General features: G+C 42.4%; 2 long non-coding RNA genes across 2 annotated transcripts; one reads left to right on the top strand and one right to left on the bottom strand.

The window, feature by feature from the left end:
- Positions 1 to 72,246: 72,246 nt before the first annotated feature.
- On the bottom strand, positions 72,247 to 114,627 carry LOC135313175 (uncharacterized). The gene is made up of 4 exons (XR_010372800.1): positions 113,978 to 114,627; positions 80,141 to 80,360; positions 79,513 to 79,885; positions 72,247 to 77,073 (listed from the first exon to the last, which is right to left on the bottom strand). It is a non-coding gene; the product is annotated as an uncharacterized LOC135313175 (long non-coding RNA).
- A 1,363-nt stretch (positions 114,628 to 115,990) lies between these two features.
- Positions 115,991 to 136,089, top strand: LOC135313176 (uncharacterized). Its single transcript, XR_010372801.1, has 3 exons — positions 115,991 to 116,585; positions 117,432 to 117,545; positions 136,017 to 136,089. It is a non-coding gene; the product is annotated as an uncharacterized LOC135313176 (long non-coding RNA).
- Positions 136,090 to 144,179: the final 8,090 nt, after the last annotated feature.

Below are 144,179 nucleotides of genomic sequence, written 5' to 3'. Positions count from 1 at the left end.
ATCCGCACGGCGGCTTTTGTGGCTCCCCGCTTGCATTAGAGCCTCCTTCTGTGACTTTCCTTTGCTGTAAACAGGAGCAGAGAAAAGCATATTGTTTTTGCAAGTCATATCACAAAACCTTTCTCCTTGGAGCAACAAAATGAGTCAATCAATATGTTGCTTTTCCCCTGCCTGGTGAATGCTCGCTCTTCAATATTTAATAGGCTCCTGGCAGTTCTGCATCTGGTGTCCTCAGCCAGGAGACCGTGACCGCCAGGCTCCTTTCCCCTCCCAGCGTCCCTCGTGTCACGGGACAGCATCCACCAGCAATTCCCTTCTGGCAAACCTCTCTTTTACTGCCTGCTTCGGGTTCACCCGTGCCTCTCGTATCCCTCAAACCCCGGCTGCTGCCAGATGAAGAGTGCCCGCATGTTCAGATGTGGCCTTTCCTCACCACGTTGTACAGGGTTTTCAGTAACTCTTTCACAAAGCTGAAACTCCGGCCGTGGTTCCCCTGTGCCAGCTTCAGCGGCCAAACCCCCCTGAGACGTAATTGCTCCCAAGCCACAGATATTTGCCTGTAACTGATGGGGTCACAAGTTGAAGTGTGAAGATGGGAACAAATAGAAAGAAAAAATTGATTCAGACGGAGAGGAGGTTCTTGAGCCAGTTTTACTGCTGAGGCCAATGTCTCGTGCAACTTCTGTACTGGTACGGTCAGTGGAAAAAATCCTATTGACATAACTAGCTACAGATTAGGTCTTACGTGTTTGAAGGAAACAAAATACATTTTATGTGATCTTAGTAAATTCCTCAAGTACCTGGGCTGAGTTGTTCCTGTAATATTTTGCTAATAAAACCTCTGTACATATTTCTCAGAAAAATATAGTATCAACACTGGCACATATACCAATTAACTGTGGAGTTTGTTCGCCATATATATATGTTTATGAGAAAGATTTATGACATACTTAGGAATTCTCTTACAGAAATTATGTGCAAAACCCCCACATTACTCTCAAGTGAAAAGCATAAAAGCTATAGAGTATGTATACACGCTCCAGACGTGTTTAGTTTCACTGAAATCAATGGAGTAACTGTGTATTTGTGGATTAAGTGTAAGTTAACAAGATTCAATACATGTAGCTTATGCAGTCTGTGAAATTTCCTGCAATACTTCAGAACAAAAGATGTTGAACCTTCTCCGCTACATAGAAAAATGTGTGTTTGAAAACTGTTTTTCTAGTGAGCTACAGATCTAACGGAGAAAACAAACTACCTGTCCACTCAGAACTAGATGCTAACCTGGGAGTCATTGGTTATCATAATCCGCTACTCAGTGACAAGACTGGATGTGATGAGAATGGATTTCATGCCACTGATGAGATCTCAGCCAGAGCATCGTCAGAGTTCAGGCAACAGATGGTTCTCCAGGGAGCTTTCCCTAAGGAAGCAGTATATATAAGTACACAGTGCCTATGTTTGTATATATGTTTATTCACACACACATGTGTGTACATATATCTCATTTAGTGTTGCTCTTTTTCATCACTTATGAGCCTCTGAATTTTAAATAAACTGTGGACTAGCAGTTTGATAGACTAACAGGTTGATGGATAAACATACCTATGCAATCATAATAAAATGTTGCCTTTTTCTTGTACCCACGGTGGTCTGATACAGCAACATTTTTCATCAGTTTTCCCCTCATTTGCCTACCTTTCTGGTAGGAAAGAGACACTGCTTTTGACCTGAACAACTTTGCGTGTCTTTTCTGGCCCACTGATCACACGCGGTGCCTCCAACCCAATCCCTATCTGATAGCTATACCATACTCCCACATGGATGCGCTTAGGTCTCCATGTCCATTTTTCTCTAAGCTCAGTCACAACAGCCTCTGTTGGTCTCTGCCACTTTCATCTGGAACAATTTTCCCAGAAATGCTCCAAATCTAAAGCACTGACACCAGACCACTTTAAGAACATCAGCTCCTGCCTCTATCCTTTGTAATATTACCTGTAACTCCATTCACCCTGCATAAGTGCTGCTTAAGTCTCATGCAACTACTTAGGATATTTCCTCCATAGCTTATAAAATCAACCCCATGCTTTATCATGTGCCCATAATATGCTGATTTTATCTGTGGATATAAGCTCTATTTTTAAGCCAATGGCTTTTAATGCCATTAAAATGGCATTAATGCCATGTGTTGGCTCATCATCTCTTTGAACTTTGTTGTATCTGGTGTGGAATTGCTCTGGTCAGCCTTTGCTTCTCCCCTAGACCAAGCACTTTTGCTCCTAGCCCTTTGGACTTTCCCTGTTTGAACTTTGATATTCACCGCACATTTGTTTTAGCAGGGTGAAGTCATTCAGTCATGTGCAATACTCAGTGGAAAACACATGAGAGGAGAATTGTGCAGAAGTTACAAATTAGGCTTTCTTCAAGGCAGACTTTAGTTGCAGGCTTTTTTGGCAAACCTTGAAACTTTTTCATCCTTTTGTTGCCCCTACAGAACATTACAAATACAACCTGCAGTCAGGTGCTTGCTCCCAAAGGCGTTATCTCCTCTGAATAACCCCCATCCATATCAGCCTGACTGCGATCTTGTTGTGGTATGCAGAGCTGCTGTCTACTCTGGTCCTTCCAGCTGTCAGCTATGCCAGAGCTGATAAACGCCGTTACAGCTGGAGCTGCATGGCTGCTGGAGACAGATTATATGATTCATAATACTGTGCTGGAATAACGCTCATCAAATATTCTCGGTGCTCTTCACATCATTTGTATGCCTCCCTGGTATTACTTCACAGCACAGGCGGGTTGAAATAGCCGGATGAGTTCACAGATACCTGAGCAGCAGCTGCGTGTGCAGGATAGTGCATAGCCCAGGTGCCCAGGTGCAGTTCAGTCACGGCAGCGATCTTTGCTCTTTACGTTGCTCATGGGCAGCATCCAAGAGCTGAGATTAAATTATTACTCCATTATTTGGTTCTGGACCATTGTTTTTTGTAATATGAGAACAGGCTGTAAGTTGTATGATTACTGGGTTTTAGGTGTAAATAAAACTGATGGGTGGGTGGTTTAGCAGCAGAAAAGAAGGCTTTTATGTACTTTTCTTGCTACTGGAGAGCAGAGGAGCTGTTTTGGTCTCTGTAATGCTGCTCATTCAAATGGAAGTGCTGGGTTTGGTGTTGTCTACCTGATGAGTTTTCAAGATGTAGTGCAGTTAGTTTTAAATTAAAAAAAAAAATGGAAGATATTTCCACATTTTACTGGATTTTTTTAAATTAAATATTAATTCTGGCACCTAACCAGCCCATCTAAATCACACCATAAAAGATCATTTCTTCAGCAGAAAAGCTGCCTAATACCATCATGAGCTGCCCTGTCCCTGCCTGACTGGTCCCTGGGGAGCTTCATACCAAGAGAAAATAGGGTAAGAATAGTAGGTGTCCCCTCCGGGTGATCAGTGCTGCAAGGGTTAAGGATGGGTGGGCAGCCTGGGTGAGGCATCTCCAGCCTAGGACAAGTGAAGGAATCTGTCTTGCAACGTGTGGGTGGCTGGTGTGGTGTCCCCAGGAAGCAGTTTCTTCCCTCCAGCAAATCTGTTTGTAATCACAAGCTCCCTCGATTGTCTCTTCGTTGTGAGTTTTGGACTTAACATTGATTTTGGATGTATTTTTCTTAGAAGATTTCTCAATACGGAGGCAATAGGAACACTTTGTACTTGTTGGTACCTTGTCCGTGGTGGGAGAAAGAGAGAGAAATGGCGACGAGGTGTCAGTCATATTTAGGTTTGTTTTTCAGTCAACAGGGATTATATATACAGGTTTGCAGAAAGCACACTGAAAAAAATCTTTCTGGGGAACTGTTACAAAATATTAAAACAGTCAGTTGAAACCTTTAATGGGAAAAAATAAAGTTGCACCATATTATCATTAGTTGACAGAGAAAAGTATAAAAAAGGTCATCTGTATCTTGCAAACTGTTACAGTGCTGCATTTTCTCTTCCCCTCTATTACACTCTGCACCATTCCAACCTTATGGTAAATCAAATTCAAAACCTGGTCCTATGGAAAAAGGATGGGGTGGATATGAAGGGGAAAAAAAAAGGCTTTTCTTCCTTTTCCTGAGATTGTGTGTGGTCAGATCAGCACAGCGTGGCTCAGTTGCAGGGATGGACCTGCCGACATCCAGGTGGCCTTCCTTGGTACATTATAGGGTTGACCATAGATGGTCAAGGGAGCATCTCAGCCAGAGACCCTAGGGGAATATCCTCTGTTCATATTGGCTCTGACTCACCTGGGATCACGCCAGGGTGGTTCTCAGGTGTGGACAGTTGTCCCCCTGGGACTAGACAAGCAACATCGCATTCATTTAATTTTGTCCCTAACTCAGACCTCTGGGCTGTTTGCATTATCTCTCTGTGCTGTCAAAACTCAATGAATCTCTTCCCCAAAGTCTCAAGGCTATGTTTTTCAATCTCTTTCCAAGCCTACTTGTACTGTCTGCTGCATTTAATTTCCTGTAAAAATGAACAACCTATATGTTAAAAAGAGTTGAGCAACCATTCTCATGGACAGCAATTACTTCTTGTTTTTTGAAGCCACCTACTATAGCAGCTAGGACGGGTCTTAGCTCTGTTGCCTCAGCAGAGGCGGGAGTAAGACTACAAAGCTGAGCTATCGGTATTCCTCTGCTCAGCAAGTGGCACATATAGCTGCATCACATATAGTACATCCTACATCTCACGTGTGCTAGGCTGTCTGTGCCCAGGGAGTGCCACACCATACCTCTGTGCAGGTCACAGATTTCTGCCTTTCCCTCATCCCTGACGTTAAGGTGACAGTATTTGCTTGATGCAAATGGAAAACGCATCTGTTCTCAGCATAGGTAATGAGATGGAGCTTCTTCGAAATGGAGAATTTTCCACCACAGGCACTTTGTAATGGCCATGGAGTTGTCCCTTGGGAGATTCAGTTGCCAATTTGCAACTGTCTGTATTATATTAGTCTTTATGCAGTCCGATTACTTTGGCTCTTTGGCACTTTCTTGACAGTTTGGAAAGAATATCCCACGGCGCGAGGTGAGACTTTGCATAGGCGCTGACACACAGTGAATATCTTTTTTAATCTGGTACCTATGAATCATTAAGGGCTTTGGTGCTGCGACTGTGACAACTGGGAAACACAGAACTGGGTTTATAATTAAAAATCCCCTTTTATTTCCAACCAGCATCACACATCAAGCACTGAATAATCACTGCAATAGCAATGAGTTTTTTGGGGGTATTGTTTCTATTAGAAAGTTTCTCCCGGGTAATCAGCACTCTGCTATCACCTCTTTCTTCCTGTGATACTGCGAACTGATACTTGTGCTACTGATGTCACCCCAGCAGGAATGAATGGTGTGCGCCAGATAACTGCAAATGTTTCCAAAGTCTGGTAGAAAGGGAGAAAGTATCCCACTTTACATATCTGCGTCAAACTCTCAATGGCCATCAGCAGGCGATAGAATGGAATTCAGTATCAGAAGGGGAAAAAGCATTCAATACAGAGTTTTACATTTAATATATTATCACTTGCTTCAGGCGAAGTAAAGATTTTTGTGAGCTCAGATAAAAGTGAATTCTGTCCTCTGCTATGTTGAGGTCTTGTTTCACTGCAAGGGAACTCTTCCTGCAGCACTTTTTCTTCTGGTTTAAATAATTTTCCCATAAAATAGACATATAATAAATTCAAATCTGAACACATGTATAACAATGTGACCGGCATTACTGCAAGTCCGTCCAAGAGCTGCTCTCAGCCTGGAAAAATATCCTCAAAAGCTCCGAGTGCTTATTGACTTAGAGGGAAAGGATTTGGCCCTGAGATGATCCTCGGGTGGACATTTTCTGTCCACATGGCAAAGCGCTGTAGTGCTTTTGATAGGTTAGCAGGGAGATTTCCCACAGTGTGGATATTCCAAGGTCTGCCATTCTTGGCAAACAACATATTTATTAACAAAACACTGTTTTTGAGGATAACATCCAGCACTTTGACCTTTCTCCCTCTCTCTTATACAGTAATTTTTAATTTCCATTTCTTCTTGCCAAGCTGAAGATACATTTGTGGACTTTCTAATGCCGTGTAACAACTAACCAGCACAACAGAAATTGCAGTCAATGCACTTCAGGCCTTTGGGAACGTAAAGGCATCTTCCAGATAAATAAACCAAAAATAAGAGACAACTCACAAGAAGGTCCTAGAGGCAGCTGGAATCTAAAACTGCAGAGAAATGCAGAGGGGAGGGGCCAGGGACACCCAGTATGAAAATAGCCAGTAGCCTTTTTTATTCACAGCACTCCTCTGTCTGTCTGATGTGAACTTCCCACAGATGAAGGTATGTGATAAGCTGGCACCAAGGACAATTTTCTCTGTAAAGCAGAAATCCAGTGGTTTTTACATACCACCAACTAAATCATGCCTATGGAGCGAAGTCGCAGACTTCCTTTTTTTCTCTGTGGTTTTTGTTTTGTTTTGTTTTGTGGGGTTTTTTTGTTGTTGTTGTTTTTCTCCTCAGCCTCTCTCTCACACACGCACACTGACGGCCCCGTCCCTGGCGCAGAGGCCGACCAGACCCAGCTGCTCTTGGACACAGGCGCATCTCACAGCTTGGGATCTGGGCTTTGCCCCTGCCAAGAATTCCTTGGGGCTGACCGTAAGCGTTGCTGACCCAAGTGGCATGGAAAACCCAGAAATGTCTGGGAGCATATTAATCTTTTGCCAGAAGGGATGAGAAGGCCCTGCCAAGTGCCTATTGAATTTCAGGCATGTGCCATCTTCTGGTGCGGTCCCACTGCTGTCGAGCGAGCGGGCAGGACAAAGCCAGTCCCAAAGAGGCAGTTGTCGTGGAGTCGGGCTGCGGATGCTCTGGCGGAGATGGCTGTGATGACAGATGGAAGAGAGGAAAGCATGTTTTCCAGATATATTCCAGTCTTTCTACATCTTTGCTTTTCCCATTTCTGAGCACTATCCGCTTATTTTCCAACTCGAGTCAGGTCAGAACTAGTAAAAGATAAGAAATCTTTTCTCTTAGAGTTGCTCCAGAAACAGAGCAGGGTTTCACAGGTAGGTATTAAAGCTTGTTTTACACTGAACTGGCATGCCCCAAGTAAACCTATCTGCAAACATTTTTTCCTGTGTGCATACAGACCAGTAACAGTACCAGCCTCTGTCCTACTAGAATACTGCTCTGCCATCCTCCCGCAAGGGCAGAAAGGCATGCGAAAGCCACGTTTATTATGTACATGGGAAAAAAGGGAGAAAAGTTTCTAGATACTGAAGTAATATTTCAGCCGTGAAAACACCTCTGGACTGAGTTTACTGCTGGGTTATGTCTTAGCTGTCACTAGATACGTGAAAGCATACTCTCCCTACTTCATATCCATCAGCCCTTTTCCAGCATTTATTTCATTGCTCTTCTAGATGGAAGTCTTTTCCCCCTTGATTTTTCCTCTCCAGTTTCAATAGACCAGTCACGAAATGTCCTCAGCAGTAAGGGAGGTCGCTCTTTAAAGTGCATCATTATTTTTAATTTAAAATTATAGTAACATTTATGGTCTCCGTGAACTAGGAACTAAAAGTAATAAGTTTAATAAGTAATAATTATAGTGTATGATAATTCTGTTACATTAACATGAAAGCTAAACAATAGCTACAAGTAACTGCTAAAAAGCTTATTTTTTCCTGTGTTAAGACTAAAGGACACATATAGAAAGAGAATAATCATGTAAGATGTTAACTAGGCAAATCTGTAGTGTTAAAATATGATAGAAAAATTGAAAAATGCAGTTACGTGAAAGAAAATGCAAAATAAGAGTTCAAGAGTCCTTTTGTCCAGATCCTTTTTAATGTTGGTTTGTTGTTTGTTTTTTTTTTAAATCATACCTGATCCCTGACAATTTTCAAGAGAAAAGCAGCACTTATAAAGGAGAAAGCCTAGGAGAGGCAGCTGTGGCATCTGAATCAACTTTATCGTGTAGGGACCAAACTCTATTTCCTTTCTCTTGTGAGGAAACGTTTCTGATAGCAGAATGGCTGATTTATATGGCAACAGCCACAGAGTAGACACAAACCTGCTTCTTTTCCCACACACTTATTTCGTTATAACAGGAGTAATTACTACATTTTGATGTTAGTGTGAGTAGCAATTTGAGTCTTGTGCCATATAATTTGAGAAGGTGGAGAACAGAATTTGCAAAACATAGCTGCTGGCAAAATTAACGGTGATTGTTGCTAATACTATTTTACGAGCTTTGGGGGTTGGGATGCTGTTTCTTTTACTGCTTGTATCTAATACATGGGCATGCGTGGGACTTCACGACCCTGAGAAAAAGCAAGTACATTATTTGGTTGCACACAAAAGCCACTTCATCAGTGTAACTCTGGGGTGAACTACATGCATAGAAACTCAGGAGAGGCCTGGAGAAAAAGAAAATGAAAATAGGGCCCGGCATACCAACATGTCTAGGCCGATATCTATACCAGCAATACCAGCATGATTTTACATAAAATATGGATTTGAAAAAAATACTTTAAAAAAGGAGGAAGAAGTCATGTGACAAGGAATTAGTGGCAAAGAAGGGGAGCGGAATAGTGTAATTAGTCACTCAAGTTGGACTGTATTAGCAATTTATATATATTTTCAAAATGTTAATGTTTGACCATCCTGATGTGCCTGGCCAGCAGATATGCGTTGACACCCTTCTTTGGCAAGCTGTTTAACCTCATTTCTCTTGGCAAAGCAGTGGTTGATGTGACCTTGGAAAAGACTTTTCAGCTGTTCTGGTTTTACCCTTTCTAAGGGTCTTTCATGTTGCCTGGGCTCCCAGTGAACTCTGCAAAATGAGTCTTGATATTTCGAAATATGAATATTTCAAAAGGACCTGATTTTCCAAAATACTCGACAGACGAAGAGGAAGACTTTTGGACACTGAGGCGACAGCTTATCAGCGCTAACCAGAGCGGGGATAAACAGTACCCAGAGGAGCAGGAATCGGAGGTGAGCTCCCAGGTGGCCGGGTTGCACTTTGCCAGCTTGTAGCCTTCTTCCTTCTGGGACACGGGGGCTTTGCTTCCACCTCCTGAGGAACAGGCTCCTTTCGCTTTTGCACAGGCAACACCTCAGCATTTTCTGGCATCCAAACTGCACAGCGTTTATAAGGTGCTGAGCAGCCAGCTGTCATAGAGCAGTGTGTGGGGAGCTGAACCTGAAGATTTATGATGCATCTTTTGGTGTCTCTCTGGCCCATTTCCTTAATCATGATGCTGATTACTAGGGCAATTGTTTTTAGCTCTTGTTTCATTTCATTTTACTTCCCTTGGAAACCATAATGAATCTTTTTTTTTTTTTTCTTCCCCTCCAACCTCTAAATCAGCTGCTCTTCTCCCAGGCAGCCGTAGGCACAGAGAACACCTTGCAGGCACTGTTGTGTTAAAGGCACCCAAGTGTGAAGCAAAATAATTAAATGGAGCTGACATGGCTTCCAAAGAGGTTCGCTGATCTATCCATGACAATTAGATGGCCTCCAAGCCTTGCCCGGCCACTTGCAAGCAGGCTGAGAGTATTCAGAGGTAGGCTTTAGAGCATTACCCAGCAGAGGACTCATTTTCCTCCCAGGTATTGTTTTTCCTGGCTCAGGAGTGCACACCTAATTACTTATTTCTACTTTTTCATTCCAGCTTGACCTTTTCTGCAGCTAATGGGTATTTTTCAGGCCACATAAGCAGTTGGGGCATATCCACCGTGCTAGGGAGACATCAGGGGAGCCACAACAGAGCAGTTCAGGGCTGTCACAACATAACCCATGCTGCTGGAGAGGGTCTTGGGGCAGGCGGATGGGGGACCACCGCCAGCACCATCTGCCCCAGACCTGCACAGGTTTCCCTTCTCAGCCTCTCTCTGACATCTTCAGCACCCACAATGGTCTGGCCCAAGCTGGCTGGTGTGTTCCTGCTGTGACTGGTGCTAACAGGTTTCTTCACCAGATGTTTAGGTACCACAAGCCTCCTGAGCGCTGGCCATCCTGCAGAGGGGACGCTGCTCATGCCAGGTGGGGGAGACGTGGCTGTCCTGCTAGAGGTCCACGTGGCCCATTCGCTGTGCCTGCATACAGCCAATGTATCACGGTTAATGAGTGTCGTACTATGACCCTGAACCAAAACGTAAACATGGTCCTCTCAGCATGGCAGGATCGAACCACCTGAGGCTGCCAGCGCAGCTGCAACTCTGCTGATTGGGACAAGGAGACAATTAACCGGCAGCTGATTTTGCAGCAAGGCTTTTGATTCATCCCCTTGCCCCCAAAACCCAGGAAACTCTTGTATGTAGCTAATGAAAGACAATGGAATAAAGGACTACTAATAGGACTAATGAACAAGTGGGGCTGCAAAAGTATGTCATGTGCTATAAATCAAATGAAATACAGCTTTTAAGCAGCAACCATTAATTACATGCTTGAAATGAACTGTGTATGTTACTCATCTGTGGGGCAAGTACAATGCCCATCAGACTCTTACTGAATACAAACACAAGCTAAATTTGACCTCCAAATAAAAATATTTTTCTGGTGAAATTCCTGGTACAAGGTGCCTGCAATGTCCATTGGGTGGAATTTAATCTCTTTAAGTTTAAAACCAAGAGGTACGTGTATACAGATGAGGATGGGTTACATACACAGGGAGAATACAGTTATATAGTCATAGTTCTATCTACATGGATAGTGTATTTGCAAAAACATACATATATGCATAGATTAATTTCTATTACACTACAGCCAAAACAGCAGCAAATTCACCAGTGTTTTACTGTGCAGCCTTGGTGTGAATCTCTTGCCCTGCCACCAGAGCCCCCATTTCAGAGGGCAGGCAGAGCGCACCCCTGCAGTCTGACTGGCCTGGGAGGCACCCACCTCCCACCAGCATACCGAAGAGCTGGTCAGTGCGGCTTCGTTTGGTGATTAACCCAGTCACGAGGACTTAGTGTCTTGTCCTCTGGCATCTGGGACATGACGGATGCCAGCCCTTGTACCAGCCCTTGTGGGTGGGTGCCTGGTGCCTCCCTGTACCAGTGACTGGTGCAGGGGGTTGGAGTGGATGCCCCCCCGGGTCCCTCCCAACCATGAGTTATCCACTGGTAGCACAATCAAGAGTGAAATGATGCCCTGGCACAGAGCTAAGAGAGGCTTATGATAAAGCACTCCCTTACTGGTAGCCCTTGACTGCAATATTTTCTTTTTTTTCTTTTTTCCCCCCTCCCTTTTGAGCCTGTGTAGGAAATTCAGGGAGAGTGGATTACAGCTCAGCTGAGTGATTAATAAAAATTTTCTGTATATCCCCTGATAAATGAGGTCTTGTTGATTTGAGGATTTCTGTGAGATAAATGTTGACTTTGCTTTACCTGGCTTGTGCAGACCGTGCTGTGTGTACCTCCCCAGCCATTCCCTTGCTGTGCAAGAGGAGGAAAGCATTTCCCCAAAGTGTTCCACTTTAATTCCCCACCTCAGTTCAGGCACTAATGTTTCAGGACCTAGTGATACTCAAAGTGCATGCCGCTATGAATACATCTTCAGGCAGGCAGTTTCCCGCAGTATCTCCATCAAGCAGTGTTTTTACCCTAATACTCAGGAAGGGAAGAAAGTTGCTAATGAAGTTTGCATTTTTGTCCCAAATCACAAGTTTCAGTAAAGACTGAAAGGTGTATTATATACACTATGCAGGTATTCAAAATTATATAAAGAGATTTTTTCTGAGGAATTTCTAGGCTATAAAGGTAGAATAAGTGTCCTCAGAATATAGATGTAGTATCACCCTATCCTGAAGAAGAAGCTCCGCTAGAAGATACCACAGAATCTGGCTCGACAGTTTTACTCAGTAAACTTTGCAGAGATAACTGCTTTTTGCCCTGTGGATAAAAATACCAGAGCATTAAGTATGGAAAATTATGATTCTAGGTTGAATTCTGTTGGGCTTTATGTGACTTTTATATACATAGCTGTGTATTAATTATATTTCTTCTTTTAAGCATTTGGGATGAAATCATCGCAAGAGATTCTCATTTGTCATGATGAGATACTTCTTACCTCTCTCACTTTCACTGGAGGTTTTCAACAAAGTCAAGTTCTTCCTGAGGTTTCTAAGCCTTGGAGTTCCCATTGATGTCCACTCTTTACCAACAGCTGAGGACAAAGAGATAGCCCAGATTTCCTTCCATCCTCCCTATACTTGGAAGTTGCTGCATGATCTTTAACTTGGCAGTAACAGTTACCGAAAGATCATATGCTGATGTTTCATACATCCAAAATGGCGTGGCCCTAGAATCTCAAACCTTTAGCTTCTTCTCTTTCCAAGAGGCAATCTTTTAAAGAGCTATTCTTCCTAATTTCTGCCTCCTCCTGATCCATTTAAGAGGAGAAAAGCCTAAACAGAAACAAAGAAAAAATCTTGACCTATTGGCACAGCAAATTTTCTGGGGAGGTGCTGCTGAATTTAACTGGTACATGAGTATGAGGAATCTTAAAGGGTGCTCAGAGGGCTCATTCTGGTCCTACACAGATGTATTTGGGACCACTACAGTTCTACTGACAAAAGTAAAATGACTCCTGGTTTACACTGGTTCAATTTATCCTGTGAGTAAATGATCACAGAGCCATCCAGTGGGCCATAATGGAACACTTCTTACAGCTGGATCAGAATGAAAAATATGGAAAACTGTGTGATTGCACACCTCCTTAGCTGTACCCCAACTCTTGTTGTCAAAGTCCTTATCAGGCACTCTAGACCATGCCTTGGTGCATTGTTCCTCTTCCTCACACTTTCTGAAACTCAATAGTTTGGAAGGGCTGAAAATGTTTGAGCTAAAAAGTGACGGATTCTAACAATCTAGGAAAACGCAAAATAATGCAATTTCTGAAATGTTGCCTTTTGTTTGAAAGGATTCCTTCTTTATTTATGTCAAGTCAGTGCTCCAAACTCCACAAATTCTGAAGTAATTTAATCAAAGTTAAACTACTATCAGTTTCTGATGGGTAATCTTCAAACAGTAACATAGTGCTGGAAGAGGTATCTGGTATATTTGGCAGGAATCAAGCAGTTAATGTTTGATCAGCTTGAGGTTAATGATATACACACTGTTAGCGCTTCTGCCTATGTTCTCATAAGATTTTCAATATATCACCCTGAACATGTTGTCTGATTTGGTACTGTGAGGGTAACTCTGTTAATTCAAGATCCAAGAAACTTAACTAAATGTTCTTCCATTAAATATGTAAGTTTTAATGGCAATCTGATGGGGAAAGGCAGGGAAAGACTGAGAAAGGAGACTACAAGAGATGGTAGAAAGCGTTCCCTCTCTTCCTTCTGTTTCATGGCACCTTCCCTTGAAGGAAGGGAGAGTATGGAGATAAATACGCCTCAGCTGAGCCTAAACTCTTTCTTCCCAGAGTTCTTCAGATGGGGCTGTAGGCATTTCCCTGAGAGGATGTCCACGCTCCTGTGACATTTCACCAGTGACAGATCACATTCAGAAATGCTTCTGTGAGCAGCAGCTGTGAATGAAGATAAACCCTGTGAGGTCTATTATTTCTTTCTTTATTGTAAGTGCAAAACTTCCTTTATCATTGGTGGGACAGCTGCAAAATGCACACCTAACCCTATAGATGTTCCAATTAAGTTAATGAGGAACAGAGGGTAAGAGGAAAAGGTGACCATAGTCAAGTTTCTTTTTGGAGCTTTTTACATGAGGTTAATCATCTTGTAAGGTTTATGTTAAGAGTTTTGTTTCTAGGTATTAGGTGTAAGTATACCCAGAAGTCTGGATTTTGATTGAATTGTTATGGGAGAGAGTCTTAGCAAAATATGTGTATACCTTTTGCTCAAATGTTTTCTTTCCCTACAGGATGGATGAAAATTCAAATCTTAATTTACATGCTGAATCAAACTGCAGATCAGAACAAATGACTGATGAAATCCTGTACTTATTTACTGAGCTATTTATTCAGCCATCAGAAACATGGTATCCAAAATTAACTCTGCCACTATAATATCAAGATCACATGATAAGATGGTAGGAGCCCTGGGAGTTATTTCTCTTGCTGAATCACACACAGAACTCCCACTTTCTGCAAATTTATATTTCTTACATGCCATGGTTCTATTTTGGCTGTAGTTAAACAGACATGGTGAACCTCACTTCATATTAAAACCCTGTCACAAAGGAAGACTAGCGAGCATGTGCAAAATGAGCATTTACTGATATGTTATCCCTGAACCAACCCAGTGATATGAAAACCTAGCAGATATGATAAGGAATGTGAGCCCTTCCCTGAAACCTTTGCAATGGTAAAGGCTTTCTGCAGTCAGATGGTTTAGGGACGCATCTGAAACCCAGGGGATGCAAAGGTCATCATTTGCTTGACTCCAGAGAGGTTTGGAATAAGACCTGGGAGAGGGAATGGCAGCCTTAAGCAGATGTTGGAGATACATATGGGATTTCTTCTTGGCCTCGAGTCACAGACATCTTCATATGGACACTACTGATTTTCTACGCTCTTAAGCTGGCTGTGTGCCCAGCAATAGGCAAGCCGAGGGCAGAGGAACCACAGCATTCCCATCCTTCGTGCGCATTTTAGAGATGCTGGAATATTTATGTTCCCTATTATGAACTTGTGTTACATTTAGCAGAGAAGCAAGCATGAACTGCAGGGAGCATTATATGTTGTTATTATTTTATAAAGCACAGTGGCTAATGATTTCCTGTGAGCAAGCGTGACAGCTTCTTAATCTTCTAGGTTACTTCATAGCTGACTTTCCTGCACTTGGTGCTTTTCACTACTCCACTTGCTGCTTGGTAATCAGTGCCTGCTCCTCTGAGGTGCTGGGCAACCACAGATCCCATTTACTTCCAGGGAAATTCAGGGCATTAAGCACCCAGCAGAACCATGCTGCTCCACCATATGCCTGTTACGACAGCTAGGCCCCACCAGTGCAGAGCGGCACTTTCAGGGCAAAACAAATGAACAGAGATATAATAAATCATTAATAACTCAACAGGCCACAACTGTTCTTGTGAGGAGCTCGTATTTGTGCTGTCACACCCATCCAGAGGGGCCCTTACGCTGCCGGCAGGGTTGTCAGCCAGGACCCGCTGAGCAGCTTTGCAGCAGGATGCTGGACACCCCGGCTGGCAGGTCACACCGAGCTATTAATGTCACCACCACCCAGATGCGTCCCGGGGCCGAGATCGGTGATGCTGTCACCTCCCAACTCAGAAAGGGGCTTCGGTGCTGTGTTTGTGGCTTTGTTCATGCTGAGCCCACCAAGAAGGGCCAGCTCTTGAATAAGGGGGGAAGCCTCGGGGCAGCTGTACAAAGCTGCTCGCCAGCACATTAGCAAGCCAGAACGTATCTGCACACATACGCTTCTCCTTGGTCCACAGACAGCAGAGTAATTGTCTCACGCTTAATTGTGTGACACACATGGCTAACAAGTAATACTCTATTTAAAGAAAAAGGCAATCCTACCTCCCAGAAGCTGTTGTAACACTGTGAACAAATATCTAGAGGGAGAAAGCTTTTGCTTTCTTTCCCTTCCCTTTTTATTTTAGACTAATCAGAAACACTGCAGATTCAGCCATCTATAAAAGCATGCCTCCGAAAGGAATTTGATTTATTTTTGTGAAACGAATGTGTGGTTTTTATTATGCATAGCAGGTATGGTTGGAATCCAAGTATGAAAATTGTATTTTACACTGTAGACCCTTGGGTAATGAATTAAATGGCAACACAAACATATCTACCATTGAAAAATGCCGCAATATGAAGGCACTTTCAAAAAAGCTAAGTAAATGAACTGTGGGAGAAGAGCAGATAATTTTTTTTTCTGTTTGTACCTCTATTATTCAGTGCTATTTACATCCTTTTTTTCTATCGAGGAAGGAGATGCCTGTGTTAGAATAGAAGCTAAATTCTGGTCTGTCTCATCTACACAGCATCCTCAGACTCTGCTCCTTTGATTGTCCAGCTCTAGCATCCCTTGGCTGCATCACAGAAACCACAATGCGGAGGGGAGAAAAATGCAGGCTTACGACTCATCTTGGAATAGGGTCAGGATGAAAGAAGGGTATCTAACCATGAAATCAATGTATAGGAGTGGTCCTACATCTGTCTTACCCCAAAAATTCAGCAAAGGTTTCATCTGGGGTTTGGGTTTTTTTTAATTTCGTTCTTGCATGGAGAAGTTGTTATTCTTAAGCTGGTTCAGTCTTAGGGTGCCCCCAAAAAGGAACCTTGTTTTCAGTGGTTGAGTGAAGGCGCACCAGCACACCAAATTCCCTTTCAAAGCCTTCCACTGCCCACTCTCTTGCAGAGCAGTTTTCTGACATTGTAGAAGCAGGAAATCATCACATTCGAAATACCTAATGGTAAGTGTTAGTGACAAGGATGGCTGAGCGCACATACTTTCCCATTTCCAAATGTCCGTAAGCTTGCAACAACAATCTGCAGTTTTGAGGGTGGCTTTTTCATTGGCAAATTTAATTTCAACAAATGCAGCGTAGAGCAGACGGGGCTTATGTCTGATCTGATGCTGCTGGCAGTTCAGAGCCTTATCCTGAAACACCGCTGACCCTGCAGCCTTTGGTGCCTGGCCACCAGAGTAGGATACCAGAGGGCACTGCTTTCAGTAAAGCATCCTTACAATAGTTAAGGTATGACTGACAGCACGTGGCTGCCTTCCTCGTATCCACCCATCAAAGAAAAATTGTCCTCTCTCCTCTTTTACCTGTAGGCTGACTGCAAGTTATTATAATTGCAGTGTTTTAATAGCATATATTCATATGTCCCTCACTTTGTATGTTGGTAATGGTGGCCTGAGTTGGTGCTGTCCTTCAATGTGCCACTTCGCTCTTAATCATTAACATCCTTCAGCAGAAAGGCAAAATTATAGCACTAAGGTCATACAATAAGTCGTTTGATACAGAATCAACAGTGCTTTCAGGTTGGCAGATCTTTGTTTTTCACTCCAACATCGTACACTGTGAAGAAGGAAAGAAGCAAATTAAATTACGCTTTCTTCTAAATTGTATCTTTCCACATTAATAAGTGAGTTAGCTTTAGGAATTGAATAAATAAAGAGCAGGTAAGGAATGAGAGAGAGCTGAGACCACACTGTGAGGTATTAGACTTGAGACGCACTGTGTAAATAAGGAATTACCAGCTGAATCCTCCACTTTTCCTCTCGTTCCCATAATCTCCACTCTCAGGCTGTTACCAAGGAGAGGGAAATGAACCAGGATTTCCCAGCATAACTGCTTGCCCCTTTCTATCCACCTATTTTGCAGGGAGCTCTGAAATAAATCTTAGCCTGAATTTAATAAGATAGTGCTGGTTATAAAAATCTGTGGGCAATCTTACCTTCACCAAGAAGCAGTGTGTATTCTTTGCTTTGACCTTAATGGGAGCTTTTGGATTCTTTCTTGATAAAAGCAGCAAAGGAGTTTCCAACCGTGTCTACTCTTACAGGAGTATTAAGAACACATCACATACCTAACAGTTATTAACCATACAGTGCTTTTCATCCAGGAAGCTCAAAGAGATTTTAGTTTGTTGTTTGTTTTTTTTTAATTCTTTTTCCCCCTACAGAAAATGTAAAAAATTATCAGAATGTATGTAAATGTACAGAGAAAATCCTAGCCGACATTCAAGTTTAATATCTCTCTTCAAATATATGTATTTTATCTGTGTCAGCAGTGGAACGCCAGTATCTGATTTGATGTGTGTATGTTTGCTACTCTCCATACTATAGCAGTAATAACATTATATCTATAATATATATTTATTAAAATATTATATTATACTACTTAATTACATATATATAATGGCTTACAACTTACACAGGTCTTTTTTATCATTCAGAGAAATTGGGTAAATTAGCCAGCACGGAGCTTCACACTGTAATGACTAGATCATTTCCAACACCCATCCCAAAAAGCAGAGTTGAGTCCCACATTTTTATCCGGGCCTTGGCTACTATGTTTTCAAAACCTGGCTCTTGTTTTAGATCTGAGAATAAACCTTCAACAGCATCACTGTCTGTAAACAAAACTGTCTGGTGCTCGAGTACCTCACGCTGACTGGGGGAGTTGTAGAGGAAGTAATCCAAAATATACGTTAACATAAAATTGGACGTTACTTCTGTGTGATCATGAAAAGACTGATTTCATTACATAGACAGAATAACTCCCTGATTTTAGCTGTTTATTTTTCTTTTTAATTTTGAAACAATGAGGACAAGTTTTTGTGTGATTGCCATCATATTTCCTGCCAGATATCATTTTGACTCCAAAGCAGACATGAGTCTGACTTTCAGACATGTCTTGGTTTTGTTTTTTATTGTTAGCTTTGGTCTCATTTTTATTTCTATTCAAATCCAAAGAATAATTATAATTATATATTGCAATAAATTATAATAAGGGATTTTAAAAAAATAAATGTTCAACATTAGCTGAAAAGACATTATCAAGTGTTAGTCTTGATTGTAAACCCAGAATTTTTAATTTTTACTCTGTGTTTTCAGTTTTCTCTGCAAGGGATCAGACAACTTGGCACCATTTTAAAGTAATCTTTTATTTCTACTTTCCAGGGCAATAGCTATGCTTCAGTAAGTTCTTTTTCATATGATTTACCAATTAGACCAAAATATTGCATGATATCTAATCAGAAACAGAGGCATGTTTTAAAAAGAAATACTTAACTTCTCAGAAACTCAAACACTTTCAATTACCCAAAAAATGGACTCAGAGACCTGTAGCAGTATTTTATGGAAAATGAAGAACAGGGTTCTTCTAGTTCTGTTTTGTTTTGTTTTGTTTTGTTTTGTTTTGTTTTGTTTTGTTTTGTTTTGTTTTGTTTTGTTTTGTTTTGTTTTGTTTTGTTTTGTTTTGTTTTGTTTTGTTTTAAAATCCCTGGATTTCTGCCTGGATGCTGTTTGCTGTGAAGCATCCTCGTCTGCCCTTTCATTTGGAAGATCAGTTCAACACACAAGAGGTGACATGGCACAGGGACCTCGACACAAATAGCACTAGAAATTCGTGGTGGCATCTCTGCCTCCAACTTATGTATGCATGTGTGTGTCTAAAATTGTGGGAGGGGAAAAAGAAAGGGGAGCATTTCTTTTAAGAAAAAAAGTTGACTCTTTCCCTGGAAAGCATTCTCATGAAAATATTAATATTGTCAAGTAGCCAATTTTCTGTCAAAACAGTTTGGATCCAATGACTTTGATTAGCCCTAGTGCTAATGAAAGTCCAGTTCTGTAATTTGTGTAATGCGAGACAGAGCACAGTCTGAGTCCTAGCTTGAGTTTGTAATGCTGAGGGGAAGTGGTTTCATTTTCTCAATTCATAACACAAATTCAATAAAACTATTGACATGAAGCAGTCTGCTGCTTATAAATTCTTGCAGGTTGAAACTTTAATTTGAAAATTGAACAGTTTTGACCTGGAAATCATTTAGAATCAATAAGGTGCTATTTTACAACCATTTTCTAGAAATGATCAAGTCTCAACATTTAGAACTTTTTAAAATATTCTCTTATGACCATGCAAAAGCAATTATTGGATTATGGTGATCTTGGAGTGATTTCTTCAAAACTCCAGGTCTGAGCTTGAACCAGTGGCATTGGAACTGGAGGACTTGACAGTGCAGCCGTACTCCATAGGCAGATTCCTTAGGACAGTGTTTGCGAAGGTCTAAGGAGACTGTTACCTGGTAGCACCAAAAGACCCCTTAGCAGATCTCTGCAAAAAGCTTTTTCCTTTGCATGTCAGCATGAGTAAGATGGGGAAGCCAAGAGGACCCCAAGAAGTAGGGATCATCCTGGATGCACATCGTTACAGGAGCAGGGTAGAGCAAGAAGCGGTTTGATTGTTTTATCACCATTTTTTCTTGAGCTGCTTGCTTTCAGGTGTCTCCAGGGAGCTCTGCTCCTCATCACCACCACCCCAGCTCCAGCAGTTGCACTTGTCTCTCTGGTCCTTCATTCTGCTGCTCTTCCTCCTGTACCAGGACAGTTTCAGCCTAATAGCTCCATGAGGGGAGCAGAAAACAGACGTGATGCTGGCACTACCCCTTCGTGGCCTGACTTCCATCCTTTTCCACCTCACCAGCCCACCTCGCTGGACACCATTTACCCATGCCATGGTGTGAGAAAGCTCTCAGCTCTGGGCAGAGAGGTGGGATCTTCCTGTGATGGCAGTGATGTTCAGCAGAAGTCCAGCCCCTAGCTCTATGGCTTCTAGTAAACTGTGTGGACTTCTCTTCTGTTGTCTTTATTTGATCTGTCCCCTCATTTCTTTCTATGGTTGCTCTCTGTGGAAATTTCCAACCCTTGCTTCTGACCTGCTTATGAGCCATTGAGTTTTTTCTTTCCTTCTAGCTTTGGAGGAAATACCTCCTTCCATAGTAATTTGTTCAGGTTTGGGGTTTCAGTTTGGGTTTTTTCCCCATCTCTTCCAATCGCTGTTGATTTTCCCAATGTCTCTTTGGTCTTCTGCTGTTCTTTCCACTGCTCCACTGCATATGCTCATGGCAAATACATAAAAGAAAAGATCCTGTAGAAATAAATTTCCTAAAAAACCACAAAAATAGCATCTAATCCATTTTAATCACCTGTTCTCTGATCAGCTGGCTTAAGGTGGCCACTTGTGAATAATACAACACCGAGTGTGTCATATGCCAACTGTTTGCTTCTAGCTAGCTCCCCATATTAAGCCCTAATACATGACTATAGCTCATTAATGAGTTATCTCCTCACCTATGAAGCACGAAAGCATGTAATTTCCTTCATTAATTATATTGGACAAGATGTATCACATTTAAAGTAATTTTGCTGAATTCATCACATACTTTAAATCCACACTTTCAGAGCTGGCAGCTGACCTGGCCATTAAGCTCTACTAATATTTGTTTTTCGTGCTATGCTGAGGGAGGAGGGATTGAGGGCATTGAGAGGAGAAATACAGGGCAATCTATCTTTTTTCAGTATTGCCACCAAAGCTTGACAAAAGGTTTTGCAGATAAACAATGTGAAATGAGGTGCTTTTCTCCCACTTTTGCAAAAAAACCCACACCCATCATTTCTGATAATCCTGGTTTTATATGTCCCCAATTCTTCTGATAAAAGGACTAAGATACTTTTTGTTTCTCTCTTGTTGCCTTTCCCCTGTGTTTCCATGGGCTTGTGGAGCCCTCTGTGACCTCCCAGGCAAGCTCAGTTTGCGTACCTGTGTTAGGAGGGCTTTTCAGGGCAAGTGTTCAGCCAGGTCAGTTCCCTGACCCAGGGACTATGAGCTTGTGCAAGAGTCAGTGCTCACCGTGGGGAGGGGATGGGAGAGCATCGCATTCAAGATCTGTGGATCTGGAGGTATTTTACTCTAGCTCTTATAACACGTGACAAGTTATGTCAGTGACTGGGGATCTGATCAAAAGTCCATGAGACATTATGTCATTGCTTATAGTAGTTTCTTCTTTTCTCCATCATGAAATCCAAGCTTTATGGGAAGTAAGGCCCTGGTTTTGTAAACAAGGGATGCTACTTTAGCATGTCTTGGTGAGTCTGCGTTGTCTTCAAACAGCTGTTTGATGATTTAGCTTGTAGTCATGCACTGAGCAAACTCTGACACCAAGCAAATCATTGTTATCTGATTACCTTCATAGCTTATTTGTGTGATAATTTGGCAATCATTTAGATACAGTAGCCATTTAATCAGTAATCATATAGGACATGAATACGATGTTTTCTAATTTTGTTTTCATGTATAACTCAGATGCAGTGCTTCCAATGAATGTGAAGATTAATTATACATTAATTAATGACTATTTATAGCAAAGGTCATCAAATTAGTTTCTGTGACCTCATTGCCATGTTACATGCAATCTAATTAACTAATGCAAAGGTTGCCTGAAATGCCTATTATAATTTTAAAGTGATAAGTTCTCTATATAGGTACATCTGACATTTTCTAGACTGCTGCTACTCTAGGAAATGGATGGAGGCAGATTAAGAGCTCTTACTCAAAACAAAGCCAGCATTTTAAATGTATGGGGAGACTATACAATCTACAGTGTATGTGTCTTGGATGCTTGAGCTTTCATCAGAAGCTCACACCTCTTTTTCCTGTAGTTATTGATGTCTTTTTCAACTCTTTCATGTTTGGTCTAAGAATGGCTATTTGTTAGGACACGACAGAAGCAAACCGAATCATGAAAAATAAGGGATATTGGCGTGTAAGTGAATGGGACAATACAATAACCAGGATGAGAAAAAGAGACAAAGCTATTGCAGAGGCTTTTGCTTTACTGTGTTTAGTTAAAAAATAAAACAATACAATTTCTAGTGAACAGAAACAACGGTGGTCTAAGCCTCTGAGAGTTGGATTTGGTGGATCTCCTTCAAGTCCCTTGGAAAGACTTGAATTCCTTTCCTCTTTATGGCTTCCTTTGCTTCTATGCCCCTTTCTTATTTTGCCTTCTGTGTCAAACTTATTATTTGCACAGAAATATATTTGCTGAGAGTTGGAGACAAAGGACTACAAAATCTGTGCAAGGAAACATTTCAACTGTTAGAAAGGAGAGGACTGTTCCCCTTGCAGGCTTTCTCTGGAGGACCACGGGTCATGCGCTTTACTTGCATGGTGCAACCATATACCCATTTCTGGTTTCTAAGAAAACCAGCAATAACACAGCATTACAGAAGAAGATACTTTATGGGCAGTACAGCAGATCAGTTTAGTAATATTAAATGTCTTGAAGCTTGAGTTCAAGTCTTTGCATGCTGAGGTCATGCATAAAATACATGTTACTCAAAACTAGCGTGTTCCCCAAAAGAAAACCTCAAGAAAGGAACAGTCTTCTTTTGTACACAGTCTTCTTATCTATATTGGATGAAAGTTAATCTGAGTGAAAATATATCTATACATGTTAAACTGTGCTGAACCCCAGGTGGATAATTTAATTTACAATTCAAGTAAGTTTCTTTCTTTCTTCAAAGTTAGCTTAACTCAATGCAAAAATGAATCAAAGTTATTCTTATTAAGGGTGATTGGCATTGCTGTATCACAAGCCTGTGCACCTAACTAAACTTCACTAGCATGTTTTAACTGCACACCTCACAGTCTATGGTGCCATTCTACACAGAGCCAAGAAATTCTTGGAAGTAAAGAAATTGTTTGCCAAATGCTGCAGATTATTTTCACACCCAAAGTGTTCCCAGACTTAAGCTGAATGCATTTAACAATTGCAGCTGGAAACACTTTTGGCCGAGAATAATTGAGGCTGAGATCCACCAGAGGACACAATAGCAAGGGCAGGCTTTTACCCAATGATCCAGAGACTCATGACACAGCACAGCTGCAGGAGACCAAGGCACAACTTCTCCCTCTGCATAAAGGGAGCTGAACATCTTTTCCTTTCAAAAAATACCCTAACTGTGGGTTATGAAAAATCCTGCAGCAGGGTCCTCTTGATTCCCTCTCTTTGGACTCTATCTGCCCTCTTTAAAAACACTAAAATACTTCTTGAGGGAGGCATGGCTCCAGTCAGCAATGGTTGGTGGGGGAAGCATTGCTTGCGGTTCTCTGGAAGAAGCCAACAGAAGCCTTTGACTCTCTTCCAGACAAATCCAGACCCAGAATGTGAGAAATGTTGTTGTTTAGATTTTAGTCATATTAATAGATATGTGTAAAGGAGCCTGGAATATCCTTCATCTCTGTCATGCCCTCACTTTTTTAGGCAGCATAGGAAATTCACACTTGCCCATACTTGTCTCAAGTGACCACGAGACCTAAAGATCTGGAGCTTATCTTTGCTAACAGACCTCTACTGGCATCACGAGAGTTTTGCAAGCAAATAATGTGTCTCTTGCCATTAAATAACTCTAATATTTTATTTTAATAGTAATGGATGAAAATTGGTTATAAGAGTATGATTGTCCCCCCCAAAAAAAGAAAATCTTGCCATGTGTTGACTCTTCACCTTCCCTCCAAATGTGTGTATTGACACTGGAGTGTTTAGCTTATATGTGTTCAAGAGGTAACAGGAGAATTTGGTTAAGCAGTTAATCTGCTTGGCTCGGTTGCAGCAACAGCATGCAACTAATGGTGAAGTAACACTGTTGGAAAAATTACCTTTATTCAGTTGTAGTTACTTAAAGAAACGCAGACAGCACCCAGTAGAGTAATAACACCTTGGCTCGATCTGACTTTAGAAAGGAAGCCTGTGACGGCTGCATCGCACAAATGATATTGGCAGCAGTACTAATGCAGGTGGGGGCTTTCTTCCTCGTTTTATGTTCTTCTTGGCTTTTCTTCAGGGGTCATTTTTAGTCATTTTTGGAAAGTCAAAATCTTAACAAAGCGCTTGAAAAAGAATCTGTAAAAACCAGAGTGTGGCTGAAAATCTGGATGGCTAGAGGACTTTTTTCATTCCACCTCCTTACTTATCTGCATTTAGCCATAGCATATTAACATATTAATACATGGAAATGCATATTAATAGTGCTCAGCTTATCTGCCAGGAGCAAAAAGCAAATGAATGCAGCATATAAAGGAGGAACACTAGGTGCAGAATTCAAACCCATGTGCCTAAGAAGGAAGAAACACAGCCTATTCTTATGTCTGTTGGTGTTGTCGTACCAATGAAAGAAGAATGTAACCCTTGCAGTTTAATCTTACAGCCGTAGACCTATCTTGGAAGTAACCTGTGCAAAGTATTAAGAAGGTAGCCAAAAGGGTGTTCAAAACTGTTAATTATTTGGCATTCTCATACCCATAAGTTTTCATTTTTAAAATAAGGTATATGGGCTTGGCTGCCTGATGTTATTTTTGTTAGAAGACTTTTTTTCCCTGATAGATAAAAATTAATGCATCCCTGAGATTTTTGCTCTCTATAAAAAAGTCCCTTTCTGATAAAATCTCACTAATTTGTCAATATTGTTAATGGTTTGCATGAAAAAAACAAAGGAGAGAATCTCATGGGAGGATAAACTCTCCAAGTCTTCATCCCAAAGATAAAAGAAACACTCAAGTATGCTGATGTTGTGCTGTTTCATTGCAGATCAATATACTGATCAGAGCAACGATGGTAATTACAGAGTCTGTCTTCTGGGAGCTGAGCATCCCCAGCTCCCATGAAATAAGCACACATCAAAAGCATTTGACATCTTCCGTCAGGAGGCTTTAGAATAGTGAAAAGCAAGTAAACAAGTGAGCAAACACACAAAACCCAGCCACTATTTCATAGAGGGTCACCTGATTTCTCCTGCTTCCGTATACACACCTTTGCTAGAGCTGAAGTGCACCATGGTGGGCACAGTCTCCTTCTCTGAAGCTAATCAATGCAGAGGCCATTTTAAAAATAACCTTTCTTCCCCATTGTTTTCATCTGAAGTCAGTTTAGGTCCCTGTATTATGCTTTTCGATAGAGCAGGAAAAATAGCTCCGTTCACCCATCTCTTTTGCCTTTTTTTGAAATGTTATGAGAAGCTACATTTTTATTAAAAGTCTGAAGCTTTAATCTTTCAGAGACATTTGGCCTTAGATGAAAATCTAAGTGGCATTTTCATTTTAGCCCTCTGTACTTAGAAACATATAAATGTTTGCACTATAAAGAAAACACTGGACATCCATGAGGACCACAATACTGATGTTGTGGAAAATTCTGTTTCCAAGTTGTTTTTTATCATGACTCAGAATATTTTGAGTTGGCTTGGGTTTTTTACCATTGTTAAATATTTACCATTTAAGAAAGTGAAGTCAGAAAAATTTTGACCAGCTCTATCACAAAAGAAATTCTTCCACGTGGCAGATTTCCCTACCACACTCCGAAGAGCCATGGTCTATAGGACTTTCCATCCACCACGGCAACCTGTTTTCTTTTGATCTTCCATGGTTTACATTACAGGCTCTTTGAAGCAGGGACCGTAATGCTGAGTTTGTGCTGAGAAGCAGCCATGATCACTTTTAGAGCTATAAAAATAAATGTGATACCGTACTCTTAACAGCTTGTAACCCCAAATATTTAGTTGAGGCTGGCGAGACTTTCTCCCACAGGGGAAAAAGAGTTTGTTAAACTGGTAGCTGTTGTAAGCAGTGAAGTAGTATGATATGTAGTGCCAGTAGTTAAATGAAAGCTATTGTAGAGGCTTTATTTGTCATGCTTTTTGATCAGAAGAAGAAGAGAGTGTAGCAGAACTGATATTTTCAAACATTTTCAGAAACTTAATTAGTTGTTTTTGATGTAAGGGTAGAAAATATGAAATCAAGATACAGTATCTAAGTTTGTGTACAAAATGTTTTCCAATGTTAGCAGGAGACAAATCTGAAATGTCTGAGAGGTTTCATTTTCTATAAACTGCCAGAAATATCTGATGTTAATCACAACTCCCTTAAACCTGGTTACATAGGAGTAGGACTGCACGTTCCAGAGAGCTTGTCTTCCTCACGAGTCTGAGCAGAAATAAACACCCTAAGGATGGATCATACAGAAGTATATTGAAGGGGTCTTTTTTTTTGTCTAAAAAATTAAGGAAGGAGACATGGAACTGTGTAACAAAATGGAGAAAACATCTCGGGCTGCTTCTTGACTGGGAGGCAGGTGCCTCCTCTCTCTGTCCCCAGTCCACAGCCATCCAGATCATAGACATGGACACACTCTTCCCCTGGTCTATGGAAACCAGGGTTTGGGAAGAGGAGACTAGTGTACTTTAGCTGCAGTTCTGACACAGCATCAGGCAGTGAGCGGGGGCTTAGCTACGGGAGGGGTTATTCCCAGACTCATACGCTTAGTCACAATCTAATTTATTTTACAGCCCTAAGAAGCTGTCACACTCAAACATGTTATGGGTTTGGTAGCTGTGCATCTCAGACCCTGTGCCACCCCGCACACGTTCACACAATCTGTGCAACACTTTGGGTGCCGGTCCCTTCCCCCTCACTCCCTGCATCATCGCAGGTTGCCGCACCCCAACAGGGACCAGGCATTTTTCTCTTGCTGTTCTCCAATAGGTTTTCTGCCAAGGAAAATCAGTATTAGTCTCTTGCTAATCTGTCATGAAGCTCAACACTCAGTATGCATTTGTGGTGTGACAAAAAGCCAAGGACATCTTGTCTGGGACAGCATTCCAGCTCCTAGAAACCAAGTTAGCTTTCATCTGGCTGGCCTGGGTGCCTCCACACTCAACACTCGCGTGCATAGCTAGGAGGGGCCATGAACACCGTAAAAGATGAACCTTAGCCTTTCACTGAACAAGCGCTGAGGCTTCCCCTTGCACAGCACTCTGCAAAACGAAGCACATCAATCCAGACTTGACAGAGAACATTTAAATTACAGGTAAAGGGGCTTTTAAAAATGCATGAGGTGTGGGAACTTTAATTCTATTTTCAAGAAGAAAATATTTAGCCTAAGGAACTCTTGGGGTTAGAGAGTGAAGGCTGGAATGAGGTGTTCAACAGCATGAAGCAGCACTGTGGCTGGAGGGAGTACGTTTCGTCACTCCTGGGTGCCTGTGTCACAGCTGAGGCACATCATCGACATCAGACTCCTGTTTCACCCTCTCCTTTCCTCCTTTTTCTTCCACGGATACTTTGTCCCCGAGGAGGTCCAGACTCCTCATCTATCCTAAATATTTGCAGTTTAGTAGGCAAAAATTGATTTACCGCCACACCACGTGCAACTCGATGACAGGCAAATGGTCATTTGTGGTGGCCTGGGAAGGTTTATCTAGTTTCTCACTGGACAGCAAAACAGCATGAAGGAAAAGTAAAAGTCTCTGCAAGGCAAGCCTCAAAAGGGAAGTATGAGACTGAAAAGGGGAAGTGTAGCACAGCACCAGCCCCAGAAGCACCTGGTGGTAGGTCAGCATCAATGCAAGGAAAGGCAGCACGAAGCATGGCCTGCAGGTCCAGGCACTCTGTGCTCTGCCCAGCTGAGCTTATGGTTAAATAAATGTTACAGTTCATGGAATGTTTCGAGATACGAGAGAGACAATTGGATCGGAGGAAAACCAACTGGTTTTGACCGACTGTTAATGGTCTTTTCTGAGTGCTCCCTTTATGATTACTGTCTTTAAAGAAGTCTGGTTGTTTTTTTTTTTAAGAAAATACTGAAGATGTAAACTTTTTTCTATCCTTAAGAAAAAAAGAGAGGAGAAGAATGGGAGACATTGGCATATATTTACATCCTCCTTGTGGCATTTTGTAATTTCACCTTGTCCTCTTCCCATTTTCCTCATGAAAAAAAGAGGCCTGAGAAAAAAAAATCCGGATCTGAGTGAGTAACCTTGGCTCTGCCCAGATTGCCCCATTCCCAGCAGCAGGTGCAGAGCCACCAGGCCACGACACTGCCACATTGCTTCAGCTGCTCCTCAATGCCGATGGACTCCCCATGGTGCAACACCATGGACATGACCTCCAACACGAAGCTGCACCTACAGGTTGTGGGGGAAGAATGACTTGGACTATCATTAGCTATGTAATGTCTTTCTAGAGAACGTAGACCCATCACTCATTACTTTTTATACCACTGTCTATCCTTGGGAGGACCACACCAGGTAGAAGTTAGTGGGGGCTGTGTTTCATGCTGAACTTTGAAGTCAGTCATTCACTCTTTAAGAACAGCGTGAAAAGCATTTTGCTTCCTTAAAGCAACCTATTTCCATTTACATGTATGTTATTAGTAGGGAAATGGTTGGGAACGTTTTCCATAGCATTTATCTATTGAATTACTGGCTTTTCTCTTCCCCATTAAGGTACAAGGCCATTCTGGTCAAAATGAATAGTGAAGTTTAATAAACATAGCTCTCCACTGACTCCGCTTCACACAAGCGAGCTGGCAAGAATTAAAGTCCTTAATGGGTATTTAATGGTGGATGAAATGAGCTTTCTCCTTATTAGCGCAGTGGCTTATTAGAGCTGGTTGCCCTCTGTAAAGTGCTCACCTGACTCACCTCTCAAGCTGGTGCTAAAAGGCGCAGCTCCGATGGCTAACCTCAGCTTCCCTCGTCTAGCACTCTTACAGTAACACTTCTTTCAGAACAGCCGCAGTGGTTGTCTTCCTGAGATTTGCAGTGTAATTTGCTATTTCACTGAGGTCGTCATGTTCTTCTCTTTGATGTCTCTTTATAGGGAGTCCTTAATGCCCCCCTCTTACCATGAGTCAAAGTCATCAGAGTTTTTTGCATTTTCCTGCTCTGATATTTTGCCCTACATGTGATGCTGAAATGTTAGGACGTTTCCCTGACCATTTCTCCTTCACCTGACTGGAATGCAGCTCTCATATTTTTGTCTACCCCTTGGCTTGAAGCTGAGGTAAAGGAGATCAGGATGGGACATAAGCTTCTTCTAAACTCTGTCTATGTTAATTGGGATTTCAGGGTTGCTTTTTACAAGAAACCGAAGCAGTGACTGATGTTCTCTCCACCATGGTTTCAGCAGGGGTAAGGAAAACCCCTGGAAAAAGAAGGGAGAGAATCTGTGAAACTCTTGTGAGACACAGGGGGAACGGGCTACTGCTGTGGGTCCAGAAATGCCATGTTCACGTGCGCAGGTTTTCAAAGCAGCGGACAGTCAAGACCGATGTGAGTAGGTAGAGAAGAGGTGGCTGGGCTGTGAAATCCACAGGAATCCACGGATCTGGGTCCTGTTTCCAGCTCTGCTCCATGTTTTCTCTGCCTGTGCTCATTGCTGGACCAGGCACTCGACTTTCTGTGGCTCACATCCATCCTGGCCAAGTTAGTTTATCAGTTTTTACAAAGCTGCATCTAATCTGCGCTTAAATAGTTACAGGTTTCCTCTGTTACTTGACAGAGGTAAAATATTACGAACTGCGAGGGGTTTGGAAACTGCAGTGAAGACTGCCATAAAATATCTGAGTAATTCACATAAAATAAGATAGCTAGAGATTAAGGTATATGGTTTTGTGAATATAATTGCAGGTCCTTATTTGAGGGTTTAAATACGAGATGTGAAAAATCATGTATTTGCCAGCATGGAAAATACCTTCTTATGCATGTGGCTTGTGGAAATCTGGGAGGAGATTTTTAGCTCCACCTGCAGTAACTGGAATTTTAGCTATGGATTTCAGTAGATCGGGGTTTTTCCTCAGCTTTTTCACTGGAGACAAAAAATTAGATGCAGATATGTACATAACATTGGATGTGTAATTGGCCAGTAGCCTGCGTCGTATACTCAACAGAAGCAGTAGTTATACCATTATAACTCACATTTATAGCTTGTAGTCAATCAGAGGCACTGAGTAAGTCTTGTCAAATGAGCCAACAATTTTCTTCCTGTCAAACTGAAATTCAGAATTCAATTCTACAGCAGCTTTGACATAAGAATTATTAAATGATGCAAAAAGAAAAATGTTTGTTAAACAAATTGCCTAAGGAGAATATTGGAAATTTTCTGTGTCTTTTATTTTTAAGAGACAATTCTGGCAGAGACAGTCAACAGCATTTCTCATTTTAGAAAGGTGGCCTGGTTTATAAGATTATAAGTAAATGATCTGTCTTACCATGTCCAAGCTTGGGAGTAACTCAGGAGGGTGTTTGTTTGTCAACATTACCTGCAATAGCTCATCTGTACCCCTTAGAATATATGCATGGGCCTAAAGACTTTTTTTTTCTGCAGCAAGACACAGAATACATCGTGTTCCTTGTCTGTCTCCCTCTCTCCCTACGCTTTGAGTACAGAGGCGAGGCTTGCAGTTGGCCTTATCAGTGGCATCAGCATCTTTGATCCGAGAGGAAGGGAAGGGGCTTACTGGGAGCGGCACAGCTTTTCCGAAGCAGAAGGGCTGTGGAGATGAGCAGGGGCGGCTGGAGCAGGCAGGGGCAAGGTCTAGTCACCCCACAGAGAAGGCATAACTTTTGATTAAGAAGTCCAGAATTTAAATATTTTTCTGAATATCAAAGAGTTGATTTTTTTAACTTATCCCAGCATAGGAAGTTGTTAGGGAGACTGTGCTGTGGGAAACACGAAGTGACCGGAGAGGCAGCCAGGATAGCAGAAACGGATCTGGTGGGGAGTGTGGGGAGCCCTTTGGCTGATGGCTCAGAGGAGGTGCTGGGTGGTGGCGGCGATGTGACCACATCAGCTTGCAGGCAGGGCGATAGCAGGTCTGCCTTGAGTGAGCCATGTGGCAAGAGCGGGGGCCTTCAAAGTGGATGGCAGTGTCATCTGAGACCCTCGAAGTGCCAAACAGCCATCTGTGTCTGGCACTGCGAGGGATGGGGAGGGGAGAGCCCTGGTGGGTGTTTTTGGAAGGGACCTGAGTGGGCAGTGGGCATCTTTGCAAAGCTGAGCTGGGGGAAGCTACAGCAGCTGCAATGTGAAATGCCTGAGTGAGGCAAAGGGAAGGCTGCAGCGGATTTTTGTTGTCTGAGCAGAAGGAAAAGTCCAGGTATTGGAAAAAAGCTATGGAGGAAGAAACTGTGGGCTTTGGGTATGGCATGTGCACACAGCACAAAGAAGCCGTGGTTTATTTACCTTGGAAAGGCTTGCAGCACTTTTCCCTACTGAGAAAATCAAACAACGTGAGTGGTAAGTACAAAACTGTGTACATTGCAATCGCTTCTCAGGAGGTAGCAGAAGTGGTGTTAAATCTTGGCTCTACCCTCTCCTGAGCCTGGTGTAATTCTTCCTTCCCCACCACACGCACGCCCCTGTCTGCCTCAGCGGTCCTTTTACCGGAGGCTCCGGAGGGCTAAATATCACAGTTGTGCGTGCGAGGTCCCGGTGGGAGCTGGCCCGTCCTTGATGGCACCGCCAGGATCGCAGCCTGTGGTGGGCACCCATGCCTCCTCCAGCCTGCCTTGTGCCAAGGGACCACCTGCTCCCAGAGGGTCCCCCCCTGCTCCCCTACTGCGGTGGAGAACAGCTCCTGCCCTGCCACATCAAAGTCTGTTTGCTCATATCAAAAGACATTGGGGTCAATACGGAGCTATACAACACTTAGGTGTTGTCTGGCAACTTCCTCCGCGGTGACCACCCCCCTGCTGTGACAAGGGGGTGACAGTGGGTTTTGACTTTCATCTCAGGGCCTTCTTTTGTCTTCTGGATGAATTGCGAGCTAACCTGAGACAAGGGGAGAGCCTCCCTTAGGATGGAGGCGCCAAGCCAGTGCATTTCTATTCTTTCCACACTCTGTTTCTGTGATGTGGTACCGCATGCATAATCTGGTAGGCTGCATAATAGTGATGCTCAATCCTTCACTACATTCCTGATATAAATTTCCATCTCATATTCTGTTAAGCTACGCTCCGGTGAAGTACTTTTTTTTTTTTTCTTTTTGTCATATTGGTCAGCAATTCGTTGTGAGGCTCTAAAAACAGGTAAAACAAAAAATCCCGATATTGACCTCTCAATCAGCACGCATGAAAAGGGCATCCGTCATGATTACTGGACTTCATAAATGACCTTATGAGACTACTGGAAATAACTTGCTAAAATTATATTAATTTCTTCTATGATGCCATTATTTTCTTCCATGTTGTATGAAGGATGATTAAATGAAGGTCATCTAAGGTCAAAATATCTATTCAGCAGATTTGAGCCCATTTCCACACACGTGCTCTGTGAGAAGGGGTTATAATCATTACATCAATTTCAATTACGTATACTGATGCCTAAGAGATAATGAGCTGATTTATGGGGACTGTACGTTATGCTGAAACACATTTATTAATTCATGGACTGTGCAGGAAGATTAGCGCCTCAGTGTACAGTATACTTCAAAAATTTGTAACGTTTCAGGATATAAGCAATGATACAGTACTGTAATGTTAATATAATGTAGTTCCAGTTTCGTGATGCCTTATTAATCAATGCTATGAGCGATGTAACTTTGAGCAGGCATAAAAAGTAAGGAATAATGAGTAAAAATGTTTGTTTATTAACAAGAGATCCACAATTTAGTAGGAATTCTCCTTTTTCTGTTTATTGACCACTCTCATTTGTGAAAACAGCAGAACTGAAGAAGTTCCACGTTAGTGAAACCAGATCAGCTTTGATGGCACCAGGCCAATGAAGAGCTAGCTGGATTTGTCTAAAACCAGCTTTTATCTGGAATGAAACAAGAGTTTTCTTTATTGGTAATTCAGATATTAGACCTATTTTGATACATAACCTTTGAAGAACAAACAAAATGCTGTTCAAATAATCGTCTAGTTTATGGAGAGCATATTTTCACCTTATTTTAATTGTCATAGCTATGGAGTTTTAATCTGTGTTAATCATGAATTAATTTAATCTCTATTAATCATTAATCATGATGGAGGATCTGCCCTGGTATTTTTGAATTCATAAAAACAAAACTTGCCCTGCAAAACTAAGTTGAAGTCTGATAATATATTTTCTTCTAAACCCTCTAGTATTTTTAATATGGACAGAATATACAAAATACATATTTTTGTAGATTTAAAGCACTGTGGTTTAAAAAATTTTTTAAGAAGCATCAGGAATTAAACAAGGAGGGTAAAGAAGGGAATAACAGGGTAACATTTTATTCCAAATTTCAGGAATGCTTCAGGTATTTTTTAATCTTGAAATAGCAGCTTCTGAAAGTGGTATCTTCCACTGAAGAACTGCCCCAAGAGCTATCTGCTGCTGATTTAAATGTGCTTTGTTAATAAAGACAGTTTCTGATGGTAGCGAACAGATAACCTGGCTGATTGTAATCGAGGTGTTGATAAGGACTTTGCTAGCTGTTATCTCATTTATGGTGCAGGGGGAGAGAAAAACCCCTCTCTCCTCTTGCCAGCAACCCCTAAACCACTGAAAGACGAAAGAGAAGCAGTAGCACTTGGTCCCGTAGTACTGAGGAGCCAGCAGCCCTTTGGCTGCCGGTTGGTTAGATGGAAAGTATGGGAAACACCATCTTGCTCATGGAAAAAAAAAAATTCTGAAGCACGCTATCAACAGAAGAAATGTAATCACTTATCCAGCTGGATTGCTGAGACACCCTCTCTGTGTCCCTACGTTCCGGGAAAACCACTTCTGAGGTACAGACGAACCAGCCCATTAAAGGTGAATGCCCACCGGTCAAGATGCTGAAAGTCTGGGATGGCCGAATGGAAAAAACCAGCAGGGAAAATGAAAACTGCTTCAAATACATAAATAAAAAAATAAATTCCCAAATCCTGACAGATTTATCCCACTGAGATGCCATGTGTCATTTTGCCTGAGTGTTTTATAATTTGCCTCAGTAATTATGTATTGCATTTACTATTTAAATCCCATATTTTTAAATACAAAATTCCAGCAAATAATTGCCTGTTAGTTAGAGCAGTTGCCTATCTGAGAGTATGTAATTAGTCCCTTCCCTCAGCAACTGCTACCAGCTACTGTCAGAGGCAGGGTAAAGGAGAAGGTGTTTCAAAGGCTTGTTCTTATGCTTTATGGATTTTTTAATAGATTTTGTTTTTAAAAAGAGAAAATGATGGTATTATTACCATCATATCCCTGGAGAAAGGACTGAACAGCTCTGCCACGGGTCCTGCTGCGCTGACAGCTCACTGGACTCAGTCCTCGTGACTAGAAAACACCATGCCTGAGCCTTTCCATTTAAGAGGGAAAGTAATCACATTCCAGGAGCCACGTTCAGTGCTGTGGAAGTGTTGGGCACATGAGGGAAGCTGTGAGAAGGACCTTCCAGCTCCAAGAAGCATACCTGACAAAGTCCCCCTGCTTCCCAGCCATGCTCCTGCTGCGTATTCCAGCAGTGGATTTGGCTCACTGGTTTTCATATAGCAAAAGTCAGGAGCAATTATCGCCCATGAAGCAAAAGTGATGTTGATTGATGTAAAAGAAAACTGGATGTGTTTCCTTTGGTAATTTACTTGTAGGAAGATTTGAAGGTGAGGAGACCCCGGAGGTGCTCCCTGCTTGGAGATCTGGGGTGATCCCTGGCACCTCTACCTTTTTTCACTGGCTTCATTAGTTTTTCCAAGTTCATCTACACACAGAGCAATAGTCTGGGTGAATAACAGTAATAAAAGAGAGAACTAAGCTAGGAGAAATCATGCTGAGGCTCAGATTCCCCGCTTCTCTTCCAGCAAGGATTTAATGCACGCTTATAGCCCAAAACTGGGCAGTCCGAGAAAGAGCTAATGCTGTTCTCATGGATTTAACATAGATTTTGGCAGCATCCATACCAGACCAATGTTTAATACTATTGTAAAACCTGCACCGAATTGTTCATTACTCAGCCGTGATGTTCTTTCCCCTTCGAAATGGTTTACCCGTTGCGCACATGCTTCCCATCGCTGCCATCAGTGCTGGATTAGTCCCAGGAGACCCTGATGCTGCAGCCCAGATGCCTAATTGCTGTTGACCAATATGTATCCCACCTACATTTCAATAACCTAACTGGGCACCATTGATTCCATGTGGTATCATGGAATTCAGAATAAGCTTCAAAATAGTCGGACAATTTGCTTGCTTTGAAATCTGTGCTGTGCTGTTCTGTTATTGTACCCCAGGGAGTAAGCTTAAAGATAGCTTGGTACTTTGACACAAACTGTAGTCATATAACCAGACTGCAAAATAGACCTGCCCTTTGTAAGCCCTAGATACAACTGATTAGGTGTGAGGAAAGGAAAACATGAAAAATCTGAAAATTGGCTTTTTGGATTTCAGGTTTCAGTGGCTAAATAGCATCATGCAGACAAAAAAATAAACAAAAAAACACCCAGACAAAACAAAAAACCCAAAACAAAACAGGAAAACAAAAAACCAGACCCCCACAAAACATCATTCCGAGACAGAATTTATATTCAGCCATGGGTACTTGCTCCAATCAATCAATGCAATACAATACTTCATGTCCAGCATGCTTAAGGTTTTGTTGTGTTTCCTACTTCAAAACAGTATTGCTTCACCAAGAAGGAAATCCAGTGAGCTCTCATGTTGCTCAGGGACTCTCATGTTGACTCAGGGGACGACCGGATTGCTGGGTTTTCCAGTCAAAATATAGCGTATAGGCAACCCATATTTGTCCTTTCATTTATGACACTGAGCCTGACATTTCATAGGTCTTGCCTTGAATCAGCCAAACACAGAGATGACCCAGAGGAGTGTGATCCCAAATGTTTTCCTCTCTGTTTTCTACCAGGCAAGTCTCAAGCTTAAAATGTTGGTCTATTATTAACAATCATGGGTCTGTTCCTGCCAAGTGGGAATGATAAGTACTCAGCATCTTCAGGGCCATCAGTCCCGCTTAAGAAGGAGGATTTGGAGATGCGCTCTCACCCCCTGGCTTGACCCTGGTCATTCTCTCCTTCCTGATTTGAGGGGAGGAAGGAAGAAGATGGAAAGTTGGATTCTGCCAGGTCCCTGCCCAGAAGAAAGCCTCTCGGAGGCTCTCTGGTGCTGTTAGGAGTTGGGCAGGGATGCGATTTGGGGCCCAGTGGGTCCTCGACCCTTGCAGAAGGAAGGCGAAGTCTAAGCCCAGCCCTGGACGCTCCCTGCTCCAGATGTCCCAGGAACTGCTTTTACCCAGTGTTTCTATTTAAAAGACATCTGAAACAAGCTTAACATTGCCAAAATAAAACTAGTTACAGGATTTTTCTCTGCTTACGCCCACACGAAATCTTTTCATTTGGAGGTCATTGCAGTGATTTAATGGTGCTCGACAGGGTTTTTTTCACCAAATGTGGAACCAATCTGATCTCAGTGCTTACTTATGTGTTACTGGGATGTATCATCCTGTGGCACTGAGATAAGTTTGGCATTAGCAAAACCAGAGGATTTCTATTCTGTCAGAGAACCCATTTTCCCCTTTTCTTTTGTTTCCCATAAAATCCTGTTAGGGGAGAGCAGAGTTCTTTAAGCAGGCTGCAAATCCATTGAATCAACACTATTTGTGCCCAGCTTTTCTTCCTTACACTCCATTAGGAGGTGAAGCAGTCACAGTGGAAAAGATGGAGTATGGCAAGAAAGCAGAACATTGAGATTTTATGACCAGAACTGACCCGTGGATGGAAGTCCTGATGATCTTTGAAATTTGCTGAATGGGAGGCTGTATTGAAGCCAACACCAGAGCTGACACCAAAGCAAAAAGATTATTTTGCAAATGTTCTTTTACTTGTGCTAAATAATTTCCTTTTGTATATTTTATCCTGCAGACTAATAGCAAATGAGCTATTACCTATGAGAGCCACGAGATCCACCTTGAAAACCAAGCTGCATCACTGAGCTGATGTGTGATCTTAAATGATATGTTACTGTTTCTACATGCAGAACTGATCAAATGCTCCGTCTTCCAAAAGAGATGCTGTGTAGATTCAGTTAATTTTGACAAAGAGTTTTTATCACAGAAAGAACTATTTCAGCAGATTTAATGCATAAATAGCATGGCCTTATTCCACCATAATACATTTTTCATGCAACCATCTTTGTAAGCAACTTGGAAAAAATCTCCTATTATCTACCAATAAAAACAGCCAGCCGTTGCAATTTTGACTATGCAGGTGGAGTCTAACTGCTGCATCTGTATAAAAGATGTTGTCCAGATCTCCTGATGATGTGTAGATCTTGCCCTCGTTGTCATTGCAAATCATTGGCTGTGTTAAGGAAAGGGCTAAAAAAAAAATTAAAAATTCTGGTTCTGTGATACAAAAACCTCAAAAACCAAATGAGTTTGCCTTTTGCTTTTTCCTTTCCGGGGTCTGAAGTGTCCAGACAGCCTCAGCAATGTATTAATTTTTTCTCAATTGCGACAGCGCTACAGGAGCATTTAGTTTGTGGGAAGCAAGTATTTCCCAGGGCTGTAGCATGGGTCTACATCTCCTGCCAGAGAGAGCAGGGTGAACCTCGCCTCACCCTCGGATGTGCATATCTGACCTTCTCCTGACAGTGCCTCGCGAGGATGCCCCGCAGTGCTGCGGGTGACCGTGAGCACAGGGATGTCTACAGGATGCATTCGGTATTTTCTTTTTTCCCTATCTTATTGTTTAATCTAACGGCACTGATTCATGGGAAAAAACCAGAGAATTCTCACCAAATTTACCACAGTCCCCAGAGCTGTTAAGAGGTGAAATACAGTTTATTGGTTGAATTATAGAAGTTACTTGTCATTGTTGTCCAGCTATATCAATCACCTCCTTTCAATGACTCTCAAGAGAAAAATTCAAGCTATCATCCTCATTAATGAGGTAAATGCTCCTGGGGCAACTGAGAGTTGAAATATAGTCTTTTATTTGTCCTGCCTCCTGTGGACGTTAAGATGTGTTTCACTATGCTGATGTGAACCGTAAATAGAAGTAAGCACATTCAGAGGGAACCTCATCCTATAACTTTATTTCCAAACCTCTTAAAAATGAAAACTCTTCATTCTGAGGAGACCTTTTAATGGCTCCAGGTCCATCTATCACAAAAAGAGAGATTACTCAATCCACCACCTTTGAGCTGTCAACCATTTCACCTTGTGCGTATGCCCAGGGATTTTGTAAGAGATAAAACTGCATGTTTGTGAACATTATGTAATATTTTGTCTCCATTATAGGCCTGTTTTTCTTTCACTGTCTTTTTAGCCTTTACCTAAAAGCTGCCTCGCATCGGTACTTATGTTTTCTTTCCCTGATAACTCTTCTTTCTGGTTCCGTGCTAGGCAGAGCACTGAGGCTTCCCTCCTTACTTATTTCTTCCATATAAAATAATCACTTATCCATAAAGAAAAAGTTGTAACAAGTTCAGCCAATCAACAGAACGTGAATCTGCCTCCTTTCTCCCCATCTTCTCTAGAGCCTGGGAGAAGGAAAAGTCAGAAGATCCCTTACAGATTTTACCTGTTACAGAAAGGTTGAAAATTCCGCTTTTACTGAAGTCGAAGCAGAATACGTACCTCAGCTTTCAGGAACCAGACACCCGTCCTGATAATGCTGTTGCTTTCAGATGGGGCGGTTAGCCCGTTACGTGGCCTTTGCCCAAAGTCCTGGCTTGTCCTCTTGGTCCTATGTTATGTCAGGAGCACATGTCCTTCTGCTGGCAGGACATTGTTAAGGAGCATTTCGGTAGAGTCAAGAAAATTGAAGTACTTCCTTACAAAGATTTACCTGAGCCGTTTTCCTGACATCATTGCTTCCCACTCCCCCACCACAATAGTTTTTATGTATCCTGAGTGCATTTATTTTCCTTCCCTGCTTGTGTGTGCGAGCACAGGACAAACTCAGGTAGATGTCAGGGAGCAGAGCAAAGCATTACACGCAGGGGTACCGAACTCGCCGATGTTCACGGGTGCCAGGTTAGTGCTGCTCCGCTAAATTCACACGTCTGGGATATTTTCCCAAAGCTGCTGATGTCTTTGCATAAGCCAAATAATCACAAACTTGCCTTCTCATAAGAATACTTGCATATTATTTCTTAAGGCTTGAGACACTTACACCAGCATAATAAATGCAAGTGTCAAGTAGAAATATCCACGGTTAACAATTTCAGGCTAACTCTAATATTATGTAAGGGAGAAAAGAAGGAGGCAAAGGTAAAGAGAATACCCATCCTGAACATTTTCACTCATAAGAGGTATTTACCACTAGCACTCAGGTGGAAAGGTATTTCTATCTGGCTAACACTACGGCAAAATCTGGCCGTCATATCAACATTTAAAAACTGGCAGTGAACAAATCTCTCTCCCTAATGACTCATATGCAATTTGAAATGGAAATAGAATAATATGTTTGAAGTCTATATTATGCATTTAGGTAGATTAAAGAGAGACTAAACAATTAGTGATAAAATGTGTGTGCATTAATGCAGGAGAGAATCAAGTCTTTCAAGTCTTTTAGATTGCTAAGAAGCCTCCCTGGTTTAAAACTGGGAGGAGAGCAAGCTCACAAGAGGATTAAAATACATCATAATAAGGGGTAAATTCATTATTCTTAATGCACCAGGTTATTTTTGACCATCAGATGAAAGTTTTGCAGGCTTAGATAAGTAGATCGCTTTGGATGTCTGAAGAATTAAAAGCAGATTTGCCCTCCAAGAGAACAGAAAAGGAAGCACACACAGATCATTGATGAACACCAAACAAATCATGTCAGCCCAACATCTGCTCAAGTTTTGGGGGGGGTTCTTTTAGCAGCGCCTTTCATGGAAATGAACAGCATGAGCTAAACTGTGCTTTTGGAGATCCAGACCTGAGGAGAGGTTGGGTGGAGGGTCTCCTGGCTCCTGTGCTTGGAGGGAGGGGGATGTCCTGGGCAACAGCACTTGCCAGGGCTTTAAAATCAGGTAGCACCTCACTTTGGTACAGGCATGGTTGGTGGTATGAGAGATAGGGCAGGTGTCTCCAGGGTGCTGTATCCTCCCTGCTGTGGCTCTGGAGCACGCAACAACTGAGGTGCGTGAAATGGCTTCTTCCCATCCTGAAAAACCGACAGGAATGGGCTCTGCCTGGCTTGTATCAGAGAAGTCCTGACTGAAGCAATATGGTAATTATTTACTGTACAGAGCTTTTTAGCAAGTGTTTTGCTATAAATATTTAGTTGTAACATTGCAGTTCTCTCCCTAGCTCCAGTGCTGCAAGCTGTAGGTAATCTTCTGTTATTGTTACTTTTCCCCTCCCTTGAGAGCTGCCCAGAATAACTCAAACCAAGTGTTTGTGAAGAAATGATTGTTCCACTACCTAAGAGGAATACCATGACTTTTATGCTGGGTGGACAAAGCAGCCAGGTTCTGATAGTCAAGTTGTAGTTTGTAGGCATAAGGAAAGCAGACACTTTTCAGCTTTGGGAAACAAGTACATTAAATTTGCGAAGGCCTGATCTTTCTCAGACTGCAAGCAATATACTAAAATATTGAACTGAGGCTTTGAACAGCCTGGCCAGGTGTTTAAACCAGGGTGGCTTAAGTTTGACACCAATCTCTAACTAAAAGGCAATGTGATTTTCAAAGGTGGACACCTGTGTTTGTGAGAAGAAAATGGTCCAGAAATTTTCTTCAGGTATCTCAACAGGACCCTAATTTTAAGAAGTATGTATAAATTTCAGCTCGAGATGTATAAAATATCTTGGGGTCTGCACCCATACTTCACTACTCTGTAGTGTGTGCCCGAGGCAGACCCCTGGGATGCAGTAAGAACTTAGCTGAGGAGATGTTGATGCTGGAAAATGTGGAAAAGCTGGATTGCTTTGGAGGGCAGCTAAACAAGGGCTTGGGTTGCTTGAGTTGCCACGTCATATGACAAGTGCATCTTTCCCCCACAAGTCTTTTAAGTAGCAGGATCAGGCCATTTTAGGCTTACTGGTAATGCACCCAGCCAACTACTGCTCTGACAGGACCTTGCCTCCTCCCCATACACGCAACATGGCCCCTCTGGGAGCACTGAGGTCCCCATCTCTGCCCATCTGATTTCTTTTCCATTACTGAGGGTATCAAAGACACTGTATGCCTGAGGAACCAGTAGCATTTCGATTAGACCTCTGCCCAACAGCATCAAAACCTGGAGAAATATATTCAAAAATAGAACGGGGTTCACAGGCTGGGGAACGGCAGCTGCTACAAAGGAGTGCAAACACCCGAGGAAGCGGCCTCTCCCATGTGCTAATTTAAAACCCCTCTGTAAATGGATGATAATTTCTACATTAAATATACATGTACATACTGTTAATCTGTTTGATAAATAATTCAGTGCTATAATGCCACTGAAAAAAACAGGGCACTAAGCACGGATTTGGTAGTGCATTGTATATTATATTCAGCTTCATCCTTCTATATACATCAAACATCTTGCTTTTCTATTTTTCAGCCATAATTTTATTTTTTATAAAGAAAACTAAAGCAAATTGCTCTTGCTTTTTATTTACCCCATTATCAAATGCAAACTAGTCCATCGCGATTCCTTGTTTGTCGCTCTGCTATGAATGGTAGAGAAGTGCCTATCAGATTAAACTTTAATGCACTTAAAGTCTTTTAAACTGACAGGGATCATATGGGACCTTGTTTGTAGTGCTGTGGAGCATTTCCCTCCGCTCTCTCCCAGTCCTCCCAGTGATGAACAGGGACTCCCTTCCAAAGGTGGGATGCTCAGCCCACGTGAGGCTTTTGGGGGCATATCCCTTACCCAGGCCAACAAGACCCATCTGCAACCGCAGCTGCAGAAACTACACACGGCAAAAATGAATTGCTCTGCCATCGGTCTGGGGCGGGAGCCGTCATGATGGAAATCAGATTTTTTAATGTCCTGTATGAAATCTCCTTTGTTATGGGACAGCTTGTCCTGCTGGGGGAAGCTGGGGTGAAATAAATAATCAGATGAGAGAATGAAGGCAGTGTCAATATTCATCTGGGATTTTAAGATCAACTGAGCGACAGTCCTCATCCAGTAGAGCGTTTTGTTGGAAACCACCTTTCTGAGGATGGGGGCTAAAGGCAGATTTGGCCAAGATCCCCTGTGAGGTTAGGAAAGGTGCAGAGGATCACACATCCCATCCACCAGCTGGCTGCCTCCCAAGACCACGTGGGCAGAGGGGGAGTCCTCTCCTCTTCTTGGGACTGAAAGCGGGGAGGTTGTCCTTTCCTCATTGTAACTGGAGGAATATTCTTCATTATTGGCTGATGGGGGTCAGATCACCATTTATTTAAGTGCCCTGCCTTGAAGGAGGGTTACATAAATCAGGGCAGCATCCTGATGACTTTTAAGGACATGTATTAGCTTTGATTTTCCCCAGCACACAGACATTTACCTCTTGTCCTAGATATGGCAAATTTAGAGTGGTGGCAGCCAGAAATGCTGCGGCAGTGTTTTGTCTGGTGTGTAAACCCCCGGCCTTCAAAGCACTGGCAGAAACAGATGCTGTCGAACCAGGTATGTTTTAAGATCAGAGAGTTGCCCCTGGGTGCTGTTTGCAGATGGAGGATGTTGACCTTTTGATGAACAGCTTTGATATTGAGTCTATGAAGAGCAACATCCCTTTCCTTCTAGAGGAAGATCTCTCCCAACACCAGTGCTTGGCCTTACTTCTCACTGAACAAAATTGCACCTCTACAACTGGCAAAAGGGCAAGGCCATTCTATGAAGAGAACCTTGATTTATGATTGTGTTCACAAATTAAAATTATGAGTGATTCAGGCATGTTGCCATTTCTCTGTGAGGACTCTAATCATGAGGGGCTTGTGAAACCTGAATGTTTCACGGATTACGTGATGAATTATTATCAGCCCAACAGTTTCCATCAGAAAGTGTAATTTATAATCAGAGCTCTCTGTTCCTTCTTCAGATGCTTCAGTCACCCAGGTGGGACAGAAACAACACACGAGGTCAATGGCTAATCACACAGCCACCTATGAGGCAATCCTTTATCACTCGAGCATTATTCATCCAAACTGTTCTGAGCATATTTATTAACAAATACCTGCTATTATGATCAGCTTGCTAATGACTCACTTCCAATCTGGATAATTTTCAGAAGAAGGGGGAAGGAGAGTGGAAGAATCATAACTGCAACATGATGAGAGTACCTCCTGCCTTCCCTTCCCTCGCCACTACAGGAGCTAAAAGGGTTAATTGGACATTCATATAGGAATAGGCTGAGAAACTACATCAAGCTACAGGTCAGCCAAATGTTCACTCTTTTGTTCACAGCAAACTTTAAATGACTGTTGCAAGGAAATAATTTCCAAGATGGATTTTTTGAAAAGGCATCACAGTTACTGAGATCCTTCAGAAATACGGCAGATAAATGTGAAGAGTAGGGAGTCTTTGGAAGACAGGATTATCTGCACAGGATCTATCAGTGCAAGGGATATTTGTCCATACATAGCATTAGGAAAGAAAAATTATGTAGCAGAAACAGGTGACAAGGGTCACATGAAATTGAAAGCTGCCTCCATGGGTGGTAATATTTGGCATTACCATCAATATGAACCATGCAGCCAGTTAGTTGTGATAATAGGTTAATATAGAGGTTAGCAGCCCCTAGTAAAACATACAAGTTACTCAGAAACCTGAGCAGTTACCTCAAAGATTTAAGTGACTTTCTGGGGTTGCCTGTCACCCCTTTATTTATGAACATATTTTTGATTTAAGAAGTTAACTGTTTCCTTTGTAGAATGTCAAATGTTAAAGCAATTCCCATGGTATGTGGTATGTAAGGAGTACTGCAAATATTTACTTCAATGCTAAACCATCATTTCCTGCTTCTCCATTGTGATTAATTGAAAATACACCAGGATTTTACAAAATTGAGCCCATAGTATCAAGATGATTTGTGTTGTCTCTGTTTGCATTTCCTTGCTTCATATTACAGGTTTTGTGCAGTCATTTCCAGAATTCTCCAACATTGCTCTTTTTCTTCCTGGAAGATCACTGTACCTCAGTGGGTGGAGTTGCATGATGATATTCCTGAATTTGGGAGCTGATCAGTAACAGAAACAAGTATTTTGTATGACCAGTAATAGGTAGAAATCATTGCTTGCCTTGGAGTGCATCCCAGAAAATTAACTGAAGCAACAAAGCTGGAGAGACTAAAAGGAATCTTGGGCAAGTTATTTGCCTCTATGTCTCCCTCCTTTCCTTTTTATGTCTGATAACCCTGAAAAAATTGTTTCTCTGTCTATGCACCAGCCAGGTACAGCATAAGCAGAAATAGGATGGAGTATACAGCACCTGGCAACACTTCTGAACCCTGAGCTGAAATGACAACTGTGAAAGGACCAGAAGGGAAGTGCAATTTCTACGTGGGAATCCCTGTCATGCCTGCTAATTAATGCCTCCAGCATGTGGACCCCTGTCCCTATCACACTGGGCAGAAGCTGAAGCTGTCAGCTCATTTGGGGCAAGTCACTGCAAGGGTTATGAGCCTGTAATATCCCCTGCAGTTTCATCGTGCCGTTTGCAACCCAGGGCAGTACAGTCAGTGCAGGGAAACGTGCAAGGAGGGAGGCCAAAAAAAAAAAAAAAAAAAAAGGTGTTGGAGAAGAAGAGAACAGAAAAGCAAAATCACATAGCAGTAAGAGGTAACAAGAAACACATGAAAATGAAAACTACCTCCATGTATGTCAATATTTGCCATCTCCAGCAGTATGACCTCCAGAACAAAGGCGACGGGTTCCCTGCTGCCTAGTGACAGAAACGAAAACAAACATTTCCTACAACCCAAGCCTGGCTGCAGTGCTTGCAAGTAATCTCTTATTTATGTATTCTGCTCAGAGGATAACCTTAGCTCCAGAAACGCCTGGCATTTCAGCCGAACAAGCCCCTCTTGGGGGGTGCACAATAGCCGAGCAGCAGGCGTGGGGCGCCCTGCTGGGTGCTGCAGGAAGGGCTGTGATTTCCCCTCTTGGTTTCTCTGCATTTGCAGGGGTATTACTCCTTATTCATGAAAACAAAAGAAGGAATACAGTGCATATGTTCCCACCTTTTCTTCCCCTACTTCAGCATATTTAACAATTACCGTGAGATCTCATGCTGGGGAGATGACTTCTCGCCTTCATTCTCCTATCAAAAATGCATTTGCAGGATCGTTCCCAGCAAATTAGTCAAATCAATGACTCAGTTGTCGTTAGAGGAGAACGTAACACAATATCTCATTACTTTTTACACTGGGCCCCCAGAAACCACAACTGCCTGATGAAAATGCTTTTGATGAAATAGTAGGTGAGGGTGAGATCTAGTGGTACTTTGAATCGGTCCTCATCCCCCACCCCATGGTCACACTCTTCCCTGCCCACACCTGTCTGGTCCCTCATATGCACTCATGCCATGGGCCACTCAGACACCAAAATCTGTGTCTCTCCTCAGAAAAGATTAGGTTTTGGCTCCCTAACCTGCCTCAAATGTAGCTACGTGAGTTGTAGGGATGCGTGGCCGAGGGACAGAGGAGCGTGGGACAGCAGTGGCCTTGCCTTGCCCTGCCCCACAGTGCTGCAAAGTGGCACCTCATCCTCGATCCTCAGCTTGGCCTGCATGGCCCTGAGCAGACTGCTTGGCTGCTGGCAGCTCTGGTGAAATTCGGGAGGAGGGTTGCTCCCCAGTTTGTTGGGAACCGCTGCCGTCACGCTGAACATCACGCAACACTTTGTCAGCCTCCCACTCGCTCACCCCTCCCGACGTGGAGCCTCCCACTTATTTTGCTGCTTCATTACACACACGGATAAAGTCTTTAGGCGTGTGTTTCTTGCTTTTAAAGGCTGCGTATTAGGGTTTGGAATAAACAGTAATGCCATATAAAAAGTGGGCGGCAGGGTGAGAAATGGAAGAAAAATCACTCTGCTTTCATCCCCCCACTGCCTGAATTTCTGATTTCCAAGGAGCGCCAAGAGGCGCAGCTCTGCGGCCTGGCCCCAGCGTGGTGGCAACAAGGAAGTGAGAGATGCCTGAAGAAAGCCAGGCTCGGCCAACAGTGTCTGGGATGGCGAGGGGGTTAGGCCCGCTTCTCTGTTTGGGATCCGTTCCATCAGACATCAGCCCCATTGGTATTCTTGCCACCGAGGAGTTTGTTCCTCCACCTCTCGGGGCGAGGGACACCTCGGCAAGGGGGCAGATGATGCCTTGGCAGGACCGTGCTGTTGGTCCGGGGGGAAGGCACAGGCCAGGGCTCCCTCTGCTCCCTGCGCAGGGGCCGAGTGGGAAGATGGATTCATTTGCAAATGTAAATACCGGCTGTCAGAGAGGGCAAGGGATTAGCTTTACATATGAAGAGAGAGGCGGCACTGCATGCTGTCAGGCTCATTAGGGAAGCAGGGCCCGTGTAGCTGGGCCTTTTGGTAATGATCTACCCACTCCATCCTTCCTTTGTTTCTTTAACAACCCTCCCGCTCAGGCCCAACTCCCTGGGCTTTGACATTTTCCCTTCAAAAAACCTATAGCCCTGCTTCATTTTAAGACAGGTCAAGAAAACCAATACACATGCAAAAAGGATCTGTACGATATGAGATGTATTTATTTTTACAGTAAACCTCGATGGAAAGGAAAATGCAACTGATAACGGTGTTTTCCATGCACACAGCAGAGCCACCGCCCAGCCCATCACGGGCATCTGTGATGTGTGTTGCACTGACACACGGAGGATCTGGGGTACTATTTGTTGTCTGGCACATCCTTCAGCCAAAGCAAGAGCAAGCAAGGCAAAAAGTATGGAATCAAACTTCTTCGCATCCCTCACCTAGGTCCAAGCTCTCAGAAAAAGTAATTCAGATAGGAGATGAAACAGCCCTAAAGGCACAGTTTCAAAGCTCAGGCAGATCTGAGATGGCTATTGTTGAAAGAGGCCCTCCCACCCTCCTCTCGAACCCTGGCCATACCTTTCCATAACCAGCCTCGTATCAGCAGCTGCACTTGCTTCATCATGCGGCAAACGGGATGCCAAACCATGCCTAAACTCCGACCTGTAGGAGAATAGTGGATTTCAGCAGGATCCATGGGCTGACTGCGTTCATTGCACAGCCACCTGATCAAACGCAAAATAAACCATGTGAACATGCAGCTGGAGGTAGGAGAGTGTGGGTGGGAAAGGATGCAGAGTCTGCAGTCAGCATCAGGTGTCTGCATCCTGAGACGTACAGCAAAAGCTAAATTACCTTGAGAGGAATTGGTATTGTGCTACGCATCCTGGGCCTGATGGGTGCTTCAGGCCAGAACAGACGTGATACAGAACACACCTGGGAATTTCACTGTCTAACTCCTGAATCAAGCCCATAACTTCAGCTAAAAAACAGTATTTCTTAAAAAAAAAAAAAAATCATATTACCACTAGAGCTGTAGACCAGTGGCTTGTGAAAGGATTCCCCTACCCTGCAGATTCCCTCTCATTCAAATCCCTCACTTCTCTGCAGGTACCTATACTAATGTAAAACTGAAATTATCTCTAAGAGAGCCTCAGTAAAAATTAGCTGCAAATTCGCCACTGATTTAAAATGCTCTTGGGTGGCAGACGTGCGCACCCACCACACCGTGCTTGCATTCCCCTGCACATCAGGAAACCATGCTGGAGAGGAACTTTGGTTTAGGGCTGGTTGGAGCATGGCACAGGGTGGGCTGGGGGAGCTCCAGCTTTCTCCATCCAGCTCTGTTATTTCCCCCTCAGCCCTGACAGGGCTCGGATGCCAGTTTCCAAATTACTTATTTTACCAAAAGTAATATTTATCCCACAGTTTAGGACCTTGCAAGCCTTTCTAGAGGCAAGGGGGAACACACATTTCTCCTAACGTGGTCACTAACACAGTCTCAGTAACATAGTGACTTAGAAAGTCACCAACTTTCTGACTTTAATTCTCTGCTGTGTTTGGTGCTGGAGGGTTCATATGGAGCACACAGTAAGTATTCTGCTTTTAGGAAGGATTTCTCTAGGCAGAGAAGCGGGTGCTGGACAGGCTTCTGTTCTCCCTTCCATATTTAATGGGAGAAGAGCACAGTCCAGCCTTCTCCACAAACCCTCAATTTTTAACAAAGACTAGCTTTGTCTTAGTGTGGAGGTGAGGAAGAGATTTAAAATATTTTTTTCTAGCCCTTCAATAAATGCATGCAGGTTTTCTATTAAAAGTTCCTTTTCACATTCACACAAAAGAATTGGCATTTACATGCTCCCACGCTCAGGAAGCCCGTGGTTTCATCACCTTGTTTTTCTGACTGTGACAGGTGGGGTCATGATGCCCAGGTTTAAATAACTGTCGTTTCTCACCCCATAAGAGACAGAGTTTTGTTATTTTTGTTAACAACCGCACATTTACTTGCAAATACCACATTCAGGCACAAACAGTAGTATATAGCAGAATATAAATTTTCTACAAGAAGTGTGCAAACAAGTCATCATTCACGTTAGAGCTCAGACAAGAATACATTAAAATACATGCAAAACAGCCAAATGAGTTGCAGATTGTTATATTGATGGGTTTATTTTCTTTATTATTCCTTCAGCGCTGGCTTTCAGCTAATAAAGCCTTATTATGCACCTCCCTGCACCGGGAAAGAAACTAATCATATTTACTAGGAGAAGATACTATATTACTTCCCAGATCACCTAAGACATTTTCCTATTTCTGTGGGTTCTATAAATGGGCTTTATATTGCCTTGAAAATATGTTAATATATAAATGCATAAAAATTATTCTTTTGTCTGCAGCAGACAACCTGGCAAAAAAAAAAAAAGAAATCTGAGTGACATAGCCATGTTCTCTGAAGACTGCTAAGAGTCTGGATAGTGCCATTGCTCTTGTGAGAGGAGGCAAACAATAAAAAGGCAAGACCTGTGTGAAAAGAAGAATACAAAATAAATGGAAAGCATAGCAGTCCAAGGTTTAATCTAATTTTCAGTTGGTTTCTCCTAGAAATGGTAAGAGCTTCTAAATATGATGGGATTTTGCCCAAGACTTGAATTTAGTTAATCTTTTGAAACATACGATTATCTTTCCTTAATTCAATGACTTCTCACTCTCATGCCCGTCTGTTCTTCTGATCCTTGGTGTTCAGCATGCTCCATTGCCACAAGGAAATGCAGAAGCAGGAAATATGAGGAACTTAATTAAATTGCAAATCTCCTTAGAAATCCATGCAATCTACTCTTGCAAGCCAGAAGTCATTCATGACTCTGTCGATCGGCTTTTGGATCCATATCTGAAATGGACACTACCATTTTCTTCCATCTTATCATCTGCTAGGGTTTTTATCTCCTTTCTCCAATCTTCCTTTCCTGGAAAAGCAGCTACGTTTTTCATATAGTGTACAAGTAGATTTTTTTGGCCAGCAAGACGTAGCTTAGGTTCAGGTTAATTTTGGTTTTCCTGCAAAAGTGTCTGTTTTCCTCAGCTGAAGAGAGATGGAGAATTTTTCCAGCATCCTGCCTCTTAAATTCAGGAGGCGTGCTAGAAATTCAGAAATGCAAAACCTCAGCTGAGTGATAAATTGCTGCTGTCGATTCGTATCTCCTGGAAAATTAAGCAGCATGTTGTTTTGTTTTGGTTGAGTTTGGCTTTGCAAGTGGCATCTTTGCTGGGTTTTGTATTGTTGCAGTGAAAAAACCCTTCTGTTTTGGGAGAGCACTCTGGTCCCGGGCCTTGATGAGTCCCTCCCATCTGTGCCAGCATGGTAGTTGCCACCGCTGTGCCAGCACAACACTGTCCATCTCCCATCACCCGGGCTGCCCCTCTCCTTTCACTGCTTTTTTGCCAGTCACTGCCCAAAGTCTAATGGAAACCACCTCCTCTTCACTAGCCACCACAGCGGAAAAAGGGAGGAGGTGGTCAAACCATGGATGCAAGAGCTGGTGCTCTCCAGCGACCTCCCCTCCCACATCCAGCCCTGCGCTGTCCCCTACCATGGCCACTGTTTTGTCTCTCCCTCCTGAGGTATGTAAAAGCAAGGCATAGTTTTCAAGCTTTGAACTTTAATTAAATAGCTGTGGGCTACACAGTGCAAATATTTCCTTTCACCCAGGCCACTGGCTGGAAGAAAGTGAAAGATGAGACCAGGTGTTATTTGTGCTCTCCTCCCTTTAGGGTTTTTCTGCACCGTACTGCCTATCCTGTCCACTCTCCGTTCTGCTATCCATAGCCATGGTTAAATATAATTCTTCGATTGAAGAGGAAGCCATTGGCACTGGGGAGGCTGGCAGACTCAGTGGAAAAACAAAGTGATTCAGTGAAACTAATGTCTGCTAAATATCTTACTGCTGTAAGGCCATACAGTCACAAAATCTTAATAAAAGCATGGATAACTGTCAATAATGCAGAAATGTCTCTGGGGTGTCCTCTGAACCAATGTGTGTTGGTAGGCATCCAAAGCCAAAAATTATCGGATTTAACCATGGCATGGCCTATTAGACTTATATTTCATGTGAACATCCCTAAGGAAAATAAAGATGCAGGTAACTGGTTCTCTGGAGCATCCTGGGCCAGCACACTATATCCCACTCAAACCCACACTGCTCATACGTGGCGTTTCAGCTCAATCTGATGTAAATAGACAGCCTTGTGTGCGCTTGACCGTGCCCAGAACATCTGAGTAAAACTAGCCTGCAGGTCTCTGCTGCAACCAGGCCAAACTCACTGAGGGCCAGATCCTCAAGAGGAATAGATATTTCAGCAGGAATTAAGTCTTTCTACACTTCTTAAATACGAACTTTGTTCATGTTCTTCTATCTACATGCTCTTACAGTTTTGGAAGGTGCCTGGGGGCAGAGGATGCTGTTCAATGTTGAACTGTGGCATAATTTCTCTTTTTTTGGTAAGATGTGGTGTAGATAGATATGAAAAGAGAAAACTGACACTGTCCATCTTTGCTCGTATATGATGCTTATCTCACCCTGCATCGAAATGATGCAGGTTCCATCACATAAATATGTTTTGAAATGAGCTGTAATCTAGCTCTATTTGACGTACAAGCAAAAAAGTTAGATAAAACAGGGAATTCAAGACCATTCAGGGTTTCTGAAAATCCCTGGTATTGATAAAAAAACCCACCTTTCTTTTTTTTAGTTTGGCATTTCAAACAACAAAGTTTGCAGCCAACCCCTATGTTTCTTTATTCGCCAGTTTTCAAAAGAAAATAACTTTAAACATATTACCTGTTAAATAGAAGTTAATCCAACGCAAAGAATAAAGACTTGGCTGTGAAAGTGGTTTTTGCCCTGCTTATAAAGCTCCTGGGGGAAAAAATGTAATATAAATGCATCAAAAACCTGATGCAAGAGTCTAAGTCTGCAAATACCTGCACCTGCACTTACATGTGGAAAGTAAGATCTTGGCACAACAAAAATCGGCGGGATTTGTGCCCTCATCTCCTACAAGGTCACTGTTTCTCCCTGTGAACAGTCAGACTAAATGAGAAGGACTGTGCATAATCAGCTACTCCACAAATGCAACTATTTGCAAGGAATTGTGCCCATGTTTTTAATTCTCTCCTAAATTAAAGATTAATTATTTCCAAGTGTCAGTTTTATTATCTTGCTAATTTGTCTGTGTATGAATCACTATGCCAGCTGGGCACATAATAATGTAAGCACCACACGTTTTAAAAAGGGCTCAACCAAGCAAAATGCTGAACATCCTTTGCAGAGATTAAGTTCTCTGAAAGGAGCAGAGGAGGCTCAGCAGTGGCTGGTGGGGCAGTCACCGTTGAATCCCCAGCCGTTCCCAGCACAGAGCTGCATTAGTAGGGCTGAAAGAGCAATATCCTGGTGTGAAATTCTGAGCAAGTTTCTGGCTGAAACGTTAGAAGCAAAAGGATGAGGGTTCCATGAAGGTTTTCCAGTTTACATTGAAAGGGACACGTTTTTTCTTCTTTAGTAAGCAGGTAATAGTTTGCAGAGTCAGGAGGAAAAATCACAAGCAGTCTGCTTTCATTGCGTGAAATTCAAGTTACATTTCCCCCCACATCTCTATCATTCACACTCAATATTAGGGGAAAAAAAATGGATATTGACTTAAGCACATGCAGCATTAAAAGCCAGAGCTGAAAACCAGTGCCATCCGTCCAGTCGTGCCCTGCTGTCTCCCAGATGGAAACTGGCAAAGGCGTAAAGCCTTCAGCTTCAGGTGAGCTATGAAACATGGATCAAAGCAGGCTTTGAGGAAACTGTCAACATTCCTGTTCGTGGCAGAAGCACCGAGCAGCCTGGCAAAGTGAATCTTAATTTAGACAGATCGAATCCAACCTGGCTTTAAAAGGGAGAAAAACTAACTCGACGACAGTTTATTTTAAGCCAGTGCCAGGCCACATCTCAGGATTTTCCTTAAACATTTCCTATCAAATGGCACGTCACGTGCTGCACTTCACAAACAGCTGCAGCTTCCCTGTAAATATTTTATATGACTTCGATTACACATCTGTTTTGCTGGCGCGTTGCAGCCCATGCTTGACCTTGACTTCTGTCAGAATAACGCATACCTCAGGGCGTTTCAGTTTCTGAAACCACATTTTAATAAATCACTAACTTCATAAATAGGGACATCTCACCGTCGGGTATAAATGTTAAATGGATGTTCTCCAGGAAGAACAGTCTGGTGGAGTAAGACTTCCCCTTACACTTACTCATGTTCAGCTTCAACAAACATGTGCGACACATACGAAGGCAATATGCAGGAACAGAAGGTGTCCATCTTCTTGAAGAAGCAAGGCCTGAATGAGAACTGACTGGTGCGGGTTTCTTCCAAAGAAAATCAAAACAAGCATCCAGAATGTGAGGACTTCAGAAATAACATCTTTCTGCTACTCCGCAGGGAGTGAAGTTATTCACTATCCCCATGAAAATTACCTTATACTCTCCCTGTAATGGTTTTGAGGTCTTTCTGCCCAGGTGAACAAAAAATGGATTTTTTTCCCCCCCCAAGTTTGATTTAATACTAGACAAAATAAGTAAAAGTAGCAATTCTCATACTGTGTGTATCAAACTGCCAACAGAGAAAGAAGCTATGAGCTCTATTGCATGAGAACACAAGATTACAAGAGGAGAGCTGTGAAAAAGGAAAGAAATAAATGGGGTGCAGACCCAGTTTACCACACTATGCAAATCAAACTGCCATTCTCTACAGCATTAATCACTCGGCATTGATCAGCCTGAATTTTTCCAAGAATTCAAATTAAGAGCCTGGATTCTTATTTCAGGATTCAACACCTCTATAACTATCTGAGAAACTACTCTGTTAGATCAGCAGAGAAGATGGAAAGTGTGCATCAAGGATCAGAGCTGGCCCTGCACATGTCTCAGAAATGCCTGACACAGCAGACACGTTTAAAGAGATGGTTTCACAGCAGGCACACAAAATCAGCAGACAAGTTGCAAAGAATTAGGTGTCAAGAACTGAAAATCTGTAAACTTCAGAAGATAATCACGTGCTTAACAGGCATCCTAAACATGTTTAAAAATAGGTGTTTCTCTGGCCTGGAAGCTGCTGAGCCCCACGTGTGTCTCTCAGAGCCATCCGGATGCATTTCCAATCACAGCCACTGTTAGCAGCAATGCAAGTGCGAGCTCAGGCATTCCGTGAAAATGGGCCAAGGACACTGTTTTTCTTATGACAGTAAATGCTTATTAACTCTTGCTGATAGCGATGGAGAGCCGGCAGTAAAGTCATTAAACTTAGGGGGAAAAAAAGATAGAGAAAGAAAAAGAGCCTCTGATAATGAAGCACGGCCATTCAGCTTTGGTGACTTTAACAGAGGAGGAATTAGTCTGGCATCTTACATAAAATCTTAATGCGCTGCTGACAAGCAGAGCTAAGCTGAAAAAGTTGAACCCAAAAGCTATTTTGCTCTGTGTTTTATCTCTGAATCCCATCACGGCTAACACATACAATCAAGCCCAATGCTACCGCGTAGTTGGTTCACTTTAGCCGTGCTCAGCCACCGCTGATGTTTACTTATCGCACCGCCCTGTGCCGAGCCCTTAGTGCAAGCCTGGCACCTGCTCAAAAACTGCTTTTGTGTTTGCATGTGGGGTGCATCCAGTAACACGGTTGATGGCTGTGGTCTGGGAAAGTAATTACAGCTGCTGTGTGACATCAGCAGTAAAGATTCCTGGTCACTGAAGTCTAATAAAGGCCGGGTTGTTCTAGTAGTGGGTTTTACCTAAATGACTTCCCCTTCAGCTTCACTGGAACCTGTTTCACCTATTTAAATCCAGTCAACAATGTGATGCCAGATTGGCAAGGGAGGCCACGAACCTCATGGACCTCAGCTCTCCCTTCTTTCCACCAGCTTTACTGGGGAAATAAATGCTGCAAATGCCTATGGAAACAGCAAAGGAATTGCTCCTATGGAAAAGATCCCTCCCCCTGAAGAAAAATATGGTAATGCAAAGGGAAATTCTGCTATGGGACTTGCTCTCCAGGACAGGAGGTACTAGGTGGAGGTCAGGCAGTGTGAAGTCTGTGAGGCCAGCAGGTGAAAAAATTGAGTCATCCAAGAACAGAGCAGCAGTCTTGGGAAGTAAGCCAATGTCACTTTTTTACTTAGTCTTCAGGCAACTAAGTGTACTGATCCTATCAGCCACCCAGCCAGGTCCACAGCTGAGACTCATAAAACACCAGGCGAGGGATGCTGTGGGCAGGACTTGCTGAGGGGTTAGTGGTGGTGATGGTGGGGGGTGGCAGCAGGCTCCAGGCAGTCCTTCATGCATGGTGGGAAGGTGTTGTGGGCATGGCTGGGCTACTGGCCATCCATGGCCATCACCATCGGTTGTATTCCTCCTGCACTTGATCACTCAGAGTTCACACCTGCTCTGCTTGGGTGTGCAGAAGAAAGATGAGAGCGCTGAGTCCTGAGAGCTAAAATGAAAAGGTGACACCACCTGCCCTATGAAAAGCATCTAGGAGAAACTGAAATTACTTGTTTCTGCAGTGCTGGAGAGCTTGAGCAGCTTCTCGGTTGTACACATTCTTCCTCACAGTTTCTGAGTGCCAGAGGCTGGCGGTGCTGGGTGAGGCTCCCCTTGCCATCCTGCTCTCCCATGGCGTGTTTCTGGGTCTCTCCCCTTCACCAACCTGTTCTTTGGCCCTATTTCACCAGCCAGGTGGCCATTGCCCTGGAAAAGTACATGGCCACCGAGACGTCGAGAAAACACATCCTTGTGGTTCCTTGGAGAAGTGTTAACAGTCTCTCTGCAGGGTTTTACCACAAAGCAACACCAGCTAACACAGTCAAAGGTTTACCTAGGTGCGTGGTAAGCTTTACCTGCATGATGCTACTGCTTCCCATAGCCCTGCCTGCATTTTCACCCTGCCTCAATGGGAAGCGCAGGGGCTGCTGCCTGGTTACTCAGCTAACCTACGGCTCGCCAGCCTCCTCAGCCTGCGCTTGGTTTGCAGCAAATCGTCAGGTTCGTGACTTGGCGGCATGGGTCACACACTCTGGCAGCACGTGCGTGGCAGGTCAGAGGTGAGCAAACCTTGGCAGGGCTCTGCAGGGGAAAATTTCAGGCTGCCCGCCTGCCTCTTCTGGGCCTGGCTGACTTTGCTGGTGGTCTGCATTTCCCTCAGAAGCTTGGGAGGAAACGCAGTACAGCCTCTGCTGCACTGCTCTCATTTTTATTTTTCACTGTTTTTCAAAAGCTCCTCTTTTTAATCACTTTAATTAGAAATTCCTCCATGGGCATGTTGGGTTTTTTTACTGGAGGGCCACCTTTCTTTTTTTTTTTGGATAAGGATGAGAGGTTGTGCCTCTCATTCCTAGTCTGGTACTGGGTACAATCATCCCCTTTGGCAAGTCTCCCTAAAATCCTCAGGCAACACGTCACATTCTTCAGCTATCAAATAGCAGGTTTGAAACTTTCCAAGTGCTGTCGGTCCTACCTGCCGTAATTTTGAAAGGTATAAGGCCCCAAGTAGACAAGTGTTTCTGTATTGAGTCCTCAGCACTTGCTGCAGCTTCAAATCCCCAGGAGGGCCAAGCCCCGTGCCACAGCAGGGGCTTTATGAGCAAAATGGCTATCAGGGTTTCAGGTGACGAAAGGAGAGATGTGCACGCTTGCCCCTTATGTTATATGGTTATATAGATGCTTGCGGAGAAAGCTAGGTCTGTGTTAGACCTGTTAGCAGATTTATGGCTTGCTTTGCAATGCTGTAGCTTATTCGGAGAACAGCACAGTAGCTTCCTGTGCTGTTATTTTAAAGCAGGTTTTCTGTTACCATCGATCACAGAAACCGTCTGTAAGCTGAGATCTTTCTGAGGCTTAAGTCTCGGTGTGAGGGCTCAGAGGGACCCCTGCATCCAAGCAAAGATACGTGCTCTGCTCTGGGGAGGTAAAAATAAAGTCAACATAAGCTGTTTGTCCTTGAGCAACTTCAACAGTTTCAATTTCCTAGCAACAGAAAACTTTGCCCATGACAGAAGTGACAATTGCCCTTCAATTCAGTGAGGAAATGGTTCTTCCATGCTCCAAATTAGATTTGTGTGCCTGTGCCCTACATTCCTATAGGGTGCAATATACCACTTTAGGGATGCTCTTGCTAATAAACAGTGTGTAGCTGCAAGTAGAAGTGCTTCCACCTGGTATCTTGGAAAACATATTTTATATGTGAAATGTATACTTAATTTATATCCTAGAAATGCATTTCTGCCTTCAAAGGTTTCTCTTAAAAGAAAAGAAACATGAACCTTAATATAAAACTTTACTGACTATTTTCAGGTCCTGGTAAAATCTCTTAGAAACACACGGAAGAATGGCAGCATCAGAAAGAGCTACAAAGACAGGGTCCACGTGAATCTGTGTATCTAAGTGTTTGTCCCCTTGGCTTTTTTGGTGGCAGAGCCTACATTTCCAAAGTAGGAAATGAAGTCTTTCCTCACAGCCGGTTGAGTGTGGGCCCAGATACTTTTTAAAGAATATTCGTAAGTCAGCGAGGCCAAAATCAGTTCCTGCTAATCATCTGCCTCTGTCCTTTGCCTAACACAGGACAAATGGATGTTCCCGGTTCCTACACTTCACATTTTATGAGGGATTATTATGAGAAAAGCTTATTAATCTTGTAAGTTGTTCAGAACACTGCCTGAAGGATTATTTAACAGCAGGTTCTCTCTTTTTCCCCCCTCTTATCCATTTTATGCCTTTTCTGTTTGCTCAGCAGTTTGCAACCTTAGTCATGGTACATTGCATCTCCCATAGAAATGACAGTGCTTTCAGTGACAAGCATTTGACATGCAACGTGGAGCAAGTATAGCAAAAGGTAGGGCTAACGGGGTACCAGGGCAAAGACAGGGGCGGCTTTGCTTTTCTTCACATGCTAGAAAAGTGAACAGGGAATTTTAATTATCTAAAGTTTTTGCAAATGAGGTTTGGATTCATTTTGGTGGCAGTTTTAAGGTAAGCGTTTTTCTTTTTTTTTCTTTATAGTCCGCATATGTGTGCCTTTGTCCGAGATTTCTCTCCTTTTCCCAGCTCTTTGGCTGTCCTATGTGTCTTGCTGTCTGCCTTACCAGTAATTCATCTTTCCTCTTTCAAAAACACCCTCCCTCTGGGCCTTCTCCCAAACTACTTGTAGTCTGTCATGGGAATTGCATCTAATAATTTCTCACTTTTATAATGTGCCACTTTGGGAAGGTTCATTTCTCACACGCGTGATAAAGCTGGTTTCAACAAGAAAAGAAGAGATTGCAGGTTCATAGATGCCGAAAGGAGGCAACATTAGATGTGCTAGAACCGAGATATTAAAACCAACTGGAATCTCTAGCCACACTCGGTTACAACCTACAAGGATCCAAAATATTTTTACCAGCAAGAAAATATAATTCTGTAAATGAGCTGCATCAAAGGTGGAAATAGTTGAATATATGAGTGTAGATTTAATTTCACTGCTTTATTAATTAAAGACTAACCGCTGTCACCCTGCGTTCAGGAAGATGCTTTGATCTAACTGTATGTCTGAGATATGAAAGTTAAATGATAAATGGCATTTAACACATCTGAGAGGTATGTTTTACAGAGAAATACTACAAAGTGATTATAGTAATAATTTGTGTTTCTTTTCTGGTGTGTTCTGAAATATCCTTTATCGTGGGAGGTGTACTGTAATGGAGAAGGGCTAAGTACTGCCATCATTGATCACAGTCTGTCAATCACAAACCTTTGTCAAGAAAGTAGAGAAACAAAAGGAGCTGATAACTGTGAAAATAGCAGCCATCATGATGAAATAAAGCTTTAAAATTACATAGGTATCAGTGGTGAATAGATTGATTCTGTGCAAGGATGTGATTTGATCATGCTGTAGAAAATCAAAATACATCCTGATGAGCACAAATGGTTGCCTCTCAGGCGGCTTGGCTGGGCAGGTCACATTTTACGCCAAACCGAATCGATGTGGCCGCATGTTTGCATACGTATGTACGTATGAATGTACATATGCATGCAGTCCTGCCCCAGCGGTCCTCCCCGCCTTTCGCTGGCACCCGAGGGGGCAGAGCCGTCCCCAGCTCCTCTGCGATCGCCCCGCTGCCTCCCAGCCAGACCTGCCTGAAGCTCCCCAAAATAATGGACTGAACTGGAGGAAAAACCATACATATCCGAAAACCAGAAGTGGCTGTAAGTTGCTGATTTGAGAGCAGTTTTTCCTACATCTCCTGTATGGAAGGAAAAATAAGAGGTTGCAGATTGTTTTGGCCTCAAGAAATAAATCTGATGCTTTATAGATTTTCATGAGATCTCTTGCTGGTCTCTTTTTGCACAGTCTGTGATTCTGCTTTCTGCGGAGCTATATGTGCATTTTCCCCTTAATATATCCAGCTTTTTCTTTAGTGGAACTAAGGGGTCATAACTCTAGCTATGTGGCAAATATCTGAAGTCCTCTGATTAATACACATATAATGCCGAGTTTCAGGCCAGAACAAGCGTTTTTCAAAATTACAAGCCTCCAGCTTAAAGAATAGCTAACAGAAATGCTGACAGAAACCAAAGCTGCTCTAATAGCAAGAGAGTGCAAACAACTGAAAATTTGTATGCCCTTGAACTATTAATTATTCCGACTTGGAAGGATTATAAAGGACTTCTGACTGACCCACGTCCTGCTTTGAAAACAGAGAGAAATACAGTATTCCCTGAGTCCCCGACTAGTTTAAGTACGTATTTGTTAAATTTAAGACCTGCCAAAACCCAGCTATTATTTTCTAGCTGCTTTGTACCCAGCAGCTTCTTATAAGAAGTGACTTATGGAACATTTCAGGGCTTTTATACCAGCAACAATAACCATCATAAAACTTGTGGAATATGATATTAGACTGAAATATCCGCAGCATACATTCTGACAACACTTTGTATAACAGCAGAAGATCTATGAAGGGATTTAATACAATTAACAATACCATTAAAAGCCCCTGGAATAGCATTAAATTTGATAGGCATTCTGTGGATAAAAATAACGTAAGCTATTGTTAGCTTTCCTTATTAAAGTCAAATATTATTTAAAAAACTTGTGCGGACTTTCCCCCAGAACACAAGAACTGGATATAAAGAGTTCAGTGTCAGAGAAGTATTAGACTCCTTTTAATCTTTACAACAATTGGCATAATTAATTTACGAATGCATTTTGACTGCGACAATTCAAGCTATTAATCTCACCCTAGTTTTCATTTGGCTCTCAACGGACATTTAACAATTTCCATTCCGGAAAAATAATAATATTTTAAAAAGCCTATCCTGAGGAGGGGGTTTGGTAAGAAAGCTCACACCGGCTCAGGGGGCTGTACCTGAAATCTGTGAGGGAAGAAGCCTTGCGTTAACACTGTGCAACCTCTACAGCTACTGCCACAGCCCCATTTTTAATGGCTATGGAAAGGTTTGGGCTGGCTGACCGGTGGCTGCACTTGTGCTCTCTGAATCTCCTCCCCACTGTGAATTAAATTACAGAAGGAAGAGCTGGACTTTTTCTTGCCGAAGAAATGCAGAGACCACCTTTGTAGCCCCGATGACAGAGAAGTGCCATCAATCACAGGTCTGTATTTGTATGTCCCAAAAGGAGTTAGTGTGCTTAATCAGGACTAAGATGGTCGGGAAGGAAGATTTATATGGCTCTTCTTTGGTATGTGAAATTAAAACAAAGAAAACTAGCAGAAACTGATTTCCAAGACAGATGAACAGTCTGGAACACTGTTTAAATAAATCAGCGTGTTATTGATACAATTCGATTCATCAGCATAAGTAAAAATAGGTCCAATTTTCAGCCTTCTGAAATTCCTTTTTTTTTTTTTTTTAATCCAGGCATTTTCTGAAAACTAATCCTAATTTTTCTGGAAACTAATGGGCTACATTTTAATTTTTTTTTTTTCCTAACGTCTAGTACTTCAGTGCTCACTCAGAGACAGCAGTAAAACGAATAGCAGTGCCCCCATCCTCAGGCATGACAGCCCTTCCCCAGGGCAGGGGCAAGGCGTGCGGGCAGTGCAGACCCTGTGGCCAGCCCTCAGCCCAGCCCCAGCTCCCCACCTGTGGAAATTAAGGCAAGCGGTCCCCGCGACTGAAATGGGGAGAGCACAGGAGCCGTGGCGAGCCAGAAGCTGGGGCAGATGTGCCGAGGCTTTGTGAAGCTCAGCCTGGAAACGAGATTTTTCTTGACCTGTAGAGAATTCAGAAGAGCGTTAGTCAGTTAGCAGAGGGAACCTCTGACATTATTCCTAACCAGCTCTGTGAGGTTTTGCTGCTGAAGCGGGAGCCAGCTGGAGGGGCACAGTCACAGCTGCTTGCATAGGTGTACGCATTCGGTGTGGCACGGCATGAAATTGAGTTTCAGTGGTGGGTGGATGGGAGGAGGAGGGAGCCTGACTTCACAAATGTGGTCCAGAGCTTGAATGCAATGGTGGCTATTGAGTGACCTTGGGAAAAAGGTGATCTCCACTGGATGTCTGACCCTACCACAGCAGCTACCAGGGCCAGTGCTGGAAGCCTTACCACCACCGAGGGTAATATCTAACCATGAACCAAAGATGTTTCCCTTTGGCAGACGTTCTCTGCAGTCCAGCTTTGAGGCCCCTGAGTAACTAGATTAGGACAAAACAGCAAAACAACAAAACCCTCCAAGTCCTCTATCCACGCGCAATAGCACAGCTGCTCAGGCCGTAACAGCCGTGCAGGCAGCGCTACGGATAGGGTTCCAACATCTTGCCAAAGCATTGTGAAAAATAGATGAGACTTATACTGCAGCACTAAGACTGACACCGCCTTGGCATCAGCACACCTGGAGAAGGAATGCAGTGGTTTTGCCTGCTATATGGCACCTCTGAGGCGTGAGAAAGCTTCAGCTTTCAGAAAAGTAAGGCATGAGTCCTTCCAAGGAAGTAATTTTTTAATGGTACAGACCTCCTGAACCTTATTTTTCTTAAATGCTTCTATGTGCACCCTCTTTCTGCTGTGCTTTTCCCAGGCAATGGGAAGCTGTTCTGAAAGAAAATGACATTTTTTTCCCCCCACTGCTCTGAAATTCTGGGAATTGTTTTCTGTTTCAAAAATTGCTTGTTGGGATTGTAAATTCAAATTACTGCCATACATTATGGCTTTCTTTGGCAGCAGAGCAGAACCACAGGGCCCAGTAACATATTTCATCCTGGGGAACATATCGAACATATGTACAGTAAGCTGGCTGTGAGAAAAATTGAGCCCCTTTGTGTGGTGCTAGTCACAATGAGCATTGATATGCAACGGGAAAACATTTTCAGAGGCTGAGCCAAATGAAGAAGAACGATGGTAGAATGGTGTTGCGGAAGAGAGAGACGTTTACTTTCCATAGGTGCTGTAAGTAGCCCTAGGCGGCAAGGTGAAGCATGCTATGCCACATACCGTGAATGAGACGGATTAATGGTAAAAGCCCTGGCCGGCACGAGCTGCTTGGGAAAGCCCTTAAAGCAAACACGAAGGAAAGGCTCCAGCTCTGAGGAGTTTTGCTCTGTGGGAGGTACCATATTTAAACAAATTATTAGGGTCCAAAATACTGAGGAATAAGGCACTGTACAGAAACTATGTCTGGAGGCTCTCGGAGGGGACACACAGGGAGCTCGTCAGCCCCTGTCTGTGCCAAGGGTAAGTACAGACAGAGCCTCGGGGATACCTTTGAGGAAAGAATGAATGGTCCATATAACATGAAGGGCAAGAGGAGAGACCAATAACTTATAAGTCACTAGCACTAATAAAACCTGAAAGAATTCAAATAGAAAAAGATCCTCTGGCCTGAGTCCACAGATCTCATGTCTTTATTTATGAGAGGTCATTGCTAACTGAAACTCGCCATAAAACACCTCATGCCATTGCCAAAAAGGGTCTAGCAAACTTCATTCCCTCTTCACAGCCTACAGCGCGGAGATAATCTCCCTACAGACACACTGGAGACCATTTACCCTGACTGCACTCCCTGCATTTTTATCCCTTTCCCTCAGCTTTTGTCTGTGGCTTTGTCTCTGTGGGTCTAAGTCTTTTCTGGGTAGATGTTCTGCATACCCTTCTGTCATGTAGATGTCCTACCAGCAATTATTTGGATACAATGGTAGTGTTCTTCTTTTTCTGTTCTAGGCGCTCAGAAAGCCAGACCTGCAAATCCCTTGAATGCATGTAACTTGCATGATTTATCCCTATCAGTGTCAGATAATAGGGTTTTCATGTAACCACTGGACAAAATCATGGTTCGCCTAGCTTTAGCTAAGGGAACGTAGATTGCAAGAGAAAAAAACACAGAGCTGCCTATGATTACAGTGCTTTGTCCCCTGCTTGTGACTTTTTTTGAATAGTGAAAACAGCTTTATAGGAAACAGTTCATTATTCCTTATCAACAGCAAGAATTCAAAGGGAAATCAAAGGGCGGAAAGCAGGCAGCAGGTTTATCTAGATTCATCCTCTTTTTTTGAGCGAAGCAGCCTTTTGCAGCCTCAGCTTCCCAGGCTACCTCTGCCCACAGCATGCAGGGGTGATGAATGCCTGCTGCAGGCACCAGTGCCAGGTAGCGCCCGTAGAGAGGTGCAGAGGAACCCAAGGAGGTGCCCCCACCTCCCTAGCTGGGGGGGTCACCATCTCCAGCTGTTCTCCCCCACGAGTCAGGGGTCAGAAAGATTAAATCAATCCATTTTATGGCTATAGTTTAGGTGATACCCTTACCTGGGAGGTAAGGTCTCCTAGCACACAGGAGTCACCACAATTCTGGTGTGGGAAGGAAATAGGAGAGGAGTGAGACGTCCACGGCTGTACAGCTCCAGCAAGTTAGACAACATACTGTCCCATACTGGAGAAAGTAGCAGCTTAAGTAAAACTAAATCTTTATATTTGTAAGGTGAAAACAACCGACTCCTTTTAAATGGCCCACACATAAATATGGAAGAGTTTATTTTATATTTTGAGGCTCATGAAATCAAATGAGTATCAAAGGAATTGGCTTGATGTTAATAAAGGGAAACAGATAAAATGATATCTACAGTAACATACCTATTTAAAATAAGTATACCTATTATATATGCTACTATATGTTTTTGTGCATCTTTAAAGAAACAGGCACAAATTCACTGAACTGGCAGAAAGAGAGTACTGTCACCTCCTTTTTATACAGAGAGAGTGAGATTGAGGCACAGGGAAGTTGACTTCTTCAGTATCGCTCTGCAGCTCAGCTGATAAGAAGAGATGGTGCTAAGCCTCCTCCCATACTTGCCCCTCTCGTGTGTGGGGTGCTTTCTCTTCCCTTTTCCTCAAATATTTGGTTAATCAAGTTGTGCTGGAGCCCTGGCCTTATTAGCCTATACAGAGCGTCTTTATAGGCCCATGTTACGGAGTACCTTCGCACCTCTTCAGTCGGGAAGGATTATTCATTCTTATGCCGAGGGAGCAGACTTGTCACTCCTCCAGCTCATCAAGACCGCTGCGGCAGCAGCCGCCATCCTGGTTATGAGCGAGCACACTAATAATAAAATTTTTTTAGTCCTGTCATGGTTTCAAACGTCCCTTATTCAGTCTAAGCAGCAACAACGATAACTTCAAGTTATATGCTTAAATAGATAAATTTTATATATTTAATAGATACATTTGCTTTCCACTGAGGGGGACAGGACTTAATCCCACTTTATGCTCCCCAGGGACGAACTAAGAAAACTTCCATTAGAGGTGGATCTGGCCCTGCCTGGCTACATGCATGGTCCACCTAGTTACACAAGAGGAATCAACTGGCACAATTGTGTCTAGATCCCATAAAACTGTCAGAATAACCAGCAAACTACAATTATTTATGATTCACAGTTCATTTACTTACAATCATGTTTTGCATAACAAATAAATGAGAAGGAAATCTCACTGAAATCCGCTTGTGGAGAAGTTCATGGTTATGAAAAATGGGGAGGTTCATCCAATAAATAATTTACTGTGAATTAAACTTCATCACCAGTACTAGAAAAGCAATAAAAGTCTTTGTTTGAAATGTTGTTGTTTTTTTTTTTTAAATTGGTTTTTAATGATGGCTCTAAGCCACAGGTGTACATGTAGTCTTTGAAGATCTCTGAGGGAATGTTTTCACCCCTTGGATTTTACTTCAATCAATTACAAAAGTAGGAAATACCTTGCAAAGTATACATCTAAATACACAGACTGGGGACGCTCAACGTTTCAGTGTCTTGGATCTTGGACACTGATCAAATAAATCGAATCAGGGAAACATCTGCAGGGAACAGGTACTGAATCTGTGTGAATTGTGTCTAAAATATAAACCAATATGTCTTTTCTATTATTATTACTATTCTTCTCTCTTTTGGGTAACGGGCAAAAAATGTATGCACAAAATCACCAGTTTTTTTGCTACAGATATTGTTAAAAGCCAAGCGTGTTTGCGGGCTACTGCTGCATTTCACTTGCTTTATCTCATAGCTGGAAGGCGAAGTTCCTGAGCAGCACTGCTCCCGGTGAATAATGGCTCATTTGCCAGAGTTAAAAAGGTGAGATGAAAAAGCAGTTCTGTGAGTCCCTGGGGGAAACTACCACCAAAAGAAATGACCATCCCAAACCTCACCTCCAGCAAGTGCAAGCGATGCATTTTTGATTTGCCTTCTTGTATCAAAAAATAACAGCACGTGCATTTAAAACCAGTTCTGCCAAAGCAAAGCAGTGTCCTCTATGCACGCTTCTTGCCTCGGAAGACAAAAAGGGTAACAAAAAATCCTCATCCTGTAGTCGTGGATGATGTAGTTTAAAGAGTCATCGGAAAAGCGAGCTTACTCCATCTGAAGGCCAGGTAAGAACCTGGGTAGCCAGGAAACCCCAGAAATTCAGGATGGGGACTTCATGAACCCCTCCCAGCTTGCACACGAACCAGCCCGACACGGGGCGCTGCTGAAGGGCAGCGGAGCCAGGAGCGGCCGTGCTTCCCAGCTGCTCAGGCACCGATGCTGTTTTCGTGAGCCATCATCCACTTTGTGCTCTCAGTAGGAATCACCCCCATTTATCCAAGACAGAAAAATGCACCAAAAAAAATTGTGCTCCTGGCAGAGTTACCCAAAGCCTGAAATCTTAATTTTGCAATTCGCTGCCAGATTTCTGATATTTCAAAAGAGCCAATAGTTTAATCCAGGTCAAGTGACTTTGTTTTTATTTACTGTTACACGGGAGCTTCTTTCTGGAGGGGAATACAGAATTTTATAAACGTTTAGTCCAGGCAATGACAATTACTAAGAAAAAAAATATTTTCTCAGAAATAATTTTCCCTCTCCAGGGGAGGAGAAAATAAAGGAGTTTTATTTTTGTGGGAAATAGCTGAAACATGAGACAAAGCTGTTAAGCACTTTGTTTTGTAAAGCTATCAGAAATGTGGTGTTTTATTGCTTTTGGCACTGGCATATATTGTTTTCCAGCTCCACCGCTCATGTTTCAGCACATACAACCTTACACAACATGATACGCATGTAACTTCGGTGTCTTATGTAACATGAAATTCCCAGGAAAGAGGATGGGATGACTCAGATGAAGTGCAGCCCCGCAGCTGGCCAGAAGACAAGCTCTTCTACTTCTAAAGCATGGTGAACCATAACGCTCCCTGTGACTACCGGGGAATGAAGCCTGAGGGACGTACGGTGGCTTCTGCTCCCCGTGAACCTCCTGCAGAACTGCAGAGAGGCACTAGAAGTTTACTTGTTTTGCAGCAGTTGCTCTCTGCAGCGTCCTAAAAGCAGGATTTCCGAGGGGGACAGCACAACTCTCGCAGCTTTCGATGCAAACAGAAGAGATCAGCAGTCAGCCCTGACGACTCATCTCTGCAGTAGCCCAGACTCGAACAAGAATTCACATGTACCGTAGACAGCTTATTTCTGGGTCAGCCGTAACCTTTTCCTGCTTGTAACGATGACGGCTGCTCTGCGGTTATCTCCAGCTGAAGACGGCTTTTGCATATTTTGCTTCAGCCTGTCACTGTATGAATCGAAAATGCAGCCTGCAAGTAGAGAGCAAAAATGTATGTGTTTGTTGATCTGGTGGAAATCAGGCCAGCTCTATTATTAGCTTTGCTATTGGCGTTCTAGTCCGAGGACAGAATCTGACCTGCTGAGGCTGATTTTCATAAAACATTTTTTAATGATTTATATTCCTTCTTTAGATATTAATTTAAAGGACTGAGAGAGGTTTGGGCCACTGCATTAAATATATTAACATGCAGTTTTGAGAGTATTTCTGGGCATGTATGCTAAATTTGAAAATGCAATGTACTTGCAAAATTGCAAGTATAAATCAAATAACAACTGAAGTATTTCCTCAGACCAATGGTTTTAAGTGCTCTCAACAGCTGGAAAAAGTGCAGACTCTTTGCTATGCAAAATTGGCGTGTATAGATTTGGAGCACAGACAGACCTTTGCTAAACTACAGCAATCCGTCATGTTTAAATGTGTTTGTTGTTAGCAGGGCACAGGCATGATTTGATTACCGTGATGTTCCAAAAAAAAGAAATCTGTGCTCGTGTTGAGAAAGGCAAGAAAAAAGGCTTTTGGGAACCAGCTTAAGTTAGAAGGGGGAGTTGTGGTTGTCATCTCCAGCATTTTCTGGTTTGGCCTTTTAGATCATCTTCTTGTAACGGACCTGGAGATGCCACGACCCCAGGGCGCCCAGCCAGGGAGCAGGGTGGAGGGGAAGCTGGGCTGAGACAGGTTATAAAGCTCCCGCAATGGGGAAGACACGGAACAAAACAGAAAGAGCTGTGAACTACTTGGCAATTATCAATCCTACTTTAAGTTTCTGTGGTGTCTTCTGTGGCTGGCCAGATAAGAAATGCAGCTGGCTTGCAGAATTAATTACACTAAGGCTTGGTAAAGTTATTGTGCAATACGCCCTCTGAGGTTCACTCACCAGAACGTCCAACTCCTTCAGCTTTACTTGTATAATTCACCTTCTATGAAGCAAGATGCTTGTGCTACTTCCACCAGAAGTCTTCATTAAGATGCGCTGCTCTAAAAAACCCTTTGAGTTCAAACGAATGATCAGTTTTGCAAGTACCTCCTCAGTTACCGGTGTACGAGGAGAGGACCTGGGCAGCACACGGAGTGAGCCCCCTTGCAGACCCCACTTCACCGAGAAGCTGCAATACCCAGGCAGAGAAAGGCACACACCTGCTGCGTGCCAAACCTCTGCTGTAGGTAACGTGCTGTGGAATGATTAGCAATTGTCCTGGAGCCAGAGAAATCAGCGTGTGAGCATCAGTAAAAGGAGTCGAAGATCAAACTGCGCACCTAGATGGGTCTCCAGTGTTTCCCAGGCTCCGTGAAGGGGGCAGTGGGTCCTGATGAAGGAGCTATGTCAGTAAAAAGCAATAAGATGCAACTGTTTCCGCCAAAGGGAGTGGGGAGAAGAGGGGGACATGGGCGCAGGCTTTTAATGAACTCTTGGATATTACGGCTCCCCAGGTTTTCTCTTGACGGGAAGCGAGGACAGTCGTCGGCTTCCTTACAGGGCAGAGACGCCCGTGAGCACAGCTGTGCATGGGACCAGCATCACAAACCACTTTGCTTCCCTTTGTGTATGTGCAGGACTGCACTGCAGCATACTTACTTCAGGTTTATAACAATCATGGCTACTCCGTCAGCTGCCATAGCCACGTAGTTCGTCTTCACACAGTGGTCATCGCGCTTGAATTTAAGGGAGACTTAAATGACACAGCTGAATTCATTAGCAATAGATCTACACCCTACTTTAAAAAGCAGAAGTTCTTGTGCTTTTCTCTCGTAAACAGGCATGTTCAAAATGGGCAGTCGGCTGCAGGAGATGAAAACAGATGCTAAGTCAAAGATATTTTTCTTTAGTTAAAATGCACATCGGAATTAGGAATAATGACTCTGTCCTGGCACTTTGATAGGAGCCTGGGGGGGGAAAAATGCCAAACGCAGTACTGAAAACCAGTGGCAAAATATTCGTCATTTTCAGCAACAGGCATATGCTGAGTTTAATTATGCAAATAGCCTTAGATACAGAGGTCTTACAAAATAATGAAAATAATTCCTGTATTCTTATTGTCCACACAAACAAGTAGTGAGGGGTTGTGTTTTTTTCTTCATGCTAATGATGTTTCTACAATTCCCTAAGTGCAACAGGTATTCATCTAAACTTGGGAAAAAGAAAAGAAAAAATGAGCTGGTAGGCCAAATTTGAGTAATACCTTCATTTTCTGATAAATTTTTTTTCCTTTGAACATTGACACACTTTTGTTTTCTGTTCCAAGATGTAGCTGTAAACCAGCTTATCAGATACAAATAGAATTTTCTTAACTTCAGCAGAGGAGAATAATGAATTGGCTTTATAGGCCTATAAAACAACCTGAGTCCGTGGGCATTTTGAAATAATGGTGTCAATTAGGATCTGTAATGTATTCTGGGAGATACCATAAGAAATATGGCAGCAAACTCATTTTTTCCTTTCAAAATGATCACCTGCAATATGCAATAAAATGCTAGGATGTACTCATAAAAGAGCCATTGCGGTATCCTCCCTAATATATATGCAAATATTTCATCACTTTGAAACTTTGAGGCACACGAGAAAGCTGTTAGGAATTAACATCAGATTCCAGTTGCCATATAAATCAAAGCAACAGCTCTTCTCTAAATAAAGTACCTGCTTAGGGAAGTAAGCTACTTTGATTAAATGCTGGTGGGAACTGGCCCTGCTCGGCACCGTTGCCACTGACAGGCAGAGCCTGGCTCTCACCCTTCTTTGCAAATGTTGCGATGTCTGCCGTGGCTGCTAGAGCTCCTTGCGTTGTTCTCACCTTGGGACCATCACCTGTGCAAGGTGAGGATGTCTGCAGTTTAAAGGACATTATAGTCCTCTTTGGTCACTGCACCAAACCTAGTATATAGTTCTGGGGGAATCACAGAAGTTGGCGGGGGATGAAAATACCCAGGTTAAAGCCCTTTCCTCTGAAAATCTTCTCTGAAATCCTAGACAGTGGTGTGTTCTCTGCTCTTTGCACCAAAAATCACAATAATTCTGCAGGAGGCTTCACCCTTCACAGCAGCAGGAGGCAGCAGGATGCCTACCCACATTAACGCATTTCTGGTATAAAGCAGCCTGAAGGAAGTAATCAACATTTTTCCAAAGTTTGTTTAAGTGGGGAAAAAATACATATTGCTCTCTAGGACTGAATCACCACAACAAAATGATTGTTGTGGTCAGAGGAGACTGAGCAGAAAGTCAGGAAGGTCAGATTACGTTAGTGCCCGCTGTGATGCTGGAATGGGCAGCGTCCATTCATAAGAAACAGTTGCTCAAGTAGCAGCTTATTTTTTTAAGGTCCATAAAGTATTCTTGCCCTCAGTGGATGGAGAAAATTATCATCTGATCTCTTAAGGAAGACTGTAAATGAAAAATCATTTGTTCCGAACCAAACGGGGAAGCACAGAAAAATGGGACATTTATTTTAATAGGTGGCAAGAACCAAAAGGTACAGATAGCTAATTTTCACTTGTCCTCCTGTGTATGCATACTTTTCTGTTCACAGTCAGCCTTTTTATCCACCCCTGCCAGATGAACATTGAAAACAGTATCTGGTTCTATACAGAACTCAGAAACTCAAGCCAGCTAACGAGCAAAGTGGTTTTGCAGCCGGCAGTTTGTCCTGCCTGCTGTCTGGTGTTGCCCTGCCACCCTCTGTCCTATAAAACAAACTAAATGGCAGCGTGGGTGTAGAAATGGAAACTCTGCGACAGCTCATCTAAGCTTCTGCCCTGCTAATGCGGGCTTGTTCCCTACTGACAAGCAAGTGCATTCTCCTTCTAGTCTAACTTTAAACGTGTCAAGTAGTGAGGCTCTGGTGGAAGTTTATTTCACAGGATAATTGATTTCACTGTCAGAAACAGAGCCGAGAACATAACTCACGGCAAATAATGTATTCAATGAATAAACTTTCTTCCCAGGCCCGTGCTCATCCTGCTAGCCGATCACAAGTCCCTTGCCTGTATTCAGTCTTTGGAGCGCTCTGCACACTGGTTTGCCAACAGGCAGAGAGCCGCTCATGGCAGGTGCATTCTTCCAGGGCTGCTTTGGCTGGTTATTCACAAAATTTCCGTGCTGGACATAAAACTCATATTCAGCAGGAGGATCGGAGCAAACCACCAAGGCTCATAATCTCTGCGGAAAAGAAAAAAGAGTATGAAACATGAGTGAACAGCCAAAGGCAGGAGCGCTTATTGGTGAGGAGGACACACATGGGATACGAGCTGTTCTCCAACGCCTCGACTGTGTGTTCAATACCATGAAGACAGGTGGTTTGCTGAGGCAACCTTCTTGGCTTTCAGCTATGTTTCTTACTGAATCCCTGTCATTGTGCATCATCCTCACTCCTCCGTTTGTGTGAGCACTGTATAGACCCCAGAACTCAGTACTACTTCACATCTATTTTAGACGGGGTCCCTAATTAATGGCAGAGCTGAGAATAGGCTGTGGATGTGACACTCAGCTCTTTTGCCCCATCGTATTTCTGAAAAATTTCCAAAGCCCAGCATGTCAAGCACAAAAAAAAAAAAAAAGTGAAAACTTCTGCATACTGTGAAATTTCAGAAAAGGAAACATTTTTTGCAAACTAAATGTTGAACATTTTAGAGCTAAGTTCCAAGGAAAGTTGCACCACGTGCTAAAGCCCTACTATGTTTTTTGAAAAAGTTTAAAAGAAGTAGTCTAGTTTGCATTAGAGAATATGTTTACATATTCTCTGTGAGTTATCTAGCATAGAAGATGTTGCCCATCAAACAACTGTCACTGAAAGCTTGCGACTCCTCTCCAAGAACTAACACGTCTTTGCCTTGCCTCTCTGGGGAGGAGTTTATGATGTACTTGCTCCCCACACGAGCCATGATGTTGCTTATTCCTGAGGTGAGATGCCTTATTCTTGGGCAGACAGAAGAGTAAATGGTAGGAGAGCAGCAAGGTTACTAGTACTGAGGAGCACTGCCTTCAGATTTAGCTCAGTCTTATGAAAAGCAAAATGGGCAGAAGAGGGAAGAAAGAAGAAATGCAGTTCTTGGCTGCAGCCAGGCAAGCAGACATAGTTTATTAGCCAGTGCAGAGCTGCAACGACAGGAAGGAATAGCCGCCTCTACCAGCAGCACGGAAAGTCAGCCAGTGTAGGGGCTCACATTAACCACTTTTATATTCCTTCATGGGAACAGCTACTAACTCCGTCCTGCTGATTGCAAAAAACAGGAATTTTGTACTTTGAAGAACTGTAATAATGCCTTTGTATGTGCTTATACTTTGGACAAAAAGGAGAAGCAAGCCCCTTGCTTTCAAGTCTCCAACCCTCTGCTCCCCTTCCCACTTGCCATGTCCACCTCTGGTGACAGCCCTGCTGCTCGGGAGGGAAGCACCAGGCACAGACTCTGCTGCCTGGAAATGCTAGCCAGGAGGCAGGACCTGTGGAAGGGGCTTTCAGGGGTGGTTTAGGGGCTGAAATATTTCAGGGTATTTCCACAGAGTGGAAAAAACCTGATGTTCACAACAGCAAGTGGGTACGACCAGCCCGCTGGTGGGCAGCAGCTGGCTTCTCTCTCCAGCAGCTGGGGACTCCAAAATACATGGTTCTGAAACCCAAATGGTACCTCCGCTGAAGATGAAGGGGAAAAAAATACCTCTGAGAAACCAGTAGTGAAGACACAGAAAGGCTTTTTTAGTTATGTTCCCTCTATTTATTACCTACAGCAGCACCCAACATGCACATCCCTCTTCCCAGGAGGTCCTTGCTCTGCGGAGCTCATAACCAGACCCGACAGATCAATATGCAAACTCTGAGAAGACAAACTATTACAGGGCCCCAGGTGGAAGACGGAGGTAGCTCCCCCCTGCACAAGGACAGGGGAAGCACAGAAACTGCTGGTGCTCTGAACTGCTCGAGGAGACTTTCAGAACCAAAAGGGCACTGCATAGCAATGAATTTGAAAGACCGTTTCACATCTTTTGTTTTGCTTCCCTTTTGTTAGATGAACATTAACCATTCAGGGAAAGACTTCTGAGTAGGCACATCTTTTTCTTTGCATACCCACCAGAGCTTGTGCTGGCGCAAGACATTAAGTGTGCACGCAAACTATAATTTGGTGCGCAAAGTAAATGAAAGAAAAATCTGTTCCTTCCATGACATTTTCCCATTCTAACAGTTCCCAGACTTCCATAAAACTTTTTAATGCCAGTAAAAGACACCACTTTGGTTGACAATATTAGAGTGACCTCACTCTTTTCCCTGCACCTGAAGGCCACCAAGTCCTCGACAGGACAAGGTATTGAATCACAGTGCAGCGTTATTGCCCTGCATGGATGTTGGTAAGGTGGTTACGCTAGAGCTGGAGCTCAGCAGCAGTCCCAAAAGGAGCTGCGAGTAAGTGCAGGCTCTGGTATCTGTACCTTTTTGCGACCTGCACAGGCAAAATCCCACTTGCGTGATTCCTTTTAAAGAGCTGCCGTTTATAAAATCAATTCAGAGCTATGAATTTCAGTGAGAACATTGTGTTATGTGCTAGGCAGCCAACACCTCGCCTGGCTCTTCAGGGATAATTAAGCCAGTTGGCTTACCTAATGGGACGGCTGAACACAGAGAGTTTAAAGGGTATGTTTGGATAAGCACATAAAGCTTATCCCAGCTCCTGAGCCAACAAGAAATTGCACTCCCAGCCTTGCTGGAATGATCATTTCTGGCTCCTGGGGGCTGGTCACATTTTCTTCAGCAACATCGCCTTTCATCCAACTACCTTCTAAATAAAATAGAACTACAAACATTTGCAAAAAGTCTAACTCTAGCACATCTTCTGAAGATTACTAGAGCTCTAGTTTGGCCCTAACTATGTCTTTCACCACTAATCACTAACCTCTGGCTAAATACAGATTTTTTTCAGTGTTACCTACTGTACTTTCTGCCCCTGCCTTGCCTTGATACTCAAATGTTATTTCCATTGTAGTGGACCAGAACAATCAAGGCAACGGGAAGAAGTGGTTTATTAATGTGGTACTCATGGCATTAAAAAAAAAAATAAACAAGTGCCTGAACAAAAATCAAAATATGGAAAAAATAACAACTTTTTATTGCAGGAAGCTCGCAGATGAGGGAAATAACTCTAGAGGAAGCATAAAGACATATCATTTTGAGAGAAAAAGGGGAGACATGCAATCTGCTACATGATTTGGGGCTTTTTGTTTGAATGACGCTGAGCAGCCCTTCTTTTTAGCTGATGCCTAGGAATACAAATTCTCTACTAAATATCTGCAGCTGCAGTTTGTTCTGCTATTGAAGCGGCTGCAGAATGTCACTGCTATTTGCTTTATGTAGAAGAGCGAGGGGGGAAGGGTTCAAAGAAAGACAAAGACCGCAGTAGCATTGCTAAGACCTGTGTATTAAGCCTGTGGTTTTTAATGTTTCCCCTTTCGCGTTACCCTGCTCCTCATGGTTTGTTCAGTAAGAGGAAGCAAAGCGGCAGCACAAGGATAACTGAACAGCCTGGGCTTGGTCAGACCCGTGTTTGCCTTGAGATAATTATTATTTACTACTTGCAGTATAGTAGGTTCTAGAAGCCCTGGCCATGGCCCAAGGTCTTATTTTTCAAGGGGCAAATGCAGACTAAGGCAGTGTAACCTTTTAAAGGACTAAAGATTTATTGATTTTTTTAAGAATCTCTGCAGTATGCAAAGTGTATTCCATAATGCAGCAGATCACATTATAAATAACACACAAACGGCATACTGGAAGCCAAACAGAATGCAAAGCACAGCTTTATCAAGAACTAGAAAGAGTCATAGCATGCAAAAAAAAGATCACACTGAGCCTCAAGATATGAAACTCATATGTCCCTCTGGGATTAGACATGACGTGCATCTTTCACCTTCAAGTATCAGTGATTAGCAAGAGAAGTAAAGGAAGTCATAGGAAGGTTAGATACTATCACATTGCTAAAGTTGGAGCTTGCTTTCTAGTCCGTCTTACTCGTAATTCATGACTGCTGGGAAACCAAAACCATTTTTTAAAAGGAGAGTGAATCAATTATAATACAATGTTAGACAACAAGACAAAGATCGAACCGTCACATTTTCTAACATTTTAGTATAGTTATTTAAAACGCAATATCCGTGTTGGGCCACACAGAGGAATACTGTCCCTTTAGGATCAAGTGTGCCACGTGTGTGTGGAAATTTCAAAATACACAATGTTCCTCTTCAGCTCTGAATTCCTTCATTTAATGTCTAATATCACTACTCTTGAGTTATGAAGAGTGTGCATCCCACTGTCTTCCCACTGCCTTCATGGGGGATAAGGGTTTTGTTCCTTCTGACTTTGAGGACACGCCTGCCTGTGGTAAATATTTGTCAGAATAGGTGGCTACAGAAGGCAAGGTGAATTACTTCAGGAAACAGAGACAGAGAATCATACAGTACTTTAAATCATTTCAGCTACCTGTACTTCTCAGAAAAAATCTAAATAAACACTTAACTTGCAGTTACGAAAAATGTCTTAATTTCAAGGCATTCCTTATTTAGATTTTAAAAACCGGACATTATTCTATGCAGACACACTTGGAATAATTTTGGTTGTGTTTTTAATAGCTAATCAACTAAAAGATTATACCAGAGTCCTGTAAATTAAAATTAGGTTCACAAGAACATATACCCCGGTTGCATGTGTAACACTTCATGTGTGTAACAGTTCATGTGTGTGTAACATTTCAAGTTGGGGATATTATATTTAGTAACCGATCTGAATGCTAATTTGCTTTATTCTTCACAGTAAACATATTATTGCAATATAGTTAATAAAATTTATGTAACATATGCTGCATGTAGGAGCCTGAGTACAGATTTTTGTAATAAAAAATTAGAGCTGAGTTGCTGTTAAGAGGCAGAAATGTGGAGTTCAATGAAAATAACTGTTTCAGACTCTCATGCTTCACAGCAGGAGAGGAATGGGGTAAAGAGGAAGAGGAAAGGAAAGAGAGGGAAGGATTAAATCAGAGGCAAAAAGTACATACAAAGGTGCTGAAAGGCAGGTAAATATATTGAAAGAATAATGCAACACAAATTTTAGACTAGTCTTAGTCTCTTGCTATTGAATGTAACATATTGAAATGGTGCCCATTAACTGAAGCTTTTTCTGGTTTAGGTGGCTATTTGTGGGTAAATTAGTAGCTTGACTGGGTCAGGGTGGAATCACAGCTGAGCATTAAGTGCAGTCACTGATACGTGTGTTCATTTAAGCTGACAGAACAGGGCTTGATGAGTTTCACCACGATTCTGCTCGATCGGTTGATTAAGACATCTTTTCAGGAGGAATCATCTCCAAAGCCTCCTTCAACCAGTGTTTGATTATGATTTGCCCGTACGCCACAGCACTGCAGACAGTATGAAGCTGTCCTTGCCTTGTGCTACAGTGCTTATCTCCATCCCTGCCCTGTCTGACCTAAAGGGAATAAGGCAAAGTTTTGAGGGCTTCTCTCTTTTCAGAGGGTATTTCGTTGTCCTCCATATTACTGCACATGAGAGAAGTTCAACAAAGACAAGGGAACCTTGGAATGATATATTGAAAAAAGTGTGTAATAATGGCAAGAATTACAAGTTTTCCCTGTTTTTAAGTATATTGCTGGTTTCCAGTAGTATTCCTCACGGTAATATTAGGAGCAATTCTTAAGCCAGTGTAATTTGCTAAAATGCAGCTGCAAGATGGTTTTTTTTTTTCTCTCCTGCAGTTGAGATTTTTTTTTTTAATATTATTAGTATTTTACCTTCCTTTAAGCCTATGAGAACCGTAGACGTTCATAAGTATCAGCGACTTGGTCTCTGAGAGCAGTTACTGAAATTGTGCTTAATTTGGGGTTCTGTGCCCCTGAAACTGTCCTGGCCTTGCAAATGCCTAAGTGAGAGCAGGGCAGTTTTCAGACCGCACAGAAACCATCACTCACCGAGACCTTTTAGAAACTCTTGGCTGCTCCATTTTCCCAATTTCCTTCCAAATTTTCCCTGTTTGTGGAACACCCGCAGAGTGGCTCGATGCACTACGCCAGTGCAACTGAGCAGTGGGATGCAACGCAGGACTGCAGCGTGACATGGAGGAAGCTTCTGCTGAGGCTGGGATACATCTCACCCAGCTTCAGCCATCCAAAAGTCAGGTGTGCAGCTGGAACCGCCTCTGAGTCCTCTCTGCAGCCAAGTGAGAGAGTTAGGCACCGCTAAAGCCCAGTGATGTGTATGAACTATACCCAGAAATGATACACTGAAGGTGTTTACTTCTCCCTGTGACTACAGAGAAAGCTGGGACACAAGTGACAGAGAGCCTTGGCAGCTGACTTGGACCAAAGTTTATTTTTTAGTGTTTTTTAGTGTTAGAGGTAGGTGAGAAGATTCACATCCTAATTCACCATATGTTCACTTAATTCCAAGATAGTATAAAAGGCAACCTGGCTAGAATGATAGTTCTGCTTTCCCACCTTGTGTATCTGGTGATCTGCACTTAAACTTACCTATTTTATTACTTTTAGTGTTTTATTTCCAATATAGTCACACATGGCTTATATCGAACAGGTGTTAAGCATTTTATTAAACTGCTTATGGAAACAGCTAGAAGTGGTTAGACGTGACACACTGACATTTGATTTATTTTCCCTTAGCTAAGGAATGCAAAACAATTACTACTATAATTATTGAATGTTTGAACATTAGCGTGTTCTTAAAAACATACTGTTAGTTTATGGGGTTGCTACTTATCTCAGAAAGGCAATTCTGCTGGCAGTTTGTCTATTAGGAGCTGCTGAAAAGAGATTAAAATCTGGGCTGAGCAACACTGAAATAAAATCACCTCAAGGGATTAATTGATTCTACACCATAAGGTAACTCTTCATTCAGCAGCTATTTTTTTGTATCACTTCTTTAAAATTAGGAGTGAATTTCAGCTGGCAAACGAATAGCTCGCAAAGAGTACAGAATGGCTTGCCTGGGGCTGTGGAGACCACCCCAATGTCAGGGATTAAACCTGCCTCTTGCTTAGCAGGGATTTATATGGGCTCCCAGGGTACAAGACCAGTGCCAACATCTTTAGGGCAATGAGCTGCTGCTGATGCTGGAACACTGGGGAATATCTGGGGCTGCAGCTGCCAGTGTGCCCTGTCAGGGAAATAGCTCCTCTTTATTTGAAAGAAATCTTCGTGTTAAGTTCCTTCATGGTTATATACTTTGGCTGAAGTCAGAGGGCACTTCCCTTATTTCTGTGTGCTGTTTACAGTTGTCTCACTACGTGTGGTGTCCGTAATAACCTACACGAAATGCCCTCTTACAGAGCCTGGCCCCATCAAATCTGTTGAATGGGGATTTCTGTTGAGCATAGGTATAGCTTTGCTTCACATAACAAGTGATTCTTGTTATTTTACCCATCCTAAATAGACATATTTCACATATTAACTTTCAAACCTCTCTAAGCAACAGCACCCTTCTGTTGCATGAAGTACTTGGATATTTTGTCCTACGGTAACAGACCAGGTAAAATGGCTGGATCTGGCTTATGAATACTTTATGACTGCACAGAAGATATTTTTAAATATGACACTTGGTCGTTTAACTTAAAAAAATGTAATAATGAATAATGAATTCTGACTCATATATTATATATACATTTTTAAAGTATTTTATAAATTAACCAAAGAAACCTCACCATGGAACTGAAAAACAAGTCAGATAATTAAACCTATGAGAAATTGGTCAGCCTGAACGTATGAACACCTTTGATGGGACTGATAAATGTACCAAAGGTGATTTTCAATCAAAAGTAATAGTTTTATTCAAAGAGTAACTTTCTGAAAAGACATACTTTCCATCAAGAAAAAAACCCTGTATTCTGATAAACCCTCAAACCTCTTTTCATTTGCAGACTTCTTAACAGAGCCACCCTGGGGCTGCTGCCCACCAGACCCCACTGCTGAGGTGTAAATCCATTGGTTCAATCTGCTTTCTAAAGCTGGGTTTCCTTTTCTTTGCCACTTTCTTCTGCAGGTGTTTTTCCCTGGTATTATAAGAACTTCTGTTTATTTCCCTTTTGGATTTTAAACCAGCAGTTTGGAGCAGTAACCGTATTACTTGCTCCACCGATTGGCTGCAGGAAGCTGTTACCGACATTTTATTCAGTAAAGGCAGCTGGCTAGGCAAAGGCACCGTTAACTACTATCATAGCTATAAAAATGAAACAGTGTTTAAGATCATAACTGTAGCAATAACCTTGCCTTAATAGTATTAAAAAAATAGGGCCCATTATGGATATTTTTTTTATTGCCGTCTCTCGTAATTTCCATTTTGGATGATTCTGGAACAGTTTCACAGTCTCTTCACACTAAACAAGCTTGGAATAAAATGTAAGTCAGAAGGAAATGAGATAGCATTCCATCAACTAGTCCTGGTAAGTGCAAACATTGGCATCATCATCTTGATTTATTTCTTCCTGTCCTTTAGGACGACAGCATATGGTCTCCATTCCAGTGAGAACGTACGGGTTGGGAAGCAGAGAAAGCGCAGAGGCACAGACCATTTCTGTTTGAGTAAATCTCCTTGAAATTATGCCAAAACAGAAGGGGTACAGAAATCAAAGCATCTTACCTCTGTCAATGGGAATTTCTGAAGAGTTTTGGCTTAGCCTTCCAGCTTGTCTCCTTTTCCCAATGTTTACTGATCACCAGAGAAGACCTCCACCCTGTGGAAACCTCTGTCCTCTTTCTTCCCTCTATGCCACTGACTGCCTTTTCCAGGCCTGCCGTAGTGAGAAGGTCCTTTGGGTAGGAGGCTCAGCACCAGGGTCTCCACAACTCATCAAAACTACTTTTAGTGTCACTGTGAATGTCATAGCAGAGAATCCTATGGGCAAGTAGAGAAGGTGCTCTGACAAGGTGACTAGGTGAAGCAGAGGTATTTAAACACTTTTTGCCAGAGGAGGCATTATCTTCTAGAGCTCCGCATTTTATACACCAGATAGCTAAAAGTGATGTGATAAAAAGACCATATTATCATACTATGAGAAACAATATTCTTTCCCTCTTAAAATGTAAATACTGTTCATAAGAACTAGGTGAAAACTAGTGAAAGGATCATTACAAACAGAAGTAATACACTGAGGGATAAATAGGCTGTATTGGGAAGGAGCCAACCTAGCTTTCACAAATGGCAAGTTATAAGCCACATGTCCACTGAGTTACAATCTCAGTGACTATATTGATATGAATGATCTGACCAGAGGAAAAGAAAAGGGACAGCTTCCACAGCAGAAGAGGTCCTCCTGAAGGTGACACTTCGTTTTATCCCCATTGCAAATCCCAGCGTTGCATCCTTGGCCGTCGCTCTGGCTGCGCTAAAAAACTACCGTCTGCACGTGCTCTGTGAGGCAGTCCAGGTCACACCAGGGGCTGACCCGTCTTCTTCGTTATCTACTGCTTCGTCAGTCTTTTTGCCACCTGGAAACCAGATTTGCCATGCTTTTAAGGTTTGCTGTCCAAGTCACTGTAAAGTGACACACAACCAAAATTTCTGGCCGTGCTCTGGCCGCCTACTGGGAAGACCCACAAGAAATGCGGCTGCCAGCGATGAGTCCTCGCTTGTAATTAAAGAGCTATATCATAGCTATCAATACTGACCCCACTTAAGCCAAGGCTACTGTATAAATTTCTGCCATCAAATCTATATCCATTAGGAGCGTGCAAAACTGCGGTCTGCGATTTACAGTTACACCAGCTGAAGACCCCAGCGTAGATGGGGTTGTACTCTCTCTCTTTGTATATATATATATATATATCTTGTTTTAAATTCAACCTGGTTTCCACCTACAAGAGACTACAAGCTGCTGTGGGAAGAGCATACCTGCAATAATCTAACTGCAGATACAATCAGAGTGTTTTGATACCGTGGCTATGCAATTCTAGCTATGCTGGAATGATTTTTTTTGGGTGTAGGTACAGAAAGGGTGTTGCTGCAGGTGAAAACAGTCCTTTGCAATTCCCCAAAATAAGAAACTAAAGGATTTTAGTGTTAATATTTGTTACCAGATTAAAATATCCTCATCTGGATAGGTCCATGCAATTATTTTTTATTTCTGTTGAAAATAATATTATTTAATATTATGGTTTTTAATGATAAATTATTTTAAATCTGAAATTGTTTAGTTGCTAGCAAACTGAGTCATAATAAGTATTCATTTACATAGTTTTACATACATTGCTAGTTCATTATTTCACTGATTCTTCATTTCCAAAGACAAGAATTAATATATTGTAACTGAAGAGAGTTTCCTTGACTTTATCTTTTTCCTTTTCTAATAAATCAGTCTGGGATTAGAGATTTTGTTATTGCCAGGACAAATTTTCAAGTACCACTGAATGCAGGAGTGAAACAGAGCATTTGGGCAGAGGTTCCGGAAACAAAGTAAAGCAGCTGCTGGCCTGTCAATATAAAACATCCTACAAATGTATAAATGTGTGATGCATGTTCACTGGAACATTTTTGACGTGATTTTGGCTCAACATACTGTGTATGCCTTTCCCTAAATGCTATATATAAACTCTTGCTTAATATCCACAAAATTGTGTATCATTTCCCAAAAGCATAAATTAAGGAGACAATATTTCTCTGTCATTGAATTTTTATGTTCTAAAATAAAAATTCAAGGTTAAAATCATTTCCCAATTGCCACACCAAAAAGAAAACGTCACAGAAAAGATACATACATGTATATTTTAAAAGCCAATTAAACGCTGTATGCTGCGGCGGCAGAAGAGAATTAATCACTTTTGTAGCAACTGAGGCAACTTGGTGCCCAGTTTTCAGCAGAAGGTGAGGGAAACCTGGCTGTTATTTCTCTTAAATGATTAATTGAGCGGCATTGCCAGCATCACATTTAGCGCACAATGCTTTCTGAAGAAGGTTTGAAATTCACTTTTTCCTGCAGCAAAACTCAATCATTGACTAATTTATCTCCTTCTCTCCAAGCTCCAGTTTCCTCATTCAAAACAGAAAAACACTCTCAACAGCCAGGCATTTCCACCTGGTGATGTCCTTCTTCCAAAGACGTTGGCTGAGTCACAGCTATCCCCAAAGAAATCCAAACAAACCCCCAAAGTACGAGGCAGCCTGCAAGTTGCCAGTATTCCAAGGGGCAGGATGGGAGTGAGGGGGAGAGGATGGGAGTTTGGATGGGATCCTGATAACCTGGAGTAGAGCACACTAACAAACCTTCTCCAAGGCGCACACCCCGTGGCACTGCTCACATCTGTCACGAGGAGAGTCCCCTGACTCATACTGTCAATTCTACCTCGGCTTTGACCAGAGTTTAGTGCTATCACCTAAGCCTCAAGCATCTTCCTCCAACCAGCATTTCCAATGGGTTTCCTCGTGGGAGGAAAATGGCTGGTGGGGGCCAAGGGGTGCTTGGTGACAAGATGTGGGGTCCCGCTGGTTCCCTGCCCTGCCCTATGCTGGCAGATGGAGGTTTCTCCATTCTTTTCTTAAGGTTTACTTTTATAGAAAAAACTTCCTTTTAAGGATAAGGACTTGCTGCAGAAATTACAGGGCAAAAGCAGATAGCCCGTGTTAGGTAGCAGGTCATATTCTTTGACTGTCACGGTCCTTTCCACTACTAAAATAAAGCAGCCAAATATCCTCAGATTTAGCAAGAAGTTTATGAAGTGCTTTGACAGTCTCATGTAGAAAAAGCTGTAATTAAGATTATCTGATATTATCTTAACAGGGATGGACAGTGACAAAGCCACATCTACACTGAGAGGTGAGTGTATCGCACAAATCGGCGTTAATGAGGGTCCTCAGGCTTCCTTCGCCCTTTGCCTTCTCAGTGCCCAGCATTTCTTCTTTTCATCTGAAAATCGTCCCTGAAAAATTCAAGGCCAAGGGGAACTATGTCCTAATTGAAAACAAAGCCCCATTCAGTAAGACGGATCAGTACATTTTACTCAATTAGAGTCTATGTTTGACACTGTGAGCCATAATTTATCTGGGAAAAATGTGCCTGTAGTTACATAGCAGCTCTTCAAACTGACCTACATCCCTGGGGAATTAATTTTGTTCTTGCATTCCTTTGAATCTGTATCTACTGAACATTGCTGATGGCAGGAAGGAGAGGTTTGGGTTTTGCAGCTCTTTTCTTTTGTCTCAATGTTGCCTGCCATAAATATTGCTGCCTATGCGATGTCTGTGAGGCCGCTAACCGAGCAGGAGAACAGAGCGTAACAGCAACTGTTGATGAGCTGACTTCTCAGTGTCTCTGGGCAATAAGGTCAATTTAACAGAAAAAGGGGGATCAGCAAAACATTCCATAACACCTAAATATAGATTTGCTACTTGAGTTCAGTTCTTTGTCAAAGCACCACTTTGTTAAGCCACCACTTGATCCTTTGACTGACAGAGGTCTTCAGGACCTCTTCTGAAGTTATTACTTTCTCTGGACCGGCTCTTTAAAGAATTTTACTCTCCTAAGTCTCTAAAAAGCACACTTATGACATCTGCTGCTTTTCTATCAATATTCTGTCTCTGTGGTTGCTTGGAACTGGACACCTTTGTACATCTGGCCTTTATAATACCAGTTCTATCAGTCACAGAGGGACACCCATGGCTGACATGGGCTTACAGTTCGTGCAGTGACACTCATAGAAGATGAGCCGTCAAGCTCCTTGGAGCCTGAGGGATATCACCTATGCCACTGGAACAGGAGCTGAATATATAGGTGTTTGTGTTAGCAGCTGAATTAAAGGCACATTAGCAGTTAAATGAAAACATGTAGACAGAAGTTTTAGGATCAGTACGGAAGAAAATTTCATCCTTAAGACCCTGGTAAATGGCAGAATAAGTGTACACAGTTACTGGAAGGGGGGGTATGTAGAGCTACATTTTTGCTTTGTAAAGACGCTTAAACAGATCTTCAATGTCTTTAAAAGTGCAGCTATACCTTAGAAAAACTACAGCTTGAATTCATTCATGAACAGTCACATTTGTCAGTTTTTTGCTAATATAAACCTCTTCACAAGTGCAAATGTTTCCAGTATAGGACAGAGATCAGAGGCTAAGGTTATATTTAGGTGGCAGAGAGCAAAAGAAGTCTAACCGTTTCTTAACTTGTCACACGTGTGGCACAAAGGCTTAGAAAGCTCTTTACCACATCACTGTTTTGGTTTTTACTCACATTCATTGTTTCTGGTTTTTTATCCCTCTGACCACTTTTTTTTAGATGAGGGTGATATTCTACCATGTAGCCCACATTGCTCCCATTGATGTCCTACTCCTGAGGAAGGGACAGTGTACTTAAGAGTTAAACCTTGGAGCTAAGTGTTATTCACATATCCTTCCTGCATGTCGGCTACCTCCACACCCATACATAATTTTCCCCTTCCCTGTACCTTTTCCCCACTCTCTCCCTTTCTCCCCAGTTTCCTTCTTTGATTCCCTTTATTGTCCTGTTTACCAGTTCTCTCTGGCTCACTCTCAGACTTGTTTTGTGTTGGTGACTAGTGAAAAAACTTCTTCTCCTCACACCATCACCTTCTCAGAGCCCTTCACCATTGGTGTCCACTTGGAGGAAAAAGAGATTTTTGGTGTAGGAAGCTGCCAAACCACCGCAACCAAACCAGCACCCAGCTCGCATGGCTACTGCCCTGTACCGGGGCAGATGCAGGTTTATATATTAATAAAGTACTTTACTTTTTGGACAATTTGAAGTTTTGCTGGACTGGGTGTTCTGGGAGGGCAAGAAGCTTTGGGTTAGAAGGGACAGTCTCACAAAGCATGTACACACAACCTCGCTGTGCTCCCTGGTGCTGGCTAGAGTAACTGGGAATTATCTCCATGTGCTCTAGCTACTATGGCAGCTATTTCTTCACGGAGTGGTGGAGAGCAGACAGCTGTAATTTATACATCAACAGATCTGAGGATTTAAGTCATGGAGCTTACAACAAGGGGTGAATTGTTTTCATCAAGTATTTTTAGCAAAAAAAAAATAGACATCTGGAGCCACAGTAAAATATTGTGATCCTGTACTTGATGAATGCGCTCCTTCAAAAATAAAGACAAAAAACCTCCAAACTTGGAAAAAAAAAAAATTTTCATTTAAATATAGTATCACCACACCTGTATGTCTTTCACTTTTTAATGAGTAATTGTTGCAAAATTTCTTATATTTCTTTTTAAAAGTCATCCTTTATATGGCATGTGGGGTGCCACTATTGATAGAGCTGGTGACAGAAATCACAAATACGGCCTACTCAGAAGAAAAATGAGGCAGCTTTGTTCCTTGCGATGGTCATGGTGACCACCAGCATCCCACCACTGCTATCCATGCAATGTATTTATCTGCCTTTGCAAGGAAAGATTTCTTTTCCCGTTCTTCTATTCATTACCAAGTACATCAGCTGTTGCTCATTGACATCTTCTCCTGTGAATTCATATCACAGAGAGCAGCCTGCACGTCCCTTGGAGACTTGCTGTCCCAGCCAAACTTTACCTCCTTCACCTGGGACACCCATCCTCTTCACTCCTTTCCCTTTCTTCCCCTAGGCAACATCCTTCCCTGAACTGAACAAAGTTTGTTTTGCACCAATAGAAATAAAACTAGCTAATGTCCAGCAAAGAGAAAGAAACCCTAGCAAGGGCCCACACTACCTCAGGTGCTCTCTGTGCTCCACCACCAACCTGTGGGTCCCTCCTGGGATTCAGTTACAAGAGGTAAAAGGTCAATGGTTGGTTTGTGTGGATTGTTAAAGTCTAGACCCGAATTTCATGAGCCTACCAGTAAAAAAAACACATAAATGTCTGAAGACACCCTGTTTTCTTCTCCTGCCTATGAGTCTGCTGCAGTCTTATTGGGAAAGCTCTGGACACGTGGCTCCTCAAGGGGACCCGCTCCCTGTCAGGTTTGAGTGGGCTGACAGAGAGTTCGACTCCCCTGCTATGCAGCCTGACAAAGGTTGCTCGAGGTAGTGTGTCGGAAGAAATCCTTGCCATAGGCTGAACAGAAGATAAAAGGGCCCTATCACTTCATTGTGTTTATTGATCACACATGGGTTCTGCTAGCTTGAAGACAAATAGCCCAGAAATCTAACACAGGAACAATCTTGATACGTCTTTGTGTATATGAAATATGGATTTGGAAACTTCATATATATAATGGAAACTTTACACAGGTTGGACAATATTATTCCTAGTCTGTGGATTGCTCTCGTACCGTAAACAGCTGCGTCCCTTGCTGCGTCTCTGAGAGTAAATCACACAACGCTCGAGATGATTTCATATTTTAACAATCCTCTTTTCCTATTGTATGGCTGGGAGGGACTTCCATTTCATGTAATCAACATGCAAATTTGAGAGCTTCCCATAAAATGCTGCAGTAAACAGGATATGTTTGCTCTAAACAGATTTCATCCAGTCACAATTCACTATAAATTCAGCTAGCATCAGCAAACTGCTATTTCCTCTCATCTTCCTCCAATACCTTTCTGCTGGTGGAGGAAAACGGGAGAAAATTGCTGCTATTTGCCCCCGGATTGAAGTATTTAAGTAAAGCTAAAGACACTGTTTACTAATAATGATAGTACACTGGGAGTCAACTACATTTTTTTTTCATTGTAAATGTAAAGTAGTAAATGGAATTACTGTTGGAATCAATTGGATTCAGTCAGAGTAGCTCATAGGTATTGCAGAAAACTGAAATGGGGATAAGTTATTAGAAGTTTAGTACTTGAGATAAAGAGCAATTTCACAGAAACTCTGTTTACTGAAGTGTACTAATACAGTATAGATAATACAGATATTTAGCATGTTATTTAAGTAAATGTCCCAAAGGTTGACCCTGCCACTATGTTACAAAGGAAAAATTAGAGGAGAATTTCCAATTTGACATGTGCTGAAATTCCTATCTGCTAGTTTTCCGTGCTGAAGATAGGGATAATAACATGATAAGGAAACCATAAAAACACTAAAACAAAATCTTCACCTAACAGTTTTAATGCTGTATAAGGGTTGGGACATGGCAATAAGGCTCACTAGGCATTTACACAATGCAGAGTAAAATATATACTGTCCTGATTCATAAGCTGCTGTGTTGCAAGAAGTAATTTCAGAAACAGGTTTTCTGGTTTCTGAGTAGTCTTACTAAGGGGTAAAAGAACAAGCAAAGTAGTTGCTCAAAGATAAATGTCAACAGTAACTTGGGCACCAAACTGGCGCCACATTAAAATGGTTTGAGAATGGGATCAACAGTTGGCAGAGCAATAAGAAGGCAACAAAATGGGTTGGTTTATTTTAAAGGGAACCTCAACACTGTGTTAATGTTGACAGTTGACAGTGAGAACACTGCTGAAAATTGAGTGTGAGACAGAGGTTTTTTCGATAGCCACAGGATGTCCTTGGAACAGAGTCTGCATCTCAATGAGCTAGATGCCACTCGCAGTAGATTAGAAAGAAATTAGTTAGGGTTGAACGTAATTATAATGTCAGGGTAGTTTGTAGTCTGAGAACCATTGTTCCAGTTAGGAACCATGTCATACTGAGGAAAAATTAGCTTGCTTACAAATGCACAGCAGATCATTTCCAGACCAAACATGATGCTTCTCTCCACCTTTCTTCTTCCTCCTACTGTTTCTTTTTGTTTAAAGCACAGCTATAAAGACTCACTTCTCATCTCAGCTGCTTTTGTCAGGGCAGTTAATGAGCTGGGGCGGGATGAGAAAAAAACGCAGTGGAAATGGGGTCATGGAGAGGTTAAACTTCATGAATTTATTCATTGGGATTCAGCTCACGCCCTCCTGAAATGAGATGTCATCATTAAAATTGTGGATGACACTGTTGCACAATGATGCTTTGTGACAAGCTGTTAGCAAGACATGAAGGAAATCGTTTTCGTTTAGACTTTAATACATCTCTGTGATAAGAAAACAAGCCCAAATTGAGCAAACAATGTCAGAAAAGTCCTGAAAACAATCTATCTATCTATCTAAGATGTTTGTAAGGGAGAAATGCTCCAATTTCATTAAAAAAAAAAAAAAGCAGGGATCTTGACATTCTTTTCTACTTTTCTGGAATTATAGTAGTGAGACATGAATAGCATGAGTATCTCGGAAATAAAGATATTGTTTATTTTGATATAGCAGAAATTTTGGCCAGGTGTTTTTTAAGAGGAGCAAAGAACCTAATTGTATGGAAAGGAGAAAAAGCAGAGTTGCAATCAATTGTGATGGAGTCTGAAAGCTACAGACTAATTAGAGGTGTGAGAGGTGTGACCCGGAGCTGAGCTAGCCTGTTTCAGTGCAGGAGCTCACAGCAACGGAAGGTGGCTCAGAGGGCCATCCTTTCCCCTCACTCAAGGCAGAAATCACCCATATCTGGGTTGGTTCTGACAAGTGCTGGTCTGGCTTCATCATAAAGGCTCGTCAACCTCTCCCAGAACTCTGGTTTAGTGCATTATTATCCTCTATTATGAGATGTTTTTTCAAGCGGCTAAATGAAATCTTCCTTGCTATAACCTTGCCAAGACGATTACTTCATGTCTTTTCCACAATAAACCCTTTCCTCTTTGCCGTTTGTATATTTAAAGACTGTCGTCTTACCCCACCCTCCGTTTTCTGTCCCTTTAACTTGCAATACCTCTTCTCTCAGGCACATTTTGGGGTCTCTCCTGGCTCCTGTTCCCCTACGGATTTCCCCTTGGCTCCCACCTACCTCAAAGCCACTGCTGCAGGCAAAGTGGTTTCTTGCTGAGACATCACCAGAGGAGAGGAAAGATAACCTGTCTCGCAGCCTATACACCTATTTATGCAACCCAGAATAGTGTTTGCACCTCTTGAAACAACATGCCATTCACCTTCTGGTTCAACATCAGCCATGAACCATTTCTGTAGAGCTGCTGCCCACCGCTGTGTCCCTGACTTGCATTTGCTGGGTTGGCTGCTAGCTTACTTAAGTGGGCTAAGTACCACTTGTCCCCATCAAACACCCCCTTATTTGCTGCAAACCATACCTGCGCTTTGGGAAGAACATTTTGAATTTGAATCCCGTTGCCTAAAACACCTCCAGCCCTTCCCATCTTGGTGTGGTCTGCAAGTCTAATAAGCCTACTCTCTAGTCATATGCCCAGCTCATTATAACTGGACATCTCAGTTATGAATGGTATTTTTCCAACCATCCTCGAAGGCTGCCTCTTTTTAGAGAATTTATGGGACTCTGAAGCTAAATGAGTTGCCCACAGAAAGGTTGCTGGCTCATCAGTGAGATTTACAGCCTGCTAACTACTCCTTAATAAGGTAAATACAGAACTGCTGGGCCATTGGGGAGCCTGCTGCAGAAGAAAACTGACAGCATTTTCTGTTCCTTTCCCAAGCCCCATTTCTCCTGATGTGAAAAAAAAAAAAAGTAGTCACCAAAAAACCAGACAACTCTTTCTGTGATTTAAAATGAGAGTTAAGTTTTAATGAAATGGATACTTTCCATTTTAAGATAAAGCTCAAGCTTCTGGTGTTACACATTAAATGTAGTTGGTGAGATTAAGGGAAGTCAGGTCTGAATAGATACTGTGGAATACTAAAGAGGATTTCTATCAAACAGTAACAAAGTGCCCTACAGAAGAAAGCCCGTTCACTGATTATTCTCCAATGCTGTGTAATTACCATACATTTTATTGTAACTCCCCAATTTGGAACAGCCTTGATTTTACAACTGAGAAAACAACATATAGGAGAAGACAAAGTCCCATGAGTCACTGATTTTATTGGCAAGGAAGGAAAGTACGGACATGTCCAGTAGACAAACTAAGCTGTAAATTAATCTCAGTGGAATTGAGATTTCCTGGGGAAAAAATCTTATCATTTTCTAGCAGAACCTATGGCATTTTCTCTGCTCTGCACTGGCAGTGTTTCTGCTTCCATTTTGCATTGCTCTGGAATAGATTGACTTTCTGGATAGCCCTTGTCACCACATTTCATTGTGTCACAGATTTTTTATACTCCTAAACTTTCGAAGACATTGCTGTACACCTACTGCTGGATCATTTCTCTTCTAACCAGCTACCCAGGGAAAGATACAGACCATAAACAAATTCTTCTTTTCTCATCTTAGAGTCAAATAAATTTTGATATGATGAAAAAACCCACCATGTTTCTCTGTGATATTAGCTACTAAGTGATAATGTATTTAAATGCAAGAAACTTTTTAATCAGAGCCCATATTAGCAGAGCTCCAACACTGAGAAGTACAGAGTACCTGAAGAACCACTTCAGAACAACCAATAAGCACCTCATGCATTGAAAAGAAGCTCTTTTTTTCTCATCTCAGTATATTTACTGATTATAACTGCATAACCTTAAGTAAGACAGTCACAAAATGGAGGCTCTTTTAGTAGTTCTTTGACTTCAGTGACTTTTTCAGAATACTGTACAAGTGGGGTTTTTTAGGCTCAAGAAAACATATCCAAAAAATTGGTGCAGAGAGGAGAAAATAACACTGACCTAGAAAATATCACATAAATGGAACTGCAAACAGTGATCTTAGTAAAAACCTGGAGGAAAATGCCAGCCAGAATTACACATTACCCCTGAAAACAACAAAGCAAATATTTTTTCCTAGAGCTACTGAAGTACCTATTCCAGGTCTACAGGATTATGGTGTGTTTTATATTCCAGGTGTCCTCAGTTCACTTGCTTCAGTCCTGAACTTTAGACATTCAACATGCAATTTGTTCCATACGGGTGGACAAGTGCAAGCGACAGAGTTATGCTGATTGTGACAAATTAGTTCATTTGCTTGCAATTGCTGTCAAGTATTACTTGGAGGCCGAGGCGGTTGGAAAGTGGAACAGCAAAGATTTTCCAAGTAAATGGCAAAAACTTGCAGACATAAGCAAGCAAAAAGCTCAGCTGCAAGGCGTTGGTAGGGGACAAACTGCTATCCAAAATACTGAAAACAGCTAGGGCAAGGAAAAGGTTGTGTGTCAAGAAGAAACATTTTGGGATAAGTTAAGGCTGAGATTCTTCTGGAAGACCTAGTTCTGCCAAGGGCTCTCTTTGAAGTGGGCAGCTGGTAAGTGCTTGAAGTGAGGTAGAGAAATGTCATAAAATCACTTCTTGTTTTTGAATAATGGCACTTTTCCCACAAAAAATTGATGTTTTTAGTGCAGCAGGAGCCCCTACATGCCAAACCAGAGCAAGTCAAAATCAGTGAAAGCCCTCCAAGAAAGCCAAGATATGGTTTTTTCATAACCTTGTTGCCATCATCCGGTCTCTCTGAAGGCATTGCTTGTTCTTTTGCATTTGAAATCCTGTTCTCACTGATATTAGGTACAGAACACGTACATTGATTGTTAAGTGTTTCACAATGATCCCTTTCATACATTGGGAGAAATTACATCTGTGTTAAAGCTCCTGACCCAAATTCATAATCCCTGATCTGAGTTGCCTCAAAGGAAAAAAATGTTTGCATGATAAGATATGCCTGACCTCAGATCTTAATCTGGAGAGACCAAGAATCAGAAGGCAGAGGCTCCAGGATGAGAAGAACTAGCTTATTATTCATTTCTGGCAACAGCTCACTCTGTGACCTGAGGGAGTTGTTTCGTCCCTGCGTACCTTGCTTTCTCCGTATAAACAGATGTAATAATGCTTACCCTCGCAAAGGTAATTTGAGGTCTATTACCAAAGGTGGCTATACCATTTATAACTGCCTGGGAAGTTGAGGGTTTTTTTCCTAGAGAACAACCAGGATATGCATCTTCTGCTTAGCTTTGAGATGTTTACATGTGGCTGTCTAAATCAGCCCATCGCTAATACAAATCTCACAACATCTTTGGGAACCTCCATATACTTATTGTCCTTTGGTGTGTACTATAATTAAGCTGCAATACGGGAAGGAGCTCCTGTTTGGAGCTCCTGCCACTGTTTCTCTGTTACAGCGAATTTCTACACCAGTTGCCCTGTTGCAGTGTAGCAGATGTGCTGGGGAAGGAGGAGGAGGAAAGAGAAACTGAGCAAAGACACAATTTCTTACAGCCATGTTACATCATTCTGGGAACTGGGCCCCCTTGGGGCAGACCCTTCTCTCCATGCCCAGCCCTCCTAAAGGGAGCCCAAGATCCTTGTGGGCTGTGTGGTACCTCTTCTCGATGCCACCTGGGTACAGGCTTGCTGTCACCGCCACCTGCTCTTCAGCTCAGCCTTGCTCTGTACCGCATGAATCTGACCTTCAAAGGAAACCCCATGCATCTTTATCCAGGGGAATATTATTCACCTAGCAGAGAAGTGGGCTGATGTCTGTGGCAGCCCTTTGTGGGTTGGCTGCTGGTGGCGGTTCCTTTCTCAGCTGCTGCAGTGTGTTAATAGAGCTAGCCCATCTGAGTCACTAACCCCAGGCTGGATATACAGGATGCAAACCCTTCATTACAGGAACTTTGTCAGCTAGATACACGGTCTTTCTTCTTGCTCAAACTTTGAAGTGGTTTTGCGGTCATACAGAAGCTCTTTAGTCAGCACAGCTTCCCTGCCAGGCAGCAAAGTAGTTATTGGGATCAGGGATAGAGTGTCAAGAAAGACAGAAATTGCACTTTTGCATTCACTTGGAAATTCTATGTTCACCTGTTTGTTTTCCTGCAAGGTGGGAAACATCTCAAAATTCACTTAAAAGAGCCACCATCTTCAGTGCTTCCCACCTTGAACCCTGAGCGCCACACTGACCCCAGCATCTGTGCCTGCTCCCACAAGGCAGAGCGAGTCAAGGAGGAGCAGCGGGGGCTATGGGCTGCCAGCACAAGCAGCAGATGCTCCCACACTGCCTGCCGCCTTCTCCACAACAGAGAAGATCCCATGCTCCCATTGCCCAGGGCCTAAATCTGGTTCTGCCTGTGAAAATCACCTCTTCCTAAGTTTCTCTAAATTATGGACCCCACTGCTTCCCATTTGAGGGCTATCTGACAATGCAAGCAAATAGGACAGGCTCTGCAAAGGCTTTTCTACCTACAGACTCTTCTGTCAAAGTCACAAGGCATATCCAGATTAGGAAAAAGTTAAAAAGCCTGCCTGGAGAAGCACTTTACTAACGCTAAACACCCATTGAGTTTAGAGCCGTCATTTCAGGGGATCCATTTCATAGACCTCCTTATTCAGTCTCAACCTTTTGTCTACCTCTTATATTGGGATAGATCCCCTCTTTCTGAATTCACATTGCCTTTCTTCAAACAGGGCACAGTCATAGAATCATAGAATCATAGAATCATAGAATCGTTAAGGTTGGAAAAGACCCTTAAGATCATCGAGTCCAACCGCTAACCTATCACTGCCAAGTCCGCCACTAAACCATATCCTCAAGCACCACATCTGCCCTTCTTTTAAATACCTCCAGGGATGGAGACTCAACCGCTTCCCTGGGCAGCCTGTTCCAATGTTTGACAAGCCTTTTGGTGAAGAACTTTTTCCTAATATCCAACCTAAACCTCCCCTGGTGCAGCTTGAGGCCATTTCCTTTCGTCCTATCGCTTGTTACTAGGGAGAAGAGTCCGACCCCTGCCTCGCTACACCCTCCTTTCACGTAGTTGTAGAGAGCGATAAGGTCTCCCTACAGCCACTTCAAGCCCCTTCAAGAGATCCAGACCTTGGTTGCTGGGGAGAAAAAGAGAAGACAATAAGGAAAAATCTTTCTTGGGTAGATGTATTGAGCAATATTGGTGTATTTGAGTATGTGGTCTTCCAGATTCATCACTCTTGATCTCAAACTCTAGTTTACTTTTGTAAATGTTTGTAAGAAGTCTATTCCAGCAAGAAGAGAGAAAAAAAATTTAAAAAGGAAAACAATATAGCTGCCCAACCAAACTATGACTTGCAGAGCGAGATGGAGCTTTTAATTTGAGGAAATTTGAGGCTCTTTATCTAATCATCAGGTACCACCTCTATCTATAAAATTAGTATTTATTTGTATTACTGAAGGATTGATTCATGGACCAGAAATGCTACGTAGTTCCTTAGCAAACACATGCAAACCACAGAGCTGGGGGGTGCTGCAAAGAGCTGATCTTAAAGACTCAGAGAAAAAAAGATGAAAATGCAAAAACTTTATTCCCAATCTAAATCTCTTTTAATTTAATATTTTTTCTAGTTTCAGATGTTCAGGAAATAGTCTTTTGTTTTATGTAGCTGATTGGTTGGTGTTTCTGCCACATTATAATCTGTGTTTTGATGTAGATTTATATATGAGAAAGCTGTACTTTGCCTTTGTGCACTCTGTGGAAAAGCTTTGAGTAGATTCATTTTCCTCCAGAAGATTGCATTGGTCTAACAAATACGCACTGTGAAGAAGGTCATCCCACCTGATTTTCAGGACAGTCAGATTTTTACACATCCTTTTTTTCCTTCTCAGTTTGGCTTTTCTCTCCTTTTTTCTTTTTCTTTTCTCCTTTGGTTCATCAGCCTTACCCTTTCCCTCCTCTCTTCTTGCCTTTCCCCGGTACATGCTATCCTCTCAGGGTTTCCTATTTGGTGGTTGAAATATAACAGGCAGTGCAAGTATAGGCAAAAGGGTGATGAGGCTTCAAATAACAGCCATGTCTGTAAGTTGATTTCCCCCCCCCCACCCCATTTCTCTTGATTTGGAATTAAAAGGAAATCAAACAGCCCAATGCCTCACAAGCAGCTCTGCACAAGCGGTGTTGTGTCCTGAGGGTGGCACAAGACCTGACCAGGGTCCCGCTCCCTGTCCAAGCAGAGAGGGGTCTGCTCCCACCTCACTGGCACCCTCCCGGCAGCTGCCGTGCCGTCCGGTTCACACTACCCTCTTTGTCAGAGTTATAAATAAAACCTCTGCCAAAAAGCAGATAGGAGTCACAACTAGGTTTTCAATGCCAGAGGCCGGCAGGTACGATAGGCTGCTGTGCCGTTTGATACCTGCGTGACACTGAGCAGAGCCGTGGTGGGACAACTGGAGAGATGTTGCTCACCAGCTCCAAAAGGTTAAGCCTCTTCTTCATCTTAGAAGTCCTTTTGTGAGATATATCTCTCCTTAGCAATAGTTTCTTCTGCTATGAAACCTAAATATTATTACTCCTGCTCCTTTGATTTGAATGAATTTGGACTAAAGAATATAATCCCTTAAGGTTTTAAAGCACTAAACAAGCTAAAAGACAAGAATGCTTCCTCAACAGACAAAAATGTTTTCCACTGAATGTTTTTTTCCGCCATACAAAAGAACGTAGTTGCTGCTAAAATTCAGCACCCAGGAGGTTGAAGCCTCCTGCTTGCCAACTGGAAGAGGTGGCAGCCTGGAAAGTCTCTCACACAGCTCCATCCATGCTCTTGGTCTTCAGCAAGAAGGGGGCAACTCTGAACATGGCAAAGCTAGTTGACAAGATGACCCAGCATGGCTACAGCTGTCTTTGAACAGCAGCAGGCCTAAACCTGGTTGAGAGCCAAGGTCCATCTGGTCGAGAGCTGAGGGTCCTTTTACAGGGCAGAGCCCAGTATCTTTGCTGATACCATGCCTGCCTGGCCTCCCAACTCATCTGGGCTGGTGTTGGTTCAGTGTTCTGCTTTAAACAGGTATTTCAGCAACGTCTCTTCACTAATTTTGTTTTAAATCTATCTGTAGGCAGCTACTGTCTTTTGCCCCTGTGCCACAGGTGGGATATTCAAACACAGGTATGCAGCACGTAAGGGGGGTGCTTTTGAGCATCGACCTGGGCCCCCGCCCAGGTACCACTGCCTTCGCTTGTCCCAGGGTCACCAACCCTTGATTGTCCCACCCAGCTGACCTCCGTGCAGAGGCACCATGTGAGAACTTCCCCCATGGCCCAGCTGGGGCTTGCCTCTAACAGGCATTCGAATGCTTCTGGGGTTAACAGCATCTCTGTCCCGGCACAGCTGCAAGGAGTTATCTCATATAAAACTGCAGTTTGGAAATGCTCTCCTTCAAACAGGACTTTGAATTGTAAATAATGTCGCTTGTCTTTATAGTAAAAGATGACACTCAGTTAATAGGATGGCAAAGTTCATACACTACCCTATAATTAAAAAACAAGGGGGAAGACAGACCACTTAAAAGGGTTTCCCGCTGTGACAAATTAATTCTGTGAATAATAACATTTTCGCACTGCTGTAAAAAGCTACTTCGTTGGCTGTAAATTCTTCAGCAAGGGTAATGAGCAGTATAGTTAGCCTTTCATTTGTTTTGTAGTCTGATGCCCAATCTTTTCTGAAAATAAAAGCACAATGCTCGCATCGCTTGATCAATTGATCCAAAATGTATCTTACAGAAACAGCTTTGCTTCCCCTCCAGTGCCTAATTTCTGTTGTCTAATTAAAGCAATATAATTTGCATTTCTGAGGTATATGACTTCTGGTCTGCACAAATAAATACCATGTCCATGATTTAATTCTAGTTTGTTTTTTTTTCTCTAGTGGCTCACTTTTCATATCTTTCTGTAGATGGGCTTCAATTTATTTAACTTTTTTATATTATTTTTCTTTTTCCTTGAATGTCTCAAACACTCCCATCCCCTCCTTCCACCATAAATTTTTGTGGCAGGCACAAACTTCTTTCCCCATCTGCCAGCAGCCTCTTAGCACAAAACCCTAGGTGAAGGCCACTTCACAGCAGACAGCATTTCAAATCTTAATGGGCTCAACCTTTAAATTTCTTTTGCACCTTTGTTAACCTGCGAATATAGCAAGTTCACAGCTTTTTTTTTTTCCATCGAAAGTATAATGAAAGAGACCCCTCCTCCCATCCTCCCATTTCCTCCTGAGATTAATTGAAATGCAACCCTCTAAACCTCCACTAATTTGTTTTGTAGCCAGCTATTTCCTCAAACAGTTGCAGAAGAAGAAAGTTGTTGATAGGAGCTGCCAATTTTTTTTTCTGTCCCATTGCTACATGCCACTTAAATCCCTGGCTGTGCTCCCGTATCTCTTGACACATGGATAAAGCTCTGAGCTACCGTGGATGAAAACCACAAGGCCCAAACACACATTCAGCTGACCTGCGAGGGGCTTGGCTTGCTTTCTGCTGAACAGTTCGGTAACCGGCTGTGAACGCAGCAGCAGAGAGGAGGAGGGGTTTTAGCATTTAAGGTTATCATTTCACATGCCACTTCAGGGGTCAGATTTTTCCAGCCTTTCCCAGCCTGAGCACTTTGAAAGCCTGCAGCTGCTGGGCCAATGCTTGCAGAGCCTGGTGCGGTGGCATCCGCGAGCGAGGCAGGAGGGACGGAGGGCTCTGGTCCGACTTGTAAAAAATCCCAGTTGCGAGACACATTTATTTGAGCGCTGGAATTCAAGGCAGCACAGGGAATAATTTTACCAGGTCATTGACTGGGAGATTAAATCTCACTTTTAATACGTGCATGGTAGTACTAGCAAAAGCTATTCTCCTTCTGAAGGCTACACATGACTGGGTTGTTCAGACAAAGCTCTTGATCCTTTTTTGTGGCGCTGCAGTTAGCTTGATTTCATCTGAGTCATTCTCATTCTTCGCATGACATGCTCTGCGTATGCTCGCTGCCAAATTTACATCCTAAGTTTGTTGTGTCAAAACCTCCTGTACAATTATTTTCTTTTCCTTCTCAAATGTAGACGTTTTCTCTCCGGGACTGAGTCCCAGTTTCCTTCAGTTTATTGTTGTCCTTAGTTTTCGGCTCGTTTGGGGCAGGGGGTTTCCACGGTCCTGTCGGTGCTGGGGGAGGCTGAGCTGCAACTGATCTAGTACTTGACTGATGTACTGTTTTTCTGTTTCAGCAGCTTTCTACACAACCGACCGTAAAATTAAACCTACATTTCTAAAACCTTTCAGAGAGCTGTAAAAATTACCCATTATGCCCATTTATTTGCTGTATGGGTTTTCTTATTTTACTTTTTTTTTGTGTGTGTGTGTGCTGGTCTAGTACTTTGCATCTCAATGTTCCCATTAGTAAAAGATAAAAGGGGCATCTAAGGGCCACATAAGCAGGGAGACATGTAGCCACCAGACTCTGAATCATGGGGGTTTTTTTCCTGCTTTTGTTTCCACTGGCATTGGCAGTGTTCGTAGCCCAGTAGTCTGTAAGAAAATGTCTTCAAAGTGCAATTCTGTTGCTGCTTGACTGCGTTTGTCTATGGGTTTTTGGCTGCCACTGAAGCATTGACTTAAGAATCACTGAAAACTACCATCAATTTCTAACGAGTAAGACTTTACCAATCAGGTATTTAAACAAAGAACAACAAAACCTACTTTTCTCTCCACCCCAGCTGCTTTTGATCCCATTGAACACTGTCAAACGGGTTAGAGTCATGCGTGAAGTTTGTCACTTCTGAGTTGCTGACAGTACCTACCTCAATGTACTACATGCTATGAATTTTAAATGATTTTATTGAAATAAACCAAAATTTATTGAAGTATTGCCATCTGTTATGTAGCACTATTCTTCCCACTGGCAACTGGGAAAAACAAGACAAAGTGGCTGCATCTTGCCATTAGAATTTTTGTTTATGGGAAATATGAACATGAATAAAAGTAGTCACTATACCATATTCAGCCCATCTATTCCAGCACAAGTTTGATGCAAAAATACAACTTCCCACTTAGGGCTGGCTGTGCTTTTACATACATAAATATGTGAGAGGAATAAATTTTCTCTAGGCTCATAGTGATATAAGAACTTCACGGCAGAGAAATCCAGCCTCCTTGTCTGCCAGCTTTCTAAAGGACACTCCTCATTGTACATGTGCTCTCCCTGTTTCTCGGCGTGTTTTCATCAATACTGAAGGACCGTGCACAATGACTGTTGCACATCACAGACCCATCCATGGGCCCGCACAACAGGAGGTATAACGTCTCACTTAGGGGTTCCCTCAGTACCCAAAAGACTCCCTGGGATTATATTTAATGTTGTACTGAAGGCTTTTTCTGAGATATCTTTTCCATGGGGGAGAAAACTCAAGCAAAAACCTAGATCTCTTGGCAAAAATCAAGCCTGAGTATCAGAAATGTCTTTCTCACTTATTGTGAAGAACACTTATTATAAAATAACCACCCCAAGCCCTACGGTATCACTATTTCATCATACGTTCTAGACCGTTTTTCCAAGAGCCTTATGTATGAAAATGTACTCATAGGGAACGGCATCCCTGTGGTAAGACATTAAATGGAGTTACTTTTTGTTTTGTTTGTGACCTTCACAACCACCACAAATCAGGGCATCATATTAAGTGGTGAAAAGGAGAAGGTCCTTTTTAATTTAGTCTCTCTGGCTGACCCACACTAGAAAGCAGTTATTTTCTTAGGAGACCAATTCTTTGATAAGATCTGTCTGTACCCAACTATCTGATAAGCTGAGAACTAGAGATCCAATGTCACCTTTTATTTTATTTTCTTATTTACCTGTCAGTGGTGCAGGGATCTGGGGATACAGTCACTCCAAAGTTTTCAGAATATTTCCTTAGTCATAATTTATACATTAAATCCCCAACTGCCTTTTTTTCTACATCACAAATGAAATATGATTTTCTGAAAGGAAAAAATAGATTTAAAATGGTTTAAAAGGTTTAAAAGCTGTACATCATATCTCCTAGAGATAACTCTTGGCATTTGTAGTCCAAATCATACGGTTTTGCCATTGCTATTCAGAGGCCGCCTGTGTTGTACTGGCCTAGCATTTTGACTAGACGAGCAATAAATCAGTTAGATCATTAAAATATTAACTGGGCTAATGAGCAGTTCTTAACTCTGTATAAATCAGTAGTTACCCTTTTTGCTTGTAACAAAATTTTGTGTGAAACACCTTGGACTAGGCTTTTGAGACGCACCTGTGCCCAGGCTTTGGGGTTTGTTCTGTCCACCTGACTGTATTTTAACGTTTAATGCTCTGTTTTGAAATTCAGGCTTGTTACTTCAAAAGAAAATGGCCTGGAAAGGTGATTTAAATAAATAATGATCAGTTGTTTATTATTATTCAGGGGAGACTGCAAAGCAATGTATATTTTAACACCAAGGAGGTTTATATAATGAAATTATTGTACTAGTAATGTAACTGTGACAAAACCACAGCTTGGGGCTATTTATTTATTTTTGTTGCTGTGTATGTATATAATGCAAGGCTTTCCACAGATCCTCTGTGTGGGTTTTTTATGCTCTAATTTGACCATATCTTGCTTCCCATGATTGATCTGCAATTCTGTCTACCGTATTTAAGCTTTAACTTTACAAAGGTTGCCTAGCACCTCTGCGAGCATGCCCACTCCATGCCTTCTTTATCAGACAAAATCATCACGAAGGAGGAATCGCAGGAATCCCACTCTGGGCTCTGCTGGCCATTAAAGCTTGACCTGTGACTCTGTGGCATTCCTCATGTCTCCTGCGCCGTCATTCCTTTGCTGCTACAGAAACTCCCAGTTATTGCTGGTAGCAATGGCCAGCTGCTTTGATCACCTGCTTTGCAGGGCACCCTTGCTATAGAGGAAAACTGCGGACACTGTTCCACCACAGCTACAAAAGCAAAACTTAGCGTTTTCCTCAGCTTCTCCCTAAGTCAATAGTCCTTACAATAAAAATACAAGACATCAGGCATTATTTTGACTCTTTCTACATGGTGAGGAAGACGCTCGGCTGGTAGGGTTGCTTTAGAGGCATGATGACCGTGAGCAAAATGAGGATTTGCTTCACCCCTTATTGCTGGGGATCCCCTGTACTGTGTTAGTACTACAGTTTAGTAGATCATGGGAAAGGTGGCAATTATTTCTTTTTCCTTAAACCCGGAAAATAAAAATCTTTATTTCCATTCCTGAACTATCACCTTCTAGTCAATACATCAGCTTCATTTCAAAAGGCTTATCCCAAAGCTCGTTCCTTAGCTTGTATCAGACTTTTCACATACTCATATGTTATACTTTTCATATCCTTTATATAGCTGCATGGATATTTACATAACCATATGATAATTTATTTTTTCATATGCACTTTGTCTTCATTAATTTTTTTTTAAGTTGCTCTGGTACTTCATTTCATGAACACAATCTTATAAATGCTACTGAGAAATAAACCAAAACAAATTACATAAGGAACAGAGACTTAGCAGTGCCAAGATTTTCTTTTCTGCATTGCACACGCAAAGTTTCTCTAGTTAATTAAGAACAAACATGCACACAGCACAACTAGCTACTACACCATGAATTTCATTTCCTTGAAGCTAAATAAAGACCAAACAAAACCGTTCTCGTTACAATTCTGATCTTCAAAGGAGTTTATTTATTTCCTTTTATAGGTCTGGACAGCCTTGAGCTCTCTGTGTTTAGATTAAATCAGCTCCAGAATCCTCCTGTCCCTCTTAGCTGTAAACAATGCTGAAATGGGAATGATACCTCAGGATTAAAGCTGAAATCAGTGGGATTAAGTGGAAAGAGGCTGCTGAGGAGCAAGAGCAGCCCTGGCCTAGACTCCCATGGTCTGGAGCCCCTGCATATCTGCGCAAACGGCTGGGGACAACACCATGGTTCCCTGATTATTCCCTGGAAGGGGTAGCTGTTCGAAACACATGGACACTTTAGAACACTTTAACACACATGAATGTTGGTGAATCTATATGATGCATTCAATAACCTTCTTCATTTTCTCTTTCTTTGTCTTAAAACTGAGAACTGCATGTCCAAATTTAAAAGCTTAGACTATTTTTGTCCACTACATTCCCATTCATAAAGGGTTTACATCCCCTGCAGATTACTAAAATACAAATCACAGCATCAAGTCTAAATTTTTTACCGACCACAAATATTCCTAAATTTTCTTCACAGTATTCAGAAAAATCTATTGAACCTGTAAGCCGCCCATGACAAAAGAAATTATTGTAACTTCTTTTCCCTAAAAGCTTGGTTTTGTTATGTGGATGGTGGAGCTACATAAAAGAAGCCAGCTCAGGACTGATGAATGCTGGACGTCTGGTGGAGCTGTGCTGGCGTAAGGACACCGGAGGCAGGGCAGGGAGGGGGACTATATTCTAAGAGGCCACCTGGCTATTCGGGACACTTTGGTGTGCAGAAACTTCGCCTCTAACAGGTCATGTGAGGACAGGCAATTGTGCGAAGGCTAGAATGAAGGAGTATGGGAAAATTTATTTCAAAGCACAGTATCTTCCTGTTGTCTACGGGGATTGTTTAATCATTTTCAATACACATTTCAAAATATCACGGTATGTGCAAATTCCAGTTTTCATTGCAAGGTACAGTCTGTACAGAATGTACTTCAGTTCAGACAGAGGGTCCCTGAAACTTAATAGCCTTGGTCCTCTGTCCTATAGCTCCTGGTTAGCACCAGAGCACCCATTTCCATCGGCACTAAAAGCTCAACTGTTCACCTAAAGCAGACCATCTGCCTAGACTGCCTGTAAACTCATTTTTCATGATTGGATAGAAAATGTTACTCAGCATAATGCTATTTACAAAGCCCTTTATTGCATTCTGGTTGTTTCTGTGCTGTCGTTTGGGAGACTAGCTGAGATTGTCTTTGATGGATGAGCAGCGGTTTATAATGCAGGGTCTACCTTCCCTCCCAGGTTTCAAAACGCCAGTAGTGAAATCTTCCTGGAAGCCAGTGGCGCCACCACAGATTTGTATTAGAAAGGAAATTACAGTATAATACAATATTTCAATATAATACAGTATTGCAATAACCCCACATTACCACTTGCTTATTCCTAGCATGTTGCTATTGCTGTTTCTTCCAGTGAGGGACAATTGTGTGGACCAAGCTGCTGCCTCATCTCAGGTACAAAACACCCACTGTGAGATCTCACTTGCCTAATCCTAGAATTTTCCAGCCTAATCCCTGGCTTCCATCATCACCCATGAACACCCTGGTAAAACTGAGTTGTTGAATACTCATGGAAAGCAATCACTGCAGGGTTGTAAGCAGGACTGAGAGAACATTGCTATATCTTGGAGTCAGCTCATGAAAAGAGGAATTTACACCTCTGCCCATTTTCAGGACTGTCCATAGTGCCCAAGCCGGCATGGTATGCATGCACCATATCTTGGCTCATCTGGGGAAAACCCAACCTACACGTGAAAGGAATGCTGCATTGCGGGGCAAATGAAGACCTCGCTCTCTGCCCAGACCTGGTGCCAGCTGAGGGCAAAACCGCCATTCTGGGGGCTTGCGTCCTTGTCCTCCCCATGGCTGTGCTGGTCTGGGCAGGAAGGTGCAATGGCAGCCCACATTCACCCACTACGCAGCTCTCTACGAGGCAGTGGACACAGCAAGGGAAGTTTTTGACCTTGGACATCCCTGTCCTGCTCCCTCCCCCAGAGGGCACAAGGAAGCCGGTGCCCACCATTTCCCACCTGAGGTGCAGGCGAGTTTGCTGGCGTGAATGCATGCGGCCTTGCTACCATCAAGCCTTAAAACTGCAGTTCTTGTTCCTGGGTGGAGGCACAGGTGAAGGCTGCCTGGGCAGGGATGCCACCACAGCCTGCCGTCACACCACACAGCCCGCTGCCAGCATCCTTCCTTCTGACAAGTTTATGCCAGTACCATGGTGGGCAACAAATATTATATGTTGGCTTGGCTCCTGATTTAAGTCTGACTCGGAGAATCAGGGACTCCTCCATGTTCCCCAATCTCCTTTAAGGCTCTATACATCATCAAAGACACTTTCCGTGATCTGATCCTTACCTTGCAAACTCTCTGGGAAGTCCTGAGCTCAGCATTACTTGGGAGGTCAACCACCACAGTCACAATGGTCCCTCCTGGCCTTTTAATCAACGGGTCAATGAGACTGGTTGTGTGAGTACTCAGATGGGTAAAAATAGCAATTTTGAGTATTTGAGCAACACTAAGTCTCCATCTGATATATTACCAAGAGTTTCTTAAAATCGGAAGAACAAGATCTCCTGAAAAAAATGTGTGTTTATGAAGATATGATCTAAATACTGACATAGATTCAGTCTGCTCACTCACAGGAATATGTGCGCGTATGAATGTATACAGTCATCTACAGCAGAATATATGCCCTCTGGCATGTATGGTAGCTGGTGTCTCATACCCTTGGCTGCTCGGAGAGACCCCCCTTGCCATTCCTGCAGTGGTTGCTGCTGCTGAACCAAAGCGTGAGCAATTGCTACCTTCGCACAAGGTGAGGCTAAAAATTTTCTACCTTGCCAGTAACAGGAAGAAAATAATGTAGTTTAAATAATTCCCCGATAGAACACAGGTCGTGCACAATGACCTGCTGGCATGCTTTCATTAAACTAAATAAATTAAAATAAATTGGATTGGTAGTAGTAAACAGAATGTAAAACAATATTTATCAAGAAAATGATGATGAATTATTCTCTGAACTCTGGTTAAGAGGAAGAACCCCATGAAGAAGAAAATGATCGTTTTATTTGAAATGAAGATTGGCTGTAAATGTATTTTAATATTTTTGGAACTGGTTCTGGTAAACACAAAACTACCTGCATTCACTTATATTGGATAACTTTTCGGTTGTTAAAATAAACATTCCAATCAAAATACTATGAAGTATGGTGAAAACATGCTATACATAAACTGATATATAGAGCCCAATAACTTTTTTTCCCCTTGTTGAACAGGGAACTATGCCATTGCTCTGTGATGGGCACTGGCCAGGAAAAACAGAAAACCCACATCAGGACAGTGCTGTGTTGGGAGTGCTGCACTCAAAAGAGGAGCTTAATGATGTTTCAGTACCTGAGAAGACCATAATACTCAGAGAAAACTTTTAAAGCTATTTATAAAGTATGTTAAAAGGGACTAATTCTCCACAGACTACACCAGATTGCGAGGAATTCTGGCCTGTAAAAGCCAAAAGCCATATTATTTTTATGAAAGTGACGCTTAATTTGTATAGATGAAATAATTTTTAAACACTTCCATTTCCATTTATCATTATTATTGTCACAAGCAGCTGATCTTCTGTAGTATTGAAAAGCCAGTAAAGGTGAACATCTGTACCAAGCTTGTCGCTAATTTATATCATCATGCTGGGCATGTTTTGCAGGTTGTCTGCCTCTAGTCTCTTCTTATAATTGCAGAAATGATTGTACTTGCCCTCCTTTGAACAGCACTTTCAGATCCAGAGGTGAAAGTACTATAAAAGCATTAAGTGTTATCTTACCAGTGGCAAGTATATTAAAAATTACTTCAAATCTTGCACGGAGAAAATGTTGCCAAACCTGAATGTAATTTTTATTGCATCCTTTTCATATTATACAGGCAATAATGTATCCATAATAAAGCTGAAACACATGACTCCCTTTTTTATTAGATGTAATTTTGCAATTAGTTCCACAGTATAGCTCAGGAGACAAATGAGACCGATAAAAGTATTTAGCTGTTTCATCTCCAGCGTGCATGACAGTTCAAACATTACTAAACTGGATTTGTAACCATCCTCTGGGGCTGCAGATTGGCCACGAGCTGCTGGAGCCGTGCACCTTCCCCGGATAAGTCACCCTTGTTTTGCTCTGAGCTGCCCCACCACCATCGCCACGGCCCGGCCCCACTCTGGGGGCTGGGAGAGCCACGTAACCCACCGGTGAAATGGGCTGCTTGTTTTTCTACTGCTGAAAAGCAGGAAAAGTCAGATGTGGACGGGAAACATTTCCAAAAGGCAAAGTTAGTCACAAGGAAGGTTTTAGCGTGATAACCCAGAGAAGGAAATCCTATCAGTGTGAGCAAGAGCTAGAATAAACAAGTCACTACAAATACTTCTTTCCCCTTTAATAAATATTTGACTGAGGTCATCAACCTTGTCTGAACTGGACCCTTATTTGACAATGCAGACCATTCCTCTGCCTTACACCTGAAAAGCGGTTTTGCTTGTTTTAGAAGTCAGAGCTTGCAAATCTGTTTGCACACAGGCTTTTCTGCCCTGTAAATCAGCAAGCAATCAAGAACTGTTATTACCTGGGTATATCATCAAAATATAATGACATGGTCTCTATTCTTTTTAATTAAAGCTTGTTAGTGAACACTTATTCTTCGTCCCTCTGTCCCAACCCACCACTCAAAACTGTTTCGGAAAAGTAATGCTGATCACAGCACCCAGAGCCGTACGCCCGTGAGGGACAGACAAACAAACCTTGGCAGTTTACAGCCATGCCACCATGCCATGCTCGTCACTAATGATTCAAAACAGTTTAGGTGACTTATCCCTCCGTCTAGCTTGTCTCAAAGACACCGATTGGTCTATAGGGAAGAAATAGTTCAAGTATTCCTCTGGTCCAAATTTCTCATGCTGTGTTTAGGCATATTCGGTTTTATTGTGCTTAAGTATGCAGGATGAGGAATGGGAACAAACCCAAGAAGCACTGAAATACTGTCATTACGAGTTGCAATGTATTCCTATTCACTTTTGCTTTTCGAGCTTTCTACCTAAATATCAGACCCCATTCTACGGCATCCTAATTACCTGGTAATGCAAAGCACTCTGGCCAGCAGAAAGCACTGGGGTCTTTCCAACCCGCACTTGGCTTTAGAGTATTTTCACAGATATCAGCTTTGCTGCAAGATCATTTCCCTGTACGACATATCTGTAAGTACAGGGTTTCACCATAAAAATATAAAAGTTCTCAAAACATTTGAAGTCCCAAACAGACAGCAGCCATCGTCTCGAGTTTGGAGGAAGTTCTGCTTGATTTCAGAAAAAAATCACGGCAATCCTTTCTTAAATCCTGCAAGCTGACATTCTAAATGCACAGAACATGCTCCGCTTTGCTCTCTGAAACAGAAAGCAGCCGATAGCTCACAAGGAAACTGCCTGGATTCCTGGTAACCAGAAACTACAGCAGCCTTATTTTCCCTACACTGGTGCTGCTGGGGCACCACGTTCTAAACAATGTAGTGCTCCTATCTCTAATGCAGTGTTTCACATAGCCAAATATTTCACAGAAAATGTGGCAAAGCTGTTGTAACTTTACGTGAGAGATTCAGTAAGATATATTATGGCCTAAAGGCTAAAGAAAACGTGGCACAAATTGCCCAGCTTTCCGCGAGCCAAGGTGGTTAGTAATTTTCTTATCTCAAACTGTGTCCTGGAAATTGGGCATAAAAAGGTCTCAGACATCAGCAGAGTTTGCAGCTTAAAATGCCACCACCGTTCATGGTAGCTGGGGAAAGGGTGTTGCAGGCTGGTGCTTCATAGGGTACCCAGAGGGGAAATTCTCAGGCCCCAAAACTTTGCTCTTGCTGTAGGACCTGCCACCTTACAGTGTGCAGCAACTCCCAGAGTCTCTGGCTTTGCTATGGGTGTCGATGTTCACAAATCTCCGCCACCCTTGGACCAGTCGTGGGGGCAGAGTAGGCAAGCTCCCACAACATGAAAGAATACCTGCAAACATGCAACTGCAGACCCTCACCGAGTCACGCGTACCCCAGCCGCTGACATATTATCCGTACGGTCTGGCCTCCTCCAAGCCATGGCAGCACGGACTGTGCTGTTTTGCTAATTGAGCCACCAGTAATAAAAATACTGAAAAATTAACAACTAAGTTCATGTAGAGACACAGAGGAATGGACTTAGCTTTCTTTTTACTAAACTCAAAATACACATCAGGTTTGACTTCGCAGCCTGTGGCTCATGTCTATATCTGGATGTTTAAGGGGAATAAGCTTTCTCAAGCATTTTTCCACTGCTATATTCTAATATTATTTTAATCTGTTTCTCAGTGTGTTCCCAGTGCATCCAAAGAACAAGAGCAAAGTCTTTCTGTGGCTAATCAAGCGGCCATAAATTCTCAGAGTGTAGTGAAAGCCGGTGTGACCTCATGGATAAAGTGTTTGCTTCATATTTGAAGGTCATAAATTCAAATCCTGTTAATAGTCTCCTTTTATTAAATGTCTCATAGCTTATTTTCAGCAGTATAATTACACACTAGGTCAGTTAATTATTACTGAATTCCTCTAGCAACAACAAAAAGGGCAAACTATCCCCTAAAAACAACTTAGTAAGTAATACTTACAAAATGATTACCAGTTTAAACAGTCCAATTAAATCAGACAATTAAGTTTAAGTAGATTCCTCATTAGAGTAATTTTCTGTACTTATAACTGTACAAAACTCTCATAAGGCTGTCTGGGAATGGAGGAGCTCGATGCATCTCCATGAAAGTAAGCGTGCCATGACTGGGGCTCATATGTACATATCTGATGAAAGAATTTGGCCGGGGGAATTTATAAACACACATATGGGAGCTCTTGCTCAGAGAGAGAAATCTATTTTCTTTAATAGAATCTTGTTTAATTTATTGAAAGATATACCACAGGCTTTTCCCAAGTTTATTGGGAAGAATGGCCCTGTTCCATAGCATAAGAGCAAATGGCACCTTGTTTTGAACGAATATTTCTTGGAGACGCGAGAATATAATACAAATAAAAACAGCCTTTTCTGGGACTTTATGACTGAGCATCAAAATTGATGCGCTGCTTCATTAAGTAGCTGTAACATTTTGCATGGAAACACCTTGCCTTTCCTGACTTGGGAGAACACAGGTCTGTTTCTCAGGGCTCAGCAGTAGTGCTTTTACTTACACTGAATAACACTGGGCAGAATGAACAATTAGCCAGGGAAAATTATTAGGATATGAAGTATAGCCATGTATTAGAAAGCCAGTCTGGGTCTTTTAGTCACGTTAAGGAGATTTCTGATCATTTATTGTGTTTTATTTCCTGATACCCACTTTCTTTGTAAGTGTTAGATAAATGCTATGATGCCAGAAAGCACGGAAATGACAAATTATTCAAGCTGCTCCATGGGCAAGCCTGCTTCGGGTGACCTGCCCACCGCTGGATGTGATTTCTGGGAGACTCAGACGAGACTGTTAAGAGCTCTGTGTTCACCTTCAGGCGTGTGCCAACAGAGGAGTACAAAGCTGGGGAGAAAAATCTGTCGTTGCCCAGAAGACTGCAGCTCTGCCAGCACGGCGCAGGGCGGGAGGGCTGAGACACTCCTTGCAGAAGCAAGGGAGCCTTCGATGGCTGCAAAAGCCTAATGCAAAGCAGCCCTGAAGGGGTTCTTATACCTGTATAAAAGTGTCCAGTTTTGTATTTAAAGGGCTGGTTTTGATGTGATTATTTTATCTTGTCAGAATTTAAAAGAAAATGTGGCGTGAATAAGAAAAACGCATTCTTTCCAGAGGTGACTTTCAAACTAAAGCCAGGACCATTTGTCTTCAAGCTCATTTCATGTTAGGATGTGTTTCTCATATTATGTTAAGCCCTAAAGGGATGCTAAGACGAAAAATGTGCTCTAATTATTTTGTATGGGTTAAGTAAAGAGACTTGAAACTTTATCTCCGCTTTCTACAGCCATCCATGCGTGAAATGAGGAGTATTATGTACTACACAGCAAGAGAACTAGAGCACCAACAGTACAATGGGGTTCAAATCCAGCAGAGACCTCAGCACTGGGGGAAGAGGGCAGCCACTCTTCTGTGTAGAAATGCCACAAAATTTCCTGGTAAGATTTGTGTACAAGACATACATGCACCTTTGCAGACAGGTTGCCTTGTAAATTAAAGTTTAAATTAATTGTCAATAGCTAATATGAATCTAGGAGAGCAAGTGGAAGTTATCAGTGGTAACACGTAACGTTACCGATTGCCCCACAGGTGAGGATTTGCTATGACAGCATATGAAAATACCAGTTATCCCCATCATGTGGAACATAACATCTGTGGAATAAAAAAATGGTGCTATGAGGGAGCCTCACGTGTGCTTTCCTTCTCCGGGCCAAAAATGAGCCACTGCTGTAGTCTAAGTTTATCCTCCTGCATGGCTGCCGCCAAAGGAACCCAGTATTTCCTTCTTCCAGACTGCTGGCCCTTGTGGCGGTCAGGATTGAATTTATGCATACAGCAGGGGATGAAATAACACTTGAAGAGCATTCAGTGATGAAGAATTCATCATGCTGAGCTGTGCTAAGGTGATTCTGAGGTCTTGATTTGAAAACTAGAGATAATAGGAAAGGAATATCGATGAGCTGAGAATAGTGAATGACACCTGGGAGTGCTCTCGTGGGAGAAGAGCTATTTTCACCCACCTCTGTGCTGCCATACACAAATCTGCAACCCGTAAAGGTAACCTTAATATTATATTTTTAATGATTAAAGCACCTGTTATATCCCAGATGTATAGGACACAGCCTGTGCATTTGATGAAGATTTATTTGTCTTGTGCACTAACACGCTTTCTAATCTTTTCAACTTAACTAAAACGTAACTTTACCAATAACTAACTTATTCACAAAAATCTACTGTCACAAGTTTTAAATTACAGCATGCTACTTACCAAAGAAATTTTCTTTGTTGCTTACATGATTGAGTGCCAAGTGATCACTCTATAGTTTCCAGAAGATATTTTAATGGAAAAAAATAGAGATGATAGCCAAATAGCTAAAGAGTGCTCATGAGTAACGAGAAACCAGAAATGTGCATTGGAATACAAGCTGGGAAAATAATTCATCTAGCTATTCTACTGGACATTCAATTAAGAACACTATATAATGATTATTATTTTTGTTCCTGTGTTTTATTCCTTTTTTTTTTTGTGTACCCTAAACCGTAATTCAAAAAGGCTGAAAGGAAGGAAGTTTAGTAAAATTGGTACACAGGCATATTATATATACAGAAACATTTTTAAACTCATCTGGGTTTCTTTAGCCTTGGCTTGGGTGATCATGACTGAAGTTATAGAATACATTAGCCGCTGCCAAAAAAGAATCCTAGGGGGTTTAAACTGAGAAAATGGCATTCTGCCCTTCTCCCAGCTCCAGAAAACCCAAGTAAAATCTAGAGCAGCTATATTGCCTTAGGAAACAAAAGTCTGAACCTTGGTCCTATCAAAATCAATTATTATACTCCTCTGTCAAGCTGCAGCCATGATTATTGCTCCTTGAGAATAAATTTATTTGCAATTTTGCATAATCTGTGTTTATTTTTAAATCCAGTTTGAATTCAATGAATGGCTTCAAAGAAATGAAAAAATAATGAAGAGTTAATTAGCCCAAGCAGTGGAGAAGAGCAATTAGCACTCTATGGCTCCTTGCAAAAAGGCAGCCCGTCTTTGGAAAATACAGAAAAATAGCAGTAAATTGGGGTTTCTAACATATTTACCATATAAGGAAAGAAAGCTACTACAAAATATTAACGCTGCAATTCAAAGAATCATTAGGCTTTCAAGCAGTAGTTCTTTATTTTAATTATTATTTATTCTGTATCCACTAGTGCTTTTGCCAGTCGTAATAAGATGCAGAGATCAAAGTCAGCAGGTTGATGTGGGATGCAATAGATGGAAGCAAAGTAAAAACATATGAGGAGAGCAGGAACAGGTGGCTTTACTGTGTTTGCATGAATAAAGTTAGACACCAAGTGTGCAGGCTTGGGCCCAGATACATGCATTGCTTTAAAAACACTGAAGTGAATTAATACAAGGAGTTAAGAATGCCAATTATCGTGCGCTGAGGTTTACTCAGAATGGGTAGATTTCATAGATTTTCAGAGATTTCAAGTATGTGAAAAGCCTCACAAACACCAGCCATTAGTTTAAGAGTATATCTTTAGACAGTCCTTAGTACTGTAGGTATTTGAACTGTTTATTTGGTTTCTGTTTTGTTTACAAGCTCTGTTTTGCTACTGTGCAACCCACAGAAATCTCTCCTCTGGCATCCCCAAAGAACAAATAGCACAGCAAAGTAAATATGTAACATGAGAGGGAAAATATAAAGCTGGGAGAGGCCACAGATGTACTTGATTCAACAAAAAAAAGGGATCATGGGCTGAATTTCAGTTCAGAGAGAGCTCTGCTTGCCTAATAATTACCTCTGACCTACTGCATTGGATTTTCAGCCTAAAAGCTGGCACCTTACAGATAAGCCAACCTCAAAATGCATTACTGAGTAGTCATGCAATGCAAAAGTAAAATATATGAGAAAAGCTAAGAGCTTGTCCCCAGACCAAAGGAAAAAGGAGGACTGAAGTGTGCAAAGCGAGCGAGAGGCACGCAGAAATGGGAAAACCAAGTTGCTGTGTGCGTTGAGTCAGGGCTGCCTGCTGGACTCTGAAAACTGCAGAGGAAGGCTTCAGAAACAGCCAGAGACTTTTGAAGGGATTTGTATTCTGCCAGCTAAGGATCCCCATGTGGATGCCTGTTGCCCAAACCCTCCCAGCAGTTTCTATAGATGTTTCAACAGCAGGGAAACAGGCTCAGCTGCTCGGGAAGGGAGCAGCTTTCATTCCTAGGAAAATGCTTCAGCATGCCAGACTGGATGATACCGAGCACGGGCTTTTTGCTAGCCTCAGAGGTGCAGTGAATTGTGCTTTCTGACCAAAAAAAAAAGTAAAACAGGCAAAGCACTCACATAAATGGGAGTAGGCTACTCCGTTCCCTAGGAATAGGATAAAAACCCACTCCTGCTGAAATCAACGGGCACGGTGCCACTGACTGCGCTTTGGACGGGACTCGGCTACTAGGACAAGGGAATTCAACCCACTTGTTGACATAAGAATCATTTTCAATTATATTGACCTTCAAGGGACTATTTATTTATAAATAAGGCACTTCAGAGAGTCTTAATGTCATTCATAACCAGTGTGGCCAAAAGCTCCCTAGAAACTCACAGTCCAGAACTATTTACATCACCAGGAGTCTTTAATTGCAGCAGAGCTCTCCATGGCTTCCAGGTAGGGAAGATGGAAGTACGTAGCAGAAAACAGTATTGACACTTCGTAGTCACTGCATTGAACCATTCAGTAATGGGCAAACAACAGAAATTAGGGTAAGCAAGAGTATGCATTTGCGGAGGCATGTATGATGTGCCTAAGAGGTGCTGTGAGCACAGAAACGAAGTCCAAGTGACTCAGCATCCAAGACAAGCACATTTGTCTTTGGGACTGCACACATGTTCATTGTTCTGCCAGCACAACAGCATATTATATTAAGAACAGAGTATTAGGGTAGAAGTATTTACATGTTTTTGATATATACAGCCCTTGTGTAATAAGTATTTCTTTAATTGTATGTGCCATGGCACAAAACCACTCTGTTAGTATAGTTATTCCTCTCTGTGGTGATCTGTAATTCTGTTCAGAGTTTCAGTGTACATTCCATACAGTGATTGCAGTCAGAAGTATAACCAGCTTCTATATGGCTCCTCATTAACTTCTAACCTTTAGCTTCGTATTTCCTATGTAACTGTCACAAAATAAATACCAACTCCATGGCCACTTGTGTGCGATAATCCTGGAACCCTTTGCCGTGCACCACTGCAGGAAAAAGGAAACAGGTTTTTAACTCCTTGAGAGCTGAATCATCACCAGCCTATGAAAGTGTAAACAGTGGAGAGCATAAAGGAAGAGCAAAAATGAGAAACAGGTTTGTGGAGACATAGAAAGCAATACTGCAAAGTAATAAATCCACTCTAGAAATGAGAGAATCTAGGAAGACTCACATGTCTGGAGGTGGCGGTAAAACAACAGCATGAATGAGGGCATAGGAAAGAAAAACCAAAACAAACCTATTAAACCCAGTATTTTATATTTTGGCCTTCCTTTATTCCAGTAACATGCTGATTATGGGCGACATTGTTTTTAAAAGACTGCTTTACTCAGGAAAACCTTAAAACCTGATGTGCTTTGATAAGCAACATTCTTTTAAAGTAAACCTGAACTAACAGTTTAAAGCTAAATAATACAGAGGCCTGAATAAAAATTCTGGAAAGGCGGTACAGTTAGGTCAATGAACTTACTCACCTTTAGAAAATAAGGACTACTTTAGATATCTATGGAACAGAATAAGCCTGACCATATCTTATGGTAGGATACTCTCCCAGGAGATCAAAAATGAGACTTCCAGTCCCACCTCCACAAGCTTGCAGATGCTTTATTTAGCAATGATTTCTTGCAAGGTGGGTGAAAAATCTTACAAGGTGCAAGTTTCCCCCACCCCTCCCCCCAAGGGCTGGGACCAGGACACTCTCACACAAAGTCATCTACTATTTGCTTCCTTTCTAGACAAAGAAGTCCTGGAGACCGAGCAAGGGAAGGGGCTGCTCTTGTTACTTGGGTTTTCTTACCTTTATCAGAGCTGCTTTGACAAGAGGAGTAGCACTCTTCTGAGGCTTTCAAAGCCTTCAGTACTTTGTCCCATAGTCCTTCTTCCTCACATCAGCCTAGAAGTACAGAGAAAGTTTAGACCCTGCTCTAAATACAAGAGGGACTTGAACCCAAGCCTCTGATGACTAACACTCTAATCACAGCATCTGACAGAAGGTACCAGGAACAGCTTCTAGGTCCTTGATACCCTTTCCTGCAGATATGCCCCACCTCAGAGCCCCACTGTAGCTAAAACAAAAATACTAAGCTATAACCAGAAAGTCAAAACAAAGCCCTCTACACCAGATCTAAGGTTGGTGTTTTTTTTTAAATATCCCAAGGCCTATTAAATAGAAGTCAGCAAAAGAGAGAGACTTTGCTGGAAACTACACTATCAACTGCTGACAATCAGTATCATCCCACCACCAGAGAGCCCTCACTAGCCACTCACAGGAAAAAAAAACTTAGATCTTTCTGGCTTGAACTCTCCCTTAAAAGATTTTGACTCCCCTGGGCTCCACCCACCATCCCAGGTGAAGGGCATAAGTTCTGGAGTCACAGCTGGGTGTTGTGAGATATAAATGGTGCACCTGGGGTGAGTAGGAAAGGGACTCTACTTGTTTCTGAGGGTGAGCTGTTAGTAGAGAAGATCTAATATATAGTAAAATACTTGTGACTTGGTAAGGGGGAGTAGGTGAGTTTATTTTGCTATAGTGAAAAAATAAAGGCTATGTGAAATTACTTGTTTTAAGCTACTTTTTCTTGTGGGAGCAAGCTCTTGTATCAGAAGAGATATTTTATATTTCTTGATGCAAAAAAGGCAACAAGTATTTAGTGAGACTGAAGGCTGTTATACATATTGAGGGATGTCTCCTATGATTGCTTTTGAGAAATAAGAAGAAATAAGGAATAGCAGTATTAAAAGAGGGTCAGATAAGCAATTTGAACAACTCTCCAAGTTTTCTTATAGATTTGTGCAAAGAGATAAGGATGGCCTGGTATGGGAACTGAAGACTATGTTCTGTAGGTCCATTCACTATTTGCTTCTTAAAGTGATTCTTAGGCTATTCAATAGCTTTTAAGAATACAGTCAAAATGTAAAAAGATTAAATACAGGATTTCACTGGTACAGAGAAAGGTGTACTGCTTCTTCGTTGTCTTGATGCTGATTCTACTGTGTCTTGACTTCATGATACTAAGCCATAAAACAGTTTCTATAAACCAGGATATAGACTTGAAGAAATATAACAAAGGCCTTATTGTAAATGTAAATATCTGAGGCTTAGGTTTTGTGCATAAATGATACTTTTCTTATTATCTGAAACATATATAAAAGACAATGATAAGAAGGGATTAGACTATTAAAGACATATTTCTGCAATAAAATATTTGCATAAACATGCTGGAAATTCAGTGGAGTTCAAATACAGTATGATTGTGAACAGTGTAATTAAATTACAATTTAAAATATGTGAACCATCTGCACTGCAATGTGAATCTTAGTGCTATGTTGGGAATATTGATAATGAGTTTTGCATTCTGTAGTAAAATAAAATCTACCAAGGCTTTGCCTATTTTCCAGTTCCTTCAATGTTTGCTATTAGTAGAGCATTCCCCTTGGCCTTGTCTAACTTATTACTGAGTGTTCCACTTCTATGGCTCCGTAATTGCTTCAAAGACCTTGCAAAAGCTGCATCTAATGTGTTTTATCTTGTGTATGCCTCCTCTAAGTTCATAGTTAAAAGGAATAGGAAAGATGCTGAGAGAGCTAGGTGAAAGCTTCAAGTGAAGAAATTAAATAAAGCTGGAGAGTATTCAAAATATTTGCTGGATTGTTGTTTTTACGCTGTAGCAAATGTGTCGGAGAGTAGCAGCTGAACTTAATTTAGAAATCTGTGGGGGACGTGAGTGTCTCTGATACTTTGTCTTCTGATTTTTCTTTTTGACTTTGAGAGAAAGCCCTAGGAAACATACTGGGAGATGATATCTGACCTGCCAAGCCAACAGGTATTTTTCAGCTGAAAAACACTGGTTAGATTTAATGTAATTCTTTAATAAAAGCATTTATTTTTCTTCTTCCTTTTCTAAAGTAATTCTTTAATGAAAGACACTTCTGCCCTTGCTTCAAGACTGAAACCACTGTGAAGACCAGCAGGATTGTGAGAGGATGTTGGGAGGCTATGGTGCACGTGGTGCTGCGGACACCCCTCCTCCTAGAGGCTGCTCACCAGGAAGGACCACATCCTCCCACTGTGTATGAGGCTGAGCCCTTTGCCTCCAGTGTTTCCACACCTGCACTGAGCACTTCTGCAGGGGAGCAGGTGGCTCTGAGGACCTGCTTGCCTTCAGCTATCACTAATGGATGGCAAAACTTCAACATCAGGTGAAAGGCCTTTCTTGGATTTGCTACTTTGTTGGCTAATAGCATGCTTCCCTTCCCAATTTTGCTCGGGTGCCAGGATAGAGGACTGAAATGTCACATAATGGGGGTCCAGCAGCATGTTGCCAGGCAATGCTATAAGGTAGCCTCTTGCTATCACTTGATCCTGCTGCAGTTTCCACAGCTGATGGCTTCCAGCAGGATTTCAGGTATTCTGAGGAGGCTGGGGTAGAGGGGAGGCAAACAAAAGGATAATTAGGTGTTCTGGTAGAGAAGGAGCAGAAATTAAATGGGAGCACTCTCTGAAGGGAATGATCAAGAAGTGGTGGGAAATGTCTTTTAAATATTGTGATAAAGCAGAAGTAATTTGTTAAGCGGGCTGGGCTATACAGCTGGACATCCTGTTAAATCAGAACTGCAAACTAAATTGGTACTTTGTGGGGCACTTCAAAGCAATTTCTATTTCTTTCATACATTTTCCCTTTAAGAACAACCATAGGAAGACTTTCCTTCTTTAGTGACCAAGGTAAGGGGAGGAAAACTCTTACCTGCTTTGTATCGTATGTATTTTGGTGAGATGGTGTTTCTTCCTGGACTGTGACTTGAATTACTTGTCTAGTCTACCTCTCAGATTCCTGAAAATCTGAGTACATTTAGGCCTCCATTTTCCATCCCAAGCTCTTGCAGACTTAACAAGGGGAAGGATTAAAACCAGGGAGGACAGGGTAAGGGCAGGTGGTTTTAATAAGGAAAAAAAAAAGCTTTTGCAAGGAAAGAAAAGGCAAGAGTGAAGAGTTGGCTTCATTTGGATTGATGCCACCTAATTTTAAAAATTAAAAGATAATAACAGGTCAGGACTCCAGAGAATATTTGCCAGCAAAGCACAATAGGGAAGGAAAGTCAACCAGTCAAAGGGAACTCACACAGGAGTGAGAATTTTATTTTGTCCATTGTTGTTCAGACATGTTTGTAAGCCTATTTTTTCAGGCCTAAGTTACTTTATGGCCGCAAGGGAAATCTGAACCATGCTTATATGATCATACAATCTTTTTCAGTCACTCCCATCCAAAACTCACCAAAACTGTCCTGGAGAGATTCCTATTGCCGTGTCCAACAGGACTTCTCTTCCTGACTCTTCTCAAAACGGAGAAAGGAAAGTCTTTTTAGAGGTAAGCTCTATGTAAAACTGTAAACAAAGTGGGTTAATTTAAAAACTGTAAACACACAAAGCACCGGAAGCTGGTGCAGAACTGATACTGCATCAGATATCCATATATGTTAAGCAATAAAGTTACAGGGAAGTCTTAATGAATCAAGAAATTTAACACCAGAGCTGTGACAGCAGTCCTAGATTCTCTCAGCTGTTGAGGCTGCATCTGGATCAAATTCCAAACCTAAGCAAAACACAGATGATAGCCTAGCCAACTTTCTTCCAGTAAGTTTTGAGCACACTGAGTAAAATTAGTCATGAGCAGAACCTCACTAAAGCAAGAAAATGGCCATAAGATACTGCAGGTCTATAAAATCCATTAACAGTGATGAGTTTCTAGTCTAGTTCCTGCGGTGCGTTACTGATAACGGGCAACCCCAGTATTGCTCACTCTGAGGGGATTCCTGTTATCTGTGTTAGCTGGGGACTGTGATCCTGTGCGGCCAGATAGCTGTGGTGCTCCTCAAGCTAAGGACGTTCATGAAGAGTACTTTGGACTGGACCTGTAAAACACTCACATGCCTTACAGAGAAAGTCTAAAATACAGTTGTATTGAAAATCCCAGATAAATAACTTCCTTTTTATAATCAGAACAACAAATTACATAGACATAAGTTGTTGAAAGGAATACAATAGTTTTGGCTTTCTCCTTCCTAGAGTAGTATGCTGGCATGAGTGTGTGGTTTCGGTAGTTTATTTTTATCCGTTAATTGCACCTGATGTTTCATCTTTTTGTATTAATTTAGAAATATGTGCTAAGTGACAATTTCCTTATGCCTGAATGATCTTATTTTGGTTGAGTAAATATTTCCCAGGACTTGAAGTGTACAGTAAATCTCATTAATGTTGTTTCTTTCGCTACAACAAACCTAAATCTGCTTTTTATCAGTTCTTAAACATAGATAATAAGCTATTTATTCTTAACTTGAGAACATTAAAAAAAAATCATACTGTTGGTTCTAAATCTTTCTTCCTATCTGACGTGAAGAATAAGAAAACTTAATGTCTTTTTTCAGTGTGAAATACGGAGATATTAGACCAAATTCTAAACAAATTTATTATTTGTCTGGAGCAATTATGCTTTACATAGCTTATTGAGATTATCATGCATGATTTTCATGTCTAATAAATAATTCATATTTGAGCTAGTCTCTGTTGAAACCCCCAGAACAAAGATGATGATCTCCCGAAGGACTGCTGGCAGATAGTAATTTAACATAAAATGTATATATAAATATGCTTTCTTTAGACTTCAATTGGGGTATCTGAACAAGTTCCTTGCATGCTGCACTACTTCCTATTGTTCAGGTCTTGCCTTTCAATAGTTCTTTGAGCTAAAGTAGCAGTGCAATATAACTTTACTTGATAGAAATCATATTTCAAAATTAGCATAGCTGGGTTTTGCTACATTTAATATTCAGCATATATTAAATCATGTAATGACATCATTATGAATTTGGTAAAAAATAAAAATGGAGGTGAGGGGAAGAGAACTGGCATGGGACAGCCTTATGAACTGTGTTCTGGCCATGACCTTTTGTTTTTCAACTCTGGGGTATGAATCTCCAAAGACCAGAAGGAGCAGGCAGTTGTAAATAGTCGGCCTCCTGGGTAGGCCTAAGAGCATTTTCCATATCCTAGTTAGGTTTTCATATGCATGTTCATCTCATGTCTTCCTGCAGAGCCCAACCAGAGCTGGAACATTCAGTTATGATGCAGTGTTCTTATTTTTTTGACCAAGGCTGTTATTGCACCTGCACAGGGAGGCTGCGACATCAAAGGCAACACATGAAAGGGAGAAAAAAACACAGCAAATTTAGAGATTTGATTATTTGTGTAAGTTGTCGTAGATATGGCATCTTTCTTTCACGTAGCCAGCACAGCAAAAGGTTGGAAGGTCATACTGAAATGTAAACTGCTTTCCAGCTCCTGCATTGGTCCTTCTCCAGAGCAAGATTCTGGTGCAATACAGCTTCCCCCTTTCATTCCCCCCCCGCCTTTCATAGCTTCCATACAGAGCAATTGCTCTTTCATTACTTATGCAACTGCTGGAGAGAGCAGTAGCAAAAGATGTTGATGTATAGCCCAGTTTCCTTTTGGTATACTGAGGTCTTCAAACCAGCCCTCCAAATATGGATTGTAAGAGGATATTTCAATGAAGCTAAAATCTGCCTGATGAAATGTCCTGAAAACTGGGCTAGAAGCACCTCAATGAAGCGATGGTTCTTGCAAAACCAGGCTCCTGCTGGAGACAGCCAGGTGGGGAAGGTGCCCTGAACCTGGGAGATGCCAAGTGGGCCCCTCTCTCTGCTAGGAAGTAGCCTAATGCTGAATGTCACTGAGGTTCCTCTAATCCCCAGTTTTACCCATGTGAGAGCAGGAATATCAGTTTTGCCTCCATAAATGGTAAATTAAGTCTTGCTAGTGTTCAGCATTTTAGATAAAAAGCATTTGCTGTTTTAGTCACACTTGATCACGATAACTGTAGCTCAGTTGCTTAAGCTAATTAGCTGGAATACTGTTATCAGGGCCTGCCAAATAGCTTTGGAGTTTTATATAGAGAAAGGTCTCCTTTAAAGGAACTAGGTAAGAATCTCACATTGCTGGTCCATGCCAAATTAGCATTGCCTGACTTAGCAAGTTTGGTGCAACTATGTTTACCCAAGCTGCAACACTTCTCTTTGATGTCATGCATGGCATGCAATCCATGAGGCAGGTTTGCTACGGGAACCCTAGCAAGGAATGGTTTCAGACTACAACTTGGGCGTAGTTTGGGCTCACTCCTGCAAACTCAGACTCATGAAAGAGATCTCAGTGAAGTCAGGAGGATTAATTTAGTGAAACAGACTTTTAACATCAGTATTTTTAAGGTTTGATCCTGTTCTTGCGTCTGAGTAATTTCTTATGCCACAAGACATCAGTCAGCTTGTGTTTTTAACTAAAAAACATCTTTCAAATACAGACTTTCAAGGCCATTTCTCTTCACAGCCCCAAAATCCTTTCCTTAGTATAATGAGAACTTGAAGGAATAATGATGTTCCTAAAGTGGAAGTTGGGCCTTTCTGATGTCATTATTCTTCTGTATGTATCAATAATCACTTTGGGGAAGCAGCGTGTCCAAACTCAAGTCAGATTGTTTTTGTGAATTGGGGAGACAACTGGAGAAATGCATAGATGTACTGGCAAATTACCCGCAGGATATCACAGTGATCTGTCCCATGGGGCTGTTGAGTGGATTAATTAGTAATGGTTGGTAAATAGTCACAATGAATGTATTTTATTAGCTTGAATTTTTTTCCTTTTATTATTCCCCCCCCCCATGAAATTGCCTACGAGAGGCCTATGGATTTTTAAAAATGCATGTAATTGGGATAACAGTCCATCTGGATTTCAAATGCTTATCCAGCAAAGCAACCTTCCTGTGTGCTGTCGTGTAGAGATCGTGCAGACTGCAGTCCCAAAATGATGTGGAAAATGTATCCCCCTGTTTTTTCACCTGCCTTCTGAATCAGAGAGCTAATGGGGAGATGGCTCTCACCTATCTGAGGCTATAACACCTCCGATTCTGCTCAGCTGTAGGACACACAGTGACTATGGGTCTCACTATGAGAGGTTGTTCATTCACCCTGCAGAGTTTGTTGCATAATGCTCCACTCCAAGATTTTTGCCATCAGGCAAGAGCTTGCGCATCAGAGGCTGCATTTTGCCTTTAATGTATCAGTGATAAGTTATTGCAGGCAAAGACCAACCTACTTAGCTCAGTGAAGATGACTTGAAGGAAAAAATACCAGTGGTGATGACTTTAGAGGGGAAAAAAAACACCTTGGCATAGTATTTTAGCCTATACTATTGAGGGAAACATGCTCTTTCAGATCAGACTAGTAGCAGCTTAAGGATACTGTAATGTTTCAGTCCAGAATTCCAGACAGCTCTGGGAGAGGAAACTGCTGTTTCCTATCCCATAATAATGCATTATTACTTTAAAAATACTTCAAATGCATCCTGAGGCACAGAAAATTATCCTACATCTTGAATACAGATTATGCACAGAGTCCATAGAAGGAAACAGGAAAAGTGTTCTTTGAAAAACACACTTCATATACATTTGTTTCAGTGAAAAAAAAAATATAATTTTTTCTGCTTTTCTACATCAGTCTTAATTGTACTAATCAATAGACTGGAATGCATATGAAAACCTCTAGAGAGGTAAAGAAAAAGAAGTTATATTTTCTTTATATGTATGTGGCCTTCTAAAGCACGGTAATAAGAAAGCAAGCAATTACCTCTACATCACAGCTTTTGTATTTCATAGCAATAAATTGCACTTTAAGTCTCATGTGGCGGAGGAATGGATTAAATAATATGCATGAAAGCAGACCAGTCGTTATAATTTCAGAGAAAATATCCCCTGATGATTTCAGAAGGAACCAGGCTCTTTAACACCTATGGGCGGGTGGTGTGTTGGGGGGAATTAAAGATCTCATTAGTCAGTTGCTCAGGATTAAGTTTTTAATTCCTTGACAATTACATCTAGGAGAAATGTGATATGGTGTGCTTGTTTGTTTATTTCTGGCAAAGCCATTTATTCTCGTGTGAACGTCTCATTAAAGCTAAGATCCAGGTGTAATTCCCAGAGGACTGAACCCGAACCAGCAGCAAATAAACTGCCTGGCACACATGCTCTTCCCTAACCCTGGGAAACAGCAATGGGGCATTGAGTGTACGCGTTTGAAATCCTTCTTGCTTTCATCAAAAGCCATCTGATTAGATTTATCATGGGATTAAGAAGGTTATAATATGAAAGTGATGATGCCTTTGACCATCTCTATGTGCAGCGAGAGCGTAATTTTTCAGTAGTCCTGTAGAAGGAAAGGTGAGCTAATGTCTCCGCGATCACGGCTGTGGCATTAATTCCATGATGCTTTACACTTGTGTGCAGGGATCCTTCATATCTCAGCGCGGTCTAAGTTAGCGGTGCTAATTGCGACAAGGTCCCCAAACCTCGCAGGGGGGATGCTGGAGAAAACGCTGGCTTCCAGGGTGCTGGTCTGCCGCTGTCCTACCGCACGCCGCTTACGCCGCTTAGTTGCGATGGATGAATTGCTTTGGAAATAGTATTATACATCAGTGCACTCAAAGCGAGTCCTTCATTCCCTTACGGACATGGTTATCCTCGTCCTCCTTTTGACAGCGTTTGGTCGGCGAGGAGAGCGGCCGCTTGCGCAGAAGGGCAGGAAGGGGGGAAGCTGAGCGCCCAGCCCTCGTGTGGTTGGAGCTGCTGCTGTTCACCATATTGTGCAAATCCGAGGGGGCTGACAACATCAAATAAAGTATTGCAAATTACATTAACAGTACTCCAGGTAACAGCTTTTGAAATATCCGGTGACTGATGCATATGAATGACTAAAACCATTAGCCTTTCTTACTAATATTTCCACTAATGCTTTCCAATGGGTTTCTCTAACGAGGAGAGCCACAAAAGGGAAGTGAAAACAAACCCATTTGGCCTGTGCTAGGTAAAGCTCTTCAGCTGGAGAAAATGGCAGCGTTTTAATAATTGGATCTTTTTTTCTTTCTTTTTTTTTTTTCCGCCCCCGAAAGCACAGAGGAAAACTGACAAAGGAACCCAACTCATAATTGGCTTTATGTCAATGTTTTGCTTGTAGCGCTGAAGAGAGAAAACCCTTCGCGAAAGCCCTAAGGCAAGCTGCAGGGATGCTGCATGGCCACTTTGTGTCCGCTCCTCCTGCCCCTGGGCTGGCACAGCAGCTGTTACCTTTTGCATCTCCAAAGAAGCCTTTCCCAGCTAATTGTTTTGCATAAGCACAAAGGGTCTTTTCCCCTCAAATCTCCCCTCAAAGGCAGCCTTTTAAAAGCTGGCAAGAAGCCTACCTCTCTGCCGAGCAGGGCTTTTTGTGGGACCCCTTTCTGCTCTGCTGCAGATTTGCTTTTACAGCCCTACCACCTTGCGCTGCCTCTCCGTGTGGGGTAAATTCAGTCAGGTAGCTCAGCTGTGACATCTCTGTGTGTGGGTGTAACTGCCAGCTGCAGCAAAGCGGCTTGGTCGTAGGAAGGTCTGAACGCGACAGCTAATACCCAGATTTTTATCCGTTTGACAACGCTTCCCCAAGCATCTGCCCACCTTTGGGTGAGCCCCCCCCTGCTCCCCTGTGGCAGCTTCTAGGTGCACAAAGTTTCGGAAATACCTGCGGATGTAGTCGTGTCCAAAAAGCCGTTCTTCCAAAGACTGTTTTATATTTGTGCTTAGTACAGCAAACGAAGCCTTCTAGTAATGCCTTGCATATATTTATGTATAAAGCTGTATCCAATTCCTTTCTTCTTATGTGCATATACCAGAAAAGTCAAATAGGATTTAATCTGCCCAGTGCAATGCCTGCTTTCTGAGATAGTAAGCATCAAGTTATTTTTAAGTGACTGCAATTTTCTCTTGAACGGAGCAATTTTCCCCTCCCCAGAGCCTTCCCTGGCTTGTGTGAGGCGCGCCGTGGGTTACAGTGTGGTCTGTGCTGCTGCCACAACCATCAGCGCTGTCAGGTTAACCGGGTGCTCTTTCCAAGTGATGCTATTTGCTCGCACCTCTCCCCAGCTTGCTGCTTCCCCCAGCTTTGCTAGGGGTCCCTGGGGGACAGCTCTGCGATGGCCTCCTGCAGACCCTCTGCTGGTCGGGGCTGCTCTAACCGCAACTGCAAAAGTGAAATACATCCGTTGCATTTTTTTTTTCCCTGAGCACTCCATTCCAAAGAAGCCCAATGAGACAGAAGGTGGTATTTAAGCACTTTATCCTTGTTAGAGCAAATGTTGAAACGCTGCAGTTCTGATCTTTCCACCAGCTTGTACAGCGCTGACCGTATTGCCACCTCTTTGTAATCAATGCACTGAATTCTAATCCTTGTGCCTCTTTGATCAGACCCTGTATCACTCCAGGCTTCGTGGACTTGCTTCCCTGTGGTTCCTGTACAGACAAGGTAGCCAGACCTGTTGGCCACACGCAACAAAAATGAAGGTCCTCCCATTTATGCCGTGAAGCAATGCTGTTCAGCAATTAGATAAACCGGAGGGACCAAATGGGGAAAGATTAAATGGGTGGGCTAGAACCAGTGTCCCGTTGGGGTGGCGGTGGTCCGTGTGCATCACAGGCATGCAGGTCAGCAAGATGGGAGTAGGGGGTTTCCATCTCACTGATGGCTTCTGGCTTTGCCCTTGCACAAGGCTGTGATCAGGAGAGGGGAGGAGCGCTGCAGTTTCTTCAGACTCTGCCACGTACAGGTAACAACCTACCTCCAGTGGTTTCACTGCTCCTGTGGGCTCCTCCTCCTTGTGGTCTCTTTGGCAAGTCGTTTAGTTTTGCCTCACAGGCCAAAGTTTGGCCTCTAGGCTGTGATTTGAACCCTGTAATATAGGAGTTTGTGATATTTCTCTTAGGAGCAGAAGGTGGTTAGCCAAAACATGCTAAACGTACCCTAGCTTGAGAAGTCCCATCTGCCTACGCATACATAAAGCTGTCTCCAGCACTGGAAATGGGTAGCTATACATTTCAGCTGTTCCTAAAGGTGCTGTGCAGTGCTCCTGGCTCGGGTCAGCTGCTTCATCAGGTTGGAAGAGGTTGAACATCGCCATTACTGAGGAACTCTGTAGCTGGTGCTGGACTCGCGTCAGGGAGGGCAGTGGTGGATAACTACAAAATTATTACTTGCACATCCATGTAATGGGTTTAATTACCAGAATTCATCACTGGGCCCAGTAGAGGGGGGTTGTTTTAAAGTTGCAGATTATCAGACTTGAAAGGAAATTATGTTGATTCACCCAAGAAGCGAATGCTACGGCAAGTGTGAAGATGCTGAAGGCCAGACCCTGGGAGCACACAGCCCTCCGAGTTGTGCCGGTGCCGTTTTGTGCCTCGGGGCCAGGAAGCCCAGGAGAGGCGGCACCGACCTGGCTGCATTGACTGCTGCTACGGTGTTCCCCAGGCCCAGCCCCAGCGGTACCCAGCATCTGCCCCAGGGCTCTGGCTGAGGGGGACCACTGGTGCCCACTGCCCCACTCAAGTGACAGGGTCCTGGCTCCCAGGGGCAGCCCCTTCACCCTGGAATGAGCCATCGGCTTCTTAAGTTACCCTATTTATGATCATGTCTCAGAGCTGTAATTTAAAAAAAGCTCAAGTAGACATACCCAGTTAATCTGATAAAATGTCAAAATACTTCTGTGTACAAGATAATAATCTCCAGGCTTCCTATGAGCGCTCGCTGAGAATAATGGCAGCCTTGTTCGGAGAAAATACCTGGATAAAACCACCTTTTGAGGCAGGTAATCATCAGGAAGATATTCTGATGAAACAACCGATGTACTAGAAATGAGCTGTAGCTCTTGCTGCAGAAGACGCACAAACAAATACTCGCATACCAGTATCACAAAAATTAATGAACATCCCGCTCTTGTACATAAAAACTGGTGTAGCCCCCTTGCCTCCAGTGCAGCTATGTCTGCTTTCACCAGATGAGGCTATGAAGTGACGTAATTAGAAACTGTGTCGTAAGAGGCAGTTTTAGGCAGGGTGGAAAAAAAAAATGATGATGGATGGATGGATGGACCGCCTCAAATCTGCCAAGTGCCTCTATGCTTGTGGCTTTCATTTCTTCTAAGAACATCAAACCTAAATACTGAGTTGAAATTTCCGCTGTTGGAGGTCAGCTTTCTGGTGGTTTTATTTACTGTTTACTCCAATAGAAGCAGTTTGGTAATTCTGAGCAGGAGGAAATAGAGTAGTTTACCTTACTAAATAATCACAGCAATCCTCTTTAAAAAAAAAAAAAAAACAACAAAAACCAAAAAACCCAACCAAACAAAAAATGGCACAAAAAGACTCACTGTTCCTGTTTTGAGGCAGGACATTTCCATTTAAGGAAGGAATGGTCTCTGTATCACAGGAGTTTCCTGACAGGGTAAACTTTTTTCCTTTGACATGACAACATCAATAGTGTTATACTATTATTTTTCATATAACATTATTTAGAACAGTGCAATAAATAGAATGACTTCATTTCCATTCAGACTGTTTCCCTTCTCTCATTTCAGCCCCTTACAGACAAAGAGATACAAGGCAACAGAGCATGTAAGAACTGTAAATTGGAAATGAGTCCTTGCTGTAAGGCATAGCTTCAAACATGACTCTCTCCATTTCATCCTCAGACTAGCTTTTCATCCTGATTCTTCCCTATGCAAATTGTTAACAGTGCAACAATGGTTAAGATTAAAAAAAAAAAAAAAAGACAAAAAGGAAAAAAAGAAAGAATCCCCAAAATAAGAGTTGTAAAAAGCTATGAGTATTTTGCTTCAGGAGCTCCCTCTAAATCAGAGACTGCCTTGCGGGTGTTTCTTAATTGCCTGTTGTAGGTTTTCCTGTGCCTCCATCTCCCATCAGAGACAGGGCATGGTTGATCAGAATCAGGAGGATGATTGTATTAACTTCATTTTGAAGTTCATTCTGAGCTGAAGTGGAAACTTGAGACAATCCTCGTGTTACTGGGAATCTAGGGAGAGTCGCTTTATAAAATCTGAATTGAATTTAAACCCTGGTCTCTTTTTTTTAAATTGTAATTTTTCCCCACCACCTTCTCCTTTTTATCAACAAAAGCTTGTAAGGTGATAACTTTTAGTATACGGTAATGATTCTGGGGGGAAGATATTTCAGTGTCAAATGCACCACTCAGAAACGAAAAGTATACTCCAGCGAAGAAGCTTATTCTCAAATTAAAACCAACCCTTTCCCTGGGGAATAATGGTTCAGTTCTTTACATGGGAGAATAGCATCTACTTAGTGGTTTAGAGGTACTTACTAACAATAGATTATAAGCCAAAATCCCGTATGATTCTCACACCTGTGTCATTAGAGGTGAAATGTCTCAGACCAGAGGCAGCACATGAAGGCTTTTTCATATATTTCATGGGCACTGGAAGTCTCGCATAGTCTGGCTTAGATGCAGTTTGTTCCTTCTCTTCGCAAGAAGAACTTTCAGCTCATAGCTGAAGGGAAAAAAAAAAAAAAAAAAAAAAAAAAAAGAGTTTTACATCTTCCCCATGTTGTTTTGGATTTTCTCTGTTTCCTTTTCATTACCACAGTCACCTAATTACTCCCTGTACATGTGTGTTTCCTCTTTGCCCCCCACCATCTCTCTGCTGCATCCTTTCTGGGTTTCCCCTTCCATTTGTTTTCTGCTTCAGCCCCGCTTCTGGGCCTACTGAGCCCTATGTCCTTGTCCTAATTTCTTTTCCAGACTGAACTCATTTCCTTTCTTGGCCATATTTCTCCTGACCCAGTCCAAGCTTCCTTTACACCTGCCCAGAGCTATTTTCCTGCCAAACCCAAAATACAGTAATTGTGCTATGAAAGTCTCTTAAAAAGGCCAAACACTGGAAAGAGGCAGAAACTGGTTGTGTTGTATGCTGTGTTGCTCTGCACTTACACAGCTTCTGGCGATCCAAGTATGGGTGCCAGCAAAGACCGTATCAGCTATTGAGTAGCATGTATCTCAAAAACATTTCTGAGCATAGAAGGACAGATGCAAAACTTCAGTAAATTCATGTAGCTCAGTTGCAATAATAAAATGACATTTTATACCAGATGTGGATTTGATCCCTGGAGGAGGAAGATACTGGAGATTATGAAAAAAAAGAGCACGCTGGGCTTGCTGGTTTGTTTGTTTTCAGTGCAGTAAACTTCCAGAGCTTTGTTTTGCATTACAATATCATTGCTGGCGTGTCTGTACTTTATCCCATGGAAAAAAATTTATCCCAGCCTGTTCTGGTTTGTTCTGAGCAAGAACTTCTCCATTTACACTGCCCTTTTCTGTTTCCTGTCTCGCACTTGGAACTTTGGTTTCTTTACTCATTTTAATTTAAAAGTCCCCTAAAGGCCAGTCAAGCACTGAGCATTAACCCCGTTAAGATCTAGCTTTGACCAGAACTTGTAAAGTTTCATTCCTCATGGCCTCCCTTGCTTTAAATTTAGTTAGTGCAGTGTTTCCTACATCAGTTCTATCAAAAAAATCATCATAGGAAACAAGTTACAATCGGAAGTTACTTCATGGTATTCAAATTGTGAAAGGAGCCTGTAGTGAAAGATTAGCTTTTGTTTCAAATCTGGCTGAACTAACAGGAAAGACATACAGAAAATGGCCCTCTACACCCCCACATACTACACTGTGTATGTAATCTAATGAGTGGTGATGGCTACAGATGGTAATGTATGTTGCAGCCATAGTGTCTCAGGCTGTGATCTTGCCACATCTTAAAGTAATGTAGCTTTCAGGGCTGGTCTGCTTTGGGAAAATTCCAAAGAAAACCTAAGTGTTATAATAAGTGACGTTGGTGATTTAAGAGGTGGCACTTTCCTTTCTGTATTAATCTTAAGCCAATGCCCCAGCATGATGCTGAAGAGAATTATGTCTCTAGAGGTGTTACGCTTTGGAGGAGATGCAAAATGGTGATCCGTTGCTCACGTCTTCATTTTCTGTCACTCTGTGATACCCTATGTGGAAGTTTTGTTCCTTCAAAGGTAGCTTGGGGACAATTGTATTTCTGCAATAATTTGTTTCACGCTTGTGTTAGGTCTATGAAGTGCAATGTCATTTTCTTATGATATGTCTTATGTACTAAATGTGAGCTATGGCCACTGCTTCTTGGTGATCTTTCATGGAATAGGGAGAAACATCCGTAAGACTAGCTTGCAGAATGCAACTAGCATGTAACCAAGTGCTCTTGCTAACCCTACGTCTTATATAGCAAGCTGAAGTTTCAAACCTTAGCTCTTGCATCATTTTCTCAAGGTATTCGTGTACGCATACGCAAACCGTGCTCCTGAATGCAGATAGGTCCTTCCTTGTGTAAGTAGTTATTTTGACTTGATGCATTTAAATGGTCTTTTTGCTCAACTGTTCCGAGATGCATCTGATGGCTCTGTCTGGGAATGCATCCTAGCACACTGTGTGTACCAAGAGACAGATAATAAATAGTTGAGAAAAACACAGTCACTTGCATAAGGAAACTAATAACTTCTCCCTGTTGGTGGTATCTATAAGATACAGATGTGGGAAACAGCAAGAGGCCTAATTGGTTGTGGTAGAGGGATACTGACAGCGAGAGAATTAAAGGTAGTTACGAGCCAAATTTTTTTTTCCCCCATCTGAAAGAACAGCTGTACTACTGGAAAATACTAAATGACGAAGTCAGGTAAACACCGATTTCATGCTTATTTCCCGCTGTTACACAAAGTCTAACAGGGTCATGTTTTCCATATTCCCCCTCTACCCCAAAACCCATGCTGAATTTGATCGAATATCTCCGGATGGACTACAAATTGTCCTGTATATTCCCTTTACTACCTCAGCACCTCTCTGTGATGAAGATCAGCTGTAGCATAGCCCAGATGGTTATAGAGCAGCCAACATCTTGCTCAGAACTAATCTTTCTTCTTGGCACTTCAAGGTCAGAAGATGTTTTTGAAATTGCTTTCTCTCCCTCCAATTACAAATGACCGATTCTCTTCCAGCCCTTGGAAGTTGTCAGTTCCTCTGGGCTGCAAGTCCGGAAAGCTCTAGTGAAGAGAACCTTAAGGTATAAAACCCCTGTGGAATGGGGGATTTGTTTGCTTCATATTGCGGAGATTTCACCCAGCATCCGGGTTTCACTGGGTTATGGACTACAAGCGCAGAGCACGGCAGGTCTGGATGAGGAGCACTTGCAGAGGCAGCTGCAAGGTTTTAAAAAAAAAAAAAAAAAAAAGAAAGAAGAAAAAAAAGCAGTGCTTGAGCAAAGATTAATCGATCAGCAGGCAGCAATCACAACTGTTATATATAAGTGCAGTCTGTGCAAAATGGAGCCATGGAAATTAAGCTTGTAACTTTTTTTTTTTTTTTAATGTGGCTGGAGAAGAGGTTTTAAATCATGGTATTCCAAAAAAAGCCTACCCTCCTTCTGTTTTTAACACATTTTCTTTCTGAAACTTTTACTTCTTCTTCCAAAAATGAATCTGGCTCCATATGTCATAGCCGTACCCGAGGAAAGATGTCTGATAGCATTAAAACATGTATATGAAACATTTGGGTTGTGATACACATTAGAATATTATGCAGCTTAATGCCCTCAGTCACTGCGTAAAACTGTGATCATACTCTGGGATGCGTATAAGACATCAGCTGCGGCTTTGCCAGAAATCCAAGGTGTAAACACCATTTTAGTACACTGCACCGGGAGCAAAGGCCAAATCCTCACCTAATTTCTGAGGCTGACACAGATCCACTTTCTGGTGTGCTCGCTGGAGGGGAGTATAGGAAATATAGGGGAAAAAACTCAGTCTGTCAGTCTGCTATGATAGCAGATGGACAGGCCACTGTTAGACACTAAAATTGACACAGAATGTGTTATATTTAATAACTAAAAACGTTATGACACCTTCTTTTTGCCTCGCCACTTCAGTCTTTTAGTTCACAGAAGCCTTTACGCAATGAACATGTTATTTTTGAGTTCGACCAGATCGAAGAGCAGCGTTAACGGTTAATATAAACCAAAATGCGATATAAATGTTTTTATTGCTTCCAAGATAACATAATAGCTGTATTTATAATAACAGAAACAAAATTCAAAAAAGGAGAAGAACCCTACTTACAAATCCATGGCTAAACCCAAGAAAATTCTTGATCGCTGTTAAGGCAATTCCAGATATGCACATGTCAGCCTCCATTATCCTGTTTCTTAGGCTGTAGGAAATTCCACTTACATCATTGACTTCCTGCCGCTGTGGAAAATAGGTTTTGGTAATGGTTTAGAGTTAGAATTAGCCCTCATCTGCCTTGTTCTCCAGTTCTCAACCGCGGCAGTTTAATTACCCAGAAATTATTAGTGCAGTCTTTTTCTTTTTTCCTCCTTTCATTTCCCAGCATTTCCCATCTATTAAACAAAATCAAGTTTTTGCAAGCCAGAGCAAAAGTAGAATTTAAAGCAGTCAGTGCTGCTCAAAGCGAAAACCTCCCTCAGTCTAAAAGCTACACCGGACACAGGGAATCCCAAAACTGGAGGAAAAATCGTTGGTTTCTACCATCGAGAAGAACTGCAATGCTCCTTTGCGGAGCTTCAAGGGCCGGTAATAACGCCTGCATTGCCTGAGCAGCGGGAAAGCCGCTGTTTCTCACAACTTAATCCAAAAAGCAGCCATGAGTGTTAGATTATGATTGCTGCTGCTGTGTGCCCGAGATGCCTGATAGGAGCTGCCCTTTTTGCTGACTGCCTTTTGACAGTTTCCAGACGTATCAAGTAGCCGATACACCAGTAGGAAGCTTCTGCTGTTTAAGGATGTGGCGATGACCTTCAATGAACTAGCTGGGGAGGGATTTTTACTTCTTGAAGGACGCGTGGCTGAGGCACTGGTGTGACTGAAGCATAATGAATTAATATGGGTGGTTTTAGGTCTTGTGCTTCATCCCCTCAGTCCCACTGTGCACAACAACATATATTTGTTGCTCGTGCCTGGCAAGCGTAAGAAACAGAGAGAAGGAGAAGATCCTGATGGTGCTGGCAGCAATTTGTGCTTTTTGCTGTAGTGCAGATTTTTATAATATTATCAGTAAGGCAACACAACAGCAAGGGCAGCTGATCTTCTTATCCCTCTGACTGCTGAGAAGAGATTCAGAGCCTAAAATGGCAAACTTTACCTTTCCTTGAGAGTAATTGCTTTATTGGTTTTACATTCATATCCCTAATGATGTATTTCAGGAAGGTAATGGCTGCTTACCTTAGCCCTGGAATAAATATTTGTGGTTTTTTTTAATGAGCATTTCGCAACTCCCTCCCCATTCCCAAGTGGCACTTCCACACGAGGAGGAGGAGGCGTCATGCTCATCCATTCCCACCCTGCCTTTTGGGTTTGTTTTTCATCTGACGTGCTTGCCAGAAGCTCATTCCAAGGGCAGAGATTTCCAACTCAGGGTATATTCTTGTTTACTCAGATTATTTTGCTGAGAGAAATGCCCTGCTGTGATATCAAATGAGAAGAAAACAAAGCAGATTTGATTAATGAGCTGCCTGTTGACATGGGGATGTGTGGGCAGATTAGGCACAAGAGAAAAATTACCCAGCTAAACCTGGGTGCTGAGAGGGCTTCTCAAAGCGTTAAGATATTTGCATGTGTTTCATTCTCTAGACTGCCATCTTAATTCAAGGTCTTGGATGCAGCTTATTAATAGTGAAAGTGGGAGGCTTTGCCATTTGCCGGCTTACATGGGTAGTAATTAGCCATTAGAGTGCAGTCCTATTTTTTGTAATTAAGTTTGTGTCAAAATTTCTCAGTTCATTATCTGTGGAAAACACTCACAAAACAACCAGCATCCATTTTACTAGACGTACTGTTGAATGCCCTTGTTCTCTTGAAGCTATTCCCTTCTGGTATTACCACAAATTCCCCTGCTGCTTGCTATCTCCTTCACCTTAACATGCTTTGGAGGGACTGAATGAGGCTGGCATAAGTTTGAGGGCTTTCTTTTTTTATCATGTCTATGAACAAGCCTGAATACTTAGCAAATCTCATTCAGTGCAAGTAAATAGCACATAACTTTAATATCTGTGTTTATGGTCATGCTTAGAGGCTTAGCGTATGTCTGTCTACACTTCAGTAGCGTCAATGACAGCAAAGCAAGGGAAACGCTTTAAACCAGCTACCTGGTTTAGCCCTGCCTGGATACGAAGTTTGTTAGTGGTAATATATAACTCTGGGACCTTACATACCCTGCCCTGTTGGGGTTACCCTAGAGAACGTGCAACAGATGTCACCTTCAGAAGGTGAAATGCGAAGACAGTCTGTTGATCATGTGTTGATCCAGACCACTCACCTTGTTAAATTCCAGGGGAAATAAAGTTTTGGTTGCAAGTCAAGGTTGAGGATGATGCATTGCATCCCATTCCATACCCTTTGATTCTCATGGGGAAAAAAAACCACACTAAATTCAGCTTTTCAGACCGTTCTCTAAAAACAAAGGAGGAAGTGGGGTCTGTTAGAGAGGGTGATCACAGACAGATATTTATGGGAGATGCCTTCTTCCAGTGAACCACTTTTCTCACCCTCGGGCATCATGTATGTAGGCATTACACACATTCAAGAATTCAAAAGACAACAAAACCTATTCCTCTCCCAAACATTATTCTTTTCACTCCCCTCTCGCCAGCTGGAAATAAGCGGATCGCTAGCTTTGATGTCTAGGTGGTAGGAAAATATCCATCTCGGCAAATACAGGCAGGGACGTATCTTCATAGCAATAGACAGACATTCACTCCTCCACCAGACAAGGCTGTCCTCTGAATGACCACTTTACTGCTAGAAAGCAAGAATTTTACCAGAAAAGGGACTTAGTGATGAACAAGGCAGAAATGCACTAAGGGATAGTCTAATTGAACTAAAGGACATTCTTTTTCTGCCAAATCTGAAGCGAGCTAACGAAAATCCCTTGCGAGGAATTGCACATCAGCCTTTCTCATCCCAGGGCTCCCTGACCTGCCTCCATGTGGCGAGCTGCGTGCTGGCAGCCAGGAGCAGGGCATGCTCCCCGAGGATTCACAGAGTTTATAAAACCTTCCCCTGTTTATTCAGGATCATGTGCCACTGATAGGCAGTGCTTGGAGAAAAAGTGTATATACAGATAACTTGCATTTTTAATAGCCCCATCACAACAAGGCTGAGGGTGTCCTTCAAGGTTTCTCAGGAAGCCTGGGGGGTATTCACTCGTAAGCCACCTACAAAGGAAGAGCGGGGCAATCCCTCCAACACCTCGCCCTGACTCCTGCTCTTTCTGTCCCACCCTTACAAGTGACCTGCTCAGCCCAGAGGTGGTCCCCAAACACCCACAGAGGAAAGACACCAGCAAGGAAACTTGAAGCTGCTGCTGTGTAAGTCCCTGCAAACCATGGCTTAGCCTAGCATTCTCCTGGCTTTTCAGCTCTTTCCCTATAGCCTCCTATTTTCCCTTTTCATCCTAAGAGCGATTGAAAAGGGCAGAATATAGGGAATTTTTTTCTTTCAGGCAAGTATATCACCTCTTTATGAAGTCAAACACATCTTTAACAGATCTCATCCCCTTCATTTAAACAGTAGGCAGCTACCACGTACAACATTACTACTGTCCGTAATTGTAAAAAAGCTTGCATAGTATTACACAAATTGGCTCCCAGGAGTCATAGGGACTAAACATAATGGTCCATCAACTCTAATTTTCTTTAAAAGTGGTTGGTACGAGCTGCATTAGAGGCGGGAGTTAAAAATACTGCATCACACAGCTACTTGCTTGAGACGCTCTCCCAAAGGACAATTTTTTCCTAGTTTTACACGCTGAAATGCAACAGTTCCCTTCCACACCTGTTAGTTTCTTGGGTAGGGGGGTGTCTTTTTAAAAAAGGTTCTGATCTTCCTTTCAATAAAAATAAATGCTGTTTTGCAAATCGTGCCAACTTCTCGGAACATCTTGGGACAAGTTCCCCAGTCACTGAGTGAATATGGGTCTCCTTTAAAACATGGCAAACGTAAAAACCCATCCACTGAACGCCCCTTGCCGTTATTTTTGTGTTAATAAGAACGGGCAAGCCTAGCTTACCTCCTTTATTTCCTCCTTTATTCTGCTCAGTTGCATGTTTTCTTTTAGCCCATGTCCTCCCTAAAGTAAGGGGGCCGGCCCCCCCAGTCACTCAGGGCAGCCGTCCCTAACCCTGCGTGCCCACCAAGGGCGCTTCGGAGGCTGGCCTGAAGGAGCTCGTCCTGCTGCAAGATACGTTCCCATCTCCTTGTGCCCCAAACGAAGAGCAATTGCTTTATAATAAGAGTATGGCATTTTCGTGCTTCAAAAGAGGATCTTCTTGGCTTTCTCATTTCTAACCCTGCTCTCCCAGCCAGGCTGCTGTTTGAAAAGAGGAGCAGGACTTCACTTTAACTGTGGCTTTTTGAGGGGAGTAACATATAGGGTATTTTGCAAAATAGCACTGAAGACCATAAAGCTTTAGAGAAAGGTTTCCTATTTATTGCAGAACACCTTGTTTTCCTGTTAGTGCAAAGACTAAAAGACACAAAGACCCTCTTTCCCTCTAATCAGGTTACAGCATCACAATATGGCTCTCTTTATAGGGGTCATTAGATCTTTTCTTTGGGGAAAAGAGTTCTTTCCATAGCTTTGGTGAATTAACTCTTTTGTCTGTAACAGAAGGTGCTTCCCTCAAGCAAGCTTTTTTAGGCTCTACAAAGCAATCTCAACTGCCTGGAAGTTGCCTGTTTGTTTTACTCCCTTTGTTCGCAGAAATACTTTCTGAAGAAAACACTACACAAACTTCAGGCTACCTCGAGTGTCTTTCTTTACATAGGGGCTTGTTGTTTATATGCCATTAGGTCTCTGAAGAAACTTGGAAGAACTATCACAATATCCAGACAGCATAAAACTTTGCAGGGAGGCTGTCAATGAGAGCTCTCTGGTGCTCATTACCTACCCTGAATTCTGGACAGCAAAGGCAACGTGATTGAATTTCTATCTGCTGAAGCATCAGTTTTAGGATGGAACGCCTTTCAAATTAAAAATTTGTCTTTGGTTAAGATTATACGGGTTTGTTCCTGATTTGCAGCTTCTTTTCACATCAGACCAGTTGCCCCAACCTTAGCTTTCACCTAAGAACACAGCACCCTGCTGGCAGCACTCCACAACTGGGGTTAAGCTCTAAAGCAGAGATAGAGAGATATTCATCTATACATATACAGATATGGATATGTACAGGTTAAAAAAGCCCTTTGCTACAGCTTTCCACCAGGGAAATCTGTAACAGAAAGTTACTGTTACCAGGCTGTTATTGGCTAGCTTTATCATGTCTGAACAACTCCTCTACAAAACCCATTGTTGCATTAAAAAATGCTAAATATTCTTCTGAGTTGAGATTTGCATATCTGTCGCAATTAACGGTAGGAAAATAAAAACTCTCCATGCTTTTTATCTTGGGGCTCATTCGTTACTGAAGTGATGTTTCCCTGTGAAGCCGAAGTGCCACAACGAAGCAACTCGTTTCTGAAAAGAGGGTTAAAATTGGTATGATTAAGCAGACAGAGGAGGCGTTTTGAGAGAGCTACAGCGACCTTGGACTCGGCAGCAGTCTCCAGCAACTGAATCACCTTGCTAGCGTGTGACTTTATGACAACTAACAGATTTTACCATAGCCCCAGATGTTATCTACAAGTGAATAATATCTTATTGTGTTATACCTAGAGGGTAGAAAACTAGCTCATGCCATCCATGTCTATTCACTGTAGCAAACAGGGAGAGAAGCAAGCTGTTAAATTCTTTGCCTGTGCTCTGCTGCTGCAGGGTTGGTGGGCAAGCCCAGATGGCCACAGATGCTGAAGGAAAACGGGTGTCTGGTGGGACGTGGGTGAGGGAGATCAGTCCCCCAGTCACCCTGCTGGCCCCCCACCACTGACTCTGCAAAGGTTTGAAGAGGAAGCCAAGCAGCGCAGAGCAGGGTCAGCGATGGGGCAAGGATCCCAGTGTAAACGCACTAAGCCAGTTCCCATCCTGGAAATGTGGGGAAGGAGGGGCAGGCCAGATGTGTGCTCCCCTGGGTGCCCACCCTGGCTCCCTGTCACACAGCTCCTCCCCCTGCAGTAACAGCCCCAACCAGGCTCTTGGAGAGGAAATAGAAGGTCATTGCTACGTACCCTAGCGCTGTCAGTCCCTGCCCGTAACATTTTACGTGCTGGCCTTCACTGGTTCCAGAAGTACCAAACGCTCTCCCTGCTGTGAAAGACCAGATTTGGATTGCAGATGTCACTCAAAAATCGACCAACTCTTATTATATACACTGTACTGTTCAGTGGACAGTAAAAAAGGGGTTAAATACATCCAAAAGAAGATAGGAAAGAAAACCTGAAGGAACTACCTAATTGCATATTATTTTTAAGAAAAAAAATTTAAATTGTAGGTATTAAATGTGCCCTACTAAGTATTTTCCACAAAGCCAGAGTAAGATGATGGCATCTAAGCAAAGGCTGAAACATCCAACATTTCAGTCACAAAATCCCCTCACAAAATCCCAGGTGATCGTGGTACGCTGCCACCCTTGGAGCTCCCATCGACCACAGCTCACGCGTGATCTGGACGAGCAGCCTGGAGGGAGGAGACCTTCAGCCACCAGGCTGGGCAGGTGAAGTCTTTGCAACCCCCGCTACTTTTTTGGGTAACTTGGGTTTTATCTGCCTCCGCTTTTTTTTTTTTTTAGACTCTTTTTTTTTAAGTGCGGTTTTAAAAGTCAGTCACCATTCTGTGTGCATATCAAAATGATTTTGGAAATTAGAAGAACAGAAGAAGAATTAGAACCTACAGGATCCTCTATTTCTGCTGGCAGTACTTGTCAAAAGTTAAATCTGTCCTTTCTTTCCATCTCTCTCTCTTTCTCATATACATATCTAACACATTACCAAAAAAATTTTCTCAATTTCAATACTACTTCGAAAAATCAAATAATAGTACAAATGATATGTTGTTTCAAAATTATTCCTGAGATCATGAAATTCCAAAAATGGTTTAACCTTATGAAAGGTATTGGCCGCTACTCAATATTCTGCTCAACTTTGTTATCACGAGCAGAAATGCATACTTTCTCTTCCATGAAGGCACTCTAATTCTCCTTGCATGTTATAAGGCCTCCTTCCTCCAGGAAATTAATCTTTGTTCGACTTGTGAAGGAAATTTTCTCCTTCCTAGATCACACTGAAAAATTTTAGTGGTTTCTAGAGAAGTTAAGGCTCCTGTGGCTGTACTTCAACTTGAATTCCAGTAATTCTATGGGCTATTCTTCTTTTTTTTTTTTTTTTTAAAGTCTGCAAAGGCTTTCCTTGTTTTTTTTGTTGTTTTTGTTTTGTTCTGTTTTGTTTTTAACTTGTTCAATTGAAATCTTAAAAATATTCTTTTAAGGATCATCAGGAAATCCTTTTTGTTATTTCTCTCTACCTTAAATTGCATATACCTTCAGTACAGATCTTACTATTTCCTCTACTTTTCCAGATGGATGAGCTGCTTCCACCTTAATCATCTTGTTCCACTTGATTTGTTTCCCACATACCTGCATTTGCTAAAGAGTAGGCACAGCCTTGTCTTAATTGGCAGCTTCTGGGCCAAGCGGTCGTATAATTAAATTTATTATTCCTTATACTTCAGGACTTTTATTCCTGCCTTTGTGTGACATCTCAGCTGTGGCTCTGCTGTCCACCTCTAAAATTGGGACAAGGTTGCTGCTGGGATTGCATTAAGAGAAGTAACAGTGGTAACACTCAGAAACTCCAGCTGAAGCTGGGACCCATTGTGTTGTTCACCGCCTCCAAGATGTCTTCTGTGACAAGTTAAGCAGACAAATCACATGAGGGAACAGCGGTAAAAAGAGGTGATGTGATCGGTCTTTATTATTGTCTCTCCAAGGAAGAAGATGCCATTTTCCAGGCGCCTAATCTTGTACCAACCTTTTGATCACACTTCCTCCTGATAATGTGTTTTGCTAGCAAACAATATTAATTATTATGTCATAAGCTGAACGACCCAAAGCAAACAGAACAAATCCAGCGTGGCGGCAGAAAATAAACAAGAAAGCCATGGCAACACAACTGAAAAAGTAGTGGGCTGCTCTTCAAAAGTCTTTTCAAAACTGATATTGCCATGTTGTGCTCATTCGGTAACCTTTTAAAGAACAATCCTCTTTTGCCAAATATTATTTTGGCAGGAAAACCTAGGGAATAAGTTAATAAATCTAGCAACATCTAAGAGCCTTTTGAAGAGTATGTGCTTCCACTCACGTCTCCTCCTTACCCCACTCTCTCAGTTTACACTCCTGGCTTTTGTTTGTTTCACATAATAAATAATAGGGTTAATTGGTAGCATGCTAGTAGTCAGAACCTGATATGGCACCAGGCTCATGTGAGTTGCTGACTCCATTGTCTGTTGGGTGGAGAATGACCTGCTTGGTTGCTGGAAGCCCACCAAAGCCTGTGTGGCGTGTCCCCTCTGCGGTGCGGTGGCCAATGGAAGACCCTGCAGCACACGCAATGCAAGAATAAAACCGTACGCTGATCTCTTCTCCCCGCTTCAGCATGAGTACCGCTGTAGTGGTTTTTCCTCTGTGAAGATATCACTTATTTATGGCACTGCATTTGGAGTCGTCCAAGGACTTGACCTTGAACGCGTAAGTGAGCATGCAACAAATCAGTCAGCGCAGAGAAATTGCACAAGCACAGCACAGAGACAGAAAGGGCCCACTCTAGGTTCTGGATGAAGTCAAGGCCAACAGGTTTTCCATTCATAAACCCACGGATCTTCACAATGGTTAAAAATACAGCTGCAGACACTAAGACCTACTGCTAACCTTTGTAAAGGACATAAGAATAACTGAATAAGTGTCTCCCCTAAATGTAAATATTACAACAAAAATCAAATTTAAAGCTCAAAAATCAACTTTAAAGCTGTCTTTGGATTTACAGATATTTGGCCTACGTTTGTGCTGATGTCGATGAAAATATCCTTGAATGAGGCCTGTTAGCAATAGACTATGACAAGGTGTGTTTATTGGGGTGTTAGCCGGGTAACAGCCATATAAAAGCAGGGATGCGGGTAGATATTTCTAGACCTGAGCCTGACGGGGAGGGGAAGACGAGGAGGAAATGTCCGCCTGGCTCATCTTGAGTGTCGTTTTAACACCAGCGTTACTGAATAGCACCAAGCTGAACAGAACTGCTCCCACCTTGGTTCTGGGTGACAGTCATCATTTACAAAAAAATGATGCCATTTCGCTCTGCAATTTCATACTGTTGTTATTTGAAGACAGAAATTATCTCACGATTAATAGGTCTTCTTTCCACAGTCCTAATTCTTGAATCTTGGTGAGAACACAGAGAAAGGAGTATATTCTACTTCTTAACCCCAAAAAATCAATTCTAACCAAAGGGAAATGAGCGCTTTTTCCTTCACAGCTGCTGCCCTCTTTCTTGGTGAGATAGCTTTACTGTTCCAGTCTGTTGGGTTTATTATACTTACTTTTTTCCTCAGATTCATTCATTATCACAGGTAACCTCAGGTTTACCTCTTGATGATCTCAAAACAAGCTATCAGAATACCTGGAGAAAATGAATGCTCTGAAATTACAGTGCTTCTGGGGAAATTGCTGCTGGTGTTGTCTTTACTGTTTGGGGGTTTTCTGGGCAAGGGTCTTAGATAAAGCAAACCACTCATATAAATCTTTATTTATCTACCCATCATTTGAGTTAAAGTAATAAAAATAAAATGATGGCAATGTTTAGTGGTGGTGAACCAATCTTTTAGCTGATGCAAACATAGATTCTGACTTCTCTGTAGCTGTCCCCTTCTAAACCAAGTAATGCACAGGTTGAAGGGTTGGGTAGACCACTTGGGAGCTCACAGGTTTTTGCTGTTTTAATATTGTCTGTCCAACCCTTGACCTCAGTTAAAACACCTAAGAAGGAGGAAATTCATCACCACCACATCAAAACTTCTGGCTCTGTAATATACCCTATCAGTATTTATTTTTCTATGCTACTCATCTTTATACATCAAGCTTACTCTTTTTATTTTTTTTCCTTTTTCTTCTGTATGTAAGCGTAGAAGCAAACACTTCTTTCTCAGGCCAAGGACAGATGATTTTCCTTTTCTGAGGGAACTACAAAAGTTGGTGATCTGAATTATGACAAAAACGATAATTTCTGATAATGGCTTCTTCATTATCTTGTTTTCTGCAGCACGAACAGAACATCCATAGCTTCTGTTACCATAAGAGATATCTTTGTTGATAAGCGAGCAAAAGAATATCCTTAGCCTGGAAATAATATAATCTACTAGCAGTTCAACAGAATGTTATACTGATGCCAGATAAATAATTGATGCTTTGTCTATGATTTGCAAAACAAAGGAGTTGTATTAAAATAAGAAGTATATTTATTCAGATACTTTTGTTTTTTACATGTTTCTTCAATATTTGGAGCCAGATACTTAAAAAAAATAAAAGAAAAAGTAGTAAACTGGAAAGCTGTAAGCTTGCCAGCAGCTTCCCAGACCTCAACTTTCAAATCTGCTCTCTGCAACTAGGTGACAAATAATTTATTGTCTTACTGGATTATGCAGATGTTGAAAATATCATGAGGTTTTCTTGGTTCCACTGAGTCCTGCTAGGCTGCTTGGGCTCGCCTCCACAGTACTGGGATTTGGCCAGCCTGGCTTTCTTGGACTCTTTGATGTTCATATGCTCTGTTGGGCTTCCTGGGATTTGCTCCTTCCTGATTAGAAAAAAAGAAGTATTTTCCCAAGCCCATCAATTCCTGGCACTTCTCTGAGCCGTGAGTCACAGGAGGCTAATTGAATCAGTGGTGCTCAATTCCCTCCAGCCCGAGACCTGCCCCCAGCCCCCGGCAGCCGGCACCGACATCAGGGAATTGCGGCTGGGAGCTGCTGATATGCCGGATACATACAGAAAAAAAAGAAAGAAGATGGGTTCTGCATACGGAGGAGTGAAACGGTGACAGTTAAGTGGCACCTGAGTAAATGTTTACTGCAAAGGAGGGAATAGTGCATGTTTGTGAGGGCTACTCTTTGGGATTCTTTTCAGACTAAGGCAGATTTCACACCTCCCTGATTATATATTCTTTGCCATCTATGCCTGAGCTTGCTGTGTCTCCTATGCCTTGCCCCGTCATCCTTTGCTTCAGACTAGAGAGGCAGGTTCAGCCATGCCCCATGAAGGCGAGTCCAGCCAGAGCAGCCTTGACGGGCCACCGGGATGCGTGGCCAGAGGACTAAGCTCCGGAGATGCTCAGGGCTGCGAAAGGCAGGCTGGGTAATACTCCTGAAAAGAGAGCCGTCAGCGTCTTTCCGTGCAAGCTGCTTTCACAGCTCCTGTGGTAGCTATTACACTTCTGAAAAGAGAATAGAAAACGCCTCGGTCTGGAGACTGAGCCGTGCAGAGCCTGTGAGACGGAGCTCAGGCCACAAGCCTCCACCTGCCAAGCAGCGCGGCAACCACGAGGGCAGGCGGTCGTGTTCCTTCTTGCAAGCTCCCATTGAAGAGGGGAAGTACAGACAGATTTTGCAACACCTTTGATTACAGTTTCTAAAGTTTACAGGGGAGCCAAAACACACAAATGATATAAAACAACGAGAGAAGCTGGATCTTCGCGTTTAGCATGAGGTTTGCACTGGAGTCGTGTGTCTGGAAGGCAAACGAGACCTTCTGGATGGGTTTTGCTGGGACTTGCCCTTTTAGCACATGTCCTCTTTCTCCCAGAAGGCCAGATTGCAGGCACTCACCAGTTCGTAGGTAGTGCCACAATTTCTTTATACCGAAAAGCCTAGAGGAGAAAAATATGCCAGCTGTGACTATCCAAAGAAAAGCCCTATTGATTTACATCTAAATGCAGCTGTCACTTGCCGGTTATAGCCAGTAAAGCAAAGGCAATAGGACACGGTTCTAAAACACTGCAGGGCGCTTGTACTTCTATGTGCTCGCAAAGCCCCTCGCTCTGCTGCTATCTGAATAGCACAAGGTGGCGGGAAGAAAACGGGTGGCAATGAATGCCAACGTACGGGAGCAAACACGCAGCTGTTATTATATATTAAGCTGTCCTTCCAGCTTAATATGCTGTCTGTGAGGGGCATGAGCAAAACCCACCCCGCTCTGGGGGTGGACTTGGGGGGCTCCATTTGCTCGCAGGGAACGGGGGCACTCGGCTGCGGAGGAGAGCGGGAGGAATTGGGCTGCACGGCGCGAGCTGCAGCTGCTCTCCTCGCTGGCTCCCTCTCCCAGTGTCGTATGTCAGCGCTCGCACACATAAAGCGCTATTGTTCGCAGCCGAAATATTGCCAGGGGAGCACTGGACAGTATCGCCGCCTTACTGCATCGGAAACTGCACGTGTTCCCTCTCCCACCCACACAAGCACACACGCAAACGGTCAGCGCGAGCGTCCCGCCGACAGGCGCCGAGAGGGGTATCAAAAAGCACCGCCGACTTCAGGCTGTCCCTTAGCAGGCTCCTGGGGATTGCTCAGGCTCTCAGAAGGGTGGGAAGCGATGGATGTCCCCACTGGGTGGATATTTAGGTCCTCCAGCCAGCACACCCGAGCTCAGCAGTGACCGTGAAGAAAGCCTCTCTAATAGCTGAATGAGTATCTGGTATCAAACTGCGGAGCTAATTCACTACCTTTTTGTATCTCGCTTGGGATGGACTATTTGATTTTTACATGCGATTCTGGGGGATTTTGAGCCCTCTGATACACTTCTGAGTGTAGAGTGACATGTAGCAACGGTAAAAGGGAATACTTCTTCAGTGCTAGTTTTTAATTCTGTATCTAACAAACACTTCTTTCTTTAGTATTTCTTTCAACTCCATTTTTGAAGTTGATTTATATCTGCCTCATGATTTGCTCCAGTTTCAGTCTTCTGGCGGCATTCCTTGCCAAGCCAGCCTAATGCCCACATGAGCCTCATTAAGCCACATGCTTCTGTATAGTCAGAAGTACAT

The sequence above is a fragment of the Phalacrocorax carbo genome, chromosome 4 (assembly GCF_963921805.1).
Source record: "Phalacrocorax carbo chromosome 4, bPhaCar2.1, whole genome shotgun sequence".
NCBI classification, from domain to species: domain Eukaryota; kingdom Metazoa; phylum Chordata; class Aves; order Suliformes; family Phalacrocoracidae; genus Phalacrocorax; species Phalacrocorax carbo.
This window is presented reverse-complemented; position numbering and strand designations above follow the sequence as displayed.